The 107,464-nt window shown below is 39.5% G+C and overlaps 5 protein-coding genes and 1 long non-coding RNA gene across 7 annotated transcripts; 5 read left to right on the top strand and 1 right to left on the bottom strand.

Annotated features, from left to right (window-relative positions):
- The first annotated feature begins 8,941 nt into the window (after nucleotides 1-8,941).
- six7 (SIX homeobox 7) lies at nucleotides 8,942-12,830 on the top strand. The gene is made up of 3 exons (XM_032582271.1): nucleotides 8,942-9,529; nucleotides 10,833-10,996; nucleotides 11,133-12,830. The coding sequence occupies exons 1-3, from the start codon at nucleotides 9,122-9,124 to the stop codon at nucleotides 11,341-11,343; spliced, it is 783 nt and encodes a 260-aa protein (XP_032438162.1). The 5' UTR covers nucleotides 8,942-9,121; the 3' UTR covers nucleotides 11,344-12,830.
- A 1,934-nt stretch (nucleotides 12,831-14,764) lies between these two features.
- LOC116732550 (actin-related protein 2) lies at nucleotides 14,765-21,217 on the top strand. The gene is made up of 9 exons (XM_032582811.1): nucleotides 14,765-14,958; nucleotides 15,739-15,849; nucleotides 16,594-16,752; nucleotides 16,834-16,963; nucleotides 17,085-17,221; nucleotides 17,303-17,452; nucleotides 19,156-19,301; nucleotides 19,383-19,515; nucleotides 19,810-21,217. The coding sequence occupies exons 1-9, from the start codon at nucleotides 14,911-14,913 to the stop codon at nucleotides 19,978-19,980; spliced, it is 1,185 nt and encodes a 394-aa protein (XP_032438702.1). The 5' UTR covers nucleotides 14,765-14,910; the 3' UTR covers nucleotides 19,981-21,217.
- A 2,150-nt stretch (nucleotides 21,218-23,367) lies between these two features.
- rin1b (Ras and Rab interactor 1b) lies at nucleotides 23,368-67,358 on the bottom strand. Of its 2 annotated transcripts, XM_032582809.1 has the most exons (12): nucleotides 66,932-67,358; nucleotides 45,413-45,556; nucleotides 44,923-45,037; nucleotides 43,595-43,667; nucleotides 41,622-41,713; nucleotides 38,492-38,673; nucleotides 38,099-38,380; nucleotides 37,456-37,990; nucleotides 33,223-33,531; nucleotides 32,835-32,966; nucleotides 27,212-27,381; nucleotides 23,994-24,317 (listed from the first exon to the last, which is right to left on the bottom strand). In XM_032582809.1, exons 2-12 carry the CDS (start codon nucleotides 45,554-45,556, stop codon nucleotides 23,994-23,996), a joined length of 2,358 nt encoding a protein of 785 aa, XP_032438700.1. In that variant the 5' UTR covers nucleotides 66,932-67,358. The 2 variants fall into 2 exon arrangements, with proteins under 2 accessions (XP_032438701.1, XP_032438700.1); XM_032582810.1 differs by lacking the exon at nucleotides 66,932-67,358 and having other exon boundaries at nucleotides 23,368-24,317.
- Nucleotides 67,359-79,821: 12,463 nt separating this feature from the next.
- Nucleotides 79,822-81,497, top strand: LOC116732139 (uncharacterized). Its single transcript, XR_004341715.1, has 4 exons — nucleotides 79,822-80,597; nucleotides 80,688-80,850; nucleotides 80,946-81,138; nucleotides 81,413-81,497. It is a non-coding gene; the product is annotated as an uncharacterized LOC116732139 (long non-coding RNA).
- A 30-nt stretch (nucleotides 81,498-81,527) lies between these two features.
- LOC116733198 (uncharacterized) lies at nucleotides 81,528-88,334 on the top strand. The gene is made up of 9 exons (XM_032583980.1): nucleotides 81,528-81,715; nucleotides 82,025-82,096; nucleotides 82,266-82,355; nucleotides 82,967-83,038; nucleotides 83,208-83,297; nucleotides 83,909-83,980; nucleotides 84,150-84,239; nucleotides 84,847-84,918; nucleotides 88,212-88,334. The coding sequence occupies exons 1-9, from the start codon at nucleotides 81,599-81,601 to the stop codon at nucleotides 88,332-88,334; spliced, it is 798 nt and encodes a 265-aa protein (XP_032439871.1). The 5' UTR covers nucleotides 81,528-81,598.
- A 549-nt stretch (nucleotides 88,335-88,883) lies between these two features.
- On the top strand, nucleotides 88,884-91,547 carry LOC116732140 (uncharacterized). Its single transcript, XM_032582127.1, has 3 exons — nucleotides 88,884-90,901; nucleotides 91,137-91,310; nucleotides 91,391-91,547. Exons 1-3 carry the CDS (start codon nucleotides 88,909-88,911, stop codon nucleotides 91,486-91,488), a joined length of 2,265 nt encoding a protein of 754 aa, XP_032438018.1. The 5' UTR covers nucleotides 88,884-88,908; the 3' UTR covers nucleotides 91,489-91,547.
- Nucleotides 91,548-107,464: the final 15,917 nt, after the last annotated feature.

Below are 107,464 nucleotides of genomic sequence, written 5' to 3'. Positions count from 1 at the left end.
CGGTGGAGGTGTTAAATGCTACCAGATGTTTTCTAATCCATTTAGCAATGTGTGGGAGAAACCCGGACATTAACATATTTTTTAACTGTTGCTGGTAAGGAGAGCCGTTGTGATCACTGAACATAATGCCGCTGTGAAATTTATATTCGTTTTCAAAACGGATTTTAAAATCATCGACATCTTCCCCTGATTTTTGTTTAATTGAACCAAGGTGGGAATAATCTGCATGCCTAGCAAAGACCTCCTTAGCTCTTTGTTGAACTTCATCCCACTGACGTTGCAATTCACCTCCCATAGTCGTTTGGTATGGTAAAGCAGTTCCTGGAGAACGGATTGAGTATCCAGTATAAGTGCCCCGGACTTTTGCCCAATCTTTCCCTAAAGAAGATTGCAAGGCTTGGCCAAATTCATATCCATTTAATCCATAGGAATTATAAATCCCTTCCATATCCATGATCCATTTATCAAGATCTTCTTTTGGAGAAGTTACACCTTCTACAGCTTTTCTGGCTTCTTCAAGAGACCACGGACGGAAAACTAGTATTGTAGGTTGTTTATTTTCCTCTCCCGGATTAGGATTTGCAACCTGAACCATCGGATATAACTCTTCTGATGGCTCAGACAGTGAAGGGTACAACTTTTGATATGAGCTAGAAGAACCCGGAGTTTTAGAAGAATTATATGGAGGAGGATTTTCCATTTGTACATGGATTTTAGCAGTTATTGGGGTTGTTTTACTACGAGTAGATTGAGAGGGACCCAAAGTTTCCTCTTTTTTTCCTAGTTTTTCAGGCTGGCCTGTTGAAACCCCCCTTAATGCCTCTGGAGCGTCCTCCTTTGGGTCAAAGGCTGGGGGTGGGGTTTTTTGTGCACATACTTGAGCTCGAGGTTGAGTTTCATTATCTTCTGGTCTAACAAACAAAGCTTCGGTTTTTCGGCCTAATTTATTTTTAGCACGCGCATTATGTCTATTTTGTGCCTGGGTTAACCACTTACGTGCAACTACAAGTTCCTTTAATTTTTTCTGTTGTCTGGTACCAGTTTTTGAACTAACACTTGTTTCTAATTTACACACCACGTCCTTCCATTGTTCCACTTTCAATACACCATTTACTCCGTACTTTTTTTTCCATTTAGCGAGGTATTTTAAGTTACCTGGCTCCATCTCACACATAAACTTTTCATCCCCTTTAAGACTTTTCACCTTCCCATGTGAAGAACCCATTTTTTACAGTGTTTTCGTCCCGTTCTTTATGACACCTAGGGTGGACGCTACAGAACGGGGGATTGGAAGTGGGGTGGTGGTTAAATTCTTGTCGTGGTAATCCTCGCTTCGACTCAACTCAATAAATGATTTGAGTGGAGGATTCTTGCTACACATCCCCAACAAGGCCCACCACTTGCTTTCCCACTGTGTTTTTAAAGGTTTCACAGGTTTCTTTCCCTTCGTGTGTGTTTAATACTTTCCCTTATTTATTTTACATCAAACGGGGGACTGAAAACCACCCGGATACCACATTATTTACTTACTTGGCTGATTCCTGCTCTGTCTCGGGTCTGAGTCCCGTCAATCCGCCGTTGGCTGAAAGAGGTTGACCTAAGACACTGGCCCAGCGGGGAATTTACCCCCCGGGACTTTCAGGTTAAAGAACCTGACTGCCGGCAGTTTTCAGCGCGTCTGTCCTCCGTCTGTCAGCGGCGGGTATGTTGGGAATCCCGGACGAGCCTCCAAAAATGATAGGTTTATTTTGTCACAACCTGCAAAGAACCAGCCAGAGACAGAGATTAGGTTTCTTTTGATTTCTTTTCTGCAGAATAGGAGAATTGAGAACAGACGCGACGAATCGCTGTCAAACACTGTCTGGACTCAATTCTACCAGTTCTTTCTTTGCATTTCTCTTTATTGTATAGAAAAAGGAGGTTGGGCTTCTCTTCACACAGTCACACAGAGAATTGACCAACCGTCTTTACATTCTGGAACCTCTCATGGACATGCCCTTATAAGGGCATGTGGCTGACCACAACTAATCAGTTACAGATGGAACTAATAACACATGAATGTTTAACGTTTTTAGCTTCTAAGCAAACATCCTAAACAAAGTTAATAACATACTACAAAAGAAAGAGAAGTTAAGTAAATATAAAAAGAAGAATAATATGAGAGTAATAATATAAAAGAATAATATGAAAAGAATAATATGAAAACATAACTTGTAAAATAAACTCATGAGTAAATGAACAGGAGGATAACTTTCCTAACAGAGAGAAAAGGAGGCCTAACAGATATCGGTAATCCCTCTCACCAAGCTAACACCTCCCACCCCTGCTGTCCCAGGAACCCAGCAGGAAACAAAGCTACAGACACACACACAATGAAAACAGAGTGATCGATAAAAGTCATCATGATTCCATCCGTATCAATGTCTTTCAACAGGTGTAAGTTCAAATGACGCATGCTGAAGCGAAGAGTAACCGTATGCTCTCACACACTGAGCTTTAACTTCCACTGGAGCTCAGTAATCACAGATCTTCAGGAACAGACGACGGCAGCCATGATGCTAGAGTCACCATGTCTGCAAAACACAACTGGGCGAAAGTCTAACATTTCTCTAACGGAGTCGCAGTTTTCTTTCTTTTTTTTTTTTTTTTACAGCCGTTGCAGGAAAAAGAACAAAACAAATGTTCTGTTCTTATTTTTATACCTGTAACGTTACTTAAAATTTTCTGCATGAAAGTAACTGGGCAGGAGCAGCTCTGTCGATTTCAGCGCGCGGGCCTTTGCAGCCGTTGTTAGACAGGAGATTAGCTCGGATTTATATGACAGATTAAACTTGGGTTGAGCTGCCACAAAAGGATCACACAATACGACTTGAATCAAAATCAATATAAGCCACGAGTGAGGGTGATAGTATTTGTTTTCACTAAATTTGTAAACCTTATGCAAGTATGGCGTCGGTTTTTGTGAAATGTTCACTTGGGCTCAGGAAAACTGGCTGTCAAAAGCTAAAGACAGGAATACAGAGCCCTGAAAAACTATTTAACCCTTAAAACCTTCTTCTGTTTTAGCTTTTCTATGTTGAATGTTTCAGATAATCAAAGTGCTTTTAAATGATAATTTATTTAAGGGACTAAAGCTATTCAGCCCAACAAAGTCCAAAGTGAAAAAATAATTATCCTCTACACTTAATGTTTCTGTTAAACTCTTGGCAGAAACAACTAGCAATGAGTCTTTAAATCAGTATGGACTCATTTTAGCTACTCTGATTTGAAGAATTGTGTTAATTAGCTGTGTTGGATGGTTTTCCTGCATGAATGACTTGTTTAAGGTCTCACCGAAGCATCATAATAGGATCTAATACTTGGATTTCAACTGGCCACTCCAAAAATGTTCATCTTACGGACTTCTTGGTGAGCTTTGGATCAGAACCAAAGTTTTTATGACCTTAAGGTCCAGAACACTTTGTAGAATTGAACTTTAGCATTCACAGTCCCAGAAAGACGTCGATATTCCTGATCCCAGATCATCACACTACCACCACCATGTTTAACTGATGTTGTTTTTCTTACATGCTGTTTGTCGTACAACAGATATGAAGACACACACCTTCCAGAGACTCTAATTTTTACTGAATATTCTCAAATGTTTTGGGGATCATCAAGGTTTGTTTTGGTAAATGTGAGTCGGGCCTTTGCAACGCTTTTGGTTAGCAGTGGTTTTAGCCTTGGACTCTACCATGGAAACCATTTTGCCCAGTCTTTTTCTTGCTGAACTATGAAATATGAATTTAACAGGATGAACTGTGAATCAAGTAAATTTGGAGACCGGCCACTCCTGGAGGATTCTCCAGTGGATTATGGTTCTGGCTGTTGCTCTGGAGAGAGTCAAAGTCTTAGAAATGGTTTCCTTATTATTCCTAGACTGATACATGTCAATTATATCTGTTCTCATTTGTTCTTGATTCATTTAGATTGAGGTATGGAGAGCTTTTAGCCTATTTTATGTTGTGAGACAAGTTTTGTTTAAGTGATTTCTTGGTTGTACAGGTTACGTAGCAATCAAGTTTGCATAGGGACAGTGAACTTCTTTCCAGATAAAGGTAATTAATCATCGGTTCAAAAGGGCCCACTGGGGGTATTTATTTCATTTTTTGTATATATGTTTATTAATTTGGAAACTGCTTTTTATATTTACTGAGGTTTGATATTAACATTAGATCGATGATCTGAAATGATCTTTTAAGTGTCACAGAAAGGCAAAAGTAGGAGGTAAATACCTTTATGTGCACTTTTTCACAGCACTGTGTATTTTTAAAACATTAGGAGGACCGCTTAGGACAATTTGCTATGAAAAGTTAAAATCTGTGGATCACCGAGAAGCTTCTAACTATACAACTGTGACTAAATCCAAAAATCCCATTTTAAATTTTTTCATAATGTTAGACAATTTAAATGGAAATTCAGCATTGATAGCTGATGGTGTGTGAGCCATCGGAGCGCATCTCTGCCACACTGTCCTCCTTCAACACAACTTTTAAAAGACAAAAGCACCAAACAACTGAGTGGTCGTCTCCTCAGGGCTGTGTGCGTTTCAGTGGAGTGTTTGGAGAAGCTGGACTGGGAAATCCAGAGATCAGGGGAGGTAAGACACCAAAGCAGGAATTAATGAGCATTATGGTATTAGGCAAAAATAAGACCCAGATTAAATCCCTGTGGACCTCTTAACAATTCCAGTAACACCTGTCAGATGATAAAGCAAGACAGACTATCTGAATATTAAACAAATTGTCCTAATAAACAGTGCAATAGAAATATCTGTAGCAATGACAATATTTTATAAATACGGTTTATAAATATTTAGTAGAAGTTCTGAAATTGTCTGCTTGTTTAAAATAAAATGTAGCTTAAATGTAAGGTAAAGAATGAAAAAACATTCATTTTCTCATTACATTAGGATACAGATACTTGTAAATCTGAAAAGAACTTCAATAAATCTTTAATGATGTCGACAAAAATATGTTTTTGTCACATAACACTTTAAGTTATAGATTAAAAAAATAGTAATAATAAAAAAGCTCTTGTTTTCTGGTAGTTGTCAATAAATCAGTGCCTGGACAAGATCCATACTGTCATTAAAGATTTTTTAAAAACACACAAAACCTGCATTGCAGTGTATTCAAGCAGAAATAAATGAATTTTTTTCTGAGACTTAGAGGTTGATGCAATCATCTGCATCATTATGTCACCTCTCTCTATACGTTCCTATTCTACTGAAATCAGGCTGAACAATAAATTGAAAACAACACTGATGTTGATGACTGCGATGATGCTGAGGATTGTGAAAAACCTCCATTTTCCTTAATGCTCTCCACTTTATTAACACCAATGTTTTTATAAACTAAAAGTAAACTCGGTGAGTATTTTTCCTGTTTGTTCTGCGTTTTTGCAATAAGGAACGAAAAAGACTCGTAAGCTTTGGAAGCAGCAGATCCACACACCAGAAAACACCCAGTCCTGCGCAGGCAGTGATTTGCTGTTCTATTTTTTAAAGGCTTAAACTGGAGCTTGCCAGATAACTGTGAGCTTGTGGTTAAGCCGATCCTTCAAACAGTGAACATGATACCGTCTGGAGGGTGAACTATAACACTGACGCAAACACGGCTCTGACGCACATATCAAAGGCTTCTGTTTCAGAAATCAAAATGAAGAAAAACAAAAACTACTGTAAAGAATTATATTTAATTATTTATCACACTGCAATGGACTTCAACAAATGAATTTATGAAAAGTGATTCTTTCCTTCAATGTTAGAGAAGATATCAGACTTTAAAGTCCGCAGGAAGAAGAACTTGCATTAGTTATTCCAGCCAGTTTTCTTCTTATTAATGCAGTAGTACACATAGTGAGTAAAATGTTAATTTATAGGGATGTTTCTTTGTTATTTGAGCACATAAAATGGAGAAAAGTATATTCTCGGCTAGCTGTACTTAATGCCAAAAGAAAGAGTTAATCTCTCTGTTTTCCAGCCTTCACCCAGGATGCTTTCAACAAACTCCAGCAACAACTCCTGATAAACTCACAATCATTCACAGCGCTTACACTGTGAAACCAAATTACAATCACCTGAAAGTCAGAGGGAGTTTTTAACATTCATAAAGATTCAATAAACAAAACCCAGACAGAAGTGTCCCTAAGAGGCATTAGGCACAACAAATTAACAGAAAATTAGCTGATTTTGTTATTGATTTGCTGGGTTTGTGGTTGTTTATGTCACAGAGTGTTAAACTGTTTAAACCCCTAAATTATTACTTTGAATTAAAGATATATTTTCTCTTTTGTCAGAGACAGTAATAAAGAAATGTAATTTAACAAAAATATATTAAAGTTTTAGGTTACAGTAAATTTTAGGCAAACTATTAAAACCTGATATGACTGAATTACAATGTTTAAAATTCAAAGGGCTTATTAAGACTCTCCCTTTACAAAACTAAACCTCCAAATCAGGGGCCTTGTCTTACTGTGGAGCATTGCTATTCTGGTAAATACAGTCAAAAGACATTGGGACAATGCTGGACACAGAACACTACCCTGGTTGGAACAGGCTTTTGTTCTGGAAACACACATTTTAACCTTAGGAGTCATTTTCTGAGTCCTCCTGGTTCGGCCTGTGCGGTACAGCTAACCGCATTGTGGAGACGAGGGGAGGGGAAGATGCAGGGGGATAGACCTGTCTGAGAGGATGCTCCCATTGAGTTGTAAATGAGCTTGTAATTAGCTCTTACACATTAGCCATGAGGGAATTAAGAGTGTGTGTGTGTGTGTCATTGTGGGTTTTGTAACCCCTTTTCCTTCAAATAGGGGTAACGATGATAAGCAGATAATACTAATTACTTCTCCTCCCCAATTGCTTGTTAATTGTGCTTGGTGTGGATTTATACAGCAGGGTAATACCCCCAGTTCCTGCGTAGCACACCACAGTGCATGACCCCTGCTTTGTCTGCTGACAAAATCAACAAGTGCTTTTTTTTTTTTAAGAAAGAGAATATTACGCCAAGTAGGGATATATCCAAGTCATGCAAGTATAATTAGCTGGTTTTGTTGTTGTTTATGTGAAAAAACAAAGTTTTTTTTTCTCATTAGCAGCTTGCCAAAGAGATTTTATTTTTTTTCTATGAATAATCTGAGAGGTCTTGTTTTAAGACTAAACTGGATTTCTGTATATTCAGAAAGAAAATGATTGTCAAATATTGTTTATCTGCTGTAGACAGTAGAACTGAGGGATACTTGTTATCTGTACTCAAAAGACCGATGATTTAATCAGGTTGGAAGTATTCAACGTGTGACCACACTGTGAGAAAAATAATTAATGCTGGAAATCAAAACAGGTTTATTTGTGGTGTATATTTGCTATCTAATTTAAAGAAAAGTATAATCAAGCTTTTTGTCTCACCCTTTGCCCCCCCCTACTCTTCTACAAACACATCATCTGTTCATCAACCATCTTATTATTCGTCTTATTCTAACGGCTTGAGTGTGCTTAAGCAGATTTTGATTCAGTCTGCTCTTAAAAATGTTAAACAGATTGGGAGGTGGGGCGGCGGGGGGTGGACTCTTTCCAATGAAGGTAAATGTTTGTCTAGGCGAGAGCAAGTCTGCTTGGCGGTGGAGGTGCAACGTGTCTAAAACTTGGAAGAGTTAGATTAAACGGCAGCATGATCTTCACTGAGCTCATTTCTCCTCTTCTGTGCCAAACAGTGTTACTAACACACACACACACACGCGCGCGACACAGCTTGTCCCCTTCGTTTTGTTAACCCACTGCCCCACTGGTGAATTTAATCTAGTCTTAGGATCCAACAGGCATCAATTGATTCCCAACTGTTTGAACAATAACCCTGCAGGTTTCTATGCCTCCTACTTGAAACTCTGATTATAATTTGTCATCAACACAATCAACTGCATTTACAAAACAATAACAATGCTCATAATACCTGAATTCTCGACAGATTTCTACAACAGGTTGTTTTTTTTCCATTCGTTTTAAACCAGACAAACCTTCACCTGACTGCAACCTTTGCTCAAAGCCTTAATCACTCTGGAAATAATCTATATCTGGCTTCAGGGTTGCCTGTTGCAAAATAAATGTCACCTCCACACTGATATTGTTGGGAGCACATTTGGTTCCCTTTAGGCTAATTTGGGTAAATGAACTGTAACCTGTTTGTGCATTAGCCAACAGATGCTTACAGGATCTGTTGTCTGATTAATAGGAAAATTGTCCTTAGACTGATTAATGAGCTACTGAGATAAGAAGGACTGAACCAGTTTGCAGATTAATAACATGGTGTCCTGACTTGCTCTGTATGGACGTCCAGAGGCGTTCCCAGTTTGAACTGGTGTGATGAGGGGTCACAGGGGATAGCCTATCTGTAACCCATGTCTGCTTTAATTACATGGGTGTTAGCTGGCAGGAGGGGCTTTATATCCCAACATTTACCCTTGGGCAAATGTCAAGAAAACATACTTGGTCAATTATGCAAAATATTATTTAACAGGATTCTTTTAAGTTCTCAACTTTTTAAGAAATCAGCTGCCTCTAAACTTTCTGCCTCTTGTTCTTTTTAGTGTTTTTCCCTCTTTCTTCACACATTTTCTTCCCTCCATCATCTGTTCCTAAGATGGACATTTATCTCCTAAAGATCAGACCTTTTAAATAATCTTTCCTCACTTGTTTGCTCACTGCAGTCATCCTGGCAGTCAGTGTATCCTCAGGCTAAGCCAAACAAGCTGATCAGCCAGGCACCTCTGTACACACTACCCCCCACTAAGAGGCTAATGGCCAGGATGTATAATCCTTCTCAAAACAACCACAGAGATGCTAATTGTATCTGGCTATAAATAAGAGCAACTGCTTGTCCTCTTTCTTCATTTGTCTCTACTCTTGCCTGTAATGGTGGAGCCAACAGTGTCTTCCCAGAAGTACTCGCACCTAAATACCAGGAGAGGCTGCTGAAGTTGTGGCGAAACCTTTCCAACAGGTCCAAGGAGCTTCACACACGGATATACCATCCCATGTGGGTTGTGAACACATCTCAGCTGAGCTACCGAGAAGCGACGAGGTGAGATGTTCCCACTGCCGATGTTCACGCCCGACCAGGTCGCCCGGGTGTGCGAGAACCTGGAGGAGACCGGGGACATCGAGCGCCTGGGTCGGTTCCTCTGGTCGCTGCCTGCCGCCGTGCCCGGCTCTGCGGGGGAGGCGCTCAACCGGCACGAGTCTGTGATGCGAGCGAGAGCGCTGGTCGCCTTCCACACCGGGAACTTCGAGGCGCTTTATCAGATCCTCCAGAGCCACAGGTTTACCCGCGAGTCGCATGCCAAGCTGCAAGACCTCTGGCTGGATGCGCACTACAGAGAGGCGGAAAGACTGAGAGGGCGGCCGCTGGGTCCGGTGGAGAAGTATCGGATCAGGAAGAAGTTTCCGTTGCCCCGCACCATTTGGGATGGCGAGCAAAAGACGCACTGCTTTAAGGTAAAAACTTACACTGACATTGTACACTTACGACAAAGATGTTCAACTCATCAATCTCTTGTCTCTCCACAAAATTAGAAGAAAACAATGGGCATGTAGAGAGCACAAACATTAAGCGGATATTTTAAAAACAAAGTTTTTCTTGGACACCAGTGCAGATAATTTTTTCTCTGACTTTGAGATCAAACAGGCTTGACTTTGAGCTCTTAAGATGGTCAGAGCCACCCTCATCCTTCGACCTGCACGTCTAAACTACTGTTGCATAAGTATGCTCCATCTCAGTGGTTCCCTAAGCTGGAGTTGCAAATCAACCATCAACTGTGAGGTCTTGTAAATCCTTCTTGGAAATACTGCTAAATATCAAGAGTTTAGCAGAATCAAATCAAAACGGTAAAATAGCAACTATGTTGTAGATGCTACAAGAAATAAAAACAATACTGACAAACAGAGAAAAAATATGTTTTAGTTGTTTCTGTGGTCATTTTAACTGTTCATTTGACTTACTAGCAACGGTTTCACATTCTAGCAATGGCTCTGGTTATTTTGTGTGACGGAAAAACGAAAGTTACTTTATCTAACATCTTCATATTTTAAAGTACTTTGTATAATGTCAGATGAACTCAGAAGCCAAGCTTTTATCATTGCTTTTTGTGCATTAAACTTGTCTTTGACATATAAAAAAAAACTATATAGTGGAATTTATTTTAATTTGTTGAAAAAACTAAATAATTCTCATTCATCTTTCTTCCATAAAGGAATTCAACTTTTCAGACTGCAATTTTGATCACGTTTGTATTCTTCTGTACAAACGTCTTCTTAAAACATTCTCTGTCACTAGAATATTTTTCACATTTCCTAAAATATTCTCAATAATTCTAGATATAATATAAAATTAAAATATTCTTTTAAACTACTAAAGCCTTTGGGTATATTTTATGCTAATTACAAAAAATATCAGATTAAAATAAATTGCTTCAACAGCATGTTAGAGGAAAGAGAGCGTGAACTTTGCCTCCATATTTGTGTGCATGAGCTCCCTCTTGTGGCCAGTGCTCATAATCGTATAATCTTTAATTCCAAACCTCCGTGGGGATGACCAGTCTGTCCTCTTATTAAGCCCCTTAGCATGATCCAATTTAGTAGATATACATGGTCATGTATACGTCAACTGTAAACAGTGTTTATCTGTTTATAAGTCCAGTCTAATCTGTTCAAAGACCGCATCATACAAGAGGGACAAGCCAGTTTTATTAGAGACTAAAAAGTAAGGATTGAAGATGAAATGTCTCCCATTTTTCTCCAGGAACGGACTCGGAGCTTGTTGAGAGAGTGGTATCTCCAAGATCCCTACCCCAACCCGTCCAGGAAACGCCACTTGGCCCAGGCCACGGGTCTCACGCCTACACAAGTCGGTAACTGGTTCAAGAACCGCCGCCAAAGAGACCGCGCCGCATCGGCAAAAAACAGGCAGGTTCCCACATCATTTTAAAGAGAGGAACACTAGAGTGGTAATTTCCTAAATACTAAATGTTGAGGGGGAAAGGGGGTGCTTCCATTTAAACTGAGGAGAGGTACTTTAACTAATTTCTGTCCCCCACCTCAGGCTTCAACAGGATCCGTCCGTCCTGCCGTCGGAAGGCTCCACTGACGGCGCCCTGCAAGAGCGGCACCCCCACCCCCACCTGCTGCCTACTTCCCCTCGCCACCTCGGCAGCCCAGAGGCAAGCGACTGCAGCACAGAGACTGAGCGCAGAGGGACGGGGGCGTCTACACCAGAGATCTCCGTCAGCAGCGACGGCGAGTTTGAGTCTTGAGATGATAATTTTTATTTTTTTTTATACGGGTACAAAAACAGAACATTATAGACGGTGAGGCGATGGACATACTACAACTGCTTAAACAGAGAAGAAAAGCGGCGGGGGAACTTCTGCCTCTGAACAGACTTTGTACAAGGAATTATGCACTTAAGAAAAGCACTGAGAAGGGCGCTGGTCATTTCGCCCCTTTACTATGTTGTACTTTTTCATTTTTGGTCTTTTTCTGGCAGGAAAACAAGGCGTCTGCCACGGGACGCTTCGTGCCGATGGAATTCATTTATACCGGTTCCAGGGACATTTTAAACCCACTTTCACAACTAAATGATTAAAAAAAATGTACTGCAATTTACTTACAGGCAAATATATGGAAATGAGGTTATGTGACACTGTCGATATTATTTACCAGCAGAAGTTTGTTCACATTTATTACGGTTTGAGGCGAGGTGATAATTCAGCTGCTTTTGTAAGAGTCAAAAAGACCACATGGCATTCAGGACAAGGTGTAAATTTTACATTTTTAAAATGAATACCTATTTATCTGATAGATTATTACCAAGTGGAATAAACAGATAAGCAATGGTTGAAATTATGTCTTCTAAAATAGATTGTTTACATGTAAGCTGGCAAAGGGGCAAACTGAACCTGGAGCCCAATGAAACCCATAAGCTTGGTTGTTGTTGTGTAGAATGATAAACAACTACTGGCTGATGATGGACAGTATGATTAAGTCTTGGGTACAGATTTTAGAGCTAATCCTAATGTTCGTTAGCTCATGTGAATATTAGTATTGTTATGTTTGTTTTTTTTACTGTTTCAAATAAATCTGTAAATATAAATGATCTTGTAATAGTTTGAAGGGAATCAGCATGCATTTGTGTGGAAATTGTGAAAAAAACTATAAGAACAATGCCTTGTGTAGGCTTTAGCTGTATGTCACCATGGACAATAATGAATTAATACTTATGTGCCCTTACAGATTTAAAGTGGTGTAAAACCATACATTGTCAGCGGTACACTAATGTTTATGTGTGTCTCATTGTTGTCTTCTACTGCACTGGTTAAAATGTGAGTGCAAACATCGTCATTCGACTCTTTTCACTGCCTTAAATGGAGCTAAGGGCATTCTTATAACACAGGTTGTGAGTCTATGCAAACTGTCTGTGACTACAACACGCCTGTTAGAGCACAAACTATTTCAACTACAGCCATTTTACCTGTTCACCTTTCCTGCTGTCCCTCAATGGAAGATGCTGTCAGAGGTTTCCAAGCTGCTTCGAGTTCAAAGTTTGGGCTACACACACTGGTTCTTTTCTCTATGTGCCTAATGCATTTCAGAACAGTAAAAGCTAATCAAATGTGTCTTCGTTAACACTCTCGCAGGCCTGCTGTCTGACATAACTTTCTTACAACTATCATTTCTCACAACGTTTCTGTAATTCAGTGAAAATGTGTATTTTGTAAATGTTTTGTGCGAATAAGTAAAACTATTTTTATCCAACGTGGTCATGAGTTTTTGTACGTAAAAAGCTGCCAGCAGTATGTTGGAAGTGTAACGTAGCATAATGTAAAATATAACGCAACATCATTATGGATCTAAACACGTGTTAGCAAAATTTATTTTAATAAAATTTGTTGAAGTTAAAAAAAATGCAACCTGAAAATGTATAATTATAAAATATATACGTTTTTTCAAAAGAATATCATTTTGAGCCAGAATATTCTAAGTATTTAAATATTTTGTGTGAATTCAAGTCACAACTCTAAATTTTTAGGAATTTTTTAATGTAAATGATCACAAATTGCTTTTTTTTTTATATAAAAACATTTTATATAAGAACCTTTCTTTGAAGTTTTAACCTTACTCATAAAATCTGTGGTTATGTTTTTGACAGCATAACTATAATAAATACAAAAGATTTTAACAGCATGATATAAATTGTTTTTTTAATTTAGCCTGACTCTGAAATTTGTTTTGTATTATTTCAACTAAATATTGGTGAATTTGTTAAATAACATTCATTTCTCTTTGGAATCAATAAAGTATTTTTGAACTGAACTAAAATTGAATCAGAATTCAAAATCATTTGAATGCACATTTGTTTTGCAAATCTTAAATGACTATACTAAACTAAGAATTGTTTCAATAAAAGTAAAATAATTTCCAATAAATTTGTCTAAGGCAAAAGTATAAAGCGTAACAAAAGCAACTTAGCTCTTGTTTGACACATCTCGAGTAAATTTAAAAAGCGATACTGTTGTAGTAAGTGTTAATACTACAGAACAGCAGCGTTAAGCTATTTTGTAACAACGCGTTTTTATGACCCTTATAACTTCATCGAACAGCTGACGAAAAAAAGTTATTACCTGTTTCTGACGACATTTTTATTCCATTTTAGCAACACTTCTGACTCTTTTGACACTGCAGCAGTCCCAAAGATGGCGCCCGGTTTCTTTCCCAGGTACACTACGGCCAAAAGACGAAAAAACGGTTACCATTTTGGAAAAGGCACGCTTACCGAACTTAACAAAAAACAATGAATAATAATCAAATGCGGTTCATTTGTTACCATGAAGTTGAAAACGAGCTGTCCGTTTGGTGGATCCGGACGGTAACTTCACAAATCCGCCATTACTACGAAGTTTAATTGCAAAGCTGAAATTTTCTGCCTTAATAAGGCGCATTACTGCATCTCACCGCCAGAGGGCTGCATAATAACCTTATTTGTGTTCATCTCGGTTTTTGTATAGTTTGGCATCTTTATGAGGACGAGTCCGTTTACATATTTTCACCTCGGTAAATATGTAAACAGATGTGTGATTTAACTAATTTATTGATTTATATTTTTGTTGCACCTCCTCTGGATTTCATGATAAACTAGAAATTTAATTGAACTGGGTCAAATATTATTATATTATTCAGTTCCATCATTGTCATTCTCCCAAAGCAGCAGATAAATTACTACTGCTAGATGAGCCTTTTCTTTCACACAATTCTTTTTTTAAATTTTCAGCTATGATCAGACTGTTTTCTGGTCACATCTCTTTTTCCTGAATAAAGGTTTTAACATTTTCTGATTACTTCAGTTCCAGCAGGAAGTCGAAATTGGACTAATAAAGTGTCAACAATTCCAGTGTCCACATGCTGATTTACTGTAGAGGTTGTATGACCAAATATTGTAGCTTATGTTCAGATTCAAAATCAAAGTTGTTGAGGATCAACAAACCTGTATAAATGGTAAATAATAATCTACTGCAGAGTCTGCAGAGTGGACCACAAAATGCTGAACTGATCCAAAAGGTCATTTGTGGAAGTTCTACTTTCATATACAAAACAAAACCTTTCCTGCTTCAACAAAAAATTTAAAACTCCACCCCTCCCCATCGTCCTTCGCCATAAAACGGGTGTTTTTACATTGTGTAACCCCACCCACGCTTCAAGAGCAGACTTCTGCCTGTACCTGTCAGTTGTGATCCCAGCTAAACTCATGCATGTTTACCTTAAATATTAAGCTTAATCAGGCTCTCGTCGGACAGGTGGGAGTATCTTGAACTGTTAGCGAAAGCATGGACAGCCAAGGGAGGAAGGTGGTGGTTTGTGACAATGGGACGGGGGTAAGTGCTTCAAACTCTTTCACACAGTAATCATCACAGATTTTTTTTCGTTTTGGCTTGATGCTGCATAGTCTTCACCTTTACACGTTATCCCAACATTGGTGATATTGTCATTCAAATCAGGTGTGCTGCATCTCTAACAGCGTTTTGATTTCTGGGTTTTCAGTCAAACAGATGCAGAAATCCTGCAGGGTGTGAAACTCGCATACTGCAGCCTTTTTGCATGAGTCTGGACTTGTCACTCCCGCTTTTACAAACATCCATAAATGGTTGTGATGGTTTGAAGGGAGCATGCAATTGGATGAAAAGCAGGAAGAAGTATGAGGTGTTAAAATGTTCAAAGGGTCACCCTAATATAACATTATGGGATTTGTATGTTTATTTTTAAGAATACTGGCAAATAAAATTCATACCAAGCTGTTGATCTACATTTTTTTTCTTATTTATTGATTTTATTTTGTTTTTTTTTATAGGAATGTGTTGCGTCTCTTCAGGCTAAGGAATTTGTGTTTGACTGAACAGACATGTTGAGACAGTAAAGTGAGAGGTTTAATCTTGATAGACCCTGTGGTTGATTTCATAGCATTTGAACACTCTGTGACTATTTATTTAAATACCTGCAGATACTTTTCCAATTGTGTGATTAAAAAAAAAAAATCAATTAATCTGAGTTCTGTATACACAAAGTCTGAGTTTTGGTTGACGTGCAGAAATGTGAGCTTCATTTGCACACACACCCGAAATGTACTCCAAGTTTCTTTTTCCACTTCCCCTGCACAGTTTGTCAAGTGTGGCTTTGCTGGGTCCAACTTCCCCGAGCACATTTTCCCAGCCATGGTGGGACGGCCAATCATACGGTCAGCCACCAAAGTGGGCAACATTGAGATTAAGGTGAGCTTAATTAAATAAAAATAAAAAGATGACATAATGTAAAAAAAAAAGAAAAAAAAAAAAGCTTTTTCATATTTCATCACATCACAACCTTCAGTGTATTTTATTGGGATTTTGTGAAATGTTGTGAAAAGAATACAAGTTTTCACTATTTTTGGCAATTAAAATTCTAAGTGTTTTTTTTAATTATTATTATTTAATCCTTTTTATTGTGAAAACCCTAAATAACTATGATCATAATGTGACAAAATGTAAAAAATAAAAATAAACTTTTGCATAATTACACATAGATAAGGAGGCACTCATTTAATGTAATTAATTTCCTGACCCTTTGCTAATCCAGCTCTGAAGCGTTTGATGGTTGAAACAATGCACACAGTTCATTTTATACACTAAGGTAACCTGTGATCATTAATCATTAAAGCCTTTAAACATCCTGATCCTGTCGGAACCGCAAAGGAGATAAATAGATCAAACTGAAGGGCAGATTACGTGTTTACTTGATACGTCTTCTAGTTTTACGCATTAAATTATATTTTGTGGATGTGAAATTGCTCGCTATAGAAAAATTGGAATCTATATTAAGAAAAATATCTCTTTAAGTTATCTTATCTCTTAATATATCAGTAAAAAAAAATGAAAGAAACTGAAACTTTTACATGTCTTGCAAGGAATACAGTAATCCCTGTACACTAGAAAAGACATTTCGAGTCTTACTGTCATGACTCTGACCTCTGTCACCAGGACCTGATGGTTGGGGATGAAGCCAGCGAGTGCCGCTCCATGCTGGAGGTGTCCTACCCCATGGAGAACGGCAAGGTGCGATGCTGGGAAGACATGCTGCACCTGTGGGACTATACCTTTGGCCCAGAGCGTCTCAACATCAGCCCATCAGAATGCAAGGTGATGACTACACCCAGAGGGCTGGTTATGGTTTTCACAGGACTTCTTTGAGCATAGTTAACATTATTTGTTGTTTTGAAGATCTTGCTGACTGAGCCACCCATGAATCCCACCAAGAACCGAGAGAAAATCGCTGAGGTCATGTTTGAAAAGTACCAGTTTCATGGGATTTACGTGGCGATTCAGGCTGTGCTCACACTCTACGCCCAGGGTACGTTTACCTCAAGTTCCCGCTTTTTAAGGCCGCATTATAAATTAATATCACCTGAATACTTTATGTTTGGTCTCATCCACCAGTGGACAGATTTTCAAGGTTTGACGTGTTTGTTCAGGTTTGCTTACTGGGGTGGTTGTAGACTCGGGAGACGGCGTAACCCACATCTGCCCGGTTTACGAAGGCTACTCTCTACCCCACCTCACGCGCAGGTTGGACATTGCAGGACGAGACATCACGCGCTACCTCATTAAGGTGAGACAATCAGAAAAATGTCATTCTTTCTATAGTACCATTAGTTTTGCTTTTACAAGTGATGCTTTATCCTTCCTTCAGCTCCTGCTACTGCGTGGCTATGTCTTCAATCACACGGCTGACTTTGAGACGGTGCGGATGTTGAAGGAGAAGCTCTGCTACGTTGGATACAACATTGAACAAGAGCAGCGCCTGGCCCTGGAGACCACCTTCCTGGTAGAGTCCTATATGGTACGTCTAGGAGCAACAGCCAAGAAGACATACTTTCAGGTTTTATGTTAATTGATAAAAGTTAAAAGTTTTCTTTTCCCCAAGAAAACTTGACAAGTCCAGTGTTAGGGATACTACGGCACTCTATCGGCGGCCAACCCTGTTTTTGAGTTTAAAACATATTTAAGTTGGCAGAGCATTTGAAAATATCACTATGTAGCTATGTGGTATTGGAAGACAGTACAGTACATAAACACCATATATAAAGTCTTAAAAAAAGGCAGACATATAAGAATACAATTGAAATCCATACAATTTTTTTGTATTTCACCGTAATTAATGTGGCATTCATTCACACTATTGAGTCCCACTTTTCTGGTTGCTCCGTAAATTTCGCCTCACTTCTTCTTCTGCAAACTTTGCTCTATTTTCACCATTCAACTTTTATACTATCCAGCTTGCTCTCCTAATGCCGACTATTTCTCTTGGTATTCATAACCTTCATACTTTTTGTAATATTCAGCTTTTTATGAATTTTTAACCCCATGGTGGAAACCGCGCCATCCTGTGGCAGAAATGAGAATTACAATATAAAATGTCTTGTGTTTCACAGCGGATGTTTTAGGTCCTGCCTATCAATGGCAATCAATCATCCAGTTCCAGGCCTGATGGAGGACACAAGGCAGCGGCCATTTTGAAGTTGGGCAGTTTAACAGCTTTTATGCTGTTTAACACCTGGGAATAATTTGACCTTTTGACGTAGTTTTTTTTAGTGCTGCATGTGGCATGTTTTTTGTAGTCACCGTGTAAACGATGCCTCCAAACAAATGTTGATATCTTACGAACCATAAAAGGTTTGGATTTCATTCACTGTAGTGAACCGGGCTTTTAGCAGAATGATTAAGTTAAAGTCAGGAGTTTTCTCTGCAGCCGAAGCATTTCTGTGTTTATGGGCGAGGCGGGTTTTGTCCCGCTACTGCGAGGACAATTACGATAATATAAATAGAAACAGTTTTTACAACGTCAACATCAGACCTACGTTTTTATTCACAAACCAGTGAATGAAAAAATATTCTTGCCCATAATTTGATCGTTAGAGGGCACAGATCCGCCTCCTCCTCACCATGGACCCGGAGTCTGAACAACATGGATGCAGAGAAACTTATTAGACTGAGGGCAGCCAGACTAGTTCATTTAGCTAAATTATTATATGTAGCTAAATATTATTGCTGAGGGACACAAGCAGGCTTTCTGACAAACTGATTAAAAAAATAATAAAAAATTGAAAATTTTTTTTTTTGAAAAAACAAAACAAAACAACAAACAAAAAATAATCTCAAAAAGGCACTAGGGCATCAAGAATAAAAGGGGCAGGGGCTCAAACCCCCTCTGCACATGCCTGCTGAAGTTAACATGCTGGCTGGTAAAGACAGGCTGTGGTTATTAAAATACATCTGAAACCTCAACCAGACACTTCGGCCTCTCTACATGTTCACATACTGACAATACTGTGTTGCTACTATGCTTCCAACCATTTCACCAAATAGACTCTGTGCCATCACTGCTACTGGTGTGTAAAAAAACTTGTAATAAATAAACATACCGCTTTAGTCTGGTGGGGGTGCAAGTAAAGCCTGGTGGCCCACCAGGCTTATAATGCGCTGGGGGAAACTCTGAACGTTTCCTGGCTGTTTAGGTTTTATTGGTCCGTGTGTTTGCTGCAGCTCCCCGATGGCCGGCAGATAAATGTAGGTGGAGAGCGATTTGGGGCTCCAGAAGCTCTTTTCCAGCCTCACCTCATCAACGTGGAAGGAGCTGGCGTGGCCGAGCTGCTCTTCAACACCATCCAGGCTGCAGACATTGACCTCAGGTCTGAGTCTCCCCTCTACAGCTGCCTTTGACAAACCAAAGAACTGATACTGACACATTTCCACTGTGCTTTGCCATGCAGGGCTGACTTCTACAAGCACATCGTCCTGTCAGGAGGGACCACCATGTATCCCGGCCTTCCCTCCAGGCTGGAAAGAGAGATCAAGCAACTCTATCTGGAGAGGGTGCTTGATGGAGACACCGAGAAGCTATCAGTAAGAATCCGAAGGGTATTAATGGCTGTAGAAAACCGGTGAACATCTGTGTTGATTCTTGAACAATATAACAAATACCCAATGGTACTGGTAGTCAAACTCATTTTCATTTAGGGGCCACATCACGATCAAGAATGTGAAATTCACAAAACTTTCTAACAAACTGCTGAAATATTAATAAATGTCTGTTTCTGCATTCAATAAGTACTTTTTAAAATACTTATAAAAAACAGACACCCAGTGTTTTCATGCCCATACCCTGACCCATACCTTTCTTCACTCTACTTTGCCCAGAAATTCAAGATCCGAATCGAGGACCCGCCCAGACGCAAGCACATGGTGTTCCTGGGCGGAGCTGTGCTGGCCAACATCATGAAAGACAAGGACTCCTTCTGGCTCAGCCTGGAGGAGTACAGGGAGAAGGGCGTGGGCGTTCTGCAAAAGCTGGGAGGAGGAATCCGATGAAACAATTACAACAGAAAAGATAGAGAAAAACCAATGTATGAACTAATGCCAATTTTGTTATTTCATCAAAAAGATTGCCCAATTATTGCCTTTTCCTCTTCTCTGTTCATAAAAACAGTGAGCTTTATTCTACTGCTTCTTTGACCATAAACGCTGTAAAGCAAGCAATCAACTGGATTTTATAAATTTTATTACTAAACCAGACATTTTTGTTTTCTTGGTTTACACAGCATCATCTATTTATTGGTCCCTCATTTTTTTGGGCCTATTTATAAATGTACAAACAAAAAGTTGAATATGAAAACAAGTATCTTCCTGTAGAGGATAAAAATAACTGATAAAATCATCACAAACATAAATTCATATGGAAATTAACCAAATGGATTGACTCAGTTGGCCTTACAGACACATTTTTCTGCGACCACTTACCCCATAAAAACAAATAACTGAGTCTGAATTGTGAATCACACATTTTCACTTGTTCTTTGCAAACACTTTGGAGAAAACATGTACTTGTATTGGGAAGTGGATGCCTTCCATGGCCATAAGATGACAAAATGAATAAAAAATAAATATTTCTAACATTTCTAAGATGTTAACAGTGATCAAGCTAACTTTGTTTGCCAAAGAGAAATCCAAGACGAATGATTTGGAAAAGATACTCATTTGAAAAAATAATATAAAATATTAAATAATATATGAGTGTTCATTTTAGCTTTTTTCTTTTCTTTAAAACATCTGCATACAGCTATTTGCTTTAGTGTTGTCGCTTCAGCCTCAGCAGCTAGTGTTTTAATGAGATGCTATCAAATAAATTTTATAGGACAAAAATTACATGATGATCTATTAAATTGTTTAATGTAAATCCCCCCTAAGGTTAGAATAATTAAGGACGAGGTTAAAAGACTGATTGGATTTTGCTGCCGCCTAGTGGTGATTGAGATTATTCAAGACAAAATCCTTTCTGGAAGCACATGGCGCTGGTACAGATATTGCAATCTTTATTGCGATACTGCATTACCTGACAAAATACAGTCATGTGTGTGTTGTTGTTTTTACATTGAAAAGAATCGGTGAGCTCCCACAGTAAACACATGCTCCAAACACACACGCATACACACCCGCCCACACACTCGCATACACACACAGATCAATCTCCACGTTGAATGAGAAAGCATGCAACAATGTTCACATCATAGCTCTCAAAAACAAACCTTCTCAGTCGGATTAAAAACTCCAGATATGTTGAAAATCTGCACTTTCATTTCCACACAACAAACTGAACAATTTCAATTTAGCTTTAAATTCACAATATGATAGATATATATATATATTTGAAAGTGACACTGAGTCAAACAGTCTGTTGGCATTGATGACTTGCAGCAGGAGTCCCAGAAGCTGGTGAGGAGGACATTTACATTCTTCCAGTCCTCATGAGGTCCTGATTTGTTTGTCAGAACACAATACTTCATCTTACACTTAGGCCAAGAGAAACAACACAACTCAGAGCAGATTTAAACAAAAAAAAAATGGAATCAATGCAGGAAAAATATTGTTTAATACATTCACAACTAAATTGATCAATTTGTTGCAGGTTGGGACTTTTTTTTTTCCCTGATCAAATTTTGGCCCCAGCTACAACCTTTACCATTTTCTAACCCATTAACAAGGCTGTAATGTCAAGATTTCACCAGCAGGTGGCAGTAATGTTGAAGTAATTATTTGAAAAATCAAAAGAAGGAGATCCTGAGCGTGGCTAAAGAAGTGCGAGGCTAAAGGTCTCTGTAAGACATGATAGATTTGTTCGCTTCATAGATTTAGAAAGAAAAGTAACAATGTTTACATTTCATACTTCGCAAGACACTGAAGTGCAGAAGTCAAGTGTAGGGACTACTGCAAATTTCTGACCAATAGTTGTCTGTCACCAAAGTAGGAAACAAAATTCTGCTCAAATAATTGAGAACAAGCTGTAAGAACTCCAGGGCTGCGGAGAAATAATTGAATTATTGATTTCCTGAAACCCTTGGAGAGGGAACAAATTTCTCTGAGAATGTTCAAGGCTTTAAGGCTTCTTCTCTAAAGTTCGGCACTTGGCCAGAAATTTGAAACGGGCATTGTTAACGCAAAGCAACACTTCTGCTGGTGTCGACTTATCACGTAGTTTGATGAGGATGCAATTTCCAGACCAGAAAGAAAGTCGTTCTTGATCCAGCCATCTTGGGTAAAATTATTTATTTGTTTCTTGTGTTTCATTCTCCCCCAAAGATTTCAACTGCAGAAGTCCACACTTGGGAGAAGTAGACATATTTACATTTGTCCTTTTCCCAATTAACCATACCCACTTTGAATTTCTGACCAATTGCTATCAGACATTATATGAGTCAAGAAGTTAGGCCTAGATGATGTGTCAAGAAGAAACTGAGCGAAAAAGAAAGAAGTCATCTTTTTTGTCTGTGGGAGAGAGAACAAATCTCTTGCAGAGTACATTCTTGCCTTTAAGGTTCTCTCAAAAACTATTCCACTGGTTTTAAGCACAGATACCCAAATAGGGACGTGTGCAAGTGGGCTTCAAACACCAGTATACATAGACCAGTTTCTAAAACTCTGCATTTTAATGAGTCACGTTCAAATTCTCTGTTGTTTTCCCAAAATATGATGGGACTAGGTAGGACTGGTGTATTTATTTATTGGTATCAAAGGGAAAAATATATCATGTTAAGAATTGTGATTTAAGGTGGAAACAATGAATGCCAATGTTGGCATACCTCAAAAAGAGACGTATGCTTCGGATTATAACTTTTTCAAGACCATACTTTTCACGGTTGGTTGCATGAGTGTCGATAAACGACAAAACATTAAAATAAATAAATTATTGAACACGAGCACTGTGTGGTATTTAACTGTACTGCTGCCTTACGACCTACTGGTGCACTGAATTAGGCAAAAAGCCTGTCAGGAATGCTTAAATGTTTTTGAACTACTTTTATCATTATTGCAGCAAATTTAAGCAATTGTTACAAAATTTTAGGTCCGTATTACCTTTCTCTAGCGAAGAGATGCAAAAGAATAAGACAAAATATTAGTTTGGCAAAAATATCCAGGTTAGTATGGAGAGGATCTTAAAAAAAAAACAAAAAAACTGAAGCTTTTCTGCCACCTTCCTCCCACTTTCTCGTTATTCCACCAGCAAAAAACCCATGTGAGAAACTGAAAACAAGGAGGGGAGTCTGTGCCTTCGCTCCAACAGGCAAGCATAAAGCCACCTCTGTGGGAGACTCTTCTACACAGCTGATTTCAAATCTCATTTCTTTCAAAAACCCTGATGATGCATGTTCTGTCACTTTGGTACTGCAGTTTGGTCTTGGCCGTAGCACGTCTCACTTTTGTGTGAGGCCATATTTCAGGGAACCACAGAAAAGGTCGCATCCCCCACCCGAGAAACATCTGCAGATTTTTGCACAGAAACTGAAGCAATAATACATCCAAGTGTCTTTAAGACTTAGCCCAGACTTACAACGTGAAAGGGTTACATCACCACGGTGGACAATTTGCCTCCCTACGTGCGTACAGGAAGTGTTTTTCTGTTTCCAGGCAACAGCAGTCTCACAGAATTTGTGTTCTTTGGATTCGAGCCTCGGCGTCTCTTAATGATGTAATCCCTTCATGGTACAACTCTGGGTTCATGTTGCAGAAAAAAAAACAAAACAATCAAATCCATTTATTACACATTTTCCTTGTCACAAAATAGCACACTCCTTTTAACACAAGCAGCCTCAATGCGTGGCACAACTTTCAGCAAGTTGTCTCTGCTTTTTGCTCTGGTCCGTTCAGGATCAGGACGGAGGATCAGGACCGTCGCTTTTCACGACGAGTCCCGACCCGTGACGAGGCACAGCGCACCGCGGGAGAGAGGAGACACAGAGAGAGAGTAAGAGACAGAGAAAAACACCAACCATCCATCCATCTCCCCCTCCCACTCCTCCTCCTCCTGCTGCTTCCTCTGTGCCTCCCACTCACTCCTCGCACACCGACTCGCTCAGGTCCACGGCACCACCTCTGGTGAGCCGCCGCATCTTGCTGAAGTCGTGGTCGGTCCTCAGGTAGGAGAGCGAGGGCCCCCCCTCGCTGTGGCTGGCCAGGTCCTGGGGCTGGGCCTGGGGCGGCAGGGCCCTCATCTCGCCGCCGCTGCGCCAGAACAGTGTGTATTGCTGCGGGTCGGACACTCCGAACGTGGAGGCGCACAGCTGCGCCAGGGCCTGGCTGGTCTCGCCGGCTCTCCACTGCAACGTCCGCACGGCACTCCGCTCCCCGTCCTGGAACAGTATCCGAACGCACCTCTGCAGGTGGGGGGAGAAGGAGAGGAGAGATGGACGGATAGAGAAAGAGAGAGAAACACGAGTGAACGCGTTTTGTGTGTTGATGACAAACAGAGGTCAAGAGGCTTATGGAGTGAGGGCATTAGAGGGGGAGGAGTGAGGGATGAGAACGGCGAAAGCTGCAGGAAACGAGACGAAATGAGGCGCATAAAAGAAACAGCCTCTAAAACAAAGCTCCTGCTTCCCACACACAGTCAGCCGGGTCGAAAAGCTTTATATAAACTTCATCTTTCGTGGAGCTGCTCTTTTACCCGCCGCTAACTCACGCACATTAATCCCACAAGAGCTCCATCCCAACTTTCCCAAAGTTTCCCTCTGAGCCAAACCGATCAAGGCAATCAAGCACGAAACTAAACAAGCTTCTGCACCAACAATTGCCACTCATCGAAAAACGCACTTTAGCCATTATATAATGTCCGACTCAGCCACCTACAGACGCCCTCACACCTCTCTGAACAGAGCCCACACACAAAAGACATGGCATATAATCCCCTCACCAAACAGCCCAGTGTCGAGGAACCAGAGCAAATCCTCTTCTGTTCCACAAACACGCCGGCAATCCTGCAAACACTTCCAGCCACGAGAAAACACAAACGCACAAGTGGCTCCAAAGACAACCCCCAAACAGAACCAAGAGAAAACACAGTCAGGAATCGACAGTCAACAGGTCTTTCCGTCATCAAAACTCACAGAGTCACTGAGCTCCTCGCTGTCCGTGTGCATATTGTGTTTGCCTGCTTCGACGGGTAGATGCAGCTCGATAAATTTCATGTTATCTGACCGCCCACCTCTTCATAGCACTTGGCTCACTGATCCTCGCCTGTGTCAGTGGAAAATCTGGCTGCCGGGTGAGTTAGATGGGCTATTTGAAGCCAGGAGAAGCACCACGTGACGAGATCGAAACGTGGATGACAATGAATTCTTTTTTTTTTTCTTTTTTAAATGGCTTCTGGCGGACCTGCTACACCGACAAGAAGAGGTGATGAAAGGGAGAGTAGGCAAAAAAAAAAAAACGTCAGCAAGAGAGTGCTATAGCTTTAGGGAAAGTCCAGTCGTAAGCTGGCGGCTTCAGATCAAAGGGATTACCTCTGAAAAAAAAAAAAAAAATCTGAAAATCCTGTCTTACGTTTAAAAACCTTCAAGCATCCGTAAAAATAATTAGAACCTGATATGAAATTTCCGTCAAACGTGTGTGACTGCTTCGCTCCGGCTGCCACCGTCACAGATGTAGGACAATTAGATGATGCTGCCATCAGTGTAATTAATTACTGTGATGTCTGTGCCTTTGTGGATGGATTATCTTTTATTTTTTTCATGATGTTGTCTTTTGACCATTTAAAAGATGGCAGAACAGATTTGAAGTTGTACGCAATCTCTCTAAGGTTTTCTTTTCATAAAAAGGACACCTGGTTCAGTTGCAGTTTGGGTACTCCTGCTTATCCTTTTTCTTTTCTTAGAGAGTAAAGGGATTCTTGATTGGAGCCACTGAAAGAACTATTGTTACCATTAACTTTCTCTGTTTTTCTGCTTCTGTCATGAAAAGTACAGGATGGAGGATATTGCTTCCATTGAATTTGCATTCATTCTCTGTTTCCCCTTCCATAGAAAGTGACACTTGACTCGGTGCTTGTGTGTGTGTTTTTCTGGATGGAGTCAATGATGTCATTGATGTTTTGCTGCTGTTTCTATTAACTTTGTGTTGCTTTTTCAAAGAAAGTAGCCCAGGTTCACTGCCGTTGTGTTTTACTGAAAGTCAGTGAAGGTATTAACTTTGCTTTTTTTATTTTTATTGAAAGTATTTAGCCGTGCTTTTGTTTCTGGATGCAGCCGCTGACCTAGCTGTCGATGGAATTAACTTTATGCACTCTCATTCTCAGCTTTTCTCTTCATCTGTTGTGTTTACCTTCACGGGACGGGTTTGTTCATTGCCATTGAAAATAATCCTGGCTCAGCGACTCTGTGCTAAGCTATATTTATTTTTTATGGACTGAGTCACTAAAGAAAATCATTATTTTTTGTTTCCATGGCAAATAAATCTCGGACCAGTGCTTCTGTGTGTTTTTTTCTGGCCCCCCTTACCGCCGTCTGCCTGTCAATCATGGCAGACGACGGCTCACACCTAACTTGGTTCTTCTGGAGGTTTTCTTCCTGTTTATTCAGAGTCTTTCCTTCCCACTGCCACCACATGCTTTCTCAGCTGAAGGATTGCTGCAAAGTCACCGACTGGCTGCAATCAGTTGCGCTTAATTAGATTGATCAATTCAACTCAACGCGCTCTAATTGAATCTGAATTTGAACTTGATGGAAAGAATTGGATGCATTCTTTCCAATTTAAGCAATCAATGGATGGATCGATCGATCAATTTTAGGAGTTATTTGCTTATAAAACTGATGAAAGCTCAAACTAAGACTTGTAGTAATATTAGAGTATGTGGTTTCTGTTTTAGATGTCATCCGTCAGCAGCATTAAGAAATGCAACCACGTAAAGCAAATTAACTTCTTTGGTTCTGTCTTTATATGGTGATTTTTAGATGTTGTTTTCTTAAATCAACTTAGAATCTGAAGAAGCTAAAAAAATCAGCAATTGCAATTACTAGATGGAATAATTTGGAAACATGATACATAATAGAAACATGTATTAGGGAGAGACGAACCTAAACTGAGAGGCTAGCAAAAATCTCCCCAATTCAAGCCAGCATCCACACCTTTACTCAACAGTGAGTAAAAAGTACGTTACTCTGCGAGAGTGATAAATGGCAGCAGGACAAACTGTGAAATGGAAGCGTGTGTAATGATAGCAGAATAAATCCCTCCACAGCAAACCCACTACAATGAAAAGAGAGCCTGTGCCTACTTGGCTCTGCTGGGTTTCCTTTTGTTTCTGGGCCTCCAGGGTCCGTCTGCAGCTCCACTCCTTCAGAGCTTCCTGCACTTGTGGCGTCAGGCAGCCGGAGAACGGTTGATCCTGCTCCAGGCTCTGGATCAGACACAGGCTAGCATAGACGCTGGTCAGGTAGTACCCACCTGGAGGCAGAAAAAAAACAAAACAAAAAAAAACAGGTGGTGGGAGGAAAGAAAAGTATTTAGTGTGTATTGCAAGTGAAACAATGACTTTGACGATCAGCTACAACAGAGCTATTTCAGGCAACAGCTAAGTTATGACAGGGGTAATTATTCAGTGGCTAATGGTGCAGCAGCTGAAACCAGAAATGTGTATGTACTGAATAAAAAGACACATCCACCTTCTTTTTCTTCACTGTCTGAAGTCAAATCAGTCTAAACTTCTCCTGTTTTAGGTTGATATGAATCACCAAAATTATTGTTTATTTACTAAATATCACAATAATGAAAGAGAAGAGATTTATTTATTAATGTCTTCAAAAATCAGACGTTTACATGCATTTCCTCAGTATTATTTAGCAGCATTGCCTTTGAACTGTTGACTTGGGTCAAACCTTTTTGGTAATGGTTCATTTTCCTCTGTTTTTATTTTTATTATTATGGTTAGGTTGTTATTTTATTTCTTTTTGTTTAGCCTCTGTTCTGATTGTGCATTGTTGCTTATTCTCCATGTTAGGTTTGTTTATTTAAGCCCAGTTTATGTTCTCTGTGTTAATTAGTCTCAGTTCTCCTGCTTAGCATTCTCCCTACACAGCTGTTCCACATTACCCTGATTGAACTCCTCTGAATGCAGTGTCATTCTCTACTATTAGGTAAGAAAATACTTTTTTTCTTTCTTTTTTAAATATATTGGAAATTGAAAGCATTTTTGACAGTGATTGCCTCAGCCTATAAGCTCACTATGTTCCCATCTTCATGCTGTCTGTGCTCCATACTGTGATGTCCTTGGCCACTTTCAGGATTTTTATTTTTTACTTATTTACTTTATTTAACCTGTGCATACTCAGCAGTAGCCTTCATCTGCATTTTTGCCCTCCTAATTCCCAAAACTTAACAAACGCAGCCTCATTTCCCTCAGTTTTAGATCGCTGTTCCTGATTCAGCTACTGTTAAGATCCAAAACACATCCATGGAGGAGCTCCGGGGGAAAAATCACAGCTGACCAAAAATAAAATAAAGGTCCATCTCACATTTGAAAAAAACAAAAGACATCTGGATGATCTCCAAACAAGACGAAAGTAGAACATTTTAGGAACCTTTTGGAACGTGTCAATCCTGTTACATCTGCCATAAAACTGACACAGTATTTAAGAAAAGGAACATCGTATCGAGTCAAGCATCTCAGTGTGATGATACGAAAGCTAACGTAACAAACTTACAAATCATGACATCTTTGTTAGCAGGCAGGAGTTAAATGATTAAATAATTAAATTATTTCATCAAGCACTAAAAAGAGCAATTCAGAAAAGCAATCACCTTGTAAATGTGATCATTTTAAAGCTTTGTGTAGCGTGACACAGCTAAAATGCTGGCCTAAAAAGCAATATTTTATTAAAAGAAAACTCAGAGGACACATTGCTTATGAAAAATATGCTCACTGTTTGCAAAATTATTTGTGTTTGTGTTTACGAGAACATTTTACGTTGAATATTGTCAAGAGAAGTGGAGTTTTGATGACTACACTGAGCCCTCTGTGACAACTGAGGATGAAGAATCTGCATCTTCACATCCCAGACGAACATCTTCTCTTTCCAGGGGATGAGGACGGCGAACTGCAGGAGGGTGATGGACTCCCAGCATGTGAAAGGTCTGACCTCGTGGAGGGGGTGTCAAGAAAATCCGAGCTCATCCCACTTCCCCATGCTGGAGATTTTAGTTTAGCAGTAATAATAAATAAAGTTATCTTTAAAATGAATCACTCAAGTGACATCTAGGCCCATCAGTAGACTTAGGTGTCAATAAAATAAATCTGGTTGTGTGTGTTGTTTTTGTCTAAAGCAAACTTTGCTTTAATTCTACTTTTTTCTATCTAATCATAAGAAATCATAGTCAGTCAGAGAGAGTCATTAAACAGGAAAAGCAGGTTTCCTGGAAAAAGAGGAAGTAAGTTTCCAGCCTGCAGATTTATAAAAAATAGCTGAGACTATTCCTTATTTTAAAGCATGAAAGTTTTAAAGAATTAAATCTAAACATTTTGGTAATTTGATAAGATTCAAAGTAAAATACTTATATTAATATTGGTTTACTTGTAATAATATTTATACGAACATTTGTGGGAACACTTACAAGAAAAACAAGTAACTGTAACTTTAGTATCAAATAATTAGAATCATGGATTATTCTTGGTTTCTTTTCAGAAAAACATCTGTAATAACTCACATTAAGATTATAATAAGTATAATTAATAAGTTATGGTTATAAAATCATAAATGAATGATAAATCAGAGAAGCTGAAGAAAATAAATGTGATATAAGTTATGGTTATAAAATTATAAATGAATGCTAAATCAGAGAAGCTAAAGAAAATAAATGTGATATAAATGTGATTTTGACATTGAACTTGAAATGGTGTAAAAGGTGTAACTGCAATTAAACATCACTGATATGTTGGAGGTAGATGGTAGGTGAAAGGTGAAAGGAAGGGAAAAAGGGGAACTAACAGGAGAGCAGAGATGATCAACGCCTTATTTAGGTAAAAGGTTGTGCAGGCAACAGACACAGGAGGTTGAGCAACTCTGAGACATTAGCACAGACATCAGGACATAATGTCTGTAAGACAGTGATGGATATGAGATCATCTGTCTAAGCAGACAGCCAATGAAACAAGCCCAGCAACAGTGCTAGCCAAAGAAACCCTATAAAAGGTGAGTGCAAAAGAGGAACCGTTCGTTGGATCCTCCGGGCAGCTTCGAGCCAAGAGATGGACAAAGAACTCTGCAGCTGAAGAAGAGCCGGGGCCACAGAGCCGAAGACTGTCCTGCTCATGGGGACCAACCCGTCTGGCCCACAACCTGTGGCTTCGAATCGCACTTCTCTCATCGGCTGGGTTCAGACCCCAAAGACAAAGACAAAGGCAAAGACAAAGAAGAAGAACTGGTGCCTTTTTTCCTGCCAGCACCAAGTCCTGTGTGACCTCACCATCCAGGCGGAGAAGAAGCTCATCAGACCTGCGGAGATCCTGGCCTTCATCGATCGGCGTCTTCCTCCTGCTGCAACACCTTCTTCATCATCAAGCCAGGTCTGGGGTTCGAAACGCCAAACTCCGTCCGTCTCTCTCAAAGGTTCCCTTTTTTAGTTCTCAGTATCAGCAGTAGGGAAAGATAGACTAGATGATTGATTTTACTTATTTGATTATTTCTGCTACTGAATTAAGCTGTACTGACCCTTGCAAAAATGCCTTACTAATAAAATATTTAGCATAAAAAAAATCTAAAAGATGTTGTGGACATTCAGTTAATGAGTCACCTCATTAACTGCGCAACACCCCCCCCCCCCCCCCCCTCCTTTCTCCTTTCTCTCACTCTCTGCTTCCTCTTCTGAGAGGGGAGATGTGCTACCAGCTCTCCTTCTAACGGGTTAATTGAGTTTTCTAAATCTGCTGGGATTTACCCTGTCCAGAACTGAAGTAAACTCTGTTTAAGCTGGCATCGAGAAAAGATTCGCCTGGTTTTCTGACGGCCTACATCCAGGTGTCCCACCCTTCTTCCCCCTGTGAATTAGCCAGACTGAGCAGCCTACAGCCAACTAGTTTCACAGAGCACACCTGTTAACGGTCGCTCGTTCTCTATTTTACAACTTGCATTTGTTATTGAACCAGGTAGGTTTTAGTGACTCGGGCGAGTCCCAAGGATGACGTTTTAAATTTGGACTACCAGCTACCTAAAAACATTTTCCACTTCTTCCTCTCCAGAATCAAACATCACAGCTATTTTACAACCATCAAAGAACTTTAAGGTGACTCATTAACTGAATGTCCACAACATCTTTTAGATTTTCTTTATGCTAAATATTTTATTAGTAAGGCATTTTTGCAAGGGTCAGTACAGCTTAATTCAGTAGCAGAAATAATCAAATAAGTAAAATCAATCATCTAGTCTATCTTTCCCTACTGCTGATACTGAGAACTAAAAAAGAGAACCTTTGAGAGAGACGGACGGAGTTTGGCGTTTCGAACCCCAGACCTGGCTTGATGATGAAGAAGGTGTTGCAGCAGGAGGAAGACGCCGATCGATGAAGGCCAGGATCTCCGCAGGTCTGATGAGCTTCTTCTCCGCCTGGATGGTGAGGTCACACAGGACTTGGTGCTGGCAGGAAAAAAGGCACCAGTTCTTCTTCTTTGTCTTTGCCTTTGTCTTCATCTTTGTCTTTGGGGTCTGAACCCAGCCGATGAGAGAAGTGCGATTCGAAGCCACAGATTGTGGGCCAGACGGGTTGGTCTCCATGAGAAGGACAGTCTTCGGCTCTGTGGCCCCGGCTCTTCTTCAGCTGCAGAGTTCTTTGTCCATCTCTTGGCTCGAAGCTGCCCGGAGGATCCAACGAACGGTTCCTCTTTTGCACTCACCTTTTATAGGGTTTCTTTGGCTAGCACTGTTGCTGGGCTTGTTTCATTGGCTGTCTGCTTAGACAGATGATCTCATATCCATCGCTGTCTTACAGACATTATGTCCTGATGTCTGTGCTAATGTCTCAGAGTTGCTCAACCTCCTGTGTCTGTTGCCTGCACAACCTTTTACCTAAATAAGGCGTTGATCATCTCTGCTCTCCTGTTAGTTCCCCTTTTTCCCTTCCTTTCACCTTTCACCTACCATCTACCTCCAACATATCAGTGATGTTTAATTGCAGTTACACCTTTTACACCATTTCAAGTTCAATGTCAAAATCACATTTATATCACATTTATTTTCTTTAGCTTCTCTGATTTATCATTCATTTATGATTTTATAACCATAACTTATTAATTATACTTATTATAATCTTAATGTGAGTTATTACAGATGTTTTTCTGAAAAGAAACCAAGAATAATCCATGATTCTAATTATTTGATACTAAAGTTACAGTTACTTGTTTTTCTTGTAAGTGTTCCCACAAATGTTCGTGTAAATATTATTACAAGTAAACCAATATTAATATAAGTATTTTACTTTGAATCTTATCAAATTACCAAAATGTTTAGATTTAATTCTTTAAAACTTTCATGCTTTAAAATAAGGAATAGTCTCAGCTATTTTTTATAAATCTGCAGGCTGGAAACTTACTTCCTCTTTTTCCAGGAAACCTGCTTTTCCTGTTTAATGACTATCTCTGACTGACTATGATTTCTTATGATTAGATAGAAAAAAGTAGAATTAAAGCAAAGTTTGCTTTAGACAAAAACAACACACACAACCAGATTTATTTTATTGACACTTAAGTCTACTGATGGGCCTAGATGTCACTTGAGTGATTCATTTTAAAGATAACTTTATTTATTATTACTGCTAAACTAAAATCTCCAGCATGGGGAAGTGGGATGAGCTCGGATTTTCTTGACAATATACTTTGGTGCCGCAGGTTTTGCTTAGGGTTTGGGTCGTACCTTCTCCACCGAGCCATGAGGGCTCCAGCAGCTCCATCATGTACTCCACCTCTATCAGCAGGTGAGGCCTGTTACATTCAACTATCACATAGGACAGAGCAGGGAGGAAATCATCCCAGCTGACATCCTGTCCTGTAAAACAAGGACATTTCATCAGATATTTACTATTCCAAATGAAATAATTGCACAGTGTGTTAAAATTATGTGTGGAATACAAGATTTTTATCAAACACAGCAACACTGTCGTGTCACACACTAGTGCTACCTGGTTGGGACATATTTGGTGAATTTGGCGTAGTGAAAAAATCAGAATTTTGACATTAAAAACAATATGTGCTACGATTCACAAGGCTTCACTGTGACCTCGTCGGACGCACGGCAGCCTCACCGTGTAACGTCCCCATCGCCTTGTGGACGAACTTGCACACTTGGAGCAGCAAGAGCACTTTATCGATGGGCGAGTGGGTCCGCTGCATCAGGATCAGCTTCTGCTTCACCCTCTCCACCTCTCGGGCGTCCGGGACCCCTGTCCGCACGCCGAGCCTCTCCATGGCGCCGTTCCCTTTCAGGCGGAGCAAGTTCTGAGTGAGGCGCTGGGTGGAACCGTCGCGACTGTGGAAAGAGGTCAGGGCTTTCTCGAGGTGGCACTTCAACGGCCTGAGGATGCAGGAGAACATGGCCCGCTCCAACGCCAGGTCTGCAAAAAGAGAAAAAGAGGAGGAAGGAAGCTGAAAATTGATTTGGCGCCGTCGTCTGAGTGGTTTATTTGGATAGAAGAAAACACAGGAACAGGCAATATGCCCAGAGGGATGCACTGACCAGTGATGGTAATTAATAGAGTATCAACCATGATAATAATAACGAAAAAAAAAAAATGTTTTGACAATGCAAAATAAATAATTTATCATTTGTAACAGCAATCAACCATTGAAAAGATTTCGGTTTATTTTTGTACTGAGGTACTTATCCATGCAGTCAGGATTTTGTCAATTACATTTAGGCCGACTTAAAGTCTTCCAGTGGTGCATCTGCAGTTGCAGCATACGGGTTATTTCCATTTTTACAAGTTTTTCAATTAAGTGCAAAACACATAAATACACATAAATCTAACTGGCTACAGATGTTAAGCTCTTATCCATTTTCTAGTTCTACTTCCTCTTATTGGTGTGTTTGTAATCTTAATCGACAGTTGCATAAGTACATAAAGTTTCTAAAGTGAGATTAGGAACTGAATATAATGAACCAATTATTCACACAAAGCTACAACAGATGAATACATTAATTCAAGCACTTTGTTCAGAAGCGAAGTCGTTGCTTTAATAGGCAAAGGCGTCAAAAATAGGTCATTAGTCTAAATACTCTCCTACCTGAAATGCTGCGCCAAAAAGGGCAACTGATGCACAGTTAATAAATATGCAACAAATAATTTTAAAAAATAACATGATTTTACCACAACAGTATAGTTATAATGTCGTTAGAACAGTAAACGCCACAAATATGCTTCTAAGCTAACCAGTTCCTAATTTGATTTAGAGAAATCCGATCGTCTGACTAAATTGATGACATTTTTGTGACATTATCAGTTCATTTCCGTTAATATTTATCATCCAAAAAAAGGTTTTAGGAGAAAAAAAAAGGGTCTCTGACAGAGTATAGTAGTTAAGTGTTATAAACACGGATTTCTGTAAATTGAATAAGGGAAGTACAGTACGTGTGAACTGTGCAAAATTATCCGTCTCTTTTCTGTCCTGATGGAAGCTCTCCTCCTGCTCGTCACTAATTGATCCCAGAATCTCATGAAACCGATCCATATGTGAGAACAAGTCATGCATTTTGATGCTGAATGTTACATCCATAGTTCAGACATTTGACCTGATTGAAGAAAACAAAGGCGATTTTTGGATTCAGCACATCAAAATGACCCTAAATCAGTTGGAAACCCCCAGACAATTGTCTTTAGATGTTGACCAGTGTTATAATCACTCCAAAAAAAACAACAACAACAACCCTTTACTTACCCTTTAACAATTTTGTACATCTTTATCAGGAGTGCCAGAAACATAACACTGATTTGATTTTCACCTCGGGGTCTAATTCTCTCTCAAATATTCCATATTTGCCACACTGTAGCTTTGAAGACAAACTAGTTTAGTTCAGTTTTGTTTTGTCAGAGAGAAAGCGCATGTGTCCGTAAAAGTAATGTTGTTGTTTCTGGACTGGCAACAGTAATTAATAATATCCAGCCCCGTGTCCGTGCACGTGCGCGCTCTCACACACACGTGGAGACCCTCTCAGCGTAGTCAGTGGGCAGTCCTGACTCAATATTTTCAACTTCTCATCAATCTCTTCCTCCCCCTCCATCATGTTTCCCTCCTGTACAATCCCACACATCTCTCCTCCATCCACCTTACTACACTAACCCCATCCCTGTGATCAATCACTCCTCTTCCTCGCTCCTCCCTCCAACACGTTACGTGTAACGTGATTACTGCCTCCGTTACAGACGCGCAGCTTTGGCAGAAAGGTGAGTAGATTTTTTGTTGTTTTTTTTTTTAAAGCTGTTACTCACAGACCTGTAACTGATTACACTTTCCAAGTAACCTGTCTATTTCTATGCCTCCCTCCCACCCTCCAGCGAATCGTGTTGCTCTTCAAGTGAGCGTGGGACTCTGATATCTTTTTATGATAAACGAGGGGGAAGAGGGAAAAAAAAAAAATGCAAATGCCTCCCGCCGACGCAATGAGAGATAAATCAGAATCGCAGCGCAGAAAGGAAAGAAGGAAGAAAGGAAGGAAAGAAGGATGAGAGAATGGGCAACCATCATTCGTCATTACACACAAAAAAAAACACCTGTGAGGCACGTACAAAGAAGTCCAAAAAAAGGGAAAAATCCTACGCATAGTGCTGTGTCAACAGAACCGACCACTTTCCTCCTGTAATGTCTTTGAATGGGAAGCTTGTGCGCATCAGGCAGGGCTATCCCGACGCTGTTTGTTAAATATCAGAGACAACATGGCCACCCCCTCCAACCAGCACTTTACTACTACACAGCCTGCTTTGTGTTGACAGCTCCTGTCTCCTCAGGCTGGGCAGCCCACCACGTCTGCTTCTACAAAACCTTCCGCCTCTGACACCGGCTGGCCTCAACGCTTTCTCGTTTTTCAGTATTTTTCTCTTTACGATATTTTGTCTCGTTAATTGATTCCTCCCAGAGAATTCATTTATTTATGAATTTATTTTTAGCTGAGATGGATGAATTCAACTGTTTTAACACTAAATTAAAAACAATGATGCCTCAATCATCATCATTAAGATGTTAAAATACTGTAAAAACTTAAAAGTACAGGCAAATCAGGGTTTCCCCCAGTGTTTTACAAGCCTGGCGGGCCGCCAGGCTTTACTTGTGCACCCACCACATTGAGCATTGCTTATTTATTTAAGTATTTTAAAAATGTTTGCATTTTGTAAGACTCTTTAGTTGGGGTCCTGGTATTAATCTTCCAATCTTTCAATAACACATAATTATTAAGTGATATTTTCAAATTTCCTGTCAACTTTAAACATTTTTAACTGGAAAACACAACGAGCCGCTGGATGAATGACTGCCCTGACATCCAAACACCAGGCTTAGCAGGTTTTCTGGGGGAAACCTCGCAAATAATACTTAATTTAAAAGGACAAAAGTTCTTTTAAATTATACCTTTATAATATCACATACAGTACAGACCAAAAGTTTGGACACACCTTCTAATTCAATGGGTTTTCTTTATTTGGTCTGTACTGTATGTCTCGCTATTTTCTTTTTATAACAAAAATATATAACTTGTACAATAACACAGCATATTAAAAAGAGTTCAGCAAAAGACTGTTTTAAAATCAGAATATCCAATTGGGGGAAGCTCTGATTTACTCATTTATTTTCCATAAAGAGCCTTAAGAAATAGATCTATTTGACTGTGTGAGTGACAGAGCAGCCAGCGTTACACAGCTCTGCAGATAAAAAGGATCTCACCATTGTTTCCAATCAGACACTAGATTAAATGCATATAACGTATGAGACTTACGAGATGTCCACTTTACTCTTTATTCCTGCATCTAAATATGCTAAGATACAGATGACATTTTTCTTCAAAGTGGGACAGACCAGAGAACCTGCAGACAATGAATAAAAATTGAGAAAATGTGTAGAAACAACAAAAGAAACAACCGCTAACTGAATAAAAACAAAGCAAAAAAAAGGAAACCAAAAGAAAAACATTAATAAAGAAGAGAGTAATTGATAGATAAATGCCTAAAATAGTGCTGACCATTAAATTGAATTATTTCAACCGCTACTCCTTGTGGCTTCAACTTAAGGATCAACAGGAAGCGCAAAACGTAGGGTAGGAATATGAGTACCAGTGGAAACGAGGTTTTTTTTTTTCCACATAATAAAATGAAATAATTATTTCAGTGATTATTGCAGAGGAACGAATGTAAAACACTCGAGAATGACTTTCAAGAGGAATCCCTGGTCCTTTGGTACTTTTTGGCGCCTGAATTAAACTATGCTAACAAAATGATGTGTACAAAACCCAAATCAAACAAACAACGCGTTTGGCGCATTTCTGGTAGGTTTACCTTTCTCGCTTTCTGGCACCAGGGTCTCAATGGGAGGCTCGAGCTCTCTGCTGTCCAGCAAGCAACACTTCGCCTGCGACAGGAAGAGGCGCAGGCCTTGCAGAAGCTGCACCGAAGTGACGCCGAGAGGCGGCGAAGCGGAGCTCAGCGTTTTCAGCACCTTCCGCTGCTCCCGGAGGAAGTCCTGGACAATGCCCCCGAACACTGAGCGCCTGTCCCGGGCCAGTTCCTCCACCAGCCGGGTCAGGCGCTTGTCGGGCGCGAAGAAGCACACGAAGGCTTCGCTCATGCGATGCATCCCGCCGCGGCCCCGCGAGCGGACGAGCGGCGGGCGGTGCAAGGTGTCTGTCTGGATCTGGGCCATGCTTTCGGGTTCTGAATCGGAGTCGTGTTCGTCGTCCATGCTGCTGAAGGAGCTGCAGCTGTCCAGTTCAGCCAAGGACGGAGCCGGACGGCGCTCCAAGGCCAGAACTGTTCCCTCGATCCCCGCCTCTTGCTGGAACTTGGGAGTCTCGTCAGCAGCAGCAGCAGATGTCTTGAACAAGAGAGAAGTCAGTGGAATTTTTTTTTAAAGCTTGTAGAAACTTTAAAAATCAACAAGGAGGAATCTCAAGTGGATTTGAAGTTGAGCCTCAGGACTGACCTGTGGCACATATGTGGCTATCATGTCGTCTTCCTCTGCTGAGCCAGGCGACACGGCAGGGGTTCTCCTCAGGACTCCAGCCCCTGCATGAACTCGTCTCTGTGGGTTTGGGCTGGCTTTCTGCAGCCCCTCCGATGCTCCGGGCTGCTCCAGTGATGGGGGCGGCGAGTAGGAACCGACGCCTTCCAGGGACAGATTCATGGAGGACTCTGAGAGCCGGAGACGCATGCTGCGCTTGAAGCGGTGCCGCTTGTTGGAGGCGCTGTGGTTCGTGTGCTGCGGCTGTTGCAGTTTGGAGAGATTAGATTCAAAGCAAGACGACATGAAATTCAATTTGTAGTCGTAGTAGAATTTTGTATTTTTATTTTATTTTTTCCCAGCATTGTAACTAACCTTGCAAACCTCCAGCTGAAGAAACAGGGGGTTGATGAAGCAGACCTTGCCTTGTTTGCTTCGTGTGAACAGGGAACATCGGTCTTGAGTTCCCGCCATTTGGGCATTGGCGCCGCTGGTGGATGCAACAGACCCCAAAGGGCCATTTTGGATGTCCACAGCGCTTGGTGCGCTCCAGAAATCTAATGGAAAACAATCCAAGAAGTTCACATTTAAGGAATAGATAGATAGAAACTAATGAAGCGCTAACTGTTGGAGCTATTTATTCTTTGTCTTTTTATCCATTTGAATTTTGTTAGTTTATTCTTAAATTTATATTTTTTGTATTATTTACAGATTTTAATTTGCAGGTTAATAATTGTTGCTTTCATTTATATTTGTTTTATTATTTTTCTTACTTATTTTTTCTAAGTAAGACAGGAAGTAATGTGGGTCAGTCCACTTTCTCTAAGTGTAGGCAGTGGCGCAAAAAGTGGGTATGCACTGTATGCAACGCATAGGGGTAGCTTGAGCAGCGTCCCTTCCAGAAAGCGCTGAGGCAAGCTGGATAGTATAAAAGTTGAATGGTGAAAATAGAGCAAAGTATGCAGAAGAAGAAGTGAAGCGAAATTTACGGAGCAACCAGAAAAGTGGGACTCAATAGTGTGAATGAATGCTTACAGCATTCATACTATTAATAAAAATGGGTAGGGAGGTAAAGTGGAGGGACCAATGGTTCCCTGGCCCAACCTGTTCTGGCGAAGCTGCGCAGGTCACTTCCAGTTCAGACTTGTGAGAAAAATGTATTTAGTGCCCACAGATTAATTTTTTTCATATGCTCACTGTGTGCTATTATTACCCCCTAGCAACAATTGCCATGCTGCTGACAATGATGTCATCAGCATGACTTCAAATGATGTCTGTGTCATGAGGCCCTTCTAAGGATGCCTTTGTGATGTCATAAAGTCCATGACATCACCAACTGATCAGTTAATTCTCCGGTCAGTCAACACAAAATTCATTTGGACATTTTGGACAGCGCAATAAAGATGAGTGATGGAAGCTCCAGGAGTGACGTTTATGTGAGACCTAAGCTCTCTCTTTGGAAAAAGGTAAAGAAGACTTGCTCCAATAAAGTCCATCCAGGTCAAACAACCCCAGATTACAGAAAGAGGAAATTTCTCAGTGAACTTCTTTGGCAAGTCATTGAAAGAGTGTCAGACGGACCAACTCTGCATCTGGTGAGAGAAACCTTTGGCGAACAACACCGGAAAGTTTTGCTCTTACTGTTGAGAAAAACAGGAGAGTTAAATGTGGATGTTCTTTCAGAGGTGGCAGAAGAACTCAGTGAAAGGATTTTCCAAAGCATTGCTAGAGATGCTTTCCAGTTTGCTTCTGGACTGAACTTAATTGCACTTCTTGATTACCCAGATGGACACGCAGGTATCGTGGAAAAATTCAAACATCACCTGGAGAATCCTGTTCCTCCAAAGAAAATGTTTGCCTCTACAAAAAGAAAGATGAGAGACTTTTTTTTCCTAATGAGGACTTGCATTCAGATAAAATGCTCGCCCCTAAACTCTGGGAAGAAGTAAAGGACATAGATTTTGTGTTTTTTGACAAGATGGAAAGAAAACTCTGCTGAGACATTTTTCAACTTCTCTGTGGCAATGATGATGTAGTTAGAGAACTGCTGTTTAAAATGATCAAAAGTGAAAACCCAATAGTTTTTACAAGCCCACACAGAGTTTCAGAAGAACCCTGGAACGTTCTAGGAAATTAATCTTCAGAAAGATTATCTCAGAAAGGCATGGAAGTGGATTCAACATGCTGTCTGCTGTAGAGACGATTCAGACGTTGTTCAGACTCAAGAAACCTCTAAAAGTGGACCAGACGTAGAGCCAGCCTCCGAGTCAGGACTGGGATCTGAGTCGGGACTGGGATCTGAGTCGGGACTGGGATCTGAGTCGGGACTGGGATCTGAGTCAGGACCGACCTCCGAGTCAGGACTGGGATCTGAGTCAGGACCGACCTCCGAGTCAGGACCGACCTCTGAGTCAGGACTGGGATCTGAGTCGGGACTGGGATCTGAGTCAGGACTGGGATCTGAGTCGGGACTGGGATCTGAGTCGGGACCGACCTCTGAGTCAGGACTGGGATCTGAGTCGGGACTGGGATCTGAGTCGGGACTGGGATCTGAGTCGGGATCGGGATCTGAGTCGGGACTGGGATCTGAGTCAGGACTGGGATCTGAGTCGGGACCGGGATCTGAGTCAGGACTGGGATCTGAGTCGGGACCGGGATCTGAGTCAGGACTGGGATCTGAGTCGGGACCGGGATCTGAGTCGGGACTGGGATCTGAGTCGGGACTGGGATCTGAGTCGGGACCTGCCTCTGAGTCCGGACAGGATAGTCAGCCAGTCAGCTTTTCTCATCGTAAAATTTTGTATTAAGTCTCTACTGAAGTTAAAAAAAGAAAAGAAAAAACATTACACCAAAGTTATTCAAGGCAGTCTGGTATTTCTGTTTAGCTTCAGTTTTATCTCAGGTTTTGCTCATATTAAAAAGGAATATCCAACTAAACAGCATTATATAGTCTGATATACAAACACAAACTCGCTCCTTTTAAAAATGTTCTCATGCTTTGATCAAATCCAGGACGGAAGAACTGAAACAGAAATGATTTCCCTATAAGCAGACTCGTTTTGCAGAGCTATGCTACTTGAGAATCTGCTTATCACTTTCGGCCACCATGAAGTCGCACCTCGCTCTTTGCTGCTGCAGCACAACAGCACATGTTTCTGTGTTAAAATAGATTCAAACTGGCAGTCACTTCTTCACACAGTTGACTTTCTCACAACTGATATGCAGACATTCTTCACTCTGTTAGTCGTAGTGACAAGGGGAATCTGTCAGATTAAGCCGGAGAGCCGTGAAAACAAACAGTAGCACGGAAAGTGCAGTGCAGTTTACTTGTCTTTTATTTATAGACGAGGAATGCGTGACTCATTATTTTCTACTACATATAATTCTTGTAAATGTACAAGAGCACATTGCATATTTAACACAATTCTATGAGTATTTCTAAATGCAATTCCAAAAGAAGTCATTTTTGATGCACTTCTTCGTGTGTGAATTAGTGATAGGTTACCCTGTCCCATGTGTGAGATGGCTTCCAGCTGCCGGTGTGTCGTGGCTTTGGCGATGGCCTCAGGTAGCTGAAGAGGAAATGGCAATACATCTCTGGAGAAACAGAAAGTAAAAATTGATAAACCAAATGGTACTGAATGAAAACAAGTTGTAATGTAAGTATAAGAATGGGATGGGGATTTTCAAATGATTAAGATCAGAGTTTACAATTTTGTCTGCCAAAAATCCCAGACAGCTCTCGAAGCATAAATTGTTTTTTGGAGGTAATAAAGCAGGAGCACAATTTTGTAGGTTTTCCTGCAAATGATTAACCAGAACTGCCTTGAAATATGTTACTAGCAAAACTATCAATGAGTCTGGTCACCTTTGTGGAAGAAATGCAACATTTCTTTGTGGAATATGCATTTCATTGACGTCATCATTACGCAGTGTGTGACGAATAAATTGAGGTGGTTCTTCAACTGCTTTTTGATCAAACCTATGGAGGAATATGTACATTTTATTCTGATTCTAATAACACCGTGAACAGAGGCCTGATTCTAATGACGGCGTCAACGGAGGCCTATGAAAACATAGAGCAACTATGCTAGCCTTAAGCTAGCGCTTCAGTAAACTACTCCAAAAGAAAACATTGTCAGCAGGAGCAGGACAGGAGTTTATTGAAGACAGCCGGTGTTCAGTCAGGGTTAAGTCAGATATAAGGAACAAAGGGTGAAGCTACCGTACTTATGTTTCTAATGATGTTTTGTCAGAACATTATTGTAGCTTTTTTAACCAAGCTAGCCCTCTGTTGGAGCAGCTTAGTGAGGCTGACCTGCAGAAACTCTGTTTAGGACAAAATATCTGATCCTGTCTAGAATAATGCCAAATCTTAAATTAGTGAAGAAGAAAAGACTAAAAAAATTTGATAAAACTTCTCTGAGAAGATATGACATGTCTAGCTAACGCAGCTCAGAATGATCTGCTAGCTTGTAGCGCTGATGCTAACGGTCCGAATGTTAGCGACAAGAGCAGCACTTGATGATGTTATTTGATTAAAGAGTACTGGATAACAGCAATATAAGTAAAATGAAGCATTTTTGAGAGCAGCCTTTATTGATAATTATTTGTAGAGAGCGCTAACATTTAAATTTAAAGCCATAAAATATTTAGGTTGACTTGAGACATCCTGGACAGAAGAGAAGACAAACAGCTGAACATGTAACCACAATCTGTCATGTCCCCATGCCAGATAATTTTTTACTGAATTCCTGCCATTTGTTTTTTTATCTTTCAATGGAGAGGCAGAAATTAAATAAAAATAGATTTCACACTTGAATGTAACGTAACATTTTTACTAAAAGTTACTGTAAAAATAAAATAAATGCATTTAATTATTAGTTTTACATTTTTTTTCCAAATTATTATTATTGCTTGTTGTGTGTTGACCCAACACAAGATCATTCCTTCTGTTTAATCTTCAATTTGTTCTGAAATCATTCTTAAGTCCTAAGTGGATTGTTAAAAAGGAAAATAACAGTAATCTAAAAAAAAATTAATCATTTTCTGGGAGCTTAATGAAAAATTATTTGTAAACAATAATAAGAGTAGCCAAAGACCAAATAAAAACATTGAGAGATTGGATAATTATTGCTGAACATAACCTCTTTGAAAGCAAAATCACATCACAAAGCTGGTTTTCTTAAGACCTTAGACCTGATTGTCTATCTCAGCTACAAACAAACTCCAGCTAAGCAACGTGGCATTGCTTTACACATTAAAAACCTGGAAGATAAAACTGAAAAACTTGTCCAGAGACATTTACGAATGTGAAACAAAAATAGAAATTCCCTGAGTGTCACTATTCTGCAGGGTACATATGGACATTGCAACCTCGACAAGAAAATACCAAATGAAAATATTCTGGGGCAGAGTTGTCTGCATGCTTGCATCTGCACCGTGAATGTTTTCTCTTTTTTTTGTATGAAATATTACCTGCTGATACAGTAGAAGGCCACCAAACGACACAAGTCCGGAAAGCTGAGTGCTGAGCTCTCCAAGGCGAACGCTGCTCACAGAACAGAAAGAGATTGACTGACAGCAGTGAAAGACTAGTTGGTTTCAGGAGGAGCTGTCAAAAATAATATGAAGCAGCCGTGACACCTCCTGCAGAGACGAGTCATGCAGGACTGCTAACTTTGTAGATTTGTTGGACTACTGTTCTCAGGATGTTTCAAACTGTCCAACTGACTGACTCTCTGAGGCTGCCTCTAGTCCAAGATTTTTAAAACAGGAGAAATGCTAATGTGTTATTGTTGTTGCTTTTTACAACAAACCTACTCAACTGCCTCCAGTGAAGAGAGATGCCTTGTTTGGCCTTCGCCAAAAACGAGCTGGCGTCGGCTGAGAGGATTTGGAAAGCTTTTCTGACAAACCTGGCGCCATCTAAAGCAGGAGTCTCAAACTCCAGTCCTGCAACCTTACGCTCTGTCTTTGCTTTAGCAAACCTGAATCCCATAATTAGGTCACTAGCGGAACCTTGAAAAATGTAATTGGATTCAGTTGTGTTGGACCAGGAACATTCCTTAATGTTGCAGGATACAGGACCTCGGGTATTGGAGTTTGAAACCCCTGATTTCATCGGAAATGAGAAGGCTTTTTAGTGTGGTATAAGATTTATTGCGCATTAAGGCATGTTAATTAAAAATAAGACCAAACACAAACGTCATGAATTATGCACTGAAGTTTTTTAAAAATTGTTTTCTTGTTTTTTTACTGCATTTAATAGCTTCCCATAGATACGGAAATTGAGTTTTCATCCGATTGACTACATATTGCCATCATTATTTAAAAACTATAAAACCTATTCACTTTTCACAACTTTAAACTGTTGATATTCAAACTTCCTGCAATCAAATAGCTGTGCTACAGTGCTAACGCTAGGCTATTCACGAGCAGAACAAAAAGGTGCTGTTTTTTTCTATGTTCACTTCTGTCTGACTGTTAGAGGTAAAACTATTTCTGTTTGAACTTTTGCTCTTGAAGAATATTAAATGTTTTTTTTTTTGTTCCTGATGCTTATCAAGTTGCAATACCCTTCGGCTACCACTAGGATTGCCGCATTCATTGATCACAAAGTCAAAGTTGTTTTCTAAATGTCAAAAGACTTAATGGTTTTTGTGCTGAGGGACTCAAGCGAACTACTCTTGGCCAAAATTGCAGTTTGGTTTTGTATTTTCAGTCTCTTAAAAAATTGAAAATCGAACCGGCACTTGCATCCGTGCAACTTTGTGTAGACATCAGAAGCTTGTTTTCATACTCACTGGAGTCCTCCTCACAGATGAAGCACTCCTTAACAGAGGAGGCACTCCGGTCGGCCGCCACTCTCAAACACAGCACCTTCCTCTGGCTGGAGCTGCACTTGCGCACCAGAAAGGTCTGAAAGCATCGACAACCGTTTAGGACGCAAGTGTGAAACAGATTTAGTTTAATCTTTGTGCATTTTGACAAGGCACATAAGTCGCAAACAGAAGTATTTGATAACAGCTGATGTTTGATTAAATGCTGCCAAAATTGGCTGCCAAATTTGATTTCCAACGGCATTTCCAGCCTTTTTACTTCAATACGCAGTGCCAAGTGGGGGAAATACTTCCCAACTTGCCTTGACTACTAATAATACCAGTTTCCATCGGGTAGCTATCACCAGGAGCAATTAGCAGTTACTTTTGACAACAATAAGATGCAACATGGCATCTATCATTGTAAAGAATTGCTCCAGAGAATGATAAATGTGTTATTAAGGTGGATATTTACCCCGATAGGCTCTCTGAGCAGCATATACAGGGCGGAGTCTTGGTTGAGTGACAGCTGCAGCCACACAGGGTGAGTGAGCAGCAGGCGATCCAGGACGCTGAAGGCCCGCTGTGAGCCTGTCTGGGTGCTGTCCTCCTCCTGCATCTACAAGGAACAGTCAGACAAGTCCAAACAAGTAACTATGTTGATTTAGACTTCAAATAATACACGCCTTCCCGCTAAAATGGAAGCATTTGTCTGGATGTTCATTTGCTTTTATTTAGGTTTTGCTCTTCCTCTACCTCTACTGCGCTGCTTTCAAGAGTGAAGAAAGCAGCGCAGTGCACAGTAGCCAGCTTTTCAAAATAAAGTACATTTTAATGAGTCACGACATTTAGTCTCTAATCATGGTTTATTCAGGGGTCTCAAACTCCAGTCCTCGAGGGCCGCAGTCCTGCAACTTTTAGTTGCCTGAACAGAATAATTAGGTCATTAAGGCTCTGGAGAACTGATCTACACAAGGAGGAGGTCATTAAGTCATTTCATTCCAGTGTTTTGTACCTGTGGCACATCTAAAAACTGCAGGACTGCGGCCCTCGAGGACTGGAGTTCGAGACCCCTGGTTTATATAAATGCACAAATATAGGCTATGTTTTAACACATAAAAAGAAAACGGCATTCTTTTATTTTGCCATTTCCGTGCGTCGCGATAGGTTAGAAAAAACCCACCTGCAGTGTATAAGTTCTGTTTTCAAAATTTTTAATGCTTGCTGTTTCAGTTTTGCCACCGCGTGGTGTGAGCCGGCCACGTCGGTGTTTCTGGTGAGGTTCTTCACTTTGGTGGCAACCTGTTGCATCGGTTAGACAGACATTTTCACTTGCTGTCTGGAAGCGCTTTCGCTAACTAGTCTTCTGCAGAAATTCATGTCAAAGCTGCAGAATATTTAAAGCGGCGTCGCAACCTTCTGTTCGCTCCTCGCTCTGCCAAAATATTGTTCTGTGTGCTGAGAGCTGCACACCTCTCCTACGTCTGTCTGTCTTCACTGTAACGGGAAGCGCCATCAAAAGATGCTTGCTCTGGACGAACGCACCTATTCATGTACTGAAAAATGAAGCAAAATTACTGTGAACCGTGCATCTGTTTGCTTATTTTTGGCTCTTTAATGTTAGCGTTCAGTCATAGCTTTACTTTCCCCTATCTAAGATCGGCTTGATGCTGGATGTCACAGTGCGTGGGCTGCCTGCAAACTCTTGCGAGTGTAGCAGCAGATGGATGCTATGGCAACCTGGGCCTACACATCCTACCAGGCATTCCCACTCAGTGAAACACCCTTTCCTCCAACAAGTTGGGAGGCGCACGCAGCCACACACACACACACACACCCACACACACAACTTTTGCACACACACCGACCCACTTCGCCAAAGGGTGACAGGTTTTCCGGAGTGCAGAGGTGTTTTATTTCCAGATCTTTTTTTTTTTTTTCCTTAAGAAAATAAAAATTGTCACAGAAATTAAAGCAAATCAGAGATGAGATGCAGCAACCTGGTTCCTGTAGCATTAGAGAAAGCACCATGAGTGTTATACCTGTTCAATATCCTATTGGAAAATCTTTCCCCACAATGTTTTTCATCACCGCTTCGGCCCCGTGACATAACCGTCCCCTTCTTCAGGGGAAGCTGGTTCTTTTAGCAAGGTCACTTGCAGTTAAACGCCATCCTGGAGGAAGTACAGGAGAAACCATTGCAATAAGAGCGCTGGTGTCGCGTAACAATTGCAGGTTCGTGCTGATGGCAGCCAGGTGAAAGCAGAAATAAAATAAATCAGGAGGAACATTTTAATCTAAAGGATCAATAAGGAGTGAAACATAATCCCCTCAAGGCTCAGATCATCAGCTGTAACTCTGAACTGAAGGTGTTTTGGGCTCTTAGATGGCTTGAAGGATGGAATATTTTTTTTTTTGCGACACTCAGGTTTGTTTATAACCAAGTAAAAAAAAATCCCAGCTTGGAAAGTCCATGTAGTCATAAATATGGCTGAAACCAAAGTATTGCATATACCGAATAAAATGAGACATGACTTTTTATTGCTGTGAGATATTAAATCAGACCAAATTTTTCCTGTTTCAGATAAGCAGGGTTTCCCCCAGTGTAATATAAGCCTGGCGGGCCACCAGGCTTTACCTGTGCCCCCACCAGGCTAAGCACTGTTTGTTTATTTATTTATTTTTTATGTTTGCACATTTAAAAAAAAAAATATATATATATATAGTTGGTGTTCAGGTATTAATCTTCCAATCTTTTAATAACACATAATTATCAAGTGATATTTCTGTCAACGTTAAAAAATGTTGAACTCAAAAACACGGCGGGCCGCTGGATGAATCACCGCTCTCATGCCCAGCCACCGGGCTTAGTAAGTTTTCTGGGGGAAACCTTGGTTCAGGTATGGTTAACAAAACTACTTCTATTTGCTAATTGCCAGAAAAATAAAGGATTTTAATTGAATTTCATTTTTAGTTTCAGGAGTAAATCGCCGTAAATTTTTATGTGGCCCTATAAACTCCAACTTACATCAATAAGTCCCTCCAGTTTTTCACAAACCTGCAAAACTCACACAAAATCAACAGATCCCCTCCCCCCCCCGTTTTTATTCTGGTTTTCTTCCTTTTATGAATTTGGTATAAAAACCAACATGCTGCAAAAGAAAATTTAAAAATGTATTTACTAAAATCAAATGTGGGTTGTTTCCCCTAAATGTTCATTTAAGAACTGAACTCAGTTTCTCCAGAAAGTCGCGATGTTGTGATAGCACCTATTAATGCAATTTCACTCATCATTCGTAAATTGTGCAGACTTGCAATGTTCACCAGACAACGCAACATTTCCACAAATATGACCAATAAACTTAACATTTCCTGTATTTCCTTTTTTCTGACCAATCGCTGCACCTCGTCTGAATTTTGACAGCAACATTTTCAATAAGCTACCACAAAATCAGAAATGTTGGTCCACAATAATCACAAGAATCATTGAAACATCCTGGAGGAACTGTAAACTGCACTGTCTTCTTCAAATTAAAATCCATATAAGTTTATTAAAAGGTGCGTTTTACAAAACCTTTTCTTCGTATGTGTGTGTGATTCTGAGTGGGCAGCCAGAGTCACCTCATTGCATATCAAGCACCACGCAACCACAGCTGATAACCAAACCGCAAACACAAAAGGCTACAGGACACACAGAAGGAGAGAAAGAAACAAAGCAGGGGGCAAGACCCAAGTGTTTCACTAGCCATGTCCACGTTCGCCTTACATAAAGTGCAACACAGCCCACACGCACACACTGAAAGACTTATGTAATTTCCTCTGAGAAAGAGGGAATCAGTAATGGAGAAATAAGAGAAGAAACATAAAAAAAGATGTGGAAAAAATGCAACGGTTAAAATTGGAGGTTGATAAGAAAAGCCCACTTTCTGCAGGCCTGCAGCGATGCACTTCAAAGTGACAGACTGCAAACATAAAATGCTGAAGGAGACATCAACAATTTATCAAACAAAGTGTTTTTGTCCCTGGGGGCAGCAGCAGCAGGATAGACCTGCAAGAACACAGCTGATGCTGCTGGATGCACTGTGCAGTTCAGGAGAGGAACATGCAGCGCCAAGGTAAAGACTCGTCTGAGGAACGGCAGTCATAACCACGTGAAACGTTGCATTAATAAGATACAAAAGGTCAACTTTTAAAACAGAATATTTTACTGACATTTGCTTCAAATGAATTTTAAGTCTCTTTTAAAATTAAATGTCAGTGGAATTAATAAAAATAGTTCTACTTTGTTGTGTATTGCTGATGAAATAAATCCCCTTCAGTGGGTACAAAGTTTAATAAAGCAAGGCAAGGCACGTCAAGATAAGGCTAGGCTAGGCAAGACAAGTCTTTTCAAGGCAAAGCAAGGCTATGCAAGTCAAGGCAAGGTATGTCAATGCATGTCAAGGCAAGGAAAGGCAAGGCATTGTAAGGCAAAGCAATGTAAGGGAATTCAAGGCAAGGTATGTCAATGCATGTCAAGGCAAGGCATTGCAAGGGATAGCAAAGCAAGTCAAGGCACGTGAAGACAAGACAAGACACGGCGTATCAAGGCACTGCAAAACAAGGCAACGCATGCCAAGGCACAGCAATGTCAGGGATTGCAAGGCACAATTGTCCCACAATTGTTCATAACATGAAAACTAAATGAATACAGTGAATATATTTATATACAATCAGTAGAAAGCCAAACTCAAATGGTAACATGTGTGCCTGCTGAAAGCCGTTGTACATGTGAGGCCTGTGATAATAAAAGCAGCGGGGTTCTTTGATCCAACTGGGCGTAATACCAAATGATCTTATTTATTCATTAATTTATTTGTTTATTTACCAGGACAAATAAAAGGGCAAATAAACCAGGACATTATATTGATTATAACCATTATATTGGTTACAATATTATTTGTATCAATCTCATTAATAATAATAATAAGACAGAAGAGTTAGTTTACATCTGAAGTCCCTTGGCGAACTGATGTTAAAAACACAAACAAAAACAGCTGTCCACCAACTACAACAACATACATACAACAACATGCAACTGTTTCATTATACTATTTTTTATGAATCTTGCATAGAAAGGTGACTGTTTCTAGTTTGAAACCCAGTTATTTCTGCATAATCATGCTAAACATGCTTCCAGGACATATTTGGGTGTAAATAATGTGACCTGTGACCCTCAGAACCAACATTAGGTAGGCGGGGATAAAGGGCCTGGACTGCTTTGTTTTCTTGTGATTACTTAATTCAGTATTAAGGATCATAACTTTTGTTCTTTGTTTTTTAAACCTATTGAAATAAGACCTGCTGTTGTGAGCCACATGACGGATTCTGCTTGGAATCAAAGATAAAGTTTGCAGAACTGCAGGTCTTGTTTTACCAGTCGTGGTCGAATGCCCCAGTAAAAGGAAAGCAATCTTGCAGCAAACCACTCAAAAACAGAGCAAGCTACTGGTTTCTTCAGAAACAAGTGTCTGGTTTTGCCGTCCAAAGATTTGATTGACTGGCGGAGAAACCCAGCTAAACCTTTTGGAGATGAGCTGAAACAAAATTGGAAGGAAATCTCACATGAAATGCCGGGTAGAAGAGCTGACCTACAAGCTGTCTCAGTGAGTGATGGAGAGCTGATGTAATGAGACAAACACTGAACAAAAGACACATTATAACCAGCGCTGAAAAGAAAAGAAAAACATAACAGGTGCTGTGATCATCAGTGTTGGTGTGTGTTTTCCAATTTCATGTAGAATTTGGGGAGAACATCTCTGATTCTGAAGTCAGCCATCACTCATCAGATATATACAATAAGAGCAAAACCTGATCAGGCTGAAGAAAGGGCAGCACTCAGATTCAAAGTGAGTGTAAAGGCAGAGGTATCCAGAACAGGTGAGCAGTACGTGTTATCCTGAGCCTTGTTTCCAGTGTGAAGCTGGTTGTAGATATAAACAGAGAAACAAACATTACACCAGAGATGAAATGAGACTGTAGGGACCAGCCTGAACCAGATGGATCCATCCTTTCGTGTTGTTGACGCCAAATTCTGATCCCACCATCCGAATGTCGCAGCAGAAATCGAGACTCATCAGACCAGGCAACGTTTTCTTCTATTGTCTGATTGCGAGTTGTAGCCTCAGTTTCCTGTTCTGTTCCTGTTCTCAGTTTCCACAGGAGTGGCACCCAGTGTGGTCTTCTGCTGCTGTAGCCCATCCGGCTTAAGGTTTGATGTGCGTTCAGAGATGCTCTTCTGCGTATCTTAGTTGTAACGAGCCGTTATTAGAGTTTCCACTGCCGTTCTATCAGCTCAAACCAGTCTGGCCATTCTCCTCTGACCTCTGACATCAACAAGGCATTTGTGCCCACAGAACTGTCGCTCACTGGACATTTTCTATTTTTTGAACCATTATCTGTAAACCCTAGAGACGGTTGTGCGTGAAAATGCCAGTAGATCAGCAGTTTCCGAAATACTCAGACCAGCCCGTCAACCATGCCACATTCAAAGTCACTTAAATCAACTTTCTTCCCCATCCTGATGCTCGGTTTGAACTGCAGCAGATTGTCTAGGCCATGTCTAAATGCAGTGATTTGCTGCCATGTGATTGGCTGATTCGACACTTGTGTTAATGAGCAGTTGGACAGGTGTACCTAACAAAGTGGCCGCTGATATTTGCTCATTACTCTTCAGACTGATGGATGTGTCTCCCTGAAGTGACCTGCACTTGTGGAGGTTCAAGAATCCCTTTCTGTTGTGTCGAGTGTTTACGTTTGATTTTTCCACAACGATTCGTAAGGAAGCGGCGCGTTGCTTTAAATTACATCCAACCCCTATATATTCAAGTGTTGTGAATTATCTGATCAAAAGTTTACAAAGCCATGGGAACATGATCTGGACTTTGCTTCAAGGTTTAATAAACTTAGTGCACATCAACTTTTGAATTGAAAAGAAAGTAATAAATTGTGCTACAAAAAAGTCTATGATTGTTTTCTAACTTAATTATTTCAGGTAATGCTAACTGAGTTAAAACAGTTTAGTCTCATTCAAAATCAGAGTGAGAAATGATAATAGAAAATGTGTGTATGTCTACATATTTGTTGTAAACATCTGCTTTGGCTTGTATTCCTGGTTTACTTAGCTGTATTACTCCAACAGATTGTTTTCCATCAGCAAATCTGTCAGTACAGATTTACTTACTAAACAGAGAGTTGGTTTTAAATCTCTGCTTGGCTTCTCAAACTGGGGGAGCAGCTTTCTTCTCTCTATTTTTGTTTCTCCACCTGTCACTCGCAGGCTCCATGTGAAGACATGCTTTCCTCCGTGTAAAAAAAAACAACAATCAGCATTTTGTGGGAGAACTGTGTAGGATGAAAAAGTTTCTGACAGCATGCAGGTTCTCTGTGAAAGCCTTGGTCTCACAGAGACATCATGGTGTCCTTATTTGCAGGGTGTAGTGGTTTGCCTCTGAAGCAGATATGTCTCTCTGGTCACACAGGAATAGCGTCCACAGTCAGAAGTTTGTACGTGTCCAGGTGCATCTTTTTCTCCCAAAGCAAATGCATGCCTCAGTCTCAAGTTTGGCAGACACCTTTGTTTAGACAAGCCCTCAAAAAGGCTTCAAGAATTGGGGGCAGAAAAGAGAAAAAGAAGAGAGAGCGGCATGATGCTCAGTGCAGGACAGAGAGAAACTGGAACAACCTCTGGAATTATTTTACTGTTGTAGACAAAAAAAAAAGACATTTCAAAGCATCATGTTAAATACAGAAGCAACACTGAGCTGCTTCGAACAAATGAAAAACATTGAAATGGATAAAAGCAAAAGCAACATGAGAAACGATCCCATGTTCAGAAAGTTACATCTGTCCTGCTTCAAAACTGATTCACTCTTAGTAGCGTTAAAGTCTGTTCATCTAAAATCATACGCAACATTGCGGGAAATATTTAAAGTTTGATGATTTTTGGTTCTCATAAGGTCCTCTTAATACATCTTCCTCAGAAAAAAACTTTAAAGTATTTGAATCAGTTTCCTCAGTGAACTCAGGCCTCTTCCATGTTTTTATGGGCTTTCATCAAACAAGTACGTGTGAAACAGCACAAAAATAATATTTATTCTAGCAGCACTTTATAGGAGGAGTATTAGCTCTGCATCACGTTCCCCATAGCCACTTTCCACTCTTTGTACTTCATTTGTTTCTTTATTGTGTTTTGTGAGCGGAGTATTTCATGCTCGGGTCACGCAACGTTCCTCTAACAGGCAGAGCAACACTACTTTAGCTACTATAAATATCTGATCAAAGGCTACATGTGATTTTCCCCAAGACTAAAGGGATTTAATGTTTGTCATGTTTGACTTTGTTGGGATTTAACTTTAGAAACATGTTATTTCAAGCAAAAGCTAATAATGTTTCTTGTGTTGTGTTGTAGTATTGTAAACATTTCATGTCATTATAATAATGGTAGCAAATTTTTAAAAAAAAGCTAATTAGGTTCATATTTAGCATAGATTTGAGAGCAGTTAGTCATCTAGCTAAAATTATTCACCAGAAAACACAGAAGTTATCATCCTGAGGGAGCATAACAATGAATTCAGTTGAGTTTTATGAGTAGGTGGATGTGGCAACAATAGGAAAAGGATAATGGAAAGCATCCTCCAGTTAATAAACTGTTTTACACTGAGCTAAGCAGGTTACACAACAAAATCAGCTGAATTTTGCCATGTTTACGGTTGACATTGATATCTCTATACTGCCTGCAAAGAAAAAATAATAATTAAAACACAGCATGAAACTTCAACTTATATACAGTACAGACCAAAAGTTTGGACACACCTTTTAATTCAATGCGTTTCCTTTATTTTCATGACTATTGACATTGTAGATTCACACTGAAGGCATCAAAACTATGAATAACACATGTGGAAATATGCACTAAACAAAAAAGTGTAAAACAACTGAAAATACCCCTTATATTCTAGTTTCTTCAAAGTAGCAACCTTTTGCTGTGATTACTGCTTTGCACACACTCTGCATTTTCTTGATGAGCTTCAAGAGGTAGTCACCTGAAATGGTTTTCACTTCATAGCTGTGCCCTGTCAGGTTAATAAGTGGGATTTATTGCCTTATAAATAGTCATGAAAATAAAGAAAACCCATTGAATTAGAAAGGTGTGTCCAAACTTTTGGTCTGTACTGTATATATGCAGGGAGAACGAGATGGAAAAGTTAAACTTGTCCTGAGACAGCAAGAGCTAACTCCCAGACAAGCAGCAAAGGGAGAACAAGGAGGAAACTGAATCCTCGGTGACACCTCCTGCCTCCTCGACACCGAGCTGATTCAGCTACTAACAATGTCCGTCCTCTGCCACATCATCAGCCCTGCTGCACAGACTTCAACATAAACCTGCAGCGACAGTGACAGCATGTTGTGCACTTTGTACCATGTCACGTCGTGACTGAAGCCAGCAAACTAATTTACCGTCAGAATTTGAGCTTTTATGTCACGCTTTGTTTTGGTAAATTACTACCACGTCCTGATCACATGTAGATTTACGCAGGTGATTAAGAAAAGATTTGGCAAACTGACATTTTGTCAGAAATGTTGACATGTATCTGGAAAAATTGCTTGAAAACTGCAAAGATGGAGTTGGAGTAAAAGTTTTCTGTTATTCTAGTTGGAAGCTCAGTACCTTTGAAAACATGATGAGACACAGAAATATAAATATACAGCTAAAACCAGATATACTTAAACTGTATAAGAAGACACACAGCCTTTCTTTTACTCGTGGTCTGACATTGAATCAGACTAAACGTTTTGGTTTCAAGGTCAATAATCTCCTGCTCTGTCTCAAAAGACATTGATCTTCCATCCCTGTTGACAGCTGTTGGTGCAGAATCTCAGTCAACACCCAAAACTAGAGCCAGACGTCAGAATCACACGTCCACAGAGACCCAGACAACAAGTAAGGCGTTCTGCTCTTTTTTCTGCTGTCGTTCTCCGGTGCTAAATTGATGCGTCACCCTTTTTTTCTGTTACCTTCTTCAAACAATATGTCCATGTTTCAGTTGCTTTTTTATCGTCTGTAAAGAATCTGGGAACTGAGTCAGAACCTCAGTATTGTTCCTACGTTTTCTGAGCTCCTACTTTGAAATTAAGTTGTTTTTTTTTTTTTTTAAATACCAAGTTCTTTTTTGCAAGCCATTATGCTTAAAACTAAGTTTTTTGTCCTCTTGATTACAGACAATTTCTTTAGGGAATGCTTACAAATGTTTACATACTTACAGTTTTGGCTGCGGCATGTGTGAGGAATTGATAATGTTAATATTTTTCCAAGTTTTTTCCCCCCTTCTCTTAAGTTTGTAAATGGAAGATGCCGTCTCATATTCTTGTCTCGTCTTTCTTAGGTGTGACATTTAATTTGATTCTGACTAAACTGCGGTTTTAACAGAGGCATGTCTGTCTGTCTCTCGTTTGATGCTGTGAATGGGCCACTTCAGATTTACAGAAGCCTGAACGAATCAAATGCCTTTTGTGGTGTTGGACGTGTGTAGCATTAATGTTAACAGCTGTGTTTTTCCGCTTGTTGCTATAAGAATATTATGTTTGACTGTCTGAAGTAACAAAATAACGTTTAGTATTCTTTATTACTCAACACATTTAGCTGTAATGGTTATCCAGGCATCATCAGAATGCCTTGAAACCTTATATGTAAAAATCTCTTTGTAATCAGTTTTCTTATTTAGTCTAAGGAAAACGGGATGAGTGTGAAGTTTTCTTCTTTACAGTCTTTCATATCCAGTTCAACAAAAGCAGAGAAACTGAATTTTTCCAACTCGTGTCCCATTGGAGATGTCACCATCTTGCTCTCAGGATCTAAGCAATCAGAAATACCGACAATAGTTTTCCCAGCTCCTTATCTGTCTGTCAAAAAGGCGACGACCTCTACCCCCTATGAGACCGTCACTGGGTTCCTCTGGATGTGTGAGAGGAGGATTTTTTGGATGCCAGCTGGGACCAATTACCAGCATGAAGGAACGGGGGGTATTTGCCGGGTTCAGCCTCAGGAGGTAAGACAACACGGTCTCTCAGGAGCTGCACAGGAAAACCCGAAGCATTTGCAGAGAAGATCTTTTAGGTATGTTGCAGACAGACGAAACGATGAAACCATAACAAAGGCTTTTCAGACACAGCTGATCAGACTGCTGATTGGAGCTGAGCGCCCGCCCGTCGCTCAGTTGGATCAAAGCATCATTTTTTCCGTCCTCTGACATCACGATGAGGTGACCGGCATTAAAGTTTGGGTGACCCTTCAGGTCATGACCCAGTAATCGTTGCAAACCAACAACGTCATATTCAGGCCGATTTGTTGGCAGACTGCGACACTCAGCTAAACCTTTAAGAATTAAAGGACATTTTTGACACAAAGTCTCAGAAAATCCCAAGAAGATTTCCTTCTTGTCACTAGTCGCAACTCGCGTACATGTAGAGCTGTGGGTGCAGGCTATCAGATCTAAAGATGAATTAATGTTATTTTAAAAGCTTTTGCTCAGTTGGAAGTGGATGTATGTAAATAATTTCTTCACAGCAAAGATGAATGACACACAATTTGAGTGTTATTGACAATATACTTATGATTTAGATGTTTAAGCAAGTCTGTCCCCAGTTTCTGCTCTTTCTTCTCATACTGATAAAAAATTATTTCCCATGTGAATTACTGGTTACATTATTTTACTGTAAAACTCAGACTGTCCTTTAAAGTGTTGCACTACATTGTATTTGCGCTGCAGGTTTCTGATTAAATGGATGCAGTACTAAAACTAAACTTACAGTAAAGTACTGTCAGCTACAGAAACTTGAATTTTACTATAAACTTAGTTTAACATCTGTATTTATTTTTACAGCAATTTACTTCAAAAATTAGTGTTGAAAATGTAACTGGCATGTTACTGGTAAATTACTGGCAGATAAATTCACACATATTTTACCATTTTTAGAGTATCTGTACTGTGTTTACTTTAGCAGTAAACTATTCTACAGATGATGAAAATTTACATAGAAATAAAGGCGTTTGCAGCTTTAAATTACAGGATAAAAAGTTCAGACGTCACCCAGATATACAGTAATGAAATTATGGTTCTGTATTATAAAGGCGATTTTTTAAATGTACTATAAAGTAAATGCTAATATTGTTTATTATTGAAATGTAATACATATCAAATTACACCTCATATTTCAGATATAAACAAGCCAACTGGCTTATTAATCTGGTTTGTTTTTAAAGTTGTCAACATCCCTGCTGCCTTCACTGATGTAAATTAATTTAAAAGAGGCAGCCTGATTGTTTTGCCCTTATTTAACTGGGTGAATTTTAATTGACACAAAAAATAAAAGGTGCTTGATCACTAAAACGTCTCCACATTTGGTAAAATAAAAAAAAACTAACAAAAAAATTAACCCAGAAATAAAACAAGAACTGTGTGCGTAACACTCATCTCTATTCATCATGTTTGACGCCAAGCACAATTATGTTTGTAAAATCTCTCATTTGCACAGGAGTGACCATGGCGATGGCTAAGTATAGCCAGTAGCCCATCACCACAACGCGTAGGATGACTAATGGAAGAACATAATTGCGGTGGGCTATAAGTATCCACAGGGGGCAGCAGCGGACACGTGGGGGCTGCCGACTGATGACAGGCGTCCGTTTTGATGCCTGCTGCAGTAAAAACCACTGCACATTCACTTAGTGCTGGTAAAAAAGACGTGAGAGCTGCGTGTCAGTATATGTGTGAAGTCATACAAAGGCATCAGTGTGAGTCAGAGGCAACAGTCGGGTTGCAGAACAGAAGAAGGGACTGTTAGCATAACTGTGAATTTGGATAATCATAGAAACAGATCGGTTCGTCTGATGGTGCGGCGGCTCCGGAGAGCTGTCACAAATAGTTCTGTCACACCCAGAACTGTGTGTGCGTGTGTGTGTGTGGGGGGGGGTGTGTGTGTGTGTGTGTGTGTTTATAATACCTTGTGGGGACCATGTTCCTGACACATACTACATTGTGGGGACCCACTGATCTTGTGGGGACCGAACCCTGGTCCCCACAAGGGGAAATACTGTTTTTGGGTCAGGGGTTAGATTTAGGACTAAGGTGTGAATTGAGTTTTGTTTAGGGTTAGGATTATGATAACAGTAAGATTTAGGCTGTAGAAATGAATGGAAGTCAATGGAAAGTCTCCACAAAGATGGCCACAAAAAATGCTCATGTGTGTATTTTAAAAACTGTAAGAAAAAACCCTAAAAAATGTGTCACATAGTCCTTTTACAAAAATTTATGACACATTCACGCTATTTTTAAGATTGTTATCCTTTTTTTATGAGTCCAACATAAGCTGAGTAAATGCAAATGCCACTTTCTAAAGTATAATTATTTTTATTGAGGAAAAAACAACTATTCAAGCAAACTTTTAAAAAAGTTCCTTCCGCTAAATTATTGACGGCAACAGCTGATCAGACATACGTGATGACTGGCACTGACTGTTTAACATCCACGTTGTTTTTGCAGATCCTTTTCATTCAAAACACATTGAAAAGTTGTTTTGAGAATAAATGGCTTGCTTAAAGTCATGCAACAATATTTTGATTAGATTTAAGTTTGACTAGACTAGTGTAGATTTCATAGCAGTCCCAGACCATCACACTGCCGCCAGCATATTTAGTTAGCTTAATATTCACTTAATAGTCATAATCAAATTTGTCTGAAATTAAAGTTTGTTTGAAAAAAGCAAAAGTAGAAGACGTCTGTAAGGGGGTGACTATTTTTTCTTAGAACTTTATCTGTTTATAATGCTTTATGTGCCACTCACTGACCTAAAACAGGAAGTTTAGTCTAATGTTAGTCACACAGAAAGAGAGAAAAAAGCTGTCTTTTTATGTAAATGTAAATATCTGCTTTCATTTATCTGTCCTGATTCTTGTTTTTGCCACCTAACTACATAAAATATTGTTCATGACAACATAATACATCATGCTAAATCCAAACAAGGCCAGAGCTTCTGGGCTTTATCAGGAATTGTTCCAAAAAATCAAAAGTATTGACTATGTAGCTCTAGTTATTTTGGAAAAAAAATAGATGTTAATCAAATTCAGTCCTTATACTATACTTTAAAAAAAATCTTTTAAAGATATTCGATTATTTCAGAGAAAACACTTTCGTCTGTTTCTCCAATGGACAAGGGTCTCAATAAAATTGGGCTTTTAGACAATCAATCAATTCATCGATCAGCTTCAACACAGACATACTACTGGAGAACAAAAATGGTCAAACGGCAAAATAATTTACAGGCATTTACTGCCAAACCTTAACCCTTTATTTAGACACTTTAATTATGTTGCTTTACTGTTTCACTGCTCTTAACAAAACCCAGAGAAAGTTAATTTTGTGATCTACGAGCTGAACATGAAACAAGAGACAAATGATGTCTGTGTTCCCTTAAAAAAAAAACAACCAGAGATACAACAAATCCATAGAATTATAAATAGACTAATCTACTCAATCTGCTTTGTAAAATATTAACAAAGAGGCAGCTTTACGCCTACAGCAGATTCAGACTATAATCAGACAGGCTTTATGTAAAATAGTTTCCGTTTAGCTAACAAAGGACAACCGTCGCAATTATGAAGCCACTATCAAAGACTCTGTTTTAGTCAGACAATATCTTGGCAATAAATCGCCTGAAACTGGTTTCAGTCTGATTTCAGACCCTCAAAAATTAACATAAACATAAATGATCAAATAGTAAATCTCTACATGTGAGAAGCTGTCCTCCCCCAAAAGATTTGAAGCCATAACTTCAAGGAAAAGTTGTTCTACGAAGTATTGACTCATGGGGGTTGAATACAAATACATGCCACACTTTTCAGATCTGACTTTGTAAGAAGACCATGAGAAAAAGATGGTCGTTCATATATACGTACTATATTTTCCCATGTGTGATCAAATGTAGAATACTACCAAAAAAAAGAAAGAATTGGGTTTTTAGCAACTAGCAAGTCAACATTCAAGAAAACTGTGTCATAAAACTGAAAGTCCCCGAGAAAGACATTTTTAAAAAGTTTTTCTTAAATTCCTTGTTTTATTTTACGGACCGCGTTCTCCCTTTTCCGATCTGACCGGGCCTTGATGACTCACTGGTTCAGAGTGAAATGTTGCACGAACATCACCTCTTACAAAACATTATTTTGGTGAAGGGCTGTTAGGTAAGAATTTTTTTTTTTTTTTTTGCCAGATTGCTGTAAATGCTTGACTGAAAAAGGAGCAGTTTGCAAAAGGAATTCTTAAAAAGCATCGTGTGGAATGAGATAAGAATATTTTTGAAACGCTGCGTGCCGAATGTGTGTGGAAAGGAGGCCATCATCATGTTGTCAGTGTCTGTCCCTTTAAGCAATTTCCACACAGCCTGGTCTCTTAATACTGACAGACACTAAAGGAACATCCTCCAATTTCAGATTGTGTTAGAGTGACCACAAGAGGACAAAAGCCTGCATTATTATTGTAATCATGTTGCAGAAACATTTGTCATTTTATTCACCAAATCAAGTAACTTTACGTCGTCTGGCCATCAGAAATTTAGCTATTTCTGTTTTACCTGAGGTAAGATTACTGAAATTATTTGCATTTGATGATGCATCCGTTTTCTAACACGCTTGTCCCTAGTGGGGTCAGGAGGGGTCGTGTTGCCTATCTCCAGCGAACGTTTCGGGCGACAGGTGAATGACAAAATCTAAGATTTTTAAAAAGAATTTCAGATGTTTATGTCAATTTTATTAATATTTAGTAGAATTGTTTTTCAAGCTGCATAACTTGGGACAAACATTTCAAATATCTCTAATAAGCTTTAACTTCCTGGTTGACTTTTTGAGATTTCACCTCAATATTCCAACAACGCTGTACTCACTGTTCTACCTATTTTGTGAAGTAAATCAGTCACTATAAGTGTAGCAACGACATTGTGGTCAAACGTTTCCGTTTTAGTTTTATCAGACCACAGGAAGGGTCTGCAGAAATGACAGTTTTGGTCTTCAAAGACATTTTGAAAACGTAATCTGACTTGTGTTACTTGGACTCTTCCTGTCTGAGTGGCCGTTCAGTAAAATCAGTAAACGACTTTGTTTCAATTGTTTTTGTTCTGTGGCTGATATGCACATTTTGGACAGTGTGCTTGATGGATATTCCCAATTTGTATAAACTTGCATATTAATTTCTGAACAGAAGAATACAGCATCTAGAAACTGGACCCGATGGCGGACCAGACTTGTAGAGGTCCACCGTTCTCTTCCTGATATGTTGGCGGATTTATTTTGAGTTTTCCATGATGTCACACAAGGAGGCAGATTTTAAGGCAGTATGTAGGCAGTATGCTGCCCTATAATCTACCTCCTATCGACTTAAATGATTTGAATGTTCCTGTCAGGCACTTACATGAGTACCTGCATGAGATTATCAAACTGGTTTAGAAGCAAAGTAGTCTTAATGTGTGTAAACTGCTGGTTTTGAGGAAAGTAATCAAAATTTTAATTATGCCTCTGAACAAAGAATTTTCTTATTTAGTTTGATTTAATGTCAGAATAAAAAAGTTACAAGTGCATTTAGACCTGCACATGTCAGTTTTGAAATAAAAATGAAAAACAGTTGAATAGTAATATATACCAATATAAACTATTTACCGCTCTGGAAAAAAAAGAGAGATGACTTAAAATGTTCAGTTTCTCTGATTTTACTCTTTATAGGTTTATGTTTGACTACAATGAACATTGTTCTTTTATTCTATGAACTACTGACAACATGTCTCTGAAATTACAAGCAAAAATTTAGTTCGTATTTGAAGAAAGTAAGAAATGGTCAAAATAATGAAAAAGATGCAGTTCCTTTCAGACCTCAAATAATGCAAAGAAAACAAGTTTATATCCATTTAGAAACAACAAAACTAAAGTTTTAACTCAGGAAGAGTTCAGAGATCAAAAACTAGGAGGTTTTCAGTGGGGCTCAGAGCAGTGGGCTCTTCATTTTTTCCAGAGTTATATATATGCAAATATTTTAAAAAAATTACTTGTCCAAATGCTTTACCATTTTTTAAAACTGCTAAGTGTAAAAAAAAAAGGGTAAAGTTGTTACTTGGTGTCTCATTGTGTGTGAAGGGCTGTAGTGTTCAACAGGGTTCGATTCCCGTTCTTGAGCCAATGCGCCGCATGTCTTTACTTTCTCTTTCCTGTCAGATTATCTTCACCTTTGCTGAAGAAAACAGTCTTTAGAAAAAGCGACATCTTCCTGACGTTTTAAGACTCTTCTTCCAACTTGTCATTTCTTTCCCTCATTCAGCTCTTCTTGAATCTTTCTTTGCATTTTAACAATGAACATTTGTCTAAACACAACCAAAATATTGTTCATGATGACGTTAAGCAACAACGAACAGGTCATTAGAAATGAACTCAGCGGTATGTAGAAACCTTGACGAATGAACGAGTCAAGAGAGCTCCAGCGCTGCACCAGGATCCGTTTTAACTCCCACTAGCTAATTACTTGCTTTCTTTTGCCCTGGAGCTCTGTCAGGTGGCAAATCCTCGGCTTCCCCTCAACCTTTAGTTAACTTGGGCACATTCAGCTGCTTCAGCTCCACCGTCACCACATCGACTCATTTCCTGAGGGAGATCCGTAGGCGCTGTCGCTACCATTAAACTCATTTGACTTAAAAATTAGCTCCTCTTGCCGACCTTCAGGTCTTAATGCCTGTACTCCATCTAGTGTAAAACGTACATTAACCAATATTATCGTCAATCATTATTGGGAGTAATATGTAGTCAGTGATGCAAGACGTCCACGTTAACAGATTACATGAGATAAATTATTCAGCTTGTTATATCAGTTTGTAGTTGTTGGCATCACCCATATTATTTTTCTCTTAACAGTTTCAGACTATTTAAGTGTTGGGAGCAGCTTATACATCATAATGAGAAAGTTTATCGTGAGTAAAATTAAAGCTGCAGTACGTAACTTTTATAACAGTTTCTTTTAAATATCTTTTAAAACTATTATTTTGCCATGACAGCGTAAGACAGACAATATGTGAAAATGCTGGAGCTCCTTTGCCTTCCCCCAGTGTGCCCAGTACTAACTGAAGAAATACACCAATCAGAGCCAGGAGGAGGGTTTTAGCGTCGTCAATCAAGCTCATGTATGCGCCACTCACATCCTCCGCCTCACTCTCTGCTAGGCTACAGCTGGCTCGCCACAATGGAGCCTGCCCCGAATGCTAAGACTAGTTACCATGGCCACCGCCGCCGCCGGATAAACAGTTTTCCTGCAACTGCATTAGCACATTGAGCAGCATGTACATGAGCATAATTGACAGCGCTAAGACACTCCTCCTGGATCTGATCGGTTGTTTTTTGCAGGCCGTGGTAGTAGCGCTGAGAGGAGGTGGAGGACCTTGATTTTTTCTCACGGGTTTTGTGCCTCATATCACGACATGGTAACGGTTTAAAACACACATGGAAAAAACCTGTTTTTGTAAGAGTTACACCCTGCAGCTTTAAGCTAAAACATTTCTTCACGTACACCAGACCAGAGCCCTCCGTCTCTCCACAATAAAAGCATGTTGGTGATACGGTGGGTCGGGTCCTCTGTGGTAACAAGAGGCTGATTCAGGAGGAGCGTCTTTACTGTCAGCGTAAGCAACAACATCTCCCACTTTATTCTGCCGTGCTACCTGCGGTCTGTGGCTGGACAATGTTGTCCCACAAGAGCAATTTTCCTTTATTGGCTTGGACTCCTTGTTGCGCTCGCCAGACAGTAAAATCAGTGGCACAAAAGTTACAAGGCTGCAAACTGAGTGATAAACAGCAGCGAGTTCAACTGGAAAGACAAAAACATGTTAAACTGCAAGTGAAGAAAGATTTTCTGAAGAAATCAGGGTGAGACCTTCTCTCCTTAATGCTTATATAAGCAGGGTTATGTTTGAAACTGAGTTTGCCCGACAAAAAAAAGTGTCTTTATTATAATATCAGCGTGAATGAATCACCAAACTGATTTAACCAGGTGATTAAAAGGTTTCACCAGGACAGATTTTGGATATTTTATTTTTTCTCAGACAGTAGCCTGGTTGCACCAACACTTCACCATGACAGTAACTGTGTATAGTGAACATCTTCTCTGCCTGTATTCATAGGAATGCATGCACTAAAGGTAGAAACTCCCCAATTCTTTAACTTTAAAGCGTGACAGAATTTGAGTTTTCCCAGGTTTTGTAGCGAATTAGCTATTATCCAGACAGAAGTCTAAAATATTTCAGAAATCCTAAGAAAGATTGTTTCTTTAGCATGAGTGCCTTCTTATTAAATAGGGTTTTCACAATTTAAGGTATTCTTGTTTATGTGATCATGCTTCACAGCAGTTTATCTGTTAGTTTTGTCATTTTTCTCTGCCTAAACATATTGTTATGACCCACGCAGGATCATAACCAAAACTATGGGGATCATCTGGATTTTAAGTGATTGATCAACACGAGGTAGGAGTTTCATGACAGGTTAATGATACATGGTTTCCTTTTTATATCTTATTTCATATATAAGATATATAAATAAGATCATAAATATATCTTATTTATATCTTATGCAGTTGTACTAAATAATCCCTCTAGGAAGTTGCGATCGCAGGTTCCCATTTCCACCAGTCGTTGCAACTTTTCCGCCAATCCGACGGATCAACTCAACGTTTTCTGCATTTCCTACTTTCCTGACCAATCACTGCTCTGCTGAATTTTAGCTAATTCCCTTTAGCCCAGTACTAATTTAGCTTCCTGTTTCGCAACATCTCTTGAAAGCTGAACCTGTGACATGCAGGATGCTGCGTTTTTTTTGCCTATAGTGGGTCAAAAAGCTGCAGCATCCAGCTGTTCATGCTAACTTGAATGACCTCAGGACATTCTTCAGGGTGTTATTTGATGAAGATACTTGAACATTTTATTTATAGTCTATATATTATCTATGTTAAAACCCTGTCTTGCTTTTTTGGGGGGTGAGGGGGTTGTGTGCTTAAAAGAAATTTAATCGCAATGTTTTGAAAAAGGTGCAGCAAAATCTGTCAATTAATGCAGCAACAATCACCAAAAAACACAGATAGCAACATCCTGGAGGGACTGAGTAACGCCTCCTGCTGAGTACATTGCAGAACCACCAAGAACTAATGTTTTTTGTGTTTGTTATCTCTCTGTTAATGTTGCACATGAGGAAAACTTTTTTTTTTATTGTAAAGTAGCTCACATCCACTGTTGCTCTGGCTTTATGCTAAAAGGTAGTTGGGGAAAATCTCTACCCAGTCTCAAGTCTTTTACAGCCTCTAGCAGGTTTTCATACGTGACTGGCTTGTATTTTGCTCTACTTACTAACTAGCTTCCAAGTCCATGGTTAAGAAAATGTTACCATGGGACTCTTGGCTGCTTCTCTAATTAATCATGTCCTGTGAGCTCATTTGGTCCCAGCGGGTTTCATGCGGTTGAACCACCATCCTCTCTCAGATTTCATCGGACGGGTTGATCAGATCTCTCTCTCTGTAAGACAAACTCTTCTAAAATCATCATGTTTTTTAAAATCAAATATCTATAAACTAACATAGAACTGTACAGTTGCGTCACCTTAAAGTCTATACTTTTGGCTTCTTGTTGGTGATCCCAATCTGAAGCAGTCGTCATGAAGGATGTGTCAGGTTAGCGTAGCACGTCTGTTTGCGCAACACCAGGACAGACTGCTCAGCGAAGGGTTGAACTATGTCCAAGCAGCTCTCAAGCGTCATGCTTGGGCACCCCACGATCACACCTCTCCTACACCCCCCCCTGCCTCCTAACACACACACACCACACACACACACACACACACACACCACCACCCTACACACCAAAATATATGCACATTTGGTCATGCCACCTTTGGAATTAACATGCAACTCAGCAGACACAGACTTCACGTAGGTAGGCATTATCTAAGCGACCACTTCATCTGCATCCTGATATACGTAGATGAAATAATAATAATAATAAAAAAAGAGGCTTCAGCAAAAGCTGCAGGAATCGTAAGAAAAATAACTCAGCTTACACTAATACTCCTCACTCAATTAACAAGCAAAACAACAGCAAGGAAGTGGGAACATCACATCTACTCCCACGCAGGCAGAATGGCACTTCGGTTTTAAAGTTATGTAATAGTCCACTGGTATGAGATTACATTTATTTTGCCCTCGGAGGGGAGGTAAGTGATCATGAGCCTGTGAAATAACAGGTCTGAGTGGATAATTGATCGCTGCCCCTTCCTCGTGAAGGGGCAGCTTGGCTAAAGAAAAGTGGATAATTGGCTCCAAAGAGGGAAAACATTCCCCGAAGCTGTTGGATTTGATTGGTAAAATCTTAAAAAAATACATCTACATCTTTACCTTCAATTTATTTGTAAACTAAAAAAAAAAAAAAGAAAGGAAAAAGAAACTCTTGTGAGGGAAATGAAACCTCGACGATCATATCACATGATGGAGATCATGAACTAGCTAATTGGCAAATTATGTAATAGGAGTGCCATTACGCAGGAATCCAACTGAAACTGCATTGTTTACGAAGACGTCCCCCTGCTGACCGGAAACTACGTTAAACAACAACCACCGCCGCCGACGCGCTTTGAACTTGAGAAGAGAAAAGGGACCCTAAACAGGAGGAGGAAACAAAAAAAAAAAAACAACAACAACCTGAAAACGCGCACCGTGCGGCAGCCTGCGGGCGCTCGGCATGTGCCAACTCTCCACAAACTCATTTTGGATGTTTGTTTTTCTCACTTCTAATCTGGGCAGACAGCCGCACTTGCTTTTTTTTTTTTTTTTTTTTGTTCAACGAAAAAAAAAGAAAAAAGAAAACGAGTCCAAATCCTGCCTCCCAAGCGTCTTACCTTGTATCTAAAGGTGGGAACAGGTGTTGCTGGAGCTTTCTGCTGGCTCGTCTAAGTCGTCCGAGAAAAATGCGGCGCTGAGCTTCCGAGTCCGAGCACCATGCTGCGGGAGAGGAGAGGGAAAAATGCGCACAACACTGGTGACAAGGCGGAGGAGCGCAGATTTTTAATTCTATCTGAGCATCTGAAGTGATACACAGTCACAGCAGAGACACTGTGTGTGTGTGCGTGTGTGTGTGTGGGTGCGCGTGTGTGTGTGTCGGGGTGCGTGTGTGTGTGTGTGTGTGTGTGTGCCCCCCCTCTGCCGCCTCCATGACTCTGACAAAAAACAAAAACAAAACATAAACCAATCGCATTTACATTATGGCACGGAAAATGTTACACTTTTTTCATACAGTGACGAGGGCGTTACCCGTTTATTTAAACAAAGGACAAATTATCTGTTTTTGTTTATTATTTAAAAAAAAAAACAGTACAGATTATTATCTTAATAAACATGAGTATTTTAGAATCATACACGGTTTTCAATTCCAACTGTAAAACATAATAATGAAAAATACTTTTTATTGTAGAAGTCAATTAAAATCACACTAACAATCACACCCTCGCTTTTAATTGGTTGGTGTTTATGGGGTTTGACTCAGATTACAGAAAGGATAATTGAGCCACATTTAGACGTTTCACACTCCTTTTTAAAACTTGAATGTTACTATATGCGTCATCTAACCGGATGTGGACTTTGACGCACGGTGTGCCTTTTTTCTTTTTTTTTTTTATTAGTGTGTGGGCCATTTGTGGATAACTGCACCATGCAGCCATCATTCACGTTTCAGGTGACAGCGTATGCGTTTGACCACTGGATGGCGCCAAAGGCCGTGTTTACAGTCACAGTCACCCGAGCGCCACGCAGGCGGGGTTTAAATGGGCAGTGCTTCATTGGGATGTTTGTGGGAAATCACAATGTGCTCTTTGGAGGGAGGCAGTTTTGAATAATAATAATAAAAAAAAATGCAGTTAATAAATAATTGAGTCCTTAGCAACAGAAATTATAAACCATTAGCATCATAACAATCAAGCTGCAGTGCTAACAGTTAGCTTGTACTTAAACAGGGACAAGCAGACGTTCAAACTTAGCTGTTCTCTTCATTTCCAACCATATTGCTTCAGCTAACAGCTTCTGTTGGCATGTTTTGTGAACACTGACAAGTTTCTACGTTCTTCAGCTCTCGTACTTTGAAATACATTCACAATAATCTTTAGGCCTTAGATGCTGAGTCTCTGCTGATTTTAAATGATAGCTTATCATAACCACACAGTTTGCTCTCACACAGATTTGACTGCATACTTTGTTTTGTCGTCTGCCAGCTTGTTCGGATTCTGATAACTCAAGTTTATTTGTTTCAGAGCCAAAACGAGTCTCTCAGGCTCACAGCTAGGACTTTATTTTTTTTCCAACAAAATATAGTTTTGCCAGTTATTTATCCAATAACTCACTCAGCTGCATTAGAGTTCTATCGGAGTTGGAGTCATTTGTGTTAAATGTCCTTAATTTCATTATGTGAACTCAAACCCGCCTATGTTAACTTTACAGCATTATTATTTTTAGATTGCAGCCAGATTACTCAATTACTTCCAAGAAACGTTCTCAAAGTTATCCACTCATGAAATGAAGTGTGAATCTGTAACAAAAGATGAAATAGCCTGAGAGTTACAGCTCGAAACTGCAAAAGAAGTAAGCAGACCGTGAATTTGGGTAATTTTCTAGCATAATGAGAACTTCGGCTCTGGGAGCTCCTCGGAGGATGGTCAAATGCGTTTTTATTTTGTTTCTTTTAAACCATAACTCTAACATAATTAAGATTACAGTGATTAAACCCAGTCAGCTCATATGGATGTTTGTTTTTGGTTTTATTGTACTATAAAAGCTTTAAAGAATCAGTACAAATACTCAAACCTGATCACTGACACACTCAGAAGAGGCTTTGGGGTTATGATTAAAACTTTCAGAATACAGAAACTAAACAAACCTTTAGTTGTTGTTTTTTTTCTTTTCTTACACAACCCTGGTGGCCTCCAGCTGTTTGCGTCATTTGTCACAAATCTGTCCTGTTCACCCTTGAAGATATTTCACATGTCGGAACAGAATAATCAAAATTTAAGCCGTTCTGAACCGATGCCTGAATCCAACAATCAGGACAAATCTGCTCCATGACTGAGTAATGGCTCTTAAGCCTTAAAAAAGCTGAATAAACATTCTGATTAAAGCTACTGGATTCTCTGCTACACATATAAACGTTTGGAAATTGTGCAGACACACTAACACGGCCAGAACCTTGAACTCAATCATGATTATTATGTAAAAGAAAAAAAAACAAAACTTATTGATTTCAAGTCAAAACCTCTTATTGTTACGCAAGGTAAACTCTTTAAAGTTGGTTTTTGTTATTTGAAGAATTAACCTTGTAAGAGTGGATTTTGAAAGCACAATATTACTTTACTCAGGTGATGTTTGCATCCACTAAATGCATGTTTGGATTGTGAATCTGAATTTGATTCCATTTGATTAAACTTGAATTGTTCTTGTTTGTTCAGAGTCTGACATTATCTTTGTTCTGAGAACTGATATTTACAAAGTCTATTAAAAGGAAAACATTTTTCTGACTGACATTGATTAAGAAGAAATATTTCCAGTTTTAGGTCAGTTAATGCCAAACATTTTATCTATATTTGATGATATTGATCTTGTGTCTATCACATTATATATTATTAAAGAGTCACATCAGTTTTGTTGATTTTTTTTTGTTTGTTTATGCCGATGTCAGTTTGATCTTTATATCTGCCTCCGTCCCCAAAACGCCTATGTGTGACAAAATTACACATACTGCTGAAATTTTAAACTTTTCCTTCGTGCAGCACCTCAGGATCGTTAGGGGCCCCATCTGGTCACTTAAGCTTAAATTTAGAGACACATCTCTGCATTTTGCACTTTAATTGATGTCAACAAGGACTTTAAATGTGAGTGTTTGATTTATTTGTCTTTTTGTGTAACCAGTGTAAGCAGAGAATACTTTGCTCTTTGCTGTAATTGATTCAACTTGCTTATTTTTAGAAAACAAAACAAAAAAAAAACAAGCACAAGTTACCCATCTGCTCTCCTAGATATCTCCACTAGCTGTGTGAGCTTCCTATGAACTCAATCTGACCAAAAGAAGAATCTGTATCATCGCAAGGTCAGGATGTGTGATAAGTATCTTCTTTTTTCTTTCCTAAATGTCCTATTTTCTCAAGCTGCGGTCTGCTGAACGCCTTCAGGGGGAAAAGCTGTGCTTCAGATGTTGTGCGTCTCAGAGAGTTTCTTGGCCTTGACATGACGGCCTCGTCTCCGCAGCTGCTTTCACATGTCACATCTCTGCGGGCCGGAGCCTCCGTCCATCCGCCCAGCAGAAAAAGCCTCCGGTGTGCCGGTCTGCAGCCAATCTCAAACCGGCAGCAACGCAGCGGATGCTGATTAATTAGAATAGCACACACTGTGTCTCTTTTTCTATTTCCCACCAACTTCCTTGCTGCTCTGCCTCCCCACACGCCGGCGCAGAGCAGGCGAGTTTCTGCTTTGGGAGACGGGAAGAAGACAGGTAGCTGCATGGTGATGAGCGGCTGTGTGCACAGCACAGAACAGTCGTGGTTTTGTGTTACTGTCCTCAGGAAATCCTGTGTCTGACTGAGAGCTCATCCATTTTTTAACTTCCACCCACATCAAAGTTGGATGCTGAGCGTTGGAAAGTTTCAGCATGAAGATTTCTCATTCTGTGCTGCAATATATTGCTCTGCTATCAGCACACATTTGGGCCTGTAATGGTAACAAATCTTGCTGGACATGATATTGTTTATGTGAGAACGTTTTCAAGTAGTACAATGGTAATGGCTTGATAATGCAAGAACACACATTCTCAAAGACCAGTAAATGTTAAATTCTAGCAAGAATACACCTCAGGAAGTATGTAGTTGCGCCCCTGAAGGTGAGTGAATGAAATCCAAACCTTTTATGGTTCGTAAGATATCGACATTTGTTTGGAGGCATCGTTTACACGGTGACTACAAAAAACATGCCACATGCAGCACAAAAAAAAACTACGTCAAAAGGTCAAATTACTCCCAGGTGTTAAACAGCATAAAAGCTGTTAAGCTGTCCAACTTCAAAATGGCTGCTGCCTTGTGTCCTCCATCAGGCCTGAAACTGGATGATTGATTGCCATTGATAGGCAGGAACTAAAACATCCACTGTGAAACACAACAGACATTTTATATTGTAATTCTCAATTCTGTCACAGGATGGAGCGGTTTCCCCCATGGGGTGAAAAATTCATAAAAAGCTGAATATTACAAAAACTATGAAGGTTATGAATACCAAGAGAAATAGCCGGCATTAGGAGAGCAAGCTGAGTAGTATAAAAGTTGAATGGTGAAAATATTACAAAGTATGCAGAAGAAGAAGTGAAGCGAAATTTACGGAGCAACCAGAAAAGTGGAACTCAATAGTGTGAATGAATTCCTACAGCATTCATACTATTAATAAAAATGGGTAGGGGGGTAAAGTGGAGGGACCAATGGTTCCCTGGCCCAACCTGTTCTGGCGAAGCTGCGCAGGTCACTTCCAGTTCAGACTTGTGGGAAAAATGTATTTAGTGCCCACAGATTAATTTTTTTCATAAGCTCACTGTGTGCTATTATTACCCCCTAGCAACAGTTGCCATGCTGCTGACAATGATGTCATCAGCATGACTTCAAATGATGTCTGTGTCATGAGGCCCTTCTAAGGATGCCTTTGTGATGTCATAAAGTCCATGACATCACCAACTGATCAGTTAATTCTCCGGTCAGTCAACACAAAATTCATTTGGACATTTTGGACAGCGCAATAAAGATGAGTGATGGAAGCTCCAGGAGTGACGTAGTAAAGGACATAGATTTAGTCTTTTTAGACAAGATGGAAAGAAAACTCTGCTGAGACATTTTTCAACTTCTCTGTGGCAATGATGATGTAGTTAGAGAACTGCTGTTTAAAATGATCAAAAGTGAAAACCCAATAGTTTTTACAAGCCCACACAGAGTTTTAGAAGAACCCTGGAACGTTCTAGGAAATTAATCTTCAGAAAGATTTTCTCAGGAAGGCATGGAAGTGGATTCAACATGCTGTCTGCTGTGGAGACGATTCAGACATTGTTCAGACTCAAGAAACCTCTAAAAGTGGACCAGATATGGAGCCAGCCTCCGAGTCAGGACTGGGATCTGAGTCAGGACTGGGATCTGAGTCAGGGCCGACCTCCGAGTCAGGACTGGGATCTGAGTCAGGACTGGGATCTGAGTCGGGACTGGGATCTGAGTCTGGAATGGGATCTGAGTCCGGAATGGGATCTGAGTCGGGACCGACCTCCAAATTGGGACCGGCATCTGAGTCCCTCTGAGTCGGAAGGAGTTGAAAAAGACAGAAACGTTCCTCTATTCCTTCTGATAAAAACGGTGAGCAGTGGTGCAAAAAGTAGGTATGCAGTTTAGTCAACGCATAGAGGCGCTGCACTAGAGGGGGACAAAAAAAAAAAATGTCGGAGGGGGGTGGATGCAGGGGCTGTGGGGGCAGAGGGGGCCCTGATGACATGTTTGCATACACCTCAGAAAGTATGTAGTCACGCCCCTGAGCGGAAATATCATAAAAATTCCTTATAAATATTTCTAAATGAGCAAATCTGTGATTTTGATTGCAAAAAAAAACAACCCACACACAAACAATCACGAAATCCTGGTTGGGCTGATCTGTTTAAAAGGATGTTGAATATTATTTAGTTTTAAAAAACGCGTATTGAATGCTGAAACAATTTCTATTTTAACAACTTAATGGGTTTTATCATTACATTCTGGCACAACCGGCCCTTTAAGAACATTCGGATCTTTGATATGGGCCAAAATAAAAATGAGTTTGAGCGCCCTGCCTCACGGCATTTAGATGTTTTTGGACTGCAGGAGGAAGCACGAACACCCAGAAAGACACAATCACAAACCAAGCACACGTGGCAAGAAGCAGCATGTTTCTGTCTGGGTTCTCCTCTGTTCTCTCCCACAGTGAGCAGACATCTTGCTCTGGGCTCTGGAAGTGACGGCTGAATCAACCGGTGAGGAGTCCAAGGCGAAAGACTGGAGAGGAAGCTGGAAGAAACATCATCATCGTGATGGCTACAGTTCGGATAAAACACAGAAAGACTCTAGCAGGCTAATAATTTTCTTAGAGGAAAAGAGCAACTGGACAGGAAAAATGGTTGAGGAATTTGCTCATGTTGTAAGACAATACGCAGACGAAGCTAAAATCAAAAGTCAGGGTGAACAATGGCAGGAAATCTTGCTCACGTTCATTTGTTCACTGGCAGTGTTTGCTTATGTTAACCCGATGCAAACCGGACATGATATTTACTTTCCTCCCTCAGGACTCACAATCATGCAGGGAGTTGTCATGAGAAGGACTTAGTTCTCGACAGACACTATGATGACTGCCGCTTTTTTTCTACGCCCAGATTTTTTTGCAGAGTAGCAGCAAAATCTGAGCTCTACTTTTTGTTTCAACTTAATTTTTTTATGACATCCTTTCCCACCACTGTTAGTCCCCTGGGACTATCATACCGGGTCTTCTTCCCTGCTCTACATCCGCCTGCTGTCTGGTCCATTCAGCTTCTCCACCTCCTCGCCCCTCAGGACTCCTGTCCTCTTCCGTACGAGGCTCTTTGCCACAAACGCTCCCGTACTCATATTAATTATGTTGCTTTCAGCATTTCTGGCTGAGTCATTCTCGCGCCATAATTCTCTCTCTGCACTTAAAAAAAAAAGAAGCAACAACTCTGCCAAGATATGAAGCTTTTAGTGGGCCTGAGTCTTACAGGGCCCTTTTTGACAAAACATTTCTGTCGGTTTGCCTCTACAAGCCACAATAAGTCGTTCAGTTTGAGGAAAACTCTCTGTGATGACGCCATCTGCTCCATTTGTTTTTAATTTTTAGAAGTTGGCATGGTGATTTTATCTCACTTATCCAAATCTGAGGAAGTTTGGTGTTGTTAGGGAAGCCGAAAAATGAAACTCCAGGAGGATTTTCTGTCTGGAAAATGGTATTTTTTGTTCATTTACAAACTTATTTTACGATTTTCTTTCACCTAATGTTGACTTAAAAACACTTTTCAGTTCTCTTTTAGATCCCCAACACCGGCAAGTTGTTTAGGCATAAAAGGTCACGTCAAGGTCACGCCACTTACAAGAGAAGAAGCTAAAATACTCAGAGGGAAAATGCAGTCAAGCATTCATCTTTTTTTCATTTGGCTCAGACACGGAGGAAAGAAAAGTGATGCTACTCCGGCTTCTTATTGTAAAATCAAGCATTTTCTTACCTATGAAGTGCTACGGGTGTCTTTTTTTTTGTCAGAAAAGTGCAATCTTACTTTTCCATTTTGGGAATCAATGGTTTCATACTCTTGTGGGTTGTTTTTGACTCTAAATCATATTTATGTACGCCATATATTCACTCAAGGTCTGGTCACAATATAAATCCAGGTTAGGTTCAATGCGTCGGCAAAGCTTTTGTTTTCCATCGGCTCCTGACGGAAATATCTTCAACCTGTTCGACAGAAATTTGGATTTAGCCAGATGTTCCCACAGCGATGATGACAGCGGTGAGACCAATCAGCATCATGCAGGCTGCAGCCCATGAGGCCAAAACACTGGAGCTGAGAGGCACTGAGAGAGACCATAAACCTGTAAAGCTGCGTGATAGCTGAGGATTTATTGCTGCAATCGCCCATTTCCACATACATGTGATGTTTATGCTCATTGTTATTGTAACAGAAACTTATTTTGCCGCTGTGAGCACCTTTAGCAGCCGGTGCCGTAATCCTTTGGATCAACTAGGACAAGAGTCTGCAACCTTTACCACTCAAAGAGCCATTTTTGCTCCCAGTCCAGCTAAATAAAACTCATTTAGAGCCTCTGGTGTTACATGACCTGTTGACAAAAGACATTTTTTTTATTTTTGATCTATATCTACTATAGGACATTTGTTATTTCTAAAAAAAAACATCATTTTATTTCCACTTTTTGGTTTTAACATACAGAAAAACTTTTTTTTTTTTGCAAAAATTAATACCGATGTTAATACTGGCAAAAGAAAAGCCCATTGTTTTCAACCCAATGATGAGAAAATTATATATAAAATTGTTGTTGGTACTTTTAGTGTCATTCTGTTGTGGAAATTCAGTTAAATTATAAAAAAAAAATAATAAATAAACAGTAAAATTGCTAAAAGCTGAATTTGCTTTTAAATCTACGCGTAATAGTATTAGTTGTTTTTAAAAAAAATAATTTCCAGCCATAGTTATTAAGAGCCGCAGGTTGCAAACTCCTGAGCAAGAAAGACAAATACAACGTATAGCTTATAAATTATCGTAAATTACGCTTCAACAACCATAAACACGGTTTAACTTCAAAATAAACTGCAACATCAGACATTTTAAGACATTTTCATTATATCATTACATTGAAAAAACAATACCCACAGCTGTCCTTTTCCACACCTACACAGCGGACAAATTAAAGGCCGACGCCTACATGCTGCACCGCCATCTTCCCAGACGGTTCCGGAGGCTCGTTACGTAAAGCTGGCCCCGTCCGGTCGCCTTTACAGACCGAGACACCGGCGGAAGAAGAGGACGGGGACGGCGGATAGATAAGATGTGTTTTCGTGTGTCGGTTTGGCAGGAAAATGCCGAAGCCCTCTTTATGTATCGAGAGGCTGAAGCGAGGGAAGTGTGAAGCGAGCGACGACGGCGTGACAGTCGCACCTCTCCGTGATTCAGTCCTTGTTCCGACTCTTGGCTAAATAATCCGTCACGATGAGTCACCGCCGGTAATTGACAGATGGACGCAGCAGAAAAAGGGGAAGTGATGAAAGTACTAATATAGAGCTGAAACACGCAGCATTTTACAGGGACTTGGGAAAGTTTTTTATGCCTTTACAATTTTTTTTTTTTCTCCCCACTTTTACAAACTTTAATTTATTTAAGTCGGAAACACACGAATTAGGTCAGGGATAAAATTGAGAAGTTTAAAGGAGAATTAGGTTAATAATAATAATAATAATAATAAATTAAAAACAGCACATAGTCCACTTTTCAGAGATCTCAAATAAATACCAGCTATTTCTTTCACCAGAGCAAAATAACTTACTTCAAAATTGAATATTTATAGTAATATTTTATTTCAAATGGAAATATCTTGCGTTATAAATTACACGCCAGTGTCACAGGTTCTTATTTCAGTTTCTGCTCAGGGGGACTGCAGGCCGGGGTGATTCGTGACACAGATTTGTTGCTGTAAATCGGGGGGTTTTGAAAACCTCCTTCTGATTTGCTGAGGAAGAGCAACACTCTGAGTGACGGCAGAATTGTGATGCAGGGGAATGTGAGCAACATCGTGCTCTGGACACAATCCAGTATGCTGCTTTACCAGACGCTGTTTGGTTTGTGGAGATTTGAAGCAAAGGAACGCTGACAGGAGTTAGTTTTTTTTATATATATATGTGCAGAACAGAATGACAGATGATGTTCTGTAATTTGTGGAAAAGTCCAGTTTGGTTTGTGCAAACAATGACACACGGGCGACTTTGGGAAGGAGCTGTTGCTTTGTGAAACTTACTGTATCTGATAAAAGAGAAACCATCTGAAGAGTTCATTTTCCCCCAGAACTTCTAGTTGGATTCCTATTACTGGTACCACTGGTAAAAAAAAAAAACCAGTACAACTCTCTTTAAATTGATATTGTGAGGTCTTCCAGACTCATAGTTGCTAAGGTTGCTCTCCAAAGAATAAATACAAACATTCACTATGAATAAATTGGATTTATGTGGAGTTCAGGGTTTAAAAGTGGATCCTGGAAGGAAGGAAGATTAGCTGGATGGATGAACGTAGAATGGCGGTTTTAGGTTTACTGTGATAAATTTGTTATCATTTTTGTTTTATAGTTGTCATAATAAATTACAATTGTTAAAAAAACAACCTCAAAACTGTCCGTGCTGTTTGGATTATTTTTTGTACTGTTTTCAATCAATTTGAAAATATGGTTAAAAGCAGCTATACTGTGTGCAGTTTGGTGCTACAGATCACACTTATTGATGTGACTGGCGTCCTAAAGAAGCGCGTTATGAAGGCATGTGTTTTTTCAAGAACAGCATTTGTATTTGTGAGGCTGTAATTGACGTGCTGCACAGTCACAGCCATACAGTTACCCAAAAAAAAAGTAATAAATAGTTTTCATCGCCACTTTCATCATTGTCACAATACTAACAAGTTATTGTGACCAAACTGTGGTGCTTTTGTTCTACGTTTGATTTTGAGGCTCATGTTTCACTTAACACAACATTTTGGAATTTGTATTGATGGGAGAAATTAATTACAACAGTAAAACTCATGTGGTTTTGAGCTGAGCTACAGATCTGTAATTTTGGTTGCTGAGCTACAGATCTGTAATTTTTATGGGAAATTTTAAAATAATTAAAATTCAGGGGCAAAAACATGACATATCCTGAGCGATTAATACAAAATCAGACTTCATGCAACTGGTTGAAACTTTTAACCAACTAGACGTATAATCTGAGTGAGACTGTCTTTCATTATCTTTAGGATGACTGAATATTTGATTTGTCAACAGAAAGCATCATGGGTGACTTACGAGAACAACACACGTTTGTTAAATATTGGATCCATCTTCCTTAGCAACAAAATGCTAATTTATTAGCTCCAATAACAACAATAAATGGGTTTACCTGCCACAGCAGAAGAAGATCGGTTAAAGAGACGACAACAAAGACTGCAAAATCACAACTTAGCGACTCTGTCAGCTGGATCTGTGAGAGTTTTCTGGCGTTAGACGTACGACTTCTGCTATCACCTCTCCAGTCAATCTATTTAACGTTCGACCTCATCAACGCGATAGTTTTCTACAACTTACCAGATGGCCGATTGTAGCAAACCATCTGCCGGGCCGAGCTGCAACCTGCGTGTACGGGAGGCATGACAAGATGAATAAAACATCCAATTGCACATCTCTGGTTCCTGTGTCAAAGCAAATTCAGTAAAGCAAACGTTGTCTAAAGCAGAAAGTCTTATATTTGTAAAGAGAGAGATGCTTTTAATACGCTGGATTTCAATGTTTCTGTAGGGAAACTTATTAGCCTCAGTTATTGTCCGTCTGGACGCTGAAGAAGCAGCAACACTGCAGCATCAGATTGTTTTTTTTTTTCTAGACACGAATTGAGCTCAACACCATGTCTGTGTGTTCGTCTGTATTTAATACCATTTTCCTGACATACGTTGTGGGGACCCACTGCTCCTTGTGGGGACCGAAGCCTGGTCCCCACCAGGGGAAACGCTGTTTTTGGGTCATGGGTTAGATTTAGGACTAAGGTGTGAATTGAGTTTTGATTAGGATTAGGATAAGGGTAAGGTTTATGCTGTAGAAATGAATGGAAGTCAATGGAAAGTCCCCACAAAGATAGCAACGCAAACATGTGTTTGTGTGCGTGTTGGCGTGCGCGTGTGTGTGTGTGTGTAGGCGTGTCCAGGCCCCCGCGCTGAAGAACAGGGTCAGGTTCAGATTCAAGCTCGCTGCCATCAGGAACACATTCTCGGTTTCCATCCACATTCAAGCGGGGGGAATCTTCAGGGAGACACAAAGGCAGCAGACGAATATATTTGGACATGTAATCAGGGCACAGACCACCAATTAGGAGGGCTGGTGTGTGTGTGTGTGTGGGTGTGTGTGTGTGTGTGTTGGTATATATGGTTTAGCCTGCCTTTTGACCTGAATACGTACTTACGTTACGCGGACCTAGGGGTAATACACGGACAGTGCCAATGTCCGCATAAATCATGGAGTGTATTTTAAATTTTGAGTATCTAAACAACACTTTTTCTCATAAATCTAAAGTTTTATAGGAACTATGCCAGTGTTTGCATGATTTGGACCATGTATTTGTACTTTTCACTGAATAAACAGCGTGATATCTCACTTTCTTTAATTGTCCTTTTATACCATGTAACCTGAGTTTTGTGTATTCCAGTGTATAACACAGCGCCGCCTGATGTCAGTGTATGAATTGCAGTTTTACACACATTTTTATACACTACGCGCGCTTTTAGCCGGTCATCATCTGATTGGCTGGAAAAAAAACTGTGGGCGTGTCTTATTACCAAACCATCCCAGACGCAAGGTTTTTAAAAATTAAATCCTCATTTGAAGCCGCAGCCCTCAATATGGACGTGTTGGTGGAATAACTGTGCACAGGTAAGCATTAATGGTAAATTAAAATAATTTTTGCCTAGATGAAGTTATTTACAAGTAAATAACTGCAGATGCAAAAAAGGTTTTTGAGCAAAATGAAATATTTTAGATTTTAATTTAGGTGACATTAAAGCTAAGCAACTTATTTTAGATATTTGCATCAAGTAGCTTAAATATGTATGCTTTTATGACTGAAAAGACTTACCTGAAGCAGTATAGTTTTTATTCCGAGTGTTTTAAAGTAAGAGACTAGCTGAGCTAGGAGAGCTAGCTTCCTAGCTAGAAACAGGTGTTTGACAAGTTGACAATATTTGGGGTAGGTGGTACCTGTGTGGTACCTACTACCTAGCTTTTAGTGATAAAAGTTGGGTGATGAACTGTAAGGTTTTCATCATTATATTTAACAATATTGGTGAACTGCTTGCTTTATGTTAGCTAATTGCACCGTAGTGATGCTTGTTAAGCTCGTTAAGCTTGATTTCAAGCAGGAGATTAATAAGAAGCAAACCCACAAGTTTCTGTGAAACTTGTTTATCTTTTGGAAAAGCACCAGTGGTTGAAGGTTTTAATAATTGGCTGCAATAGGGCTGGTGCATCAATGGCTTTAAAGCTGTGTACTGTAATCACTTTCATGACTTAAATGCTGAAAGTGTAAATCAAGAGTCCTCAAATTTAGGCAAATATCGGCGTCCTTCAATTTTTAAATGTGTATTTGTACCTGAATCAATTAGCTGAATAACCTCCTCATATGCAGCCAAATTCTCCAGATTTCTGACCACATTATTTGACTTAGGTGTGTTGAAGCAGAGATGCATCTAAAAGTTGGAGGAGACTGTCCCTGGAGGACTGATTAAAACTGTTTAATTAAAGATAAATAGGACTTCTCTAATAAAATTCATTTGTGCAACAAACTACCCTTTTTCCTTAAAGTATGGCTCAAATGTTCTTGTAAGGCTGTATTATTGGCTGAACATCAATATATTGAACACTGAACTATTTGTAGATGGTAAAGCACTTTTTTAAATCAGTGATTAAATAAATTATAGTGTTGGTGTTTTATCTGAGCTGTGTGTCTTGCATGCATAACATGTTTCCATATTTATAATTAAAATTTTAGCTTTAACATTTGTAGGAATTACAAAGAAGCTTGTAATTCCTTCTTTGACTGTTATAACTTTTCATACATGTCAGTAAAACATGCAGAGGCGAAGACGCATAAATCCGAAGGAAGATGCCAAATATTATATTGATACCAAAACGGACAAAGTGGGGCTTGACGTCACGTACATCAATGCCTTTAAAGGTATGGGGATTTTTTTGGAGTGGTTTAAATACAATCAAGCCTTTATACATTGTTTACTCTTTCTACTATTATTTTTGCTTTCTTCTGTAGGTCGTGGTATCTTTGCCACAACCTCTTTTCAGAAAGGAGACTTTCTGTGTGAATATCGAGGTGAACTGATCAGTAAAGAGGAATGTGAGAGGAGACAGAGAGTTTACCATGACAACCTTAAAGTATTCTTGTTTGAATTCTATTTTAATGGAAAACTCTGGTGGTTAGTATGTTTGTATCAGAAGTCTAATTAGAACTAAATGGCATATATATAAATGAATATTTTAATATTTAAAATTAAATGTTATGTATTTGCAGTGTTGATGCAGCAAAAGAAGATTGCTCCCTTGGAAGGCTTATAAACGATGACAATATCAGCCCAAATGCCAAAATGAAGTATCTGACCATCCAACAGAAGCCACATTTGTGTTTATTTGCAACTCGAGATATCAATCAGGGAGAAGAGATTACGTACAATTATGGGGACTCAGACTGGCCATGGCGACTCAAGGTACTAAAAAAATAGAAATGTATGAATCTTAAGACAATGTTCATTTAAGAAATGCACTAATAATGATGATTTACAACCTGAACCTCCTTTGTTTTACCATTCTTTTCACAACACTAGATGGCTGACTATACAAGACATTACTGGGCAAATTAACCAGTTGCCCACAAATGTATAATAAATAATTACAGTATAGTAGTATTTACAGTAGTATTTTACGTATTCTCAAAACATTGTTACATCTACAATAAATTTGATATATATTCAAATTCAACAGAACTCCAGTGGGATGTCTTCAACTGGACAAGATGTTGAGGTGCCATCCACATCACAGTTGGTTTCATACTATGGACCGGTATCAACCAAAGACCAAATAAAGGTGTGGGAAAATGATATTATTGAAAGTTTTAAGACAAAATCTGAATATAAGTGAGGGTATCTCTGTGAAGTAATCTAGGGCAGTATGGTGTTGACTTGTATTTATTTTCTGTTTCAGATCAGAGCTGAAAATGACCAGGATCAGATGATAACCAGTGTCCCAAACGAGACAGATCCAGTCCTGGATTCACTCCCCATCAAGGTTGTGAATATTGGTTTGACCTCTGATAAATGTTGACTTGGCATCACAGAATATATTGGGAGAGTAAATATTTTAATTTCTTAAAGGTTATAGAAAATATTTTTATTTTTGGTGATTTTAATTAACAGAATCAGACTTCAATTTGGTCAGTGCTGGTGAAATTATAATAGTCAACTTGTTTCTTAGCATTCGTCTTGCAGACTGTTTCCAGAATTCAAAACACTTGGGTTAACCACCAAATTATTTTCTCTGCTACATCAGAAAATCTTCTGTGGGGATAAAACAATCAATCTTTCTTCTTTTTCACAGGAATTGGAGAAAGAAATGTCCCAAAGTCCTGACTGTCCTCGTACAACTTCTTCAGCTGGCAACACAGAACAGGTACAGAAGTTGGGTTTTCATTTTGAAATTACCAAACATTTTGGCTGGATTTAAAACTAGTTTCCTTGCATGGGTGTTTTCTCTCATAGAACAATCATTTAAGTGAAGATATCTCTGTGAAGTAATCAAGGGCAGTATGGTGTTGACTTGTATTTATTTTCTGTTTCAGATCACAGCTGAAAATGATCAGGATCAGATGACAACCAGTGTCCCAAATGAGACAGACCCTGTCCTGGATTCACTCCCCATCAATTCAGAGGTATTTTATGTTTAAGGTGCAGCTAAATGATGTCAGTCAGCCAACCTGTTCAACTTCAGTGTGTCTGTGTGTGGACCTGAATGCCATGTGGTTTATCTGGACATTGGTTTGTAAGGACAGTCTCATGTCATGGTTTTCAGTTTGTAAGTTCAGCGTGTGTATGTGTGTGTTTCATGGTCACCTGCCCCAATGTGATACAGGAGGACCATATTGTATATGGGGACCTTGCGTTATTGAATTGATAAAAACATATGTTTTGGTTCTTGTGACCTTGTAAATATTGATTTGACCTCTCATAAATGTTGACTTGGCATTACAGAATATATTGGGAAAGTAAATATTTTAATTTCTTAAAGGTTAAAGTAGATGCATAGATTTTTGCTAAAATTTCTTTTAATTTCACAACAGAATCAGACTTCAGTCTTGTCAATGCTGGTGAAATTGGAGTATTTTGAATATTTGTTAAAGTTTGCTGTCATTCAATGTGTTTACCGTTCATCCTTTAGGTTGTTTCCAGGATTCAAAACACTTGAGTCACAATCGGACTATTTTCTCTGCTGCATCACAGAATTTCAGGGGAGAAAAAAATCAATTTTTCTTCTTTTTCACAGGAATTGGAGGAAGAAATGTCCCAAAGTCCTGACTGTCCTCGTACAACTTCTTCAGCTGGCAACACAGAACAGGTACAGAAGTTGGGTTTTCATTTTGAAATTACCAAACATTTTGGCTGGATTTAAAACTAGTTTCCTTTCATGGGTGTTTTCTCTCATAGAATAATCATTTAAGTGAAGATATCTCTGTGAAGTAATCAAGGGCAGTATGGTGTTGACTTGTATTTATTTTCTGTTTCAGATCACAGCTGAAAATGATCAGGATCAGATGACAACCAGTGTCCCAAATGAGACACACCCTGTCCTGGATTCACTCCCCATCAATTCAGAGGTATTTTATGTTTAAGGTGCAGCTAAATGATGTCAGTCAGCCAACCTGTTCAACTTCAGTGTGTCTGTGTGTGGACCTGAATGCCATGTGGTTTATCTGGACATTGGTTTGTAAGGACAGTCTCATGTCATGGTTTTCAGTTTGTAAGTTCAGCGTGTGTATGTGTGTGTTTCATGGTCACCTGCCCCAATGTGATACAGGAGGACCATATTGTATATGGGGACCTTGCGTTATTGAATTGATAAAAACATATGTTTTGGTTCTTGTGACCTTGTAAATATTGATTTGACCTCTCATAAATGTTGACTTGGCATTACAGAATATATTGGGAAAGTAAATATTTTAATTTCTTAAAGGTTAAAGTAGATGCATAGATTTTTGCTAAAATTTCTTTTAATTTCACAACAGAATCAGACTTCAATCTTGTCAATGCTGGTGAAATTGGAGTATTTTGAATATTTGTTAAAGTTTGCTGTCATTCAATGTGTTTACCGTTCATCCTTTAGGTTGTTTCCAGGATTCAAAACACTTGAGTCACAATCGGACTATTTTCTCTGCTGCATCACAGAATTTCTGGGGAGAAAAAAATCAATTTTTCTTCTTTTTCGCAGGAATTGGAGGAAGAAATGTCCCAAAGTCCTGACTGTCCTCGTACAACTTCTTCAGCTGGCAACACAGAACAGGTACAGAAGTTGGGTTTTCATTTTGAAATTACCAAACATTTTGGCTGGATTTAAAACTAGTTTCCTTGCATGGGTGTTTTCTCTCATAAAACAATCATTTAAGTGAAGATATCTCTGTGAAGTAATCAAGGGCAGTATGGTGTTGACTTGTATTTATTTTCTGTTTCAGATCACAGCTGAAAATGATCAGGATCAGATGACAACCAGTGTCCCAAATGAGACAGACCCTGTCCTGGATTCACTCCCCATCAATTCAGAGGTATTTTATGTTTAAGGTGCAGCTAAATGATGTCAGTCAGCCAACCTGTTCAACTTCAGTGTGTCTGTGTGTGGACCTGAATGCCATGTGGTTTATCTGGACATTGGTTTGTAAGGACAGTCTCATGTCATGGTTTTCAGTTTGTAAGTTCAGCGTGTGTATGTGTGTGTTTCATGGTCACCTGCCCCAATGTGATACAGGAGGACCATATTGTATATGGGGACCTTGCGTTCTTGAATTGATAAAAACATATGTTTTGGTTCTTGTGACCTTGTAAATATTGATTTGACCTCTCATAAATGTTGACTTGGCATTACAGAATATATTGGGAGAGTAAATATTTTAATTTCTTAAAGGTTAAAGTAGATGCATAGATTTTTGCTAAAATTTCTTTTAATTTCACAACAGAATCAGACTTCAGTCTTGTCAATGCTGGTGAAATTGGAGTATTTTGAATATTTGTTAAAGTTTGCTGTCATTCAATGTGTTTACCGTTCATCTTTTAAGGTGTTTCCAGGATTTAAAGCACTTGAGTCACAATCGGACTATTTTCTCTGCTGCATCACAGAATTTCTGTGGAGAAAAAAATCAATCTTCTTTTTCACAGGAATTGGAGAAAGAAATGACCCAAAGTCCTGACTGTCCTCGTACAACTTCTTCAGCTGGCAACACAGAACAGGTACAGAAGTTGGATTTCATTTTTAATTTACCGAACATTTTGGCTGGATTTAAAACTAGTTTCCTTCCATGGTTGTTGGCTCTCATAGCACAATCATTTAAGTGAAGATATCTCTGTGAAGTAGTCAGCCATTTCATATATGGGGACCTTGCTTTATTGAATAGATAAAAGCATATGTTTTGGTTCTTGTGAGGTTGAGAATATTGGTTTGACTTCTGATAAATGTTGACTTGGTGGCACAGAATATAATCTTAGAAAAATGTTTTAAATGTTGTCAAAGTTTAAAAAAAAAAAAATATATATATATATATATATATAAATTTTGTCTTTTGTATTTATCTACATTTTGACGACACAATATTTTTAATTCAACAATTTAAAAGTTCGCAGAAAAAGTTGTTTTTTATGACTGAAACCCTCTGTAATTATTTGTCTCATTTATTATCCAATATAGTATGATCCCAAAGGGGAAATTGCTTATTCATTGAAAAGCTACTCCATCTGAGCTAATAAATATAAATAATAAAATATGTCTGTCTGTCTGTCTGTGAAAACGTTTGGGCACCCCTATTAATCTTAATTATTTTATTTCTAAATATTTGGGGTTTTGCAACAGCTATTTCAGTTTGATATATCTAATAACTGATGGAAACAGTAATATTCCAGTATTGAATTGAGGTTTATTGTACTAACAGAAAATGTGCAATATGCATTAAAACAGAATTTGACAGGTGCAAAAATTTGGGTACCCTTATCATTTTATTGATTTCAATACTCCCAACTACTTTTCACTGACTTACTGAAACACAAAATTGGTTTGGTAACCTCATTAAGCTTTGTACTTCATAGACAAGTGTATCCAATCATGAGAAAATGTATTTAAGGTGGCCAGTTGCAAGTTGTTCTCCTATTTGAGTCTCCTCTGAAGAGTGGCATCATGGGCACCTCAAAACAACTCTCAAATGATCTGAATACAAAGATTGTTCAACATAGTTGTTTAGAGGAAGGACACAAAAAGTTGTCTCAGAGATTTAAACTGTCAGTTTCCACTGTGAGGAACATAGTAAGGAAATGGAAAACCACAGGGACAGTTCTTGTTAAGCCCAGAAGTGGCAGGCCAAGAAAAATATCAGAGAGGCAGAGAAGAAGAATGGTGAGAACAATCAAAGACAACCCACAGACCACCTCAAAGACCTGCAGCATCATCTTGCTGCAGATGGTGTCACTGTGCATTGTTCAACAATTCAGCGCACTTTGCACAAGGAGAAGCTGTATGGGAGAGTGATGCGACAGAAGCCTTTTCTGCAAGCATGCCACAAACAGTCGCTTGAGGTATGCAAAAGCACATTTGGACAAGCCGGTTTCATTTTGGAACAAGGTCCTGTGGACTGATGAAACAAAGATTGAGGGGTTCCGGTGACGTCAACTTCCAAGATGGCAGCTTGAGCTGACTGCACCTCCAGTAAATCTTAATTTGACCGCCATTAATTGCCAAATATAACAAAAAATGAGTAAAATGGAATCTATAAGGGGGTCTAGAATGGGGAAAAGGGACGGGAATAAGAAAACCACGAATAAAGAATTGGCAAAAGAAAGAAAGATGGCAGGTAGCTCACCAACACATCAGCACCTCAGCGAAGCTAATGCTAATAAGCTTTCCACTGACTCGACTGCACTAGCGCAAATCCTGGGGGAGTTACGGGATTTCCGAAAAGATATGAAACAACAGCTTGATGACATTAAGTCAGATCTCATCAACATACACCAAAAAATTAAGGAGACGGATGACCGAGTCAAAACGCAAACCATTATCATGTCTTCTGGGACTACCCAATCATAAAAGATTACTGAAAAGAGATAAATAGTGCCTTACAAGATATTTTCAAGCAGAACATTCCTTTTGAGATCAAGCTTATGTATTTTACATAATTTCTTCAAAAAGAAATAAATATTTAATGACTATTTTATTAATAGCAAGTAAGAAAAACATTACAAGAAAATGGTTATCACAAGACAAACCAACTTTCGACGACTGGATCGACATAACATTTAACATGTATAAAATGGAAAAGAAATAACAGTCACAGGACTGAACAATTCTGTCAGTGGTGGCAGATTTGGGTAGAGATCTGATTTCATTTTTAGAGACCAAACTTGATTAAATCTCCTATGACAGCCATACTTCATAATTATTTTATACTATGTCTTTCGTTCATGTATTTCTTTTTTTTTCTGGTTTGCTCTTTACATTTCTAACTTGATTCCTTTCTCTATTTTTGGTTTCTTCTTTCACACTCTCTTTATTCCTTGCTTTATAATCTTTCTCAGGGAAGTGAAGTTGCATTTTTGTTTTGACTGTTATTATGCAATGGTCTACATGTCTACCTTATTACAAATGTTGAAGTTAATCCTGTGATGTAGAGGCCTAAGTTTATGTAAGTGATACTTTCTTGAGAATCAATAAAGATAAAATAAAAAAAAGAAACAAAGATTGAGTTGTTTAGTCATAAAAAATAGCGTTATACATGGCAGCAAAAAAATACAGCGTTTCAAGAAAAACACTTGCTACCCACTGTAAAATGTGGTGGAGGTTTCATCATGCTTTGGCCAATGTCAGCACTGGGGATCTTGTTAAAGTTGAGGGTTGCATGGATTTCACTCAATATCAACAGATTCTTGAGAATAATGTTCAAGAATCAGTTACGAAGTTGAAGTTGCGCTGGGATATTTCAGCAAGACAATGATCCAAAACACCGCTCCAAATCTACTCGAACAATTACAATGTTCTGGAATGGCCATCCCAATCCCCAGACCTGAATATCATTGAACATCTGTGGGATGATTTGAAGCAGGCTGTAAATGCTCAGCGACCATCAAACTTAACTGAACTGGAATTGTTTTGTAAAGAAGAATGGTCAAAAATACCTTCATCCAGGATCCAGGAACTCATTAAAAGCTACAGGAAGTGACTAGAGGCTGTTATTTTTGCAAAAGGAGGATCTGCTAAATATTAATGCCACTTTTCTGTTGAAGTGCCCATATTTTTGCACCTGTCAAATTCTGTTTTAATGCATACTTCACATTTTCTGTTAGTACAATAAACCTCAATTCAATACTGAAACATTACTTATGTCCATCAGATATATCAAACTGAAATAGCTGTTGCAAACACCCAAATATTTATATATAAAAATAATTAAGTTTAATAGGGCTGCCCAAACTTTTTCATATGACTGTATATATATGTATATGTGTGTGTGTTTTTAAATATATGTTTAATTTGTTCTTTGTAGTGTCAAAAACATCACTTGATGTGCACAACAGTATCCTCTTTGGAGAAGTGTACTCAGTGTTTTGGACCTTGTGCTTCATTCAAGTGGGTTGGCTACCAGTGCAAAGGTAAGATATTTAGTTAATTTGTACTGTGAATTAATTAATTTTAATAGGATGTATGTCTTTGTTGAACAAATTACAGTGTCAGAATTGAGTATATAGTTTTCAATACAATGCAATTTATGTCATCATGGTGACTTTCAAAGCAGTGGAAGTTTTCAAAGTACCTTAAAGCCTTTGACCTTGATCTTTATTTAAAACAGAACATAAAAATTTTATCCAGAATGTTCAATTTTGCACATTTAAAAAAAAAATTGTTAATCTATATTTAACTATTCCATCTGATCTAAAAGTAAGGTGTAATGGTTTATTTGAGATTTTGGATTTTGCTTGTCTTCTGTGGTTTTTTTACATTTAAATTTTTTCACAGGTTGTTCAAAAGTCTGGCATTCATACTGCCTTAAACAAATTACAAAGGATGACGGATCTCAGGTGAATATCCACATACGTTTTTTTAGCTTTACCTTCTAAGTCTCCATTTTAACATAAATTATATTTCCCACTTCCCACTCCCAATTTCAGGCAAAAGAACTTTTTAAGTATTCCATAGCTGACTCCTCATCAGATAACAACACATCACCTTCCAAAGAATGTGAAATGTCAGACGATGACCATGCATCTGATATTGACTACATACCAAATTCAGAATCTGCAGAAGCTGATGAAGACTCAGATGTTAGCATCCCTCTTCAGCCCATCAAGTCTAAAGTTGGACAAATTCAAGGAAACCCAACAATACCCGATCTCACTTCATTCTTGCCAGACTCAAGTTCTGTGGTTGAACCTTGCACATCAAATTACTGGCCTCCTTTTCACATAGATGATATGGGTGATGGCACATTCGAAACATTCAGCCCAGCCAAGTCTACCAAAGACTCAAACAATAAACCAAAAAGTCAAAAGGAGCTTCACAAACAGGAATCCTCACAGCATATTTTGAGTGCTAAGAACTACTGCTTTGTATGTGGTAGGCCACAGACCAAAATTTCACGCCATTTAAAAACCCACAAGACACATGCTGAAATTGCTTATGCCTTTTCCCTTCCGGAAGACTCAAAAGAGCGCAATGTTCTTCTAGAAAAAATGAGAAACAAGGGGAACTTCAAACATAACTGTGAGGTTTTACAAAGTGGGAAAGGATCGTTGAAAGTTAAGAGAAAGCCAAAAGCAAAGACTGGAACATTTATACATTGTATGTACTGCCAAGGTATGTACATTCGAAAGGAACTATGGAGACATGTCCAAAGATGCCCCTGTAAGCCACAAAATGAAGATTTGAACCAAGGACATGGAAGAACCAAAGTACTGGGTTTTGCTATGGCTCAAGAGTCTGCATTCTGTCAAGAGATTTCAAGTGGGGTTTGGAAGCTCCTTGGTCCCATGAAGCAGGATGATGTAGCCACAGTTGTGAGAAATGACCTGACCATTATTCAGTTTGCCCAGTCTCTCTACAACAGACATGGACAAGACCCTACTAAGTATGAGTACATCCGACAGAAGCTCCGTGAAATTGGACGTCTGTTAATATGTCTACGGTCTGAATTCTCTATACATAACTTGGAGGAAGCTGTGAAACCTGCTAACTTCCAAAGAGTTGTCCAGGCAGTAAAGATTGTCTGCGGTTTTGATGAAGAAAAGCATTCATACCAAACACCAAGTCTTGCACTAAAACTGGGACATACACTACAGAAAATCAGTGACATTATCCATTGCCGAGCGCTCATGGCAGAAGATGAAGAACTGATTAAGTCAACAGACACTTTCAAAAAGCTGTATACATCCAAGTGGTCTGAGTTAGTGTCACATACTGCCTTGAACACTCTGAGTCATGCCAAATATAATAAGCCATTAACCTTACCATTCACAGAAGATGTTCAGAGTCTTCATAGGTACCTTAAGAAATCTGGAGAAAATGCATTTTCTAACTTGAAAGAAGAGGTCAGCCCCCAGAATTATGCAGAACTTGCAAAAGTTACTCTTGCACAGGTCATTGTGTTCAATCGAAGACGAGCTGGAGAAGTCTCAAAGATGCGTCTCAGAGGTTTCCAGCAGAGAGATGACTCCAAGCTCCATGAAGATGTTGCTGCTGGATTGTCCAAGGTTGAAAAAAGGCTCTGTAGCTACTTCAGTCGTGTTGAAATAATTGGAAAAAGAGGTCGAAAAGTTGCGGTTCTCCTTTCTCCAGATGTGGTGGATGCTCTGACTCTGCTGGTCAGCAAAAGAGAGCAATGTGGTGTTTGCTCCACAAACATCTTTCTTTTTGCCCGACCAAGATCTCAAAGTCACTACAGGGGCCAAGACTGTTTGCGTGTTTATGGAAGCCAATGTGGGGCGAAGCATCCCGAGTTCCTCAGGTCCACGCAACTCAGGAAGCATGTTGCCACATTGTCACAAGTCCTCAATCTCAAAAATAATGAAATTGACCAGGTGGCTGACTTCCTGGGACATGACATTCGTGTCCACAGGGAATTTTATCGCTTACCTGTGCCAACAACACAACTGGCAAAGATTTCTAAGCTTCTTTTGTCCATGGAGAAAGGACACGTATCCACCCTGCAAGGAAAATCCCTTGATGACATCGAAATCGAAGGTTATTGCTGAATTGTTTTTGTGATCTTATTTCCATTAGTAGGACTTGTCTGACATAATCAACATTCGTAAAACTGGTGGATTTAAATAAATGATTATTATTGGAAAATATTACAGTAGGGATTCTCTGTTAGAAAATACTAATAAATACAAAATGTGTTTTAAGCCTCATTTTGGTAATGCTTAGATATAATTGTATGTATGGCACTCATTTGTATTCTAATAATGCCTTTCAGATGAAATAGAACTAAGTGAGGATGAAGAAAAGGAAGATTTAAGTGACTTGGATGACTGCGATTCTGTGGAACCTGAGGAACCCGTGGAAACCGTGGAATCTGTGGAACCTGAGGAACCTGTGGAACCTGTGGAACCTGTGGAACCTGAGCAAAGCAAGAATATTGATGATTTGTGTATGTTACTTGAATCCAAAGATGCTATAACTTTTTGTCTATCTGTTTTTTGTTTTTTAAACTTTTGTTGTTTGTCTTAGTGGGAGCAGTGTCATCGACAGCAGAGGAAACTGTCCCTCCTGTTGAAGGCAAGTCAAGTTTCCTTATGAGTCTGTGTTTTGATCCTAGCTACATTTAGTTAAAGCATAATTCTACTGCGCTGACCATATTAACTAGTTCATGCTTAAAGGCCATGCAGTCTAGATGCCCTCAAACTATATGCCATTTGCTTGAGACATGTGCCAACCTAGTGAAGAGTGTTACGACCGGCTCTTTGAGCCATACCAAAGACAGGAAGACACGGAGTTCAACAATAAATAAGCTCTTTATTGAGCACAAGCATGAAATAAAACTAAACTGAAACAACTTGTTTTTTGTCCACATGCCTCCATTTGGGAGATTGCTTTTGTTTCTGCTTGGACATTTCTCATTGTCCTTCTTCTCCACCCAATTTCCAGTAATTTCACATTTTTGAAGCATTGTATTCCAAATTTTTGTCCACTTTCTCAGTTAGTTGATTAGTAGAGAAACTTACAAACATGCTTGGCCAGCAGCCATCTTGAATGTTTTTCATTTTTTGTTTTAATAAACTGTTTTAATCATTTTTCTCTTTACTTTTTTCCCTTCAGAGACTTCCTCTGCTGCACCAAGAAGACAACCAAAAAAACCATGGTCAAGTGCTGAGGTTTCTGCTGTTATGAGGCATTTTAAAGCTCACATAGGTAAAGGAAAACTTGCCACTAAAAATGAGTGCAAACACTGCAAGTTGGTGGAAGGTCCTGTGCTGGCTCAAAGAACAGCACAAAATATCAGGGACTTTGTGAGAAACCGTGGAATAACTGCTATGAGGCAGGCACAAAAGAAAAGGCTCTAGATTTTATGTGAAGTAATCATTTGTTCAAAAGTGTTCCATTTTGTTCATGCTACTAAAACATTTTTTTTTTTTTGTTGCCTATCAAACAATATTATCTGTAAAGTCCCGTGACTTAGAGGCTGTTTAAATGTATTTGTGTTGATAGGCAGAAAAGCGTTTTCCTAATGGTGAGGCATTTTTCTGTTGTCCAGCATAAAAATTATTCGAAAAGGTGGCAGAATTTTAATTTAACATTCTTTTACTTATTTATTTATATTCAGAATATTTGGCAACAGTCTGCACCCTAAAGCCCTTATTTTACTTTTGTGTACGTTTTGTTGAGGCACTTAAATTAGATTGTTTTTCTTTTGGTAATTTCAATTTGAGGCTTACTTTTATTTTTTAAAGAAAAATAATTGAATTATTTGGTCATATTTACCTAATAAAATATGTTCTGTTAATGCTTTGTGCTGTCAGGTTGTGTATTTATGCTAATCAGCAGGTTTTTAAATATGACGTAGTTGTCCCTTTAAAGTTCTCACAATACTTTGTTTTGTTCTCATAAACCACATTTGCTGATGTCCATATAAGCCACCATGTTGTCAGGCTGCTGAAAGAAAGGCTGTGTAGCTGCTATCTGAAACCTAAAGTGAGCTAAAATTTTTTCAGATTTTTTGCAGTGTTTTAAGCCACCTCCCATTGCTCTAGCTACTTGGGAAAGGGTAGTCCAGCTAAACCACCGTCGGGCCTGTTTGGCGAAAAAGGCAGGCTATACCTTATATACCTGTATGTGTGTGTGTGTGTGTGTGTGTGTGTGGGTGTGTGTGTGTGCATTTTTGTGGCCCATTAGTCCCAGCAGGGGATGGAGACGGAGCCCAACGGAGGGGAACCGAGTGCATTCAGAGTTTGTAATCCAATTCTGAAGGCTGTCTTTCAGAAACGAAGCGGTGTGTGCGGGTTTACCAGTCTGAGTGGGGCACGAGAAGGAGCTGAGAGTAGATCTTTAATGTGCAAAGCAAAGCAGGGGAGAGGTCGGATTACGTCCCTCGTCTCTCCTCCCATAATGCTCGTCTGCTTTCTAAGTCCGTGACTGCGGCTCTCTGGGGTGGTTTGCTCTGCGGACAGTTGGGACGGCCGCTTCATTTCGCCGCCCAAACAGGGAGCTCTGAGGCGCTCTGCTCAATAACTCAATAACCCGGCCCTTTCATTCGCGTCTCAGGTTTCTCAGTTGAACTCTTCGGGGTCTTGAACGACCAAAAACAAATGGCTCAGAAGACAAAAAGATTTTTTTTAAAAAAAGAAAGCATACACTAGTTGAAAACACTTGATTAGCGTCAGGTACACGAGGCTAGCTTTCCGTTGCCCTGAAAATTGCACAAATTGGAATAAGGAGGATAAATTTGTTTGCTTTGATAAAAACTAAACGTTTTTGTTTTAGGATGATGTGGGTTTTTAGCCGCACAAAAATGGGTTGTGGGTTTTTTTCCCGCAAATTGAAATGGAAACACTTTTTTTTGGCTCTTATTTGTAGACACTGACAGGTGTCGGACGAAGTGCAGCCGACTCTCACTGCATCGCACAGTTCACCACAAGTTGAGTTTGACATTTAAAAATGTTGAATCCACGGCTCTTTTGGGAAATCACCATCTGCAATTTGTCCGAAATGCTGCATAATCAGCTGTGGAAAAAATGAAGAGCACGCTGCACTGAACCCCATTGAAAACCTCTTGGTTTTTCCACCAAATACTGATTTCTGAACTCTTCCCGAGTTAAGACAAGTATTGGTGTTTCAAAAATGAACATGAACTTGTTTTCTTTGCATTATTTGAGGTCTGAAAGCACTGCATCTTTTGTTTTTGTTGTTATTTCGACCATTTCTCACTTTCTTCAAATAAATACTAAATTTTTGCTTGTGATTTCAGAGACATGTTGTCAATAGTTCATGAAATGTTCATTTTACTCAAACCTAAATGTGAAATTAGAGAAACTAAGTGGTCTCTTGTTTTTTTTTTCCAGAGCTTTATATGTAGCCACTCCCAGGCATAAGGGGCTTGTCGCTCCAGCGCCTGACTGACGTCTCCTCTGATGATGGATGATGAGCGCCACCGCCACGACGGAAATCCATGAATTTTAATGACTTATAGCGTGATCAAGGTTACTCACGTGCGATTTTCATTTCAATTTCTTATTTAATGGATACACTGCCATTGCAAAATCGTGTTTTATTGACATTAGCAGAATATTGAAAAAGTTTTGTGTACATTGCAAATTGGAAATGCAGCTGTTAGGAAAATTATCCTCCTGTTCATTTACTCATGAGTTTATTTTACAAGTTATGTTTTCATATTATTCTTTTTATGTTATTCTTCTTTTTATATTTACTTAACTTCTCTTTCTTTTGTAGTATGTTATTAACTTTGTTTAGGATGTTTGCTTGGAAGCTAAAAACGTTAAACATTCATGTGTTATTAGTTCCATCTGTAACTGATTAGTTGTGGTCAGCCACATGCCCTTATAAGGGCATGTCCATAGGAGGTTTCAGAATGTAAAGACGGTTGGTCAATTCTCTGTGTGACTGTGTGAAGAGAAGCCCAACCTCCTTTTTCTATACAATAAAGAGAAATGCAAAGAAAGAACTGGCAGAATTGAGTCCAGACAGTGTTTGACAGCGATTCGTCGCGTCTGTTCTCAATTCTCCTATTCTGCAGAAAAGAAATCAAAAGAAACCTAATCTCTGTCTCTGGCTGATTCTTTGCAGGTTATGACAAAATAAACCTATCAGCAGCTACTTTCACTAGAAAGGTGATCTGGTAGGTAAAGTGGAACTTGTACGTTTTCATCAACATTAAGGAGTCGTCAGCTTAAAACAAGCTCTGATCTCGCTGAAAAGTTTCTTCTAGTTTTGTCTGTTTCAATTGTACTAAGATATTTGCAGCAGAAACTAGATCAAAAACACTTTTGTGTTTTTGCATTCTTCAACAGGTTCTTTAACATGATTACCGTTTACTTAGCTCAAATTTATATCTCTATAAATCTTGACCAAAATCCCTGTTCCTGCTCGAGAACAGCATCCCCACAGCATGATGCTGCCACTACTTTGTTGATGTTTAAACCTTGACATTGAACTTTATCTCTGAACTGCTTGCTGCGTTCCTTCTTTTAAAATACTTTTTTAATGGCGTTTGTTCATTAAATGAAATCATGATGTGAAGAGTATTCTATAAATAGTCGCTCTTGTGAGACATTTCACGATAACTCAAGATCTACTGGTTATTCGTCTCTTCGTATCTTCCCGCTCCATAAGTAAACAAGAGCTCAGGCTGAAATTGGTCGGATCCCTGTTGCTCCGTTTTGCAAAACACACACATTCTGTCCGCGGATCTCCACAGATCCTCTTTCCTCCAAGTGAAATCAATTCTGAGATTTGCTTTGGCTGTTAAAAAAATTGTCTGGATTGCAGGAGACAAAGCAGAGCTCTGATACCAGGGGGGGTTTTGATGCGGAGAAAAGCGAAGTAAGACTCGAGTCTTTTGAATGATGCATGGAGGGAAGCTTAAGGCTGCTGCATTATTGAATCGAGGTGGCAGAGAAGGATGAACTCTGCTCCACAGAAAGACACAGTCCCCTGCTGGCGCAGCTTCTTCCTCTGCTGTGTCAAAATTGGAGGTTTGGGGGGGGGAAATTTACAGGGAGAAAGAAAGAAAAGCATTGCGTTCCACACATTGAAGCCTGCAGAGACCTTTTCAGGATTTTAATTCCCATCATTCTTTATTCCCCCCCCCCCGCCTCCCTTAAGTTTGTCAGCTCCTTTTGCAGCAGAAGCTAAATCTGTGTTTTGTGGAGACAAACGTGCTGCCTGTGAAAAAGAAAAAAAAAACTGGAGTGAGAGAGAGAGAGAGAGAGACAGCAGATGAAGTGAAGAGTAAAAGTGAAGCCGAGCAGCTGATAATGAGCAGGGAGAGGGATTCCCGCTAAAACCCGGCCCGGTCCCTGCAGACCTCTCAGAGAACCGAGCGCTGCAGCAGCTATTTTCTTTGACGAGTCTGGGAAACTGGAGACGCTCCTCCACTGCTGAGTGACTGAGAGGTTTCAGCCGCTTGGGGACAAAGACGTACGTTACATGAAAATATGCCAGACACCAACATACGCTATATAAACGCTGCGTATCAGTGTGTCACTGCTGCTCCGGTTGTCAGCAGGTCTTTTTGCTAAATGTGTCTGTAGTCAGAGTGAGAGGTCCTGTCAGCCGCCCCCTCATTATGTTGAAAGGAAGAAAAGCCAAAGGTTAGAGTTAAACTGTGGGAGTCAATTTCAGTGCATATCATCTATTGTGCTTTTAATTTATGTGTAAAGTTACAATCACAAGAGGCAAAATATGCAGAAATTGAGGTACAAAAAAACCCTTTGTAAGTCAGAGACGCCACACCTCCTTCTGCATCTTTCCAGGCTTCATAATTTGTTGGTTTAACTTCTTATTAGCACTACAGTACGTATGTGGTACACAGTACCTTGTACAGAGTAGCATAGTTATGTTGCATGTTATTGTTTACATCAAGAAATTTCCCTGCAGGACAGAAAGACGATTCTGTTGCGCCACAGCGAAGGGACAAATAACGCAGAACAATGGTTGAGGAGCAGCTCAGAACCTCTCGTATTCTTCTTCTTTTCCTGCTGCGTTGGCTGTGGTACGTACACAGACTTGTTGCCGTAGCAACTGACTGACAGCAACTCTGACCTCTAGAGAATAGAGGGCCACTGAAATATCTGTTTCGAACCTAATTTGACCTCGAGTCTGAGGTATTTATGGTCAACCTGATAAAATAATGACCTAAATCTTTTTTTTTTTTTTTTTTTTGGCAAAAGTATTTTTCTTTTATGCCTAAAACATCTTTTGGAAAGGAGGTGGTGATTTTTTGTTTAATTTTTAATCACTATTAGCAATAGTTAAATGACTTAGGCTATTATTTTAGTATATGATTTGAGAACGTCAGTGCAAAATTTAGCAGAAGCTGCGCTTGCTCCTGGAAATGTACAGAGATTCTGGATTCATACAGTATCATGAAGGCTTCTTTAACTTTTAATGATGTTTGGAGTGTAAGACATGACTCGTTAAACAGAAGAACCTGCAGGGCCCATTAAAGAGACGGTGAGCCAGCTGACCGGGTGAAGCCTAATGCTCCAAGTGTCTGTTCAGTCGCAGAGTTTTGTGTAACGCTCTCTCTGTATGCGGCACCACAAAAACTGGATGCAGCCTGGCTCTGTGGACAAACAGGAACAATAATCCTCCCGGTCAGATGGTGGCCAGCAAGACAAAACAAAGAAAACGGCGACTCGCATCAACAGCAGAAGAAGAATCGCAACAACAACAAGGACACAGCCGTATTCAATAAATTGGAAAATGCATTCCTGTTGAAAACTTCGGATGACTTTTTGAGTCTGGTGAAATATTCGTAATCAGCTGTAAGCAGAAAATCAACGTAAATAAATGCTTGGAAACGTCTCTCTGTGTGACATGCATGGTGCGTTGCACTTAATGAACTGAGCTACTGTTCAGTGATATTCTGATTTAGTGAGTGTGACTGGACAAGCCTTTACGAGGCGCAGTGAGGAGAGCGGACGGTCCATCAAACCAACAAACATTCATCCTCTGAGAGGCTGCAGCTGAAACTGCACATGTGATTCGTTCAGTTCAGAAAAAAAACAGCACAATTAGGGGTGTGTGCTTGTCAGCAAGACCCATATATACACACACCGAGGTATCTCAAGGTCTCAAAGAATGCAATGGGCTTGCATCACTTTTCTAGTCAGTGTGTGTCCTCTGCATAGATTACTGCCCGTCTCCCTGGAACAGGATGCATGCAGCATGCCGCTCGCATGAAAGAGACTGATGCTGCTGTGTTTCTGCGTCTGCTTGGTGACGCAATTGGCAGCACTGTTGCTTTGCAGAACGAAGGTTCTGGGTTCAAATCCCGTTCTTATGGGTTCTCTTCAGTTCAAAAACGTCACTGTTAGGGTGATTTATCCCTCTAAATCGTCACATTTGATGGAGAGATGGACGGACGTAAAACATTTCAAACTTTCAGTTTAGTTAATTAGGTTCCAGTTCTGTGTTTGGTTGTTTTGTTTTTGGGGTTTTATGCCATTTCTTTTTTTTTTTTTAAAAAAAAGATAGATTTCTTTTAAATCTATCTCTCTTTTGTCATATCTTTTTGCCCTCAGAAATTAGCCAAACCCCCAAACCTTTCTCTGACGTAAGAACAGAATCAACTTTTTCTCTCTTTTTTTTTTTGTACCTGATGCAATAATACATTAATTTCAGGTGTTGTATTATAATTTGAATTGTTATAAATGTTCCTTAACAGAAATAAATATGTACTCTTGTCTTTGGAAGAGAGGCTGAGCGATATCAGACTTTGTATCATACTTCCATCCCACGGAAACATTAATTCATAATGTAATTTTTTTTTTTTTCAAAATGCAACTCAACGCATGAGCTTATGCTATTGCAATAAAAAAGCCAGTTAATTTTAAGGCTTTTATACATCTTTACTTGGGGAGCCAATAAAGGTGGAGGCTGTCACATGTGCTTTGATTTACATTTGATGATTAGTGGAATCAAAGCCAAGCTGCTTCAAATATCGACGTCCAGAGACTTCAAAAGGGAACGTTGGTCTAATTTCTCATGCTCTTTGTTTCTGTGCTCATCCCCAGCCTCCACGCTTTCAGACGGAGGTTTAAAGGCAGCGAGTGTTAATTCAACACCGTCGGTCGGTCAGTCAGCACGCGGCCGACGCACGCAGACGAAACCAGTCTTTGCTGAACGTATGTAAAAATATGACATGCGCCTTTGCATTTTGGCTTTTTATGAAGTAAAAGGAAATCAATATTCTGCTCACTGCGCTGCTTTCAGATCGACTTTCTGCATACAAACACATCATCCTTTACACCTTTGAATCCGTTTCTGAAAAGCGAAATGATGCATTTCCCTTGAAGGTTTCTCTCATTCTTTCTCTCTCGCTTGGACACCAAGCAGGCAGGATCCATTCGACTGATAACGAAGCGTTAGTTTTATTTTAGATCAGAGCTCTGCCCTGTGTGGGAACAGGGTCAGAGCGCGATGCACTGCAGGGGGGCGGATGAATCTCTTAATCTTGGTAAACAAGGGGGCTGATGGCGGAGGCTTTTAGGTGGATTCAGCCGCCGGAAGCCGCGAACGAGGATCAGGTGCTTCTGATTAGCATTTTATGCCGGTGCAAGAACATTCTCGTATGAATTTATATGTATGAATACATAAACATATCCCACTTTACTTATGTCTCCACCGAATGTGATGAATAATCAGGTCGGGCGCTGAAGCACATGAATCACTTAATAGCATGTAATTTCTCTCCTCTTCCTCCTGCACCTCATCATCTAGAGACGTCAGACTCCTCTCAGCGCTTCAGCCGTCAGAAAATAGTTTCTAGCCATTTAGATGTTAAAAGCAAAACTGCAGTTTACTTTCTTCCGGTTTCTATATAGCAAACAGGCATGAATAGGAGATGATTTAATGACGTAATGTTGTTCTCTCAAAAAGTAAAATCTTAAAATGATAACTTCCCTATATGTACTTTATTGCACATTTGACTTTTTTTTATTATTTCGATTTGCTTTTCTCAAATCTACAGAGAAAACTGGACTTTAGCACTGATCTGGAGATTGAACAATGGTGCAAGGGAAAAAGGGTGTTAGCAGCGCGTCCATGAGCATGATTTACACTGATAAGACCCTCCTCCTGGCTCTGATTGGTTGTTTCTGACTGGGAGCGGAGTATTTCTGCAAATGGCAGTAGGAGCACTGGGTACAGGCAGAGGAGATAAATGTTTTTTCACAGTTTACATCACTTATGATACTGACAGGATATAGTGACAGCTTTAACAAATACGAAAAACATAGATTTTCATTTAAAAGATTACCCACAGCATCTTTAAATCCCATAAATTAATCCCTTAAATGTATGATAATTATAGGTTATCATATGTATGCTATGGAGCAATATCAGTTGCATTGGCAGCGAACATCTTATCTGTACTTATACTGAATTTGAGGGCTTCATAAATTTGCCCTTTAGTTGCCCTTTTTCTTGAAATGTTCTAAAAAAATAAACATGGCATGGGTAAAAAAAAACACACTTTAATTTTTAATTAATAGTTCTCACTTTTAAAATAATTTTACTAATAAAGGTAAAATGGCTAAACTTCTGTGCACAACATCACCAGACAAAACTGTCTTACACGTTAAAACTTTTCACAATTATCTGGCCTAACACCAGCCCCTTTTTTCATTATTTTAAATATTCCAGTAGTTCGTGTACAGCTTGTAGAACAGTGTAAATCACACCAAAAGTCTCACTACACAGCCATTAATATGAAAACCACTAGAAAAGTGAGAACACGTCTTCATGAAAACATCCAAATTGTGTCCAGTTAGTGATTTCCTCACACAGCTGACATTAGCCTAGCCTGGCTAATGTGATTAGGCCAAAATGAAGCCAATGAATGCTTTGTCAAAAAAAAGAAAAACTGAACATATTTCAGCACATGAGCAGCTGTGTGCTTGATTTGTAGCGTCTTTGAGTCCCAGTTCTGCTCCCGTGTGTTAATGAGTCGCCTCAGGTGTTTCTCATTTTCCTCTAATTAGTTCCAATGGTTCTCCGTCCAGCTCTGCTCTGGCCCTGAATTTAAGCTCCTGGATCTCCAGTGTTAGTCACGGGACCTTTCTGTTTTTCCTGTCAGCTACTCTGTTTGTTTCACAAAACCAAGATGGCGGATTAAGCCGGGATTTCCCCGCATATCCTGACTGACTTAAACCTCAACTTTGTTTCACAAAAGCATTAGCGCATACGTTACTATGACGATGCTCCAAACCAGGCTAAGAGAAGAACGTCGTTGTTTTCACAGAAAGCCTTGGGGTTTAGAAAACCGGCTGCTAAAGAAAAGTGTTGTATATCAAGTCAAGGCAAAGGGACTTGGCTCTGTCCATGACTTCATTAGTACAAGAGTGAAATAAGTGAGCAGCCAGTTTCTAAGTCAACAGTATTTACCACTCTGCAAAATGTTCTTATTTAATCTCGACCTGTTGCCAGGTTCTCTTTGGTCCAGACTCGCTCTGTAAATATTGATGAGATGTGTTATATAAACGAGTTATATGAATTAATCTGCTGTCAGATTAATTCAGTTGCAGTCTTGACTTACAGTTCATTTGAGCAAATAATAAGCAACTCCTTGAATGATGTGATTGTGACATTTTTAGTTAAGAATAGTGGTTTTATTAAACATACTAATGCATTGTTTGCTGTCATTCGTCGCTTTTCTGTTATAGCGGCAGTTTTCTTTCATTAGTGTAAAATGCCTCACAATCCCCCCCAAAAAATGCCTTAATTGAAACATGGCAATTTTGAAAAACCTCCTGTTTTTCAATAAAACGTTTTTTTTTTTTTTTTGCGCTAGGAATGGGTGTTTTTTTCCAGCTGTATCAAAACAGATGTATTTCTTAGAACTGCAACACTTTCTCACATGGCGCGAGTCACGTGATCAGCAGCCGGATGCTGCTGATGCTGAAAACCACGAAGAGGAAATAGCAGAAGGATGTCGGGTTTGTTTTTGTTTTGTTTTTTTTTCAGACAATGACTCAAACTCCACCAGAGCTCTGACAGCATCGCACAGCTCATAAAATGTTGTGTGTCATTCAAACGTTTGGAATCCATATTTCTTCAGTAAAATTACCGAGTGCAGTTTCATCAAAACGCCGCCCAAACGCAGACATGGTCGCACCTCCTGACCGTCGTTTGGTCTTCAACAGACAAAACCAGGATGTACTGGTCAAGCCTGGTTTTATTCTCTATTTATTTCTGAATTATGCTTTTGTGAAACAACACCCCTCTGGTTTGCAGTTGAACCTGCTCTGTTAATACTGAATGTTTTGTAAGTATTTTAACTTTTATTGAGTCATGCATGGAAAGATTGGCCTAAATGAAAACCACAGCGTCGTTTGTCAAAGGTTTTGTCAAACACTAAAACAAATGTATGAAATTTTGGTAAACTGAAAGGGTATAAAAACTTTTGAATTTGAGGACTGTACTGAAAAAAAAGTCTCAGATATGTTTCTTGCTCATTATTTTGGCAATTAGCAAACAGTTTGACTTGTTTGCCACTGAAATTATATCTTAATTTCAATGAGAAAAACAAATGTTAAAAAAGCATCTAGTTGAAACTCTGCATCTGTAGATGAAACAAGGAGGCCCACACAACTAGTGCCGAGGCATGACGCGCGATTTGAAAGGTCGAATATATCAGAACTGCCCTCTGTTCCCCATCTGCCTGGTGGGAACATACAAAAAAAAAAAAAAATTATAATCAACTGATGGTTGTTTATCGGTCTGTCCCTCTGGTGAAAATCAAAAATCCTGATCACAGTCCCGACCATCTGCCGTGGATGATCGGAGCTGACAGAAATCTGCCAGAGTTTGGTTTTCCTCTCATCCTGGATTCTCTCATCGCTTCCTCCCCTCATCAGTCGACCTCCTGTCCAGAGCCGTCGTCACTCGGCGCTCGCTCTGCATCCGAGGAGACGGGAACGTGAGTTTGCATTTCTGACTCCGTCAACTATTGTCACAGGATTCACCGCTATGGTAACAAGGAAAGTAAGGCTTGTTGCCCATTAAACTCGGAACGGTTAAAGGACCATATCTAAACATTTAGTTAAAAAATAAAAAAACAGTCAGTCAGTCTGCTGTTCCTTCACTCCAATATATTATCTATTCTACTTCATTTTTATTTTGTTCCCCTTCTATTATTTATTACCTAATAAATCTTTTTGTTCTGTCTTGTTTACTTAGGGCTTCCCATTTCCCTGCGTTAATTTTATTTTACTTTTGAAGCTATTTTGTCATTTCTTTTGCTCCACATTTATATCATTAATATGTAACCAGTCTGCTTGACCTCATTTCCATTTTAGCCTCTAGCGATTTTCGTCTAATAAATAGTCCACTGCATCATGATTCTGCCGGGCTGCCGTCTGTTTTTGGGTCCTAACCGGTCTGAACTCAGAGAATTGTTACCTTAGTCACCTTCAAAAGGTAGAGTTTATAAATTATATGTAAATGATATGGAGAGAGCAAAGAAAAAAAAGGCTTTTGTCAGTGATGGACGGACCTGAGTTGGGTTGTAAGTATCTACATTTACTTGAGTAACGTTTTTGAGGGGGAAACAAAATGCTTTTAGGAGCATTTGTACTACATTGTACTTTTTACTTTTACTGGAGGAAAAAGTATTGCTAATTTCTGAATACTCTACCCATTGTGAGTAACTTCTCTGGATGAAGAACAAGCTTGTTTTGACCAAATATTCTCCAGGCAGTTTTTTGTTTGTTATTGAAAGAAATTGATTTGGATTTTTTTTTTTTTTTTTTTCAGTCGCCTGAGTTCATTTTGTAAATGTACTGTCCCTTATATGAACATTTTCTTTTTTTCATCCTTAAAATATGTGAAAACAATTCCACATAGATTTATATTTTGGTCTATCCGATTATGTAATTTTAAAATATGAAATTATTGATGTTTTGATCAGTTTTTCAGGCACTTCATGGATGGCAGATATTTACGTTTGCTTGAGTAAAAACACGATTTAAGTAGTGCTATTCTCACTCTACCCACTCCTGAGTGGGACCAACCACGAACACATTTACAGACACGCAATAAATATTAAAAACGGCATCAAATTGAAATTACTGGAGACCAAAACCAAGCACGACAACGCTACGAAAAGATGAACAGACTGTAAATCGAGTTCATGTGGAATGTGTGCAACGTTCTACAGTGTTTATAGGCTGTAAGCACATGGAATGCAACATGGTGGATCTGAGCCTGAGGCTGCAGAGGCTTCTCTCTGTGTGTGTCTGTGTCTGTAGACATCTGGTGAGAAGCATTGAACCAGCAGAGGAAACACACCAGTGATTTATAGAGGAGCACATTGTGGAGGAGGTGGTTCTGTGCAGCGAGTCTGTAAAGAACAAGAAGACGAGCAGCACGTCTGCAGAGGAGCGACTGAAAATGTTAAGAAAGGAGTTTCCAAAGACGGAGCGCCAAGGTTTTCCTCACTGTGCTGCTGAGGGGAGCCGTCCTTCCCCAAGCTGGGCCAAGTGGAATAAAGAGCATGTTGCTATCCATCCACCCATTTTCTAACACCCTTGTCCCTAGTGGGGTCGGGAGGTGCTGGTGTTTATCTCCAGCTAACGTTCCGGATGAGAGGCGGGTTCACCCTGGACACATCGCCAGTCTGTCGCAGGGCAACACAGACAGACAACCTCACACCTAGGGAGAATTTAGAGACCAATTAACCTGACAGTCATGTTTTTGGACTGTGGGAGGAAGCCGGAGAACCAGGAGAGAACCCAGCATGCACAGGGAGAACATGCAAACTCCGTGCAGAAAGACCCTGGGCCGGGAATCGAACCCAGGACCTTCTTGCTGTAAGGCAACTGTGCTACCAACTGCAGCCCCCATGTTGCTATCCATGGTGCTGAATAAAGTTTGTTGGCGTGTGTGTGTGTGTGCACGCTCCCCAAAGTGTGTTATATACACACTTGGGCGATCAGAGAGGTTTCTACACTGACCTGGTTAGGCCTATTACAAGAAACAATAAATCAATTAATCGCATGATAAATTAAAATGAGTTCAACAAATTTAATTTGCGTAATTTGTCTTTTGTCTCTCTCTTTTGAAGGACAATTTTGTTTACAAAGACTATTTCTGCTTGTTTATTTAGAATGTGTTTCTTCATTATTATGCCTTTACCATTATATTGCTTGAAAATTGTCTCAAAGTAACGATATTATTGTTTATCGCGATAACTTCTGGGGCAATATATCGTCCGGTAAAATTAGTTGTCGTGACAGAATTAGGTCGGGTTTTGCTGTAATGTGTTTCTGTTGCTAATATGTTTGATGTTTTGTGTATCTTGACAGCGGTATTTTTTCTCACATATTGTTTGATCAAATTCTGACATGGACATGTTGGTCGTTATCATATTGTTTCCAATAGTCGATATAATTTTACTTATGCTTTATGTGTGAATCTACCATGCCATCATTATATAATAATGCTATATAAGTTTATGCAGAAGTGCTGTCAATCGATTTAAAATATGAATCAGATTAATCACTCTAGAGCAGTGATGGATCTCGATCAATTATTATACTATAAAATAATGTTTTACCGTCTCAAACCAAACATTTCAGTTTTCCAGGTTTTTGCAATCAAGAAGGTTTAAAGGAAGTCATGTGGTTTCAAACGTAATTTAGAGATGATGACTCCAAACTGGTTGTGTTTGGGTGCAAGGATAATTCATCATAGCAATAAGTCGGCTGCATTTAATCCAAACTCCCATCTGGTTGTTTTAGGGTTTTTTACACTATAATTTGATGCTAAACACACCAGTCTGACTCTCCTCACTCATTTTTTCATTCATGTTTGCATTGTTGACCGCAGAACAAGACCCTGTAACGCGCTGCTGCGAGGTAACCCTCAGTGGCAGAGAGGCCTTTAGGTCAAGATAGGAAATGCAATTTATCTGATTATGCAATATTAGCACCTTAAAATGTTCAGATTAACGTTGACAGCTCTAATATTTACACACATTTATACTGTAACGTTGTTCACGGGGCATTAACAGATATTTTACACAAAAGTTGACAGTGGAAAGCTTAGAGAAGAACCCTAAAGAGCTTAATCGCAGTGTTCAGTTAGCACATCAAGTTCATGGCAGGAATGCTCGAAAATGATTTCAAATTGTTGGAACTAGCCAATCAAAACGCGTCGCCGTGCTCTTCAAAGTTGCTCAACTTGAAGACCTGCAGCTCCACAGCGCCTGTGACTGACTCATCCACATGATTGTGGATGGAGAGAACTAAACTCATAACCGCAAACTGTCTTTTCATAGAGGGGTCGGGGAAAGCGAGAACAAAATGTAAATTTGGTGTCAGCGAGACCTGGGAGCTCGGCCGAGTACTGACTCAGAGCAGAGAAGCTGCTGCAGCAGATCACCCCGCCAGCCTTCTGTGATCCTGCACGGAAACATGGAAACACACCGGAACCTCTGGGCCGCGGCACCTCCTCTGGCACCGTGACTCACAGAGCCGAACCGCGTTTAGCTTTGCACACATCCGTCGCCAACTCAACCCGACGAATGAGCCGAAGAGAGAGAGAGAGAGAGAGAGAGCCGGGCTCAAACGCTGAGGCGTAGCTTGGAGGAGCTGAGGTATAAATGAACCTATCAAGGCAGAAAGACTTGATAGAGAAAAAGTGTTTTTTCCCCAGAAAGGATCAGTTTCTTCTAGACTCGCTCTGTGTATTAGATAAAGGATCTCCAGATTTTAGTGATGATTCAATTAGCTTCATGTTTAGGTTTTTTGTTTAAGTTATTGGCCATAACATCAAGACCTTCAGGATGCTTTTCCCAGATAGAAAATCTCACTGAAAACCTGATTTTCTTTGACGTTTTGTCTTTATTAATCCACCCAATGGCGGCAGCAGGATTTGTGACCTGCTTTCCAAACCCGCTTGAAAAGCCTCAAGTTTCACAGCGATGATGAAGCGCATGCTGCTGTCAAAAGGGAACGAGGATTCGAACAAGCGCCCAATCAGAATAAATCGAGCTTGAAGATAATAATCGATGAAGTGTGAAGCGTTTTCTGAGCTGAAACTGAAATCATCCAACCTTTTATCATCCCATTCATTCATTTAAACCCTTTTCTGTCAATCAGTAACTCAGCTTTAAACGCTAACTCCAATACTGCAATAACAAAAGAAAAATGTGTGCATAAATGATTGATTCATTTAATTCACGTTACATTTTGATGTAAAGAAGAGTTTTGAATGAAAAGGAGGGTCAAGAAAAAAAATCCTGTATCGTCTAGCCCAGCGTTTCCCAATTCCGGTCCTCAGGCCTCCCTGCTCTGCATGTTTTAGATGTGCCTCTATTCCAGAGCAGCTGATTCAAATGATTGCATGACCATCAAGTGCTGCAGAAACCTGTTGATCACCCATATATTCAATCCAGGTGTGTAGCAGAAGGGAAACACCTAAAACATGCAGGGCAGGGGGGCCTGAGGACCGGAATTGGGAAACGCTGGTCTAGCCAAAACCAAACTTCATAGAGAACAAAAGACAATAAATAAGTAAGAAAACAGACACAAAGGAATGAGTTTATATGAGAAAACCTTCCCA

The sequence above is a fragment of the Xiphophorus hellerii genome, chromosome 14 (assembly GCF_003331165.1).
Source record: "Xiphophorus hellerii strain 12219 chromosome 14, Xiphophorus_hellerii-4.1, whole genome shotgun sequence".
Taxonomy (NCBI): Eukaryota; Metazoa; Chordata; class Actinopteri; order Cyprinodontiformes; family Poeciliidae; genus Xiphophorus; species Xiphophorus hellerii.
Note: the sequence above shows the minus strand (reverse complement) of the source record. Positions and strands in the feature narration are given on the sequence as shown.

What these genes read in the sequence shown, in the direction of transcription:
- six7 (XM_032582271.1), top strand. Translation starts at nt 9,122, where the DNA reads ATGTTCCCACTGCCGATGTTCACGCCCGACCAGGTCGCCCGGGTGTGC. An exon ending in AAAAGACGCACTGCTTTAAG is followed by an intron (nt 9,530 to 10,832) that starts GTAAAAACTTAC and finishes ATTTTTCTCCAG; the next exon opens with GAACGGACTCGGAGCTTGTT. An exon ending in GCCGCATCGGCAAAAAACAG is followed by an intron (nt 10,997 to 11,132) that starts GCAGGTTCCCAC and finishes CCCCCACCTCAG; the next exon opens with GCTTCAACAGGATCCGTCCG.
- LOC116732550 (XM_032582811.1), top strand. Translation starts at nt 14,911, where the DNA reads ATGGACAGCCAAGGGAGGAAGGTGGTGGTTTGTGACAATGGGACGGGG. An exon ending in TCCTGGTAGAGTCCTATATG is followed by an intron (nt 17,453 to 19,155) that starts GTACGTCTAGGA and finishes TGTTTGCTGCAG; the next exon opens with CTCCCCGATGGCCGGCAGAT. An exon ending in GAGACACCGAGAAGCTATCA is followed by an intron (nt 19,516 to 19,809) that starts GTAAGAATCCGA and finishes TACTTTGCCCAG; the next exon opens with AAATTCAAGATCCGAATCGA.
- rin1b (XM_032582809.1), bottom strand. Translation starts at nt 45,556, where the DNA reads ATGCAGGAGGAGGACAGCACCCAGACAGGCTCACAGCGGGCCTTCAGC. An exon ending in TAGCCACATATGTGCCACAG is followed by an intron (nt 37,991 to 38,098) that starts GTCAGTCCTGAG and finishes CTCTTGTTCAAG; the next exon opens with ACATCTGCTGCTGCTGCTGA. An exon ending in CTCATGGCTCGGTGGAGAAG is followed by an intron (nt 27,382 to 32,834) that starts GTACGACCCAAA and finishes TTCTGCCTCCAG; the next exon opens with GTGGGTACTACCTGACCAGC.
- LOC116733198 (XM_032583980.1), top strand. Translation starts at nt 81,599, where the DNA reads ATGGTGTTGACTTGTATTTATTTTCTGTTTCAGATCAGAGCTGAAAAT. An exon ending in CACTCCCCATCAATTCAGAG is followed by an intron (nt 83,298 to 83,908) that starts GTATTTTATGTT and finishes TCTTTTTCGCAG; the next exon opens with GAATTGGAGGAAGAAATGTC. An exon ending in CACTCCCCATCAATTCAGAG is followed by an intron (nt 84,240 to 84,846) that starts GTATTTTATGTT and finishes TCTTTTTCACAG; the next exon opens with GAATTGGAGAAAGAAATGAC.
- LOC116732140 (XM_032582127.1), top strand. Translation starts at nt 88,909, where the DNA reads ATGTCAGACGATGACCATGCATCTGATATTGACTACATACCAAATTCA. An exon ending in TGATGACATCGAAATCGAAG is followed by an intron (nt 90,902 to 91,136) that starts GTTATTGCTGAA and finishes AATGCCTTTCAG; the next exon opens with ATGAAATAGAACTAAGTGAG. An exon ending in CAAGAATATTGATGATTTGT is followed by an intron (nt 91,311 to 91,390) that starts GTATGTTACTTG and finishes TGTTTGTCTTAG; the next exon opens with TGGGAGCAGTGTCATCGACA.